Genomic DNA, 121,203 nt, shown 5'->3' with positions numbered 1-121,203 from the left:
GGTCTCTGCCACCCAGGCTGGAGTGCAGTGGCGTGATCAAAACTCACTGCAGCCTCGACCTTCTGGGCTCAGCTGATCCTCCCACCTCAGCCTCCTGAGTAGCTAGGACTACAGGCACGTGCTGCCACACCCAGCTAAGTTTTTTAATTTTTTGTAGAGATGGGGGTCTCTTTATGTTGCCCAGAATGGTCGTGAACTCCTGGCCTCAAACGGTCCTCCCTCCTCTGCCTGCTAAAGTGCTGGGATGACAGGTGTAAATCACCACGCCAAGCGTGTATTAAATCCACCCAGAGTCTGTTAAATGCCAGACATTGTGTGAAGCATTCTATATACATTATCATTTAATTCTCACAACTTCCCCTTCAAGGTAGTCATTTTTACTACCATTTTGAAGATGAGGAAACTGAAGCTCAGACAGGCTAAGCAACTTTCCAGAAGTCACAAAGCTACTAGGTGGTAAAGCCAGAATGTACATCCAGGCTGCCCAAGCTCTTAGCCCCAGTGCTAAGTGTGTTCTGCCTACAGAAGCTGCCACTGCACCTCCTGCCATGGGGGTTCCCGGATGGCCCTGCCCTCCCTCAATGCAGGTCACACCCCAGGTGTTGGGGAAGGATTCGTTCCTGGTACAGCCACAAGAAGGCACCTATGACTGCACATGTCAGTTCTGAATTGGGGAATAAAGAGGCCAGGAGGCCCTGGAATGTTCTGGAGACTTCTAGAAAAGCCACATTATTTGGCAAAGCTTAGGGGTGAGGGTATGCCAGAGAGAGAGAGAGAGAGAGAGAGAGAGAGAGAGAGAGAGAGTATCTAAGTTAACTGGGAACCACAGGATGTAGCCCTGATCTCAGGGCACCCCCTCCCCTGCCCCTGACCACTCCTGGGGCAGGGTCATCCTGTGGGCCTTTAAGTCAACAGGAGGAGGCCTCCTGGTACTGCAGGAAGAGGCAGAATTGGCTGTGTGATCGGGGCCTGTCCCTGTCCCTCTTTGGGTAAACCAGGGGATGGGAGGTGGGGACTCATAAAACAAAAGGAAGCGCCCTGCATGGGGTATTGGGACGTGTGGGCTCTGGGCCTGACTCTCCCCTCTCTGGGTCTCCGTTTCCACATCTATAGAGTGGGGAGGCTCTCTTTGCCCTCTTTGCACTATCTTTATCTGCCTCCATGTCAGTCGGCCCAAAGCCCCAGTATCAGGGTTTGGGACGGGGAGGGTGGTAGGGAACAAGAATGGCTAAGCAAGCTGTTAATCCAGTGGGCACCGGCTGAGCTGACTGTGTGGCATCCGGAGACAAACCAGGGCCCCAGTGAGGCCAGTGCACACTGGAAGACACCAGGGAACCAGGCCCATCCGCAGTGTGATGTCTTGTGTCAGAGCTGAGAGAGCCTACGGAGACCCACAAACCTACCCAGTATACAGATAGGGAAACTGAGGCCTGGAGAGGGCCAGTCACCCCAGTCCAGAAAGGCACATTAACTTTCAGGACCAAGTTCTTTCTGGACCAAGTCCAGAAAGGCAGATTTCTTTCAGGAACAAGGGACGAAGGCTGGGATTTGAGCCCTCTACTCTAACAAAGTCAAACAAAAGTGCATCAGGACAGTGTGTGATGCCACTGGGATAGAGTAAAGAGGAAGGAAGGCACCGACCAGCCAAGAGCTCCTTGGGGGAGGCAGGGTCTGTGCCGTGAAACATGGGACAATGATGGTGATAGTGAGCACGAGCAATTTCTGTTTTAATGTGATTTGAATGCTCATGATCCGCCGGGTGCTGCGCTGCCCCTCGCCATGCTGCGCCATTCTGTTTTATTCTATCTTTCTTTCTTTCTTTCTTTCTTTTCTGAGATGGAGTCTTGCTCTGTCACCCAGGCTGGAGTGCAATGGCACGATCTCGGCTCACTGTAACCTCCACCTCCTGAGTTCAAGTGATTTTTGTGCCTCAACCTCCTGAGTCGCTGGGATTACAGGCATGTGCCACCACACCTGGCTGATTTTTGTATTTTTAGTAGGGATGGGGTTTCACCATATTGGTCAGGCTGGTCTCAAACTCCTGACCTCAGGTGATCCACATGCCTTAGCCTCCAAAAGTGCTGGGAATACAGGCGTGAGCCACTGTGCCTGGCCTATTCTACCTTTTAAGGTGCTACTATCTCCTCATTTTGCAGAAGAGGAGATTGAGGTTCAGAGAGGACCAGTAACTTATTCAAAAGCATTTAGCAAGTATGTGGATTGGAACACCCCAACACCCTGATGGGGGCTAATGGGAGTGGTGGAGACTCAGGGGCTCCGACGAGGAAGAAATAATGGGGGTTCCATTGACAGGAAGAGCTTTTTAGTGTGGGCTGCCAGTATGGATAGATGATGTCTCTGAAGACGGAAATCTGAAGGTGCACTGGACAGAGAGTCAAAACCCTGGTCCGGCTCTGCCCCAACTTGCGATGCAGCCCTTGAGCAAGTCAATTCCATTCTCTGGGCCTCATCCTCCCAGCTGTAAAATGGACTCAGTGCTTTCTAATGGTTTGGGGATGAGCATCCTTTTGAGATTCTGATGAAAGCCCTGCATGCCAACACACCCCCAACAAATGCAGCCATGCACCCACATCCAGGGCGTAGCCAGCCCTTGAGGCTCATCTGAGAACTCAACTGAGATGACCGGCAAGGTCCCCTCAGGCCATGATGTTATCTAGGAGGGGCAAACGGATGCTGTCCAGAGCAGTGACTTCCCTGAGGACAGATGCCTGGGAATGCCTGGGAATGCCTGGGAATGTCACTGGGATTATCCTTCAGTGCCGCACACACAGCACGTGCCCCCATGTGGCTGGACACAGCACAGGCCAGCCCCAGCCATCACCCTCACCGTCTGGTCCAGGGCCTGCCGTCCCCATGCTTATACCTGTGTGGCTGCCAAGGTGACCAACAGCCATGACAGACTTATGCAAAGTCCACGGGGGAGGGAGAGAGGGGTGAGCCATGGAAACAGCGAGCCAGGAGCTGCCCATTTGCCTTGGCATCTGCTTCCCCTGAGGTGCACGGAAAGGAAATGGGCATGTCAGCTGGATGGGGCTGCCCTGAACATCCTTCCTCCCCCTGCCCTGTGGTTGGATGGGGGCTGGGGCACATGGGGAGCCCCCAAGAGGGTCCTGACGCAAGGGACTGGGGGATACATCAGCTGCTGCTCCTGCCCCACCCTCTGATCTGTCTCTGTCTCTCTGCTTGCATATCTCTCCATTCGCTCCTGTCTCCTCCTTCCCCACCCACCATTCTCTCTCTCTGTTTCTCACCAGCACTCCATACTCCAGGACAAACCTGGGCTGCTAGAAACCCACCTCCAGTCTGGCTTATGATGGGGAGAGGGTAAGCATGCAGGACCACCCCAGGAAAGGTCTGGGGGATGAGCAGTCCCTAAGCCAATCCACTTGGTTCAGAAGCACCTCGGAGGAGGGTTGCTGGGAAGGCTTCAAAGCCAGTTCTCAGAGGGCCCAGCCTCATCGGCACTCCTCACCCGACTCCTCTGAGACAAGAAGTCCAAGGAGTGGAGGGGTGTGGGCTCCTAAGACCTGAGGAAGGGACTCTGCTGTGGTTGGGGTACTCTTTTGCACTCAGGGATCCATTCAAGCCTCCTCACCAAACTTTGCTGAGTGATGGTGAGCAGGTTGCCTCTCAACCAGCAAAAGAGCTGGAGGTCTCAAATGACCACAAGCTCAATAAGAACCAACAGGGTAATAGTAACTAAAGTCTAAAGGAAAGGAAGCAGCTTTTATGGAGCCTCTGCAATGCTTTCAAACATCACCGCATCTGCTCTCCAGAGTTCTGTGGACTTTTTATCCCCATTGTACAGATGAAGAAATCAAAGCTCAGGGAGTTACGTGGCTTGTCCAAAGTCACTGGGAATTGACTCTTTTTTTCTTTTTTAAGAGAAAGGATCTTGCTCTCTTGCTCTGTTGCCCAAGCTGGAGTGCATTGGCATGATCATGGCTCACTGAGCTTCAATCTCCTGGGCTCAAGAGATCTCTTGCCTCAGCCTCTAAAGTAGCTGAGAGCACAGTCACACACCAGTATGCCTGGCTAATTTTTAAACATTTCTTTTTGTAGAAGTGGGGTCTCGCTACATTGTCCAGTCTAGTCTGAAATTCCTGCCCTCAAGTGATCTCCCTCCTTGGCCTCCCAATGCGCTGATATTACAGGCAAGAACCACCCCGCCTGGCCTGAATTCACTTTCATGGAACTCCAGAGCTGTTAATCTTTCCATTGCATTAGTGTAAGCCAAGTGAAATTTAAGATTATAGCCAAAAAAGCAGATTGTCCAGAACAAGAGAGGTGATCATCTTGCCGTGTGATGTGGTGATCAGACCTCACATGGGTGTATGACCTTAACAGTACTGCCTCATGTTGACTGACCTGTTCCTGGCCACCAGGCCCAGCAATAAATCTGTTTTCATGTTTCAGATCATTCAATCCTCCTAACAACTGTAAGGGATGAGTACTATCAACATTACGTCCCCATTTGACGGGGACTGAGGGTAGACTGAGGCCCAGAGAGGGGATGTGATTCAGCCAATGTCACACAGCCTGGATCCCATTTCAGGATGATTCCAGAATGTACTCCCTGGCATCACCAGAGCAGGTCACTAGGTAGACGAAGATCCAGAAACGATATCCCACAGAGAGTAGCTGAAGGAATAAAAGATGTTCAGCCTGGGAAGGAAGAGGCTCAGGGAGATCTTGATGGAAAGTAAAGGGCTGGGATGAGGACGAGGGAGTGGTCCTATTCTGTGGGGCTCCTGAGGCCCCAGCCTGGCCCAAGGGACAGGGGACAACAAGCAGGCTTTGACTCTTCAACGCTTCCCCACCTGTAAAATGGCCACAGGCACCCTCAAATGGTGATTAAATGAGATAATACATCAAGCACCTGCTCAGTAAATGCTCACCAATAAATGATGCACTCCAGTGCTGATGGCTTCATGCCTGGCATGGTACTGGCAAGAGACCCTCAATTTTTTTTAATTTTTATTTTTGAGATGGAGTCTCACTCTGTCACCCAGGCTGGAGTGCAATGGCACGATCTCAGCTCACTGCAACCTCCGTCTCCCAGATTCAAGCGATTCTCCTGCCTCAGCCTCCTCTGTAGCTGGGATTACAGGTGCCCACCACCACGCCCGGTTAATTTTTGTATTTTTAGTAGACACGGGGTTTCACCGTGTTGGCCAGGCTGGTCTCGAACCCTCAACCTCAAGTGATCCTCCCGCCTCAGCTTCCCAAAGTGCGGGGGTTACAGGCGTGCCCTCAATTTCAGCCCTAGTGAAAGGCTAGGGTCTATGACTCTCTGTGACTGTCAACTAAGACTCTAATCTGACTCACTGGGGTTCCAATTCTGGCTCTGCCACTTGCTGCGTGGCCTCTTCTGGGCATTTCCCTCGCTGAGCCTCACTCTCTGTCCAGCGATGCCTGCCCCGATGCACATCCCGGAGCAGGTGCCCAACAGGACGTCAGTTCCCTCCAACCTCTATGGACCAGACGCTCAGGGAAAGAGGGCAGCTGCCTGGGCACATAGGGCTGAGGGAAAGCATGGCAGAGGCCTGGAACAGCTTTTTGCTCTACCTTGGGTGCCTGAGGGGCATGTGGTACCTGCTCCATCATCCAGGGGGCTGGCAGCCCCCCGGACACAGAAGGATAAGGCTGGCTGGTTGTGTTCAGAGCCATGACAGCAGCAATGCCGCCTCCCACCCATGCACAGACCACCCAGAAGGATGGATTCCTGTGGGGGATGAGGACAAGGGGTTGATGGTATGGTCATCAGAAACAAGTTCTGTTCTTCTCTGTCCCTTACTAAGCAGGTCTCTCTTCACCTCTGTAAGCCTCAGTCCTCACCCATGAAATGGGGCTAAAATACTATCTCACAGGCCAGGTGGTCCAAGGGAATTCATAGGAACAATTGACCTATTAATAGGTGCTCATTTAAATCTGGCTTCTCCTCTTTCCTGGAAACATACCTATCTAGGATGAAGAAGTGTTGAGGTTGAAAATTAAAAGTTCACATTGATTGGGCACCTCGCCCCGGCAGGCCATGGGATGCAGCGTTTTGTTTTTAAGTATTTCATTTGGTCCTCAGCTCCTGGAGGAGTCTGAAGCTGGGAGGTCAAGGCACAGGAACCAGGGGCTAAGGGTGGGATTTGAGCCCAGCGCCTGTCCAGCTCCAGGGCACCGTGCGGTGGTGGTTATGGCCAGGGGCTTAGGAGTCAGAGGTGTGGGACTGAAACCCAGTCTGCTCATTTCCTACAGGCATGTTAGTTACTTAACCCATCGGTGCCACAGTTTCCTCCTCTGTAAAATGGAAGCAACAGCACCTACTTTATGAGATTGCCGTGAGGATCCGAGGCCATGATGTCTGAAGCATTTAGCCCAATGCCTGGCACACAGCCTGTGTTCAAACAACGGTGCCTTTTGTTATTCACTAATCTGGCCCCTAAACAGAACACCCAGGAAATAAGACGATGCATTCGGGGAGATGAACTAGTGAAAATGAAAACTCTCTGCAGAGGGTGGGTCTGCCTCCTGCCGTTTCCCCTGACCCCCCCCCCCCCGGAGCTCCGGGTCAGCCTGGTGGCCTGCAGCCAGCACAGGTGGCCCCTCATTTCCTTAGAGGGCATGCTCCACTGGTGGCCCGTGGGACAGTGGTGGCAGGGACATCCGGCCTCAGTCAAATGGTTCATGCTCCAGGGCCTGGCCCTGGCCACAGCAGGGAAATGAAGGGGTTTCTTGGGCCACCGCAGACATAGGGACTTACTGTGGTGACCATGCAAAGAGGCCTCAGTTCCCCGAGCAGTCACTGGGCCCTCAAGAGCCACCAGCCCCAAGTCTAGGGGACGAGGGAGAGGAGCGAGAACAGGGTAAGCAATAGCTTTGAGTCACCCCTAGTTCAAAAGGAGGCAAAGGCAGCAGGTTGGGGAAGGTTAGATAAAATAACAGTGGGAGAGGAGGAGCTTGGAAGTCAGGGGCCCAGTGGAGCAGGTGGCGAGGAGCATGGGCTACGGGCACCCACAGACCCGAGTGCAAGCCCCAGCCTTCATCCTAACCAGCTGCATGAGCTTGCGCTAATTATCCCGCCTCCGACCTCCATGGGTCCTGCCACAGTTACCTGGTAAGGTCACCGCCAAGGCTCTAAGCAACCAGGTAGGTAAAGCATTTAGTAATTAGCCAAGTCTGTCTCAGTGTGATCTTGAGCAAGTCACACCAACGGTTCAAACCCATTCACAGCCTGCCAGTCCCATGACTATAAATGCAGTTGCCACCCTTCCCTTCTGTACTCCAGCCTAGGGCACTCTGGGTATTGCCTATTGTCCCTGGAGGTGTCACTGTGGTTTACAAAACAGCCCCTTTTACATCATGGGCAGGTGGGGACAGGCCAGGTCACACATTTCCGCCCCTCCACAAGTCACCTGGCCTGCATGGCGGCCCACAGCCCTGGGCTCAAGCTAACTGGCCACAGTGGCTCCTCTCAGTCATCATTTGGCCAGCTGAGTGTCTTTCCAAGACAGCTCAGCACTAGCCGTGGACATCTGGGTGAAGGAGAGAGAACAGACTGGAATCAGACAGACCAGGGTTTATGTCTCAGCACTACCATACCCCCAGGAAGTCCCCTGACCTCTGTACCTAAATTTCCTTCTCTCCAAAATGGGAATGTGGCAGAATTTCCTTCCAAAGGCTGTTGTAAAGAAACATACCCTGGGACCTCGGCACACATATTCATCAGGGTCCTCCAGAGACACAGGAGCAAGACAGAGGTTTTAAGAATTGGCTCATGCGATTATGGAGGCTTACTAAGTCCAAAATCTGCACGGCAGCCCAGCAGGCTGGAGGCCCGGGGAAGAGCTGCAGCAATTCAGTGCGAGGGTAATCTGCTGGCAGAATTCCTTCCTGCGTGGAGAGCTCCTGCTTCACTCTATTAAGACCCTCAGCTGATGAGACCACGTCCACCCACAGGATGAAGGGTCATCTGCCTTGCTTTTTACTTTTAAAACTCCACTGGTTTAAATGTTAATCTCATCCAAATACACCTTCACAGAAACACCCAGAATGTTTGACCGAATACCTGGGCACCATGCCCAGCCAAATTGACACATAAAATTAACCATCACAACACAGGATAGTGGTTCTTACAATGAAAATGGGTAAAGGGTAACTTTTTTTTTTTTTTTTTTTTTTTGAGGCAGAGTCTTGCTTTGTCCCCCAGGCTGGAGTGCAGTGGCGTGATCTCAGCTCACCACAACCTCTGCTTCCCAGGTTCAAGTGACTCTCCTGCCTCAGCCTCCCCAAGTAGCTGGGATCACAGGTGCATACCGCCATGCCTGTTTTTTTTTTTTTTTATTTTTAGTAGAGATAGGGTTTCACCATGTTGGCCAGGCTGGTCTCAAACTCCAGGCCTCAAGTGATCCGCCCATCTCAGCCTCCCATAGTGCTGGCATTACAGGCATCAGCCACCGCACCCAGCCTTATGGGTAATATTTTTGAATCATTATGTGTCTGGCACTATTCTAAGCATGTGTATATATTAACTCATTCAATTCTCATGATGACCCATGGCAGGGGGAGGGGGCGCTTACCCCATCTTATGGATGAAGGGATAGAAGGTCAGAGAGGTCAGAGAGCACTGTGCCCGTGACCGGCTGACACACTGGCAATGCCACCAGATTTAAAAGATGTTGGCTGCCACCACCATCCCCTCCAGAAAGACCATCAACCTCTTTGATTAAGTAACAGGTATTTTACCGGGTGGCATCAGAGCAAATCCCATTGCCACCTCACAGTGTAGAACCAGTAGAATGGAGAACACTCCAGCCTGTGTCCCCCCAGCCACCTGCCCTGGCCCCTCATGGGAAATGACACAGATCCTGGAAGGACACAGAACCCACAGCCAGCCCAGGTGGCACCGGTACCCACCCCCATCCATGAGCCGGTGGCACTTGGGGAACGGCCACACCAGCTCCAGGGGGGGTCCCATGCAGGCATCCTGGAGGAAGTCCCAACACTTTCACAGTGCCCTAAAAACGGTCCTTGAAAATCATGCTTTATGGATCCCTGACCACTCAGAATCCAAGCAGCAGGCATCTGTAGAAGGAATCGTGGTCACAGATTGGCTGTGTCAAAAAAAGAATGGGCCAGTGAGGGACTGGTCCACACAGAGCCACTCCCACGCAGAGGAGGAGGATTCTACAGGCAACGTCCTCAGCCCAGGCTGAGGAACCCAAGGCCAGGCCTCTGGGGACTGGGAGAAGGGAGGGGCAATGTCTGCCTCGGCCTGTGTCACCATGGCATGGTGGTGGCTGAGCTCCTGCAGGGAAATCCCAGACCCTGAGACTGGCTCTAGGAGTGGAGGTCTCTGGAGGTAGGGCCTGAGGATCCGAGGGAAGGCTGACATAGGATGAAGGCCCATCCAGGGTTTTCCAGAATCATGGCCCATCCCATGCCTTGGCAGGTGGCCTCCAGCGGCCCCCCAGCCCCGCCATGTGGCGCAGACCAGGAATCACATGGGCCTCGGCCAAACACAGGCAGCTGGAGAAAGGCATGCCGGCATCTAAGGTGTATGGCTGGGTACAGGGGCCTACTGGCCCAGGTGGGTCTGGGCAAAGATACAGTGAGGAAGGTAGACAGCCCAGACCAGAGAGGGTAAGGCCAGCTGGTACCCCCTGTGCCCCACAGGTCAACCTGAGTTACACTTTACTCTGGACACCTGGAGGGGCAGGGATCAAGGCCAGGAGCCTCTGTGAGTGGTAAGGTTTGCCAAGGGGTCCAGCATGGTCTCCATTTCCCCAAAGAATCCCGAGAGCCGCTCCATCTCCTTCCCCCGGGTCCCTGAGCCACTGGGCCCAGTGGAGGGGAGAGAGAGAACCTGCCAGGCACCACCATCATACCTCCCACATGGCCAGTGGGATAAGGGGTAGTGGCCCTGTTCCTCCCCAGCACGGTCTCAAACCAGAGCCTGAGGCGTGGGAGAGGCCAGAATACGGTGGTAGGAAGGAGGTCAAGCCTGGATTCTAGAAAGGCAGCTGTGCATGAAGAAGGGGTGGAGGGGCTGGAGTGGGGTCTGTGTAGTGAGGTCGGCTGCCTGGACAGACAGACAGCAGGACGGTGGAGTCCGAGCAGGGCTCACTGCATGTACGCGTAGCTCCAGTCCCCCAGGGGCTTATGTGTCTCCTTGATGACCTGGGGCGACGTCCAGCGGAGGATGTAGTGTGGGCCCCCTGGCTTGTCATTGGTTCCTGCAGAAAAGACACTTCTGTTTTTCTCCGAAAAGACACAACAGCCTGGACAGAAGGGGAAGGGAGGAGATGATGGAATCAACGGGCCAGCGGCGCGGGCGGAGAGCAGCGGGCCTGCTGCCAAGCTTGGGGCATGCAGAAGAGCCAGAGGGATGGACAGGAGCCCCTGTCTCCAGTCTCCAGTCTGCGGGGAAGCCTCCATTGTTCTCTCCACATCGCACCCAGCCTGGCATCCTTGCTGGGATGCTACCATGTCTAAGAGGCAGGGTGCAGCATGGAGAGGGCACTGGACTGAGAGGCAGGGACCTGGCACGGTCCTGGGGTGCCATAAGAAGTACATGTCTAGCCTTCATCCCTGGTTCCTAGCCAGAGCTCCTAAAGCTCTTGGAATTTCCTGAGTGATGGGGGTTATTCATAACAAGCCCCTTCTAATCACACGAGTTTATGCTAATGAGGGCTCTTGCAGGATGGCGCTGATTGGCAAAGGAACCAACCCTGTGATTAGAGGCTTGGAACCTTCAGCCCAGGGAGGGCAGAGAGGTTGGAGGTTGAGTCGACCCCGATGGCCGATGATTGAATCAATCATGCCTGTGTAATGAAGCCCCCATAAAAACCTAAAAGGACAGGGTCAGGAGACCTTCCAGATTGGTGAACACGTCCACGTGCCAAGGGGGTGGCACAGCCCCGAACTCCAGAGTAACGGAGGTACCCATGCTGGGGACCCTTCCAGTCTTTGCCCTATGTGTCTGCGCGTCTGGCTGTTCATCTGTATCCTTTAAAATCCCCTCTGCAATACACGGGTAATAGTAAGTATGCTTCCCCTGGGTTCCGTAAGCCGTTCTAACAAAGTATCAACACTGAAGTGGGAACTTCTGATGTGTCGCCAAGTCAGACAAGGTGTGGCTAACCTGGGGTCCCAGTACTCGCGACTGGCATCTGAAGTTGGGGAGTCAGTCTTATGGGACTGAGTTCTTAACCTATGGGGTCTGCACTAACCCCAGGCAGTTAGCATCAAGTTAAACTGTAGGACGCCCAGCCAGCGTCCACCAAGAACTGGAGAACTGGTTGGTATGGGAAACCCCAGCACGCCAGGGTTCAGCCCTGGCTCTGCCACTCAGGAGCAGTCACCTTTGGCAAGCTGTTGCTCCTTCTGAGCCTCAGTTTCCCACTGTGAAGTAGAGCTGGTTGGACTTAAGGGACACTGGCTACGGTGCAGGAAACACGGTTGCTGGAACCAAAGTTACAACCCCACCAGGGCCATGTGGCCTCGAGCCTCAGTTTCCTCCTCTGTAAAATGGGAAGAATAGTCCCTTTGCTCACAAGTGCGCTGAAAGGACCCTGAGCTAGCGCACTTGCTTGGCCCACAATCAGCGCTCAGTAAATGGTATCCTTCCTGTTACTCTGAAGCCCCTCGAGACGCAGCACTGAGGGTCTCCCACCAGGAACTCAGCTCCCCTGTGGGAAGGGGGACCCACTCACCAGAGGCTCGGGCCCCCCCGAAGGGCTGCTGGCCCACCACCGAGCCGGTGGACTTGTCGTTGATGTAGAAGTTGCCGGCAGCATTCCTTAGCACCTTTGTGGCCTCCTGCACGACGTCCCTACAAAGCAGGGCAGTGGTGACAGAGCAACCAGCTCATCTGCCCTCCAGCCCCAGCTCCAGCCTCAACACCCCTGTTCCAGCCCACACTGGCTTTCCAGGTTCAGCACGAGGCCGAGTCGGGGATGAGGGATGGTGGCCAGCTGTTGGCTGTGGGCCTTCAGTCAGGTTACCCAGTCTCTGAGCCCAGCTTCCTCCTCTGGGGAGGGGCTTGGCACACCTCATCGCAGGGCTACTGCCAAGTTCAAGGGAGTGGCCTGTCCTGGTCCAATGTTCCTGTCCCTCAGGAGCAGGGGGCCCTCTAGCTCCCAGGCCCCCACCCTTCCTCCCTCTCCAAGTTCACCTCCACTCGCTCACAGAGGCAGACACGGGGGCAACCAGTGATGTGGAGGAAAGAAGAGGCGAAGCCTCAAGTTTAGCCTTATGGGACCCAGGTTCGAATCCTGCCTCTGCAGCCCCTGGCCTGCCCTGCTCTGCAGCATGGGACAATCGCCTCGCTCAGTGTGGCCCCACCAGATCCTGCAGAGCCGGTCAAAGGCACCAATTCCTGGCCCTGCCCCTAGAGGTTCAGATTCACTGGTCCCCAGTGGCACCCTGGCACTGGCACCACCAGTACTGGCAACAAAGAGCCTGCTGCTGTGGGCCCATGTGGGGAGCCCTGGCTGCCTGCCTGGGCTGAGGGGAGGGGACAGAGAGAAGGTAGTGGCGGCATTATTACTGGGAGCCACGTCCAGGAGGTGGGGATGGGACAAGGGCCGACAGGGACAGGACACCCAGAGCACAGCACCGGGGCTGCGGCCTGGCCACTCACTTATCCTGGGAGAACACTGCCCCCGTGAGGCCATAACTGGTGGTGCTGTCAACCAGCTGCAGTGTCTCCTTGTACTCGTCATCCGGGTAGACGTACACAGTCAGCACAGGCCCGAAGATCTCCTAGGAGAGATGCCCCAGTGTCAGGCCCTCCACGGGACCAGGGCCCTGAGCCCTCCCAGTGCCCCTGCTCTGAATCCCCTCTCCCCAGTCTCTGGGCCTCAGTCTACACTTCGGTGTCTGCAAGAAGGGTCAGATGCCACCTCCTCCTGGGTTCCCTCCAGGACAGCAACGTGCCCAGCTCCCTGCCCTGTCCATCTCACCGCAAGCCGGCAAAAAATGCAAACATTTCCTGGCTCTCCCTGCCAAACCCACACCCGGAGAACAAAGGGTCCAGGTCCCAGAGGCTTCCAGCAGCAGCTGGCATGAGAGTTGCCCAGAGATACCATTCCCTCCAGAAGGGTTCATGGTTCCCTCTGCTACCAAGGGGCTGGGGAAAGATCTTCACAGGCAGACTCCAGCCCTGCACTGCCAACTTGGACAAGTGCCTTGACCTCAGTTTCTCATCTGTAAAATGGGAACAGTAACAACCACCTCATCTCAGCCAAGTGCTCAGCCACGGCTGGCCCCACAGTAAGTCTATCAATGTCAGCCATTATGACTGCGGTGGCCGTGGCTGCTGTGGGTCGTGGAAGTGCTCAGACCCAGCCAGAGCCAAGGACACTGCCCTGGATTTGGAGTCAGGCAGCCTGAGCTCAAAACCTGGTTCCACCCTCTCCTGGTAGGAGGCATTCCCTTTTAGGGTCTCCCTTTAGGGCCTCATCTGTGAAACAGGAGAATGTCTCCAGGAGAACTGTGTGTGTGCCGTGCTCCGGTGGGACTGTCCTCCTCTGGACCCCAGGCTGCCCGCCCCAGTCACCTCCTTCATGATGGGCTCCTGAGGGTCCTTGCTTTCCACGATGCAGGGTTCCACAAAGTAGCCCACGGAGTCATCACACTTGCCCCCGGCCAGGATGGTGAGGCTGGGCGAGGAGCGCGCATGCTCCAGCCACTTCTTGATACGGGCAAAGGACTGGGGTGGGCAGGGAGGGAGGTCAAAGAGGCTGGGAAGGCATCCCTGCGGCAGCCCCCACAACACACTCACCCCGAAAAACCTGCCCCTGAAGGGCCCAACTCCTGAAATAGGGGCAGGGGCGGGGGACACCAAGGGCAAAAGCCAGGGTCTGGCTGAGCCACAGCAGAGACAAGGACGGACACGCACACTATGTGTGTCCACACGCATGTGTACGTGTGTTAGTACTACAGGGGCACTCCCGTATAAACAGACACACATCAATCAATGCATATATAGGCATATGCATGGTCACATGTCTCTTGAAGCATATAAGGATCTGTATGCCTTCTACATGTACATGCGTGCGGCTGGACTTACTGACATACGCATGCGTGTACTTATGTGCAAATGGATGTGCAAAAAGACCTACATGTGTAGCCACCCAGAGCCCTATATGAACACATTCATGAGCACATGTGTACATGCACACATGCAAATGCTATTAGGAGCTCGCTGAGCCTGGTTCCAGGGTGGCCACGAGATGAGCTCTTCTTGGCTACGGCTGATTCTACCCTTTCTGAAACTGGAGGTGTATGTGCGGCTGCTGAGCTGCCTTGATCAAAGCAGTGGGGCTGGGTCATGCCCCGGGTCAGGGTCCCCCATATCTCTTCCTCCCTCTCCCACCCACTCCAGGGCTTGCCCCCCTCCCCGCCCCAGGAATGCCCACTTCCCACCCCGTACCTTGGCATCAATCACTGCAGAGAAGAAGGTCCCAAAATCCTCTGCAGGCTGGAGGCATGGGAGATGCCAGAAGAGATGAGCCGCTGCAGGCCGAGACAAAGGGAGCCCCTCCCCACACACCCCAGCCCTGGCTGCAGAGGAGCCTCCCGGGGACCCAATCCCATCAGCCCCCCGCTGGGCCGCGGCAGGGGTGACGGTGCCACTCACGTCGCCCACTTTGATCCGACCGTGCTCCTCCAGCAGCCGCCCTTTGATCTGCGGCCACAGCGAGTGTGGCACGTAGAGACGCGAGCAAGCGGAACACTTCTGACCGCCGTACTCGAAGGCTGAGCGCAGGGTCCCGCTCACCACACTGTCCACGTCGGCCGAGCAGTGCACAAAGTGGAAGTTCTTTCCGCCGCACTCTACAGGGGCCGGAGATGGGGAAATGACCAGGGGAGCCGGCTCCCCCAGCTGCCTAGGGACCCAAAGCACCACCTATGCCATCCATGGCCCGGGACCAACACGAGCACAGAGCAGACCAGAGCAGGAGCAGGCTCAGAGCGAGCGCTGGCCAACATCCCAGAGGGCCAGGCCTATTCTCCCACTCCACAGACGAGGAAACTGAGGCCCAGGGAGGGGTGAAGGGCATCAGAGGTGATCAGGTCCAACAGCCCCATTACACCAATGGGAAGACTGAAACTACCCAACACAACGGCAGACGACAGATGAGAACCCAAGGCCCCCGAAAGCCAGTCCATTCCCAGAAGTGGGCACAGCTTTTTGTGAGGTTCTCCTGAGCCCTTGTCCACGAGGGACAGGGGAGCCCACCCCATGTCGGCTGCCAGGGCTGGGCCCCTCCTCCTCACCCATGCTGGAAACCACTCCCCCGTTTCCCCAGTGGGAGGGAGCTTCAGGCAGGTCACTTCACCCTCCTGGCCTCAGTTTCCTCCCCACGTGGGAAGCAGCAGCTAATAGCAGCTGGAAGCACTTAACAGCTGCCCAACTCTGGACGAAGTACTCTACACTTTATCCGACCGAAGCCTCGCAACAACCTCCCATTACTATCCCCAATTTCAAGCCAAGAAAACTGAGGCACAGAGAGACAAAGTCACCTGCTCCAAGTTGGAGAGTGTAACCAGCCGCCTCTCTCCCTCAGGGAGGCAGGGAAGGAGGCTCTGAGAGCAGAAAGCCACACAGCTGACCCTGAGGAGCGTTCACCTTCCCTGACACCCCCATCTGAGCTCCCACCAGTCCAGGAACAGGGTCCAGACTCCCCGGTGGGCCCTACTTCACCCCACAGAGAAACATGCTGAACCACCAGTCCCAGCTCTGCTGGTCACGTGCTAGCTGCAGCTCTTCCTCCCTCTATGTCTCAGCACATTCCCAAAATGTGCTCCACAAAACACTTGGTCCATGGGGTCTTTGCAGAAACGGGGTTCCATGGCCCAGTGAGTGTGGGAAATACTGCATGGCAGACCTTGCCCTTGAAGATGTGCCATGCATATTAGAGCAATCAAGGCTCTGAGAAGTTCTGCACGGGAGGAGTCCATTTTGCTTTAAAACCACACATGCCAAATTCCTTTGACCATGAAACGGTTTCTTTGTGGGAAAATTTTAATATGCCAACAAGGTCCAGCCATGACTACCTCTCAGCCCGTATTCTCCTACCAGCCTTCCTCCCTCCCTACTCACGGGCTTTGCTTTGTTTCTTCAAATACAAGTTCATTCCCACTTCTGGTATCTGCATTTGCACTTGCCTCAGCTTAGAGCTGCACTGCCCGACACAGCAGCCACCAGCCATGAGTGGCTACTAAGATTTAACTTAATTAAAATGAAAGAAAACTAGATACGCAGTTCCTCAGTCACACAGGCCACCCTTCAAGGACTCCATGGCCTCGTGTGGCTGGTGGCTGCGTATTGGAGAGTGAAGGTCCTGGACGCATCCCTCATCACAAAAAGTTCCATTGGGCAGTGCTGGTGCCTGAAATGGTTCATCCACCTGACTCGTGGCTGGATCCCCTCTACCTCCCTCCTCTTTCATAATGGCCAGGGGAGGGGTCCTTGGGGCCACAGGGGAGGAGGAGGTGAGGCAGGCCTTACCTCCAGCCAGGCGTGGGAAGGTGCGGAACCGGTCCAGGTTCTGGGCTACCTGCTTCCACAGGTGTTTGAAGGTGCTGGAACCACAGGAGAAAGGGTGGAGATCAGGGAGCCAGGCCAGAGGAAGGGGGCAGAAAAGCCCAGGGAGGAACACTGTGGGGAGCAGCCCAGCAGGAGGTGGGAGCCAAGTCGGGGATGGCAGCTGGGAACAGGCTGCATTCCAAGACTACAGGGAGGGGGCAACAGGGGGCTAGGCAGCAAGATGGTGCAGAGGAGGTCCACGCTGAGCCAGGAGGACACTCAGCACTGTGTGATCCTGGGTTCATTACTTAACCTCTCTGAGCCTCGAATTCTGCACCTCATCTGGGAAGCAGGGAGAACAATCCTGACCTGGCAGGGTTGTTTTGTGATGAGTTCAAGTGTGAGGCAAGTGCTTAAGACATGCTGGGCACACTGCAGGTATCTCGAAGGGGACAGATCCCGCTGTGGTCTGCGAAGGATCCCCGCCAAGCCCAGCGCCCAGGCCTGAAAGGCCAAACCAAGCAGAGTCCTGGGAGAGGGAGCTCAGGCCCCACCCGAAGCTGCCACCCTGGAGGGCCTCGCCTCCTCCCCAGGCTCCAAGTGTGACCAACCTCAGCACCACAAAACAATAAAAATGCTAATCACCCGGGAGCCAGCGACACAGTAGCTAATACTAATTTATGGCCTTCCCACCTTTAAGCCCGCTGCTCATCAGAGCGTGGAGAATGGGGGCCAGGCCCGCTCCACCCGCTGATAGGCGGGGAGCCCAGGGGCCCGTGGCTGCCGGAGCAGGCCTTTTGGAAAACGGCCCTTGTCAGCAGTTCTAACGCTGCCACCACCCACCCCCACCCCCGGCAAAGCTGCAGGGAAGGGGGTGGCAGAGCTTGGGGCCTGGAAGAGGAGGTAAGAAGGACCCCAAGCTGCAGACCCAGGTCTCTGGCTGCCTCCAGGCATGTCCACTCAGATAACACCTGAAGTGACCAACACGAGATTCATCTTCCCCTGAGCCCGCTCGCCCTCCCAGGTGCCCATCTTGAACATTCTCGCTGATTACCCCCCTCATCCCCACACCCACACCCACCCCAACCCCAACTCCAGGACAGGCAATGGGCCCTGTGCTTCCCTGCATCCTACTCACCTCAACCTGCCCCCTTCTCCACATCCCCCGTCTCTCCCCTGCTTCAAGCCCCCCCCACCCCTCCCTGGAGGTCGACAGCTCCTGGCTAGTCTCCTGCGTCAGGCCACAGAGAAATCATTGAGGATGAGGGTGCAAACACAGGGACCCATAGGAGTCAGCAGGGAAAGGAAACAGGGTGGATCAGGTATGCAGAGAGCCACAGCGCACCCACTCCAGCCAGTGGTACCACCAGGAAATGCAAGATCAGAGCATCCAGATCCAGGGCACCAAGACAGGCCAAGATTTGGATTTATCTGTGAAATTGTCCCAATTATACAAACTTGGGCCATCACTGTTAGGAGTCAAAAAAAGTAGAGCCTCTTGCCAGAAACAATTTGGGGGCCATGACTTGCAATCTCTGCTGACACAGAACTCTGACTCAGCCACTCTCCCTGCTTGATACCTTCCATGGCTCCCATCACCTTCAGGATAAAGGCCAGACACCTTTGCAGACTCCTAAGTATCTTATGGTCACCAGACTAACCACCCCCCACTGCCACCTCCAGCCTGAGAGCTGGGACCTTGTCCCTGGTGTGTGTTCACCACTGGGCCTTAGTGTGAGCTCCAAATTACCTGCTCAGCCAGTGAGTGCATGCACGGTCGAGATCAGGTAGCAGCCTGCCTCCCCTACCTCAACTCGAACCATGCCCCGCCCTCACTGTCTTGCCCTGTCGCCCCCAAACTCCACACTCCAGCCACACAGGATCCGGCCATGCCCCAGAACACATGTTTTTGCCTTGACGACATCGTATGTGCTGTTCCCTCTCCCAACATATATATTCTTCTCCTGCCTCTTCCCCTCTGCCTGGCCAACTCCTCTGCTTAGATGCCACCTCCTCAAGAAGCCTTCCTGACTCCTCCAATTCATTCTATGCTCCCCTGTGTCCTCCCCAGTAGCAGAGGTAGCACTGAAATCAATATCACCCACAGCCGTAGGGTGCACTTCCAGCCTGCGAAGCTCTTTCCTGTTCATTAACACGTTTAATCCTTGCAATGACTCTGCAAATTAAGGATAATCACTCCGTGTACAGATGAAGAAATGGAAGCTCAGAGAGGTGAAGTGGCTCACTCACAGCCACACAGCAAGTAAAGGAGTAGGGTCAGTGTATGACCCTGGGTTCACAGACAGCAGGTGACCGGGGTTGCCTGTGAACGTCCCCTAGCCACCCCAGCCTACAGCATCCCCAGGGACTTACGGCACACTGCCTGTGAAGTTGATGCCACAGAGGTGCTCTGAGCTGGTGACAGTGTCCCCAAATAGAGGCCCATCCGCTGGCACAAACTGGATGATGTTGGGGGGCAGGCCGGCCTCCCGGAGGACGCGGTAGACGGCATAGCTGGCCAGCATGGCGGTGTCACTGGGCTTCCACAGGACCACGTTGCCCTGCACGGGAGGTGTTCTGGTGATGCATGAGGATGGTGCCACCAGCCCTCAACCCCCACCCCCACCCTACAGCATGGTCGTCCCTCACCTGGAACCACCAGACCCTGTGCCAACCAGGACATCCCCTACCGGACCCCACTCCTCCAAGGCGTCTGGCCCCGTCTCCAAAAGTCCCTGCCAAGGAGACCACGGCACGGCCCGATCTACCCCATGCTCCAGCCAAGGCTCCCTTTCCCCAGCAGCCTGCACCAACCAGTCCTGCCATCACCTGGGCAGGTCTGTTCTTTGTGCTAGTCGCTGAGTGCTCACTGGGCGCGGCGGGGCAAGTGTACACGGGCTCTCTCAGCACACATCCTGGGCCAGGCATGTGCAGCAGCCAGGCACGTGGATGCCTGGCCATGCACCGTGTTTGTCTGTGCACAGATGCATGAGGATGTTCCCACGCATGTCCCTAGTACACACCCCGGCATCAGCATTCAGCGCCCCTGTCTGGGGCTCGGGGTCCCCGATGACTATGTGGACCTCTCCCGCCCAGGCTGTCTGGGAGCTGGGCTGAGTCTCCCCCATAGGCCAGGGACTTCATCCAGTAACAGCCACCCTCACTCCGATAATGGCAGAGGAGTGACTTGAATACCATCAACCCCGAGAGAGACTCTACATCCAAATCCTTCTCTGCTCCATCATTTATTTACTAGTCACTCAGTCTTGCCAAGTAAGTCACGGCTGCGTGTCTCAGTTTTGTCATCTGGCAAAGAGGCAGAGTCACAACTCCCTCTCGGAGCTGCTGAGAGGATGAAATGAGATCATCTCCATGCCACGCTTGACAGCAGCAGGCACGTGGTGAGCACCGAAGGTCAGCGGTAATTGTCATCAACAGAGCCGCCAACACTCAGCCAGCTCCGGGCCAGCCCTGCCTGCTGCTGGATGTGTCTCATTTGAGTCTCACAACCCAGTCATGGAGGCTTTCCTATTATTTCCACTTTGCAGATGAGGAAATTGTGCCTCAGAGAAATTTGGGGACTGCCAGGGTCTCCCAGGTAGAGAGGGACGATGCTGGGATTCAAACTGGGTCTCTGGTCCCAAAGCCTACCCACGGCCCCAAGTGGCCTCCACATTCTATGCCTCTCCCCATGACTAGGCTGAGACCCAAGGGGCTCAGGGTGGCCTCTGTCTGTCTGCTGGGACCAGGAGGACAATCAGCTGCCGCTGTCCCACCTGTGCCCACATCTCACCATCAGTGCCGGTGCCCCTGCCAGGTTGCCGCCTATTGCAGTGAAGTTAAAGGGCGAGATGGCCGCCACGAAGCCCTGGGGAAGGAGGCAGCAGTGAGGCCAAGCCCACGGCGTTGGGCTGCCCCGTGTGTCCGCCCACTGCCTCCTGCAGGTACCTCCAGACCCCGGTACACCGTGCTGTTGGTGCTCGGGGGCACGCTGATGGGCTGCTGCCCCTCCAGTTCTACCGCATACTTGGCGTTGAACCGGAAGAAGTCGATGAGTTCCGCTGCAGCGTCAATCTCCGCTTGGATCACGGTCTTACCCTGCAAGGCAGAGGGCCAGGGGTCAGGAACAGCTAACAGCCTCCTGTCCATCCTCTTCTCACATCTGACCCTGTGCCCAACGCGAGCACTGAGCCAGGCCCCAGCAGGGACCAGGAAACATTTGGAGGGCTGACCAGGCCCCGTCCCGGGGGCTGAGAGGGAAAGGATTCTCAAGCCCTTGAGCCAGCATCTCCTGCAGCCGGCCCTCTGGGCTGGACGGGGATCAGCAGAATTGACTGATCCTCTGCAGCAGGCCAGGTACTTCCCATGCACTGTCTTCGTTTCATAGCAACTCTGAATGGTGGAGGATGGCAAAGGATCTATGGTCAAGCCTCAGACCAAATTCAGGATCAGAGCCTTCCAGACAGAAGGGCAGACTAGCATGAGCCGGAAACTGGTCACTGGAAAACCAGGACAGAGACTCGGTGTGTGGGAGGCGGATGGTTCCTTCTCCAGGAATGATGTTTGGCCTTGCTGGTTAGTTTGGGCCAAAAACCAAGAGGAGAGTGACTGTGATTCCCTTAAACCGTCCATTGTTACTAACAGTGAATGTGAGCTGCAGGGAAAAAAATTGTGTACAGCCAAGAACGGGGCTTTTCCAGATTGACGTGGCCCCCTCTTGGCACCCAAGGTCACTGGCAGGTGCATGACCTATTACAGACACACAGCCCAGGAAGCTGAGCTAAGATGTGTACCTGGCTTCCTAGAAGTTCCTGAGTCTTAGGCCAAATACAGAGAGAGCCTAAACTGATCCTAGACTGTCTTCCCAGCAATGTGCGGCTCACTGGGAACACGCAGAGCTGGACACCCACGCCAGAGGGCTGCTGAGCCAATCTAAGGAGGCATTCAGCAGGATGAGGGGCTGCCATACCAGCTCTGTGCAGCAGAGGGGGTGCTCACCATGAGGCCCGGGGAGCAGGCGGTGGCAAGCAGCCTGGGTTCTGGCTCCTGCAATTTACCCTTCAGGAACCCAGGTTAGTTGGCAGCGTAGGGCTCAGGTCCTGGAGGTGGTGAAATAAACCTTTCTCTCTCGGCTCCTGTCCCCCACACACTCTGCCTGCTAGAGACACTCCTCCCTCAACTTGCATTTAGCAGGGCGAGAAGCTGTCGTGCCAGCTCTGTGCAGAGAAAACCATTGATCAGGGGCTTGCTATGCCTCGTGAAAGGTATCATGCAAAGACGAGAAAAAGACTGAGAATGTCAAGACATGTTTACTATGTCCAAAAAGCTTGTAAAGAGGCAGTACCTAGGAACTCACTCTACTCCAGTATAATCTGAGCTGTAACTGATGCAGGAACAACATGCTCTGGGGAAACAGAGGCAGGAATAGTCCTTTCGGCTGGAGAAGACTCAGGAAGCCTCACGGAGGGGGTGACATCAGGGCTGGACCAGGAGGTAAGAGTTCACTGAGCATGGAACAGACAGCAAGCATTCCAGGCAGGAGGACACAGCGGGCAGAGGCAGAGAGGATGTCTGCCGTGACCAGGGAGTCCTGCTAAGTCCCAGATGGCTACACCATGGGTGGGACAGCTTGGCATGGAAGGGCACGATAGCGGGCGAGCCGGACAGAGGTGGGCAGAAGGGCCCTGGATATGGGGCTCAGGTCTTGGGACTTGCCTCTCAGCGGTGGAGAGGTCTGGGTGGGTCGTAAGCCAGGAGTGACATCCTGGAGGTGTTGGAAAGACCATTCTGAGGGCGGCGAGGGGCTGAGCAAGCTGGGAGGCAGGGAGACAGTGCAGGCCACCACCTGTCCAGGCAAAGCATGACGAAGCCTAGGAGCGAGGGCAGAGGGATGGAGGACAGGGGACATTTCCGAGGCAGGACGCACGGGCTCTGCACAATAACTTGTGATCATCCATCCCAGCTCCTAGGCCTTGTCCCTTGAGGACATCTCTGGGTCCCCAAAAGGGCTTGGGACCCAGAAGCGCTTCAGCTGATGTCTGCTGCCATGGGTGGGGCACGGCTGACTCCCAGCCCACCCCGTTCCACCCACCCAGACCCACCAGCACCTCACCTGTCCCACCATGGTCTTGGCGAGGATCTCAGCCCTGTGAGGCCCACTCAGCATGTCTGCCGCCTTCAGGAAGATCTGGGCTCGGTCTGCAATAGGCTTCAGGTCCCACTCCTTCCGGGCAGCCAGGGCAGCCTCGATGGCTTTGTTGAGCAGGCTCTAAAGGGAGAGGGAGAGGTTGGGGACTGCCGCCTGCAGCGGGAAGGGCCCTGGGGAGTGAGCGAGGGAGGAGAGAGCTGGAAGGCCACTCTCTTCCATCCAGGGACAATGCCTGTCGCCTGGTCCCTCAGCCCCCTGCCATCACAACTGCCAACAGCGTCCCGTCAGAGCCTGTAGCGGTTGGCAGTCTGAAGCCTGAAGGGCCCGGCCAGGTTGGTCAGCTCTCTAAGGCCTTGGCGCTGAGTCCCACAGCTGTTAAACTGGCTCCACTTTCTCTCTGGTCTAATGAAAACCTCACCTTATTCTTGGGACCTGGTGCCCCTGAACCCACCATTCAGAAACTTGAGGTCAACTGGAGCCTGAGACACGGCTCTGCTGCTGGCCTCCAGACCCCAACTGCCCTCATCGCCACACAATGCCAGCTCCTGGACCCCCAGTCACCCCAGCCCCTCGTGCTGGCCCTTTCCAGTGCCAATTCTCGGCCTGGCTTTCCATCGATGGTGTCTCCAATTGCCCTGACTCAGCCTTCCAGAATCCACCTCCTCCCCAGTCCAAGATCTGCCCTACCACGGGCATGTCTGGGAATGTCTCGGCCCTGGCTGAGGCAGCTTGCATTTGGCTCAAGTTAACCTTTGCATGCCTGGCCCAGTCAAAGACATCACCCAGGGACTCCCTCAGTGCCAGCCGCCCCCTGGCCACCTATCTACCATGGCCAAAGAAGGACACAGCAACTGATGCCCACCCCCATATCAGCAGCTGGCAGGGCAGGGCAGGGGCAGCAACCCTAACCCCCCGGTCACCAGCAGCAGGAGCTCACTCACCTTGTCTGCGTAACAGAACTTGGCCACCTTGTGTCCATGGTTAAAAGGCTGAAAGGAGAGAGAAGTGAGGTCCCTGTCCAGGAGGGAGGTGCCAGGATAAGGATGGAGAGGGCCGAGCTCAGAGCTGGTTTTCCAGGAAAGACCTGGACACGGCCTGCTGTCCCCGGCCTGCTCCCATGAAGCCCTCCCCAGTGCCCAGCCCACAGGTTGCTCCCTATTAAGAGTGCTGGTGTACCCACCATACAATGAGTAAGAGTGGCTCCTTCTCCGGAAGGCTCGCCGTCCAGGAGAAAGGCACACACCACAGGTCTTTCTAGGAAAGCACGGACCTTTGTGGTCAGGGAGACATGGGTTCGAATCCTGGCTCTGCCACCTACTAGCTGTGAGGCCCCAGGTAAGCTCGCTTCCTCCCCTAAGTCTCCTCATCTAGGAAATGCGGACTGCCCTCCCTGTCTCTTAGCATGGACAGGAGAACCAAAGGGGATCATGGATGAAAATTCTTTGGTCCAGCATGAGGCTATGACCATGGGCAACATGACCAGGTGAGGTCAAAAAGAACGCACCGGTGTTGTGAAATGCTTGGGACTTCCGCCCTGCCCCAAAGCCATTATGGACAGAGCAATTGCTTCCTAAGCCCCAGATTTACTAATCTAAATAGGAAGATCCTCAACAAACATTTATAAACAGAACCTGGTGTTGGTTCAAACCGCACCATTTTGTAAGCTCCCCGCTATTTTGCAGGCCTTGGTCCAAGTAAAACATTTCATGGGAGCTCAGGTCATGAGAAACATCCGGCTCAGCCACCTGTGACCGCAAGGCGGACAAAGGCCCACCTAAAGAAACTTCCCTATCGGCCGGGCACAGTGGCTCACGCCTGCAATCCCAGCATTTTGGGAGGCCGAGGCGGGCGGATCACAAGGTCAGAAGATTGAGACCATCCTGGCTAACACGGTGAAACCCCGTCTCTACTAAAAATACAAAAAATTAGCCGGGCGTGGTGGCGGGTGCCTGTAGTCCCAGTTACTTGGGAGGCTGAGGCGGGAGAATGGCATGAACCCAGGAGGCGGAGCTTACAGTGAGCCGAGATCTCGCCACTGCACTCCAGCCTGGGCGACAGAGCAAGACTCCGTCTCAAAAAAAAGGAAGAAAAAGAAACATCCCTATCATATCTTGCTGGGTAAAGGTATAAGGAACACCACGATGACATCCCACTGGAGGGGGCCAAACCACCTGATCATAACAACCTCTTATCAATATCCTGCCAGGCAGCAAGCCATACTGCCCAGACCCGTCCACCTATACCGATGAGTACCCCAGCCTGGAAGCAGCGGTGGGCCCTGGCATTAAGCTGGTCCCCCACTTCCTCAGGTTTCTGCAATATACAGTGTTGCTGTCTCAGCCGCCCTCTCTGTGTGTGTGTCTTTCTTTAACCCTTGTCTTCCCTTCAAAACCTAATGCCTGGCAGTGGTGAATGCCAGCACGACCAACAGAGTAGGGAGAAATTTCACTTCTTTCCTTCCCAGGGCTGGCAAGAGAGTTTATATCACAACAGCTAACACTTTTGCTACCTATCCGTCTTCTGGTGAGTTATTGGAGCTTTCCTGTCTCAAACAGTAGCCACGAGCCACATTTCACATGCCGGACAACCACACGTGGCTCGTGGCCGCTGGAACGGACAATGCAGATCTGGCACATTTCTGCCGTCACTGCAGGAAATTCTATTGGCCAGCACTGGTCTAGGCTTGAGTAGAAAGTGACCATTCTCCTTCATGTTAAACTTTGGCACAGTCACTGTATATTCTGACCCTACCTGAGATTGGCCTGTGATGCTTAGGGGCTGAGAAGGTGGCTGCAACCTGGGCCCCAGTGGACTACAGAGCCCCGTCAGTGCTATGTCCCAGCAAACATAGATCCTGCCCTCACATGCCCCAGTACCCCAAATGTCTGGTGCCACAGTGATCAGCACGTGGCCAGAACCTCCAGCCAGGTCGGCGAGGCAATGTGGGAAATGAAAATCAGCAGTATCCACCCAGGGCCTTATCAGAATGCCGGAGCCTCGCTGCCTGGAAAAACCCCGGCTGCCATGCGGCCTCGGACGCCCGGGGAGCTGCAGGTAAGGGCAGGCTCTAGGCAGTTACAGAGACAACCAGGGAGCTGGGCGGTAGGTGCTGCTGTCAGTTGGCACCTGCACACACACCCAGTGCAGACAGAGTGACCTGGCCAAGGCCTGCAGAGCCCAGGCCACGCTTAGACAGCTCCAGGTAGTCCTGACCCAGCGACAAGAGCTCCAGGACACCTCTGTGGTCAACTGCTGCCCCAGGCTGTCCTGGGAACCTTCAGACTGGGGGACCTGGGTCCTCCCGCTCAGTCATCCCTCCCCCTGCACACATCTGCCCAGGGTTTCAGCCGGACAGAGCCAGAATGTGCTTGCCCTGTTTGCAAAAGGCCCGACCTTTTACTCTCCTCCAAATCACAGACCTATGAGTTTCCTGGCCCATGTAAAGTGCCTGCCAGTTTCTGGAAGGATGAACTCCAAGCATGGGGCCTTCTTAGGCCAATGCCATCTGAGGAGCTCAGGGCCTGGGGCCCAGCTTTTTGCCATTAGCTCCCAAATCCCCTTGGCAAGAAATCTATGAGGAATAACAGAAGATGCTGTGTGGACCCCTCATGGCCTTTCTTGCCCAGACACACGGTGCCGCTAGCAGCTGGATGCAGTGTGGGTGCCGTCCTTTGCTTTGGGAAGTTTTACTGGTCCACAGAATTCAAAATCTGGGGTGGGGAGGGGCACTATAAAGGCCTTGAAGTCAAAGCCCACACATTATAAGCTTACGAGCTGTCAGAGAAAGAGGTCACATATTCAGGGGAGGGGCTGAGCCCTGCCCACCGGCTGGACATACCGACACCTGGTACTGCACGTCCGATGTCCACACCTCCTCATCCCCCACCACGCATGGGATGGCTTCCGTCCGGCCCTTCAGGTCCTTCAAGGCCTAGGGAGAGGGACAAGAGCGGGTATGGTCACTGCCTTCCTTGCTTCCTCCCATCTAAAACCCTAACGCAGAGTCCACAGACAGAGAGGCCAAGGCTGACACAGAAATGAGAAGGGGGCCAGGCCGGGTCGGCGGCCATCAGAGAACGTGTGCTCCCCTCGGGGGCAGCCGAACTCTGCTCCAGCCATTGTCACCCTGCAGGAAGGTGAAGTCTACCCATGACACAGAGATAAAAAAACTGCACCTGAAACTTATGTGAAGTCTCATGATCTTTAAAATGCTGGCAATTCACTGGAAAACATGTTTAAGTATAAAACAACTGGGCTTATGACATCTGACCTGGCCTGAGAAGCCCCAAAGTAGCTCTAGGCTGCCACACTGGTCCTCACAGCTGTTCCCACACTCCAGACCCACAGCCCTCCCAGGCTTCCTCCCAAGGCTGGGAGCAAGAGTGGAAGTGGGTGATGGCTGCAGGCACGGAGCACTAGCTCAGGGCTGCTGGGGGCGGCCTCTGCTCCGTGCCCTGTACCTCTCGGGTGCCCCCCACCCTCCCCGTTACCTTTTGCAGGGCCTCTCGCTCAGGGCTGCCCTGCGTGAAGGCTAAGACGGGCTCGTTGGCCACCTTCAGGGAGGAGGTGTGCTTCCACTGCAGCCTGGGACACAAGGGCAGGGGACACAGGCAGAGAGGTCAGCAGTGGCCCCATCACCAGACCCCAGCCCCTCTACCTCCAACAGGGGGTCCTAGGTGGGCACCCAGGGCCTGAAATCCAATGCAACTGGAAAGTAGGGGGTCAAAAACCCACCTTGGCCTGGGCACAGTGGCTCACACCTGTAATCCCAGCACTTTGGGAGACCGAGGTGGGCAAATCACTTGAGGTCAGGAGTTCAAGACCAGCCTGGCCAACATGGTGAAATTCTGTCTCTACTAAAAATACTTAAAACATTAGCAAGGTGTGATGGCGTGTGTGCCTGTAGTCCCAACTACTCGGGAGGCTGAGGCAGGAGAATCGCTTGAACCCAGGAGGCAGAGGTTGCAGTGAGCCAAGATCATGCCACTGCACTCCAGCCTGGGTGAGAGAGTGAAAAACTCCGTCTCAAAACAAAAACCCACCTTGGGGGTCCACAACCCAAGGTTCAAGTCCCAGTCCCACGGTTGTGTGTCCTTGAGCCTGTGACTTGCCTCCTCTGAGTGTGGTTCTCCATCTATCAAGCAAAAATAATCACACTGAACTCATGTGGTTGTTTGAAGTTTAAACACATAGATGCAAAACCATGTTTAAAGTATTTTGCACATGCAAAGCGTTACTCTCCCTTTCTTCTCCCACAAGGCAGGCTTTATCCCGAAAAGACCCAAATTCCTTCTCTTTCTAAGCTGAAAGGGCAGCACATTCCAGAACACAGTCTCCTCAGAATGTGAACCAGCTGAGATCCTCTTGGCACAAAGGGCTGAGCGCTCCGGGTGGGCAGGAATGTCCAAGATGTGGACCATGAACTTGGAGGGCTGCCCCCAGCTCAGCTCACGACCCGGGAGGGCTGGCCCTGGGGGTGAGGTGCTTGATTCCAGGGCACTGAGTCTCAAGAACTCCTTGCTCAAATCCTCTGACCTCTTTCCACCACCCCCGACCACATCTGAGGATCACAAGGTGGGAGGTCAGGTGGCTCAAAGCTAGGACGCTGGGGTCAGTCATTCCAGAGCTGGAGCCTCAGCTCTGCCACCTCCCAGCTGTGGGACTTCCCCTTCAGGCCTGTTTCCCCCTCTGTAAATGAGAAGAATCATGATGACAAAGTCAGCTAACACCCAAAGGGCACTTGAAATTCACAAACTTCCCATCTACCGTGGCATCGCATGGGTCCCACCAGCCACCTCTCTACAGAAATAAGGTCATTTCGGTCCTAAAAGGAAAATGACTAGTTCAAGATCAAGAGTAGGAGAAACCTGCACTTGAGTCCAGAAGGCCCAGATATCATCTGTCTCGGGTGTCAATGACCCCAGACAACCCAGAACAGCTGGAGGTGCACAGGTGGGGCTCACTGGTCGGCGCAATGAGGGAGAACACACAGCGTGGGGAACCACGGGGCGTCTCAGTAAGATGCTGTTAGGATCCAAACCCCCGTGGGGTTTGGCAGCGTGACTTGAGGAGGGTTTAAGGAAGCTAGGGTGAGCTCTGGATTGGCTGCTGTCAGAAAGTGGGGGTGAGGCTGACTGGGGAAAAAGGAACATTTACCAAGATGTTTGGTGCTTTGTGGGTGGCACAGAGATCTTGTTTTTGTCTGTGCTTAGACAAAAATCATGAAGAGGAGGCCGGGCACGGTGGCTCACACCTGTAATCAAAGCAGTTTGGGAGGCCGAGGTGAGCAGATCACTTGAGGTCAGGAGTTTGAGACCAGCCTGGCCAATAAACTCCGTCTCTACTAAAAATACAAAAATTAGCTGGGCATAGTGGCCTGTTCCTGTACTCCCAGCTACTTGGGAGGCTGAGGCAGAAGAATCGCTTGAACCTGGGAGGCAGGGGTTGCAGTGAGCTGAGATCATGCCACTGCGCTCCAGCCTGGATGACAGAGCGAGATTCCGTCTCAAGGAAAAAAAAAAAAAAAAAATCAGGAAGAGGGCTTATTGTGTCTCATCTGATCATAGTCTCAGAGGGACATGGCCTGAGGCTAGTGTTCTGAGATTGTTTATGCCCTATAGGAGACAGAATGGCCTGGCTATGAGTGTCAGGGGCCAGGAGTCTGGGGCTCAACGATCCAGCCGGGGAGGTCTGAAGGAAGGACACAAAACCAAGGGAGTGTGGCCAGACCCTATGTTCATTCCGCAAGGTTGACTGATGACCTGCCGGGTCTCTGGTGTCATCTCAGACCCTGGAGGTAAAGCAGTGACAGAGACAGCAAGGCCTCTGGCTGCACACAGGTGACCTTCAGTGTGAGGCCTGGTCAGGAAATAAGCAAGGTAACTGCCAGGCCTCTGAGCCCAAGCCAAGCCATCGCATCCCCTGTGACTTGCAGGTATACACCCAGATGGCCCGAAGTAACTGAAGAATCACAGAAGAAGTGAAAATGCCCTGCCCCACCTTAACCGATGACATTCCACCACAAAAGAAGTGAAAATGGCCGGTCCTTGTCTTAAGTGATGACATTACCTTGTGAAAGTCCTTTTCCTGGCTCATCCTGACTCCAAAAGCTCCCCCACTGAGCACCGTGTGACCCCCCCACTCCTGCCCACCAGAGAACAACCCCCCTTTGACTGTAATTTTCCTTTACCTACCCAAATCCTATAAAACAGCCCCACCCTATCTCCCTTCGCTGACTCTCTTTTCGGACTCAGCCCGCCTGCACCCAGGCGAAATAAACAGCCATGTTGCTCACACAAAGCCTGTTTGGTGGTCTCTTCACACGGACGCGCATGACAGTAACCACAGATGGTGAGCATGGCAATGAGTAAACAACGGGGAGAATAGGGCTGCTTCAGCCACGGTGGTCAGGGAAGGCCTCTCTGAGGAGGTGACCCTGAGCGAGACTTAAAGGAGGCTTGAGAGGAGCTGGGAAGAGCATCCCAGGTAGAAGGAGGCAGAGGGAGGGGCTGAGGGGCCTGCATAGTTGAGGCAGAGGGAGAGGCAGGGGCAGGGGCCAGTCCACCCAAGAACCTGGCAGGTAAAGTGAGTACATGGGACCTTCTCTCCCTCCCCATCCACATCCACCCTGGGCTGGCAGCTCTGCATGCGCCACCCCCACTTTGCCTCCAGCAAAGTGAGCACATAAGACCTTCTCTCCACTCCCCTCCCCTCCCCATCAACCTCCACCCTGAGCCGTAGCTGTGCACCCCCCCACCCCCACTCTGCCTCCCACTAGCTGTGTGACCTTGGGCAAGTCACTTGTCTTGAAGCCAGTTTCCCTCTGTAAAACACTGACACCCCCTCATGGGGTTACTATGGAAATCTGATAACGATAAATACATTAAAACCTGCATTACCCTCTCCCGCCTACTGTCATGGGAAGAATGGAGAGGCAGCCGCGAGTCTGCGAGTCTCCACAGTCCCTCGGGAAGGGGCAAGGGAGTGTCAATCCCCTGGGACCATCTGGAAGCTTCTGACAGGGACCTCAGCTAAGCTTCTGACCATGCATTCCAGCAGCGCTCCAGGCCTCAACAGCACCACACCCACCAAAGATGGTGAGCCAGAGAGCACCATCAACTCTTTCAGCCGAGAAGTGGAACTCTGTCCCAGTCCCCCTTTGGAGCCCAGGTCCTCGTGGACGGGAAAAGCGCAGGCCCAAGAAGCAGACAAATCTGGAAGCAAAGCTCACACCTGCTCCATGACCTCAGTGCATTCTTAGAAAGTCTGTGAGCCTCAGTTTCCTCACCTGGAAAATGGGGACAATACTACTGAAAAGAGAAAAATAGCTCAGAGCAGTGTGAGCTATGTGAAGTATGCAAAATGTATGAGGCCCCGGGGAGACACAAACACAGACCTGAGTCATGCCCTTTGCATTCACGCCCGGTGGCAATTATTTCAAGGCATTTTGTTTCTGACTAGCTGCCTCATCCATTAATTTTATAATCCTGGAAAGCATCATACAAAGAACAACGCACAGCCAATCAGTAGCTTTTTTTTTTTTGATTCAGAGTCTCATTCTGCAGCCCAGGATGGAGTGCAATGGTGCCATCTCAGCTCACTGCAACCTCCGCCTCCCGGGTTCAAGCAATTCTCCTCCCCCAGCCTCCCGAGTAGCTGGGATTACAGGTGCCCACCACCACACCCAGCTCATTTTTGGTATTTTTAGTAGAGATTGAGTTTCACCAGGTTAGCCAGGCTGGTCTCGAGCTCCTGACCTCAAGTGATCCACCCGCTTTGGCCTCCCAAAGTGCTGGGATTACAGGCGTGAACTTGGCCAGTAGCTTATATTGTTTTAATATAAATTTTTGGTAAATGACTTAGAAACTGCCTCTTTCCCCTGCACCTTAAAAAGCCCACTTGTTACTACAGTTAATCGGAGTGTATATTCAGGGTAGCTTGAATCTATGCTCCCCGGTGGCCATCCTCAACTTCAGAGCCTAAACAAACTCTACTTAATCCTACTTTCTGAATCTCACTATTTAAGGTTGATGCGATGCACCTTGCAGGGTCATCAGGAGGATTAAAAGTGTTGGCCTTTCCTTACCCCTCCCGCTCTTGCTTTCCAAAGAAAATTCTAAAGGTCTCAGAATGCTATGTCACATGGGCTCCCAGACGCCCCCAAAAATCACAGCCTCAGGGGCTGGCCCAGGTACTCAGCAACTACTGGAAGAATACACAGCACCATATTCCATCCCCAGGTTAAAACGTAGTAGGCAGGTTGCAGTGGTTCGTGCCTGTAATCCCAGCACTTTGGGAGGCCGAGGTGGGCAGATCGCTTGAGGTCAGGAGCTCGAGACCAGTCTAGCCAACGTGGTGAAACCCCATCTGTACTAAAAACACACACACACAAAAAAAGCTAGCCAGATGTGGTGGCGCACACCTATACACCCAGCTACTCAGGAGGCTGAGGCAGGAGAATCACTAGAATCTGGGAGGTAGAGGTAGCAGTGAGCCCGATCATGCCACTGCACTCCAGCCTGGGCAACAGAGCAAGACTCCGTCTCAAAATAAATGAATGAATGAATGAATGAATGAATGAATGAATGAATGTAGTAGCAGCCAGTTCTCCTTTCTCCATTCACTCTCAGGAAACGTCAGAGATAGAGATCCTGTAGGCCTCTCTCCCCCTTCCACAGGGCAGAGACCCAGATGCCCACTGTGACCTCAGGATCACATGCCCCCATGGCTTTCTCTGTGCCTGGAAGTCTCCAAGCACCGGCCCAGCTGTCCATCCAACAGTCTGAGTGTGGCCTGGAGAACAGACACTAGTTCAAAGTTCAGCCTGAGTCAACTGCAGCTAAAAATAACCTAGGGACTCCCATCAATGTTTTCTTTTTTATTTTTATGTCTTCATTCATGAACCATTTTGGACTAACGGGAGTACCCATTCACTGGCTGCTCGGGTGAAGGCAGAGATGAATCAGTCACAGGACTTGGGGCCTCAATGAGGATCCATGAGGACCATCTTGGCATTCCTCATCCATTCATGCATTTATGCAGTCAGTACACATTTATTCCACATGGCAAGGATGGAGAGATAAATCGGATCAGGTCAATAACAGCTCCCTCAATAATTCAGCATGCGTTTTCCAAGCACCCAGGAAGTGCCTGGCTCTGGGGGGCGGATATGGATCCAACTTAACCTTTCTCAGAGCAGCCCTCAGTCCTCCCACTTAGGGAAAGTGGCACAAGACAGAGTCTGAATCTGACTCAGGTTTCCCTGAAAATCTGCAGTGCCCTTTCTGCTCGTGCCCTGGGCCTGAGACCTCAAGTTGGTCCCCCTCACCCTCTACAAGTGGGATCTGATCTGTGAAGGCCATGCACCATTTCACCTCCTGCACCGGAAGATGTCAGGGCTACAAGTGCTGGGATCTGATCCACGAAGGCCATGCACCATTTCACCTCCTGCAGTGGGAGACGTCAGGGCTGCAAGCACTGGGATCCAGTCCATGAAGGCCACGCACCATTTCACCTCCTGTGGCGGGAGATGTCAGGGTTACAAGTACTGAGATATGATCTACAAAGGCCATGCACCGTTTCACCTCCTGCACCAGATGTCAGGGTTGCAAAGAGCTGTAGGCCAGCCAATGCAGCTTCAGAAATCTACAGAGGGAAAAACTGAAAAGACACAGAGGGCCCGGCCTCCACCTTGTCCAAGACACCTGGTCCGAGGCACTATTCACTTTCACCTGGACTCATGCCATGCCAGTCCTGCTCCAGTCTCCAAGTCCTTCAAGTCCACACCGTAACCAAAGTTAACATGGAAATCTGATCATTAGAGAGATGGCTCAGTGGGGAGCTCAGTGAGAAATTACTCAGTGGCTTCTCATTTCTTCTAAAATAAAGACATCAGAATCCTTACCAAGGCCTCCAAATGTATTCCCCGTCACTCTGCCCCATTTGCTGCAACCCAGCCACCCCGGTCTTTTCTGGGGTCCCCTCTGCTTGAGATGGCCTCCATTGGTCCAACCTCACACAGCTGGAATGGGGCTCCTATCGGATCCTCTCATAGCTCTAGATTTTTCTGGAAGCACTAGTGACAACCCTATTATAGAGCACTGACTGACCATCTGTGTACCCGCCAGTCCACAGGCTCCACACAGCCAGCCCGCACCCATTCCATTCACCACCGGGCACCCCGAGCCTAACACACGGACCGGCCACAGTAAGCACCTGAGAAACACAATCAATGCATGAGTGTCAGAGCTGACGCCAGGCCCCCAGGACTGGACTCCAAGGCCAGTGCTCTTCTGCCATCACCTGGGGCTGCACACAGGCCCCTTGGGTTCCCGAGTGGCTAGGGTGAGGGCTTGCCAAGGACAAGGAAAGGAAAAATTGAAAGGAAATTATCTTTGCTTCATTTAGCCTCCTGGATTGTCCAGCTGTTATCTGGAGCCTGATAAGGCTAATCCTCCGTATCACTGACATAAAGGCAACACCAGGTGAGCAGAGAAAGTGCAGTGCCCAGGGCAGGGCCGAGAGGGAAAGAAAGGCCCAGCCAGGCACAGTGGCTCATGTCTGTAATCCCAAAACTTTGGGAGGCCGAGGCGGGTGGATCACCTGAGGTCAGGAGTTGGAAACCAGCCTGGCCAACATGGTGAAACCTCATCTCTACTAAAAATACAAAAATTAGCTGGGCGTGGTGGCACGCACCTGTAATCCCATCTACCTGGGAGGCTGAGGAAGAAGAATTGCTTGAACCTGGGAAGCAGAGGTTGGAGTGAGCCAAAATCATGTCACTGCACTCCAGCCTGGGCAACAGAGCGAGACGCTCTCTCAAAAAAAAAAAAAAAAAAAAAAAAAGGAAAAGACCCGACACCAGACGCCAGGGATGAACTGCTTCAGCCACTGCCCAGCAAACATCAGGCAACGTTTGTCAAGCACACCACATGCCAAGCACTAACCTAAGTGAGACAGGATCATCTCACTGAATCCACCACACAAATGTATGAGGGAGGCATGACATCGCTGATCCAAAAATCCCAAATCTGAAATACTCCAAAATCTGAAACTTTTCTGAGTGCCAACATGACGCTCAAAGGAAATGCTCATTGGAGCATTTTGGACTTTGGAACTTGGGAGTAGGGATGCTCAACTGGTTCAGCAAATTCTCCAAAATCCAAGAAAGTCCAATATACAAAATACTTTTGGCCGGGCGCAGTGGCTCATGCCTGTAATCCCAGCACTTTGGGATCCCCTGGGGTCCCCTCTGCTTGAGATGCCCTCCACTGGTCCAACCTCACACAGCTGGAATGGGGATCCTATCAGATCCTCTCAGGCCAAGGAGGGCGGATCACTTGAGGTCAGGAATTCGAGACCAGCCTGGCCAACATGGCAAAACCCCACCTCTACTAAAAATACAAAAATTAGCTGGACATGGTGGCGTGTGCCTGTAGTCCCAGCTACTTAGGAGGCTGAGGTAGGAAGATGGCTTGAGCCCAGGAGGAGAAGGCTGTAGTGAGCCGAGATCTTGCCATTATACTCCAGCCTGGGCGATAGCTCAAGACTCCGTCTCAAAAAAATAAAAACCCAAAAAACGAAACACTCTGTTCTCAAGCATTTCAGATGAGGGATAATAAACCGTAGAATGATCTGTTTACAGATGAGGTTCCGAGTTACTCACTCCCGGCTCAGGTCACGGCTCATGAGTGACACAGCAGGATTTGAACCCAGGTCTTCCTTACTCAAGAGACTTACAGTATGGCTGAAGCACCTGCAACATCTCAGAGGCCCATGGTCAGGTAGGGTGATGGGACACGTTCATCCTCCTCACCATACAGCTAGAACCTCATTTCCACCTGAGGAAAGTGGCCGTCCCAAGGTGGGCAGTGACTTGCCCAAGGTCACTCAGCTGTCCACTGGCACTGCAGCTCAGCCCAGGGCCTCTTCACTCCGTGACCTCTGTCAGGAGAGGGAAGGTTTGGGGATTAAGGAGCCTGCAAGAAGCAGAGAAGGGCCGGGTGTGGTGGCTCAAGCCTGTAATCCCAGCACTTTGGGAGGCCGAGACGGGCGGATCACAAGGTCAGGAGATCGAGACCATCCTGGCCAACAGAGTGAAACTCCGTCTCTACTAAAAAATGTAAAAAACTAGCCGGGAGAGGTGGCGGGCACCTGTAGTCCCAGCTACTCGGGAGGCTGAGGCAGGAGAATGGCGTAAACCTGGGAGGCGGGGCTTGCAGTGAGCTGAGATCCGGCCACTGCACTCCAGCCTGGGCAACAGAGCGAGACTCTGTCTCAAAAAAAGAAAAAAAAAAAAAAAGAAGCGGAGAAGTGTCTTCCATCCCCTGAGGTGAGCAGGGTCAAAACCCTAATAGAAGGTCAGGCGCAGTGGCTCATGCCCATAATCCCAGCACTCTGGGAGGCCGAGGCAGGAGGATCACTTCAGACCAGGAGGTTGAGACCATCCCGGCCAACATGGTGAAACCCCATCTCTACAAAAAAATACAAAAAGTAGCTGGGCATGGTGATGTGCGCCTGTAGTTCCAGCTACTTGGGAGGCTAAGGTGGGAGGATGACTGAGCCCAGGAGGTTGAGGCTGCCGTGAGCTGAGATAGTGACACTGTACTCCAGTCTGGGCAACAGAGTGAGACCCTGTCTCCAAAACAACAACAATAATAATAACAGAAGGGGTTTGGCATCTGGGGTACTTAATTGGAACAAAGGGAAGAGACCGAGGACATCTGAGTTCCATACCTTCCCTCCTGCCACCATCCTTCACTGCTGGGACCCTGCCGTCTTGATATTCCTGATCGAAGATGATCACTCCAGGAAGCCCATTGGTAGGAGAGGGGATCATCATAACCGCAGCAGCACTAACTGAGTATTCCAGGTGCTGGGCACTCCAAAGTGCTTTTCACGTGTGAGACCATGTAACCCACAGGACAATCCTATGAGGTGACTACTACTGTCATCTCTATTTTCCATATGAGAACATAAAGGAGCCCAGAGAGGGTGAGTAACCTGCCCGGGGCCACAGAGCTGTCAAGAGTTGGAGCCAGGATCCAAGGCATGCCGTGTTCTCGACCATCTCAACAGCAACTGTTCAACGCCTACTGTGTGCTGGGCCAGATGCGGGGCACAGGAGGCAGGCTGCTCCCGGGGTGCCACTGCCAAGCACTGCCTCAGTGGCGCTTTCACTACTTTAGAAGTGTGAAGATAATCACGTTTTAATTATTCTTCCACTCATATACTCACAGAGCACACATTCAGTACCAGGCACCCAGGAAACCACTGGTCACATCACTGCTAATCCTTGCAGCCACCTGCTATGTGGCTGTTAATACATCCCCATTTTGCAGATGAGGATACTGAAGGGACAGAAGCTGCCTTGCCAAGGCCACAAAGCACTGGATGGGCTCACCGAGGTGGCCAGCGGCACATTCCAGGCCAAAGGCACCGCCCCAGCCACTGGTCGGGGGAGTTCAAGAGCAGAGAATGTCTAAGGAATGGTGGGAAATGCCAGCCACCAACCCAGGGCAAGCTGTGCCCATCCAAGGGCCGGGCACAGACTGGGAAAAGCATTGGGTGCTTTTGATATTTTGAAAATTAAACCATCAGGTAGCCTGAGAAGAGTCCAAAATCACCCAGGATCACTGCAGGGGACACGGTAGTAGCCAATTCTGGCCCATAAGCCCCCTGATGTCAGATGGGATGGGCGGGAGTCATGTCTGAGCTTGGCACAAGAAGTAAGGAACAGAAATGAACTTATAAGCCTACTACATGCCTGGGCTGGCTATTCATCTGCATCCTGCCTGTTTCCAAAGAGAACTGAGGACACCAATGGTAAAGCTGATTGAGAAAAGAACAGGAAGTCAGGGTTAAAGGAGAAAAGAGGCAGTCAGTTGGGAGGCCTGGTGTTCACCAGCTCAAGGCCTTGGACAAGTTTTTCTTAATTTCCATGGGCCTCAGTTGTTTAATCTGTGAAATGGGGGTGGTAACCCCTACATCACAGGCTGCTGAGAGGCTGAGTAAAATAATCCACATGAAAAGTAAATGGCAGTCATTGTCATCAGCCGCCATCCGTGGGCCCACCTATGAAGGCCACACGTTTGTGGTGATTGTCCTGAGGCTGGCTGTGATAAATATCGGTTGACAAGTAAGGGCTCACATGACAAGTTCATTCATTCCCTAAATGTTTGCCAAGGGCTTACCAGGTGCCAGACACAGTTCCAGGGCCTGGGAATATACTGTAAGGCAGACAAGTGTATAAAGGGAAGAAACAAGCTACAATAAAGTACATGGCAGATGAGCTTGTTTCTATGAGGTTTTTTTTTTTAAACATATATATTCATGTAAAGTTAACATGAATGAAAATGTTAACAGTGGGTACCTCTGTGTGGTACAATTCCAGGTGATTTTTCTTTTTTTTTTTTTTTTTTTTTTGCCCTATCTGTAGTTTTCACAATTGACATGTATTAAACTAAAAGAAAACATGTATCAAGGGTATTTTTTAAAACTGGCAGAGATTCCTGGCACTCAAGGCAAAAAAAGAAAACACTAAGAAACATCTCCCATACGTGTTCCTCAAAAGCAGTGGTTTTTCTCAGGACTAGAGTTTTACACATAGGACACTGAGGGATGTCACTGAAAACGCCCTGCAACTGTTTCCCCATAAATGCAGACACGGCACGCCACAGGCGTGCCCTAAATGTTCGTTGAGTACATGAACAAGTGATCGAATACCAAAGCTGTTCCTCTAGAGCAGTGGCTCTCAACCAGAGGTGATTTTTGTCCCCCAGGGAACATCTGGCAATGTCTGGGAACTTGTGTTTCCTGTTAGGGCCAGAACTTCTTTTGTAACTGTCAGGGCCGGGGGTGCCCCTGACATGGAGTGGGTAAAGGCCAAGGACTCTGCTAAACATTCTACAGTGCACAGGACAGACTCCACAACAACAAAAATGTAGCCCCAAATGTGAATCGTGGTGAGGTTGAGAAATCCTGTCTAGGGCATGCGGCCAGCTGCTGCATCAAAGGAGTAACCTGAGCCCAGGGAACCGGTTGCGAAACGCTCTTTCTCTTTCCCCTCTCAATTCAGGAGGCCTCATAATTCAGAGCATAAATCTGGATTTAGACCAACTGTAATTTCAGTCATATATCTCTGAATGGCAGATCATGTCCCATGATAATACAGGAATGAGATGGTACTTATCGGCTCGGTGTTAAGCCCGTGGTGCCTGATTGCTTGATAATTATTATTGTTATCATGGGCTTATCTTTTAGAATATGGATTGCTTTCTACTAGATATCGGAGGTTTTTTCTATGCATTTCTCCCCTATTAAGCTGAAAACTCCTCAAAGGCCCTACCCCATGTAAATTCCCTGGGTACTCCTCACCTCTAGGGTGTTTGGTAGAGCATCAGCTCACAGTAGGCACTCAGTATAACACTGGACTCTATAAGCCCCATCTTCCTGGGCCTCAGAGTGCAGGCAAGGCCTGCAAATGGCATCGCACAGGGAGTATGGCAAGTGTGGCCCCAGTCTCAGCCTAGAAGAGGAACTCTTCTGTCCCATGTCCTCTTCCTGCACCCTTTCCTATCCCCTCCTCACCCACAGAGGACACGCAGCAGGGTTGAAACTCACTTGCGTTCAGGGCACCACCATGTCATCCTTTGGGGGAAGGGAGAGGGCCACTGATTAACTCAGAAAGGGCACAGCTCATCAGGAGAGAGAGAGCCGCTAACAGCCCCGGAGGTCAAGCAAACAAAACTCAAATGGGAGGAGGTGCTGACCCACAGGTGCGCAGCCCCGCCAGACTAGGATCCCCTCCGGGGCAGGGTCTGTGTCCCACCCACCTCTCCAAACCTAGCCCCGAGCTGGAGGGCCTCTCTGAGAATATTTGTCACTGAGTGGGCAAGGATCCAGACACGGGGCTCCACAATGGCAGGGTTTGCAAATCTGGATTTGAAGGGCAGCTCCACCCATGAACTGCTCCTGGTTTTCTTCATTATTTGGAATAATACCTGCCTCACAGGAGTGAGAAGTTTAAAAAGAGGTGATAATGATGATGATCATGGCGATAATCACAACCGGGCGCTGCCTTTGGGCCGGGCACTGTTCAGGGTACTCCCCGTGTAATAACCACTTAATCCTCATGGTAAGACACCTGCCAAGTGCCTGGCCAGCATTTGGTTCATTATAAGCACCCCATAAATACGATTATTCCACCTACAAGAAAAAAGGAGTCCCTCTTTTCTGTCCAACATTTAACTTGAAAAAAAAAGCGGGCGGCGGGGTGCGGGGGGAGCGGAAAAGAGAGGCAGAAGTCCTGGTAGAAGGAGAGGAGGACTCGGGGAATCCGGGGCGGGATGGGGGCACTGAACGTGGGACGAGGGTGGGGAAGTGAGATGTGTGGTGTGCTAAAAAACAGAGGTGCCCCTCGGGGGAAGCTCGCAAATTGCGAAGATCCAGTATTAGGAGTGAGACGAGTGACTACAGAGATTACTTTCCGAGCGTGGGAACCGGCAGGGCCCCCGAGGCACCCTACTCGGTCGCAGGATTCGGGAAGAGGGGTCCCCTCGCTAAAGTAAGGTGACTACCTGAGGGAGGAGGCTAAGGGATCTCAGTGGGAGAAAGGCCTGTGTGGGGGTCGGAGGGGAACCCCTGAGGAACCCGGCGGTGACCCAAGCAGCTTGGGGGTTCGGCAGGGAGGGAGTGCGGCGCTGGGGACGCCCAGTGACTCCCAGGCTCCCGGGCCCCAGGCGCGCGCTCGGGCCGTCCCGGGCCCCGTGCTCACTCACCCGGTCCCGGTCCAGGGGCGGGACAGGAGGGCGCGGCGCAGCGCGGACGCCGGGAGCAGCATCTCTGGGTCGCAGCGGGGTTGTTTGCGGGCTTGTCCGCCCAGGCGCCGCTAGAATGCACAGCCCCGTCCAGAGCGCACCACCTCGATCCGCGGGGGGAAACGGATCACGCCGGCTGTCCTCCGAGCTCGGGATCAGCCGAAGTTCCACTATATTTAGCTTCGGCTAATAAAAAGTATCTGTTCGTGCGATAATAGGGGCATAACACAACACAAGGCAAGGGAACCCGAAAGCGAAGTCCTGAAATGCATGCGTTTTCCCCTCCTCTCGTTATGGTATGACCCGAGAGGGCGTGAACCCCTCCGACCAATCAGAGTGACACACCAAAGCTTCTGAACCAATCAACGGTGCGGTCCTGTTGCAGCCTTCCAAAGTGGAGCAGAGAGGGGCTGAATAGAGCCAATGAGATAACCGGAATGGGACACGTGCTGAAGCGGGGCGGAAGGATTCGCTGCGCCCGGCCCTCTGGTGTGTGCCCGGCGTCCGGTGGGCGTCAGACTGGCTTCTTTCAGGCCGCCAGTGGTTTGTGCGAGGCCAGAAACCTGTCCGTTACCAGACTCCTCGACCCCGCAGGGCCACAGCGCGGCCAGCCCCCTGCTGCTTCCCGGGCACTGCCCGTGGAATGAGCCTGCCTTCCAGCCTCATTGGCCAGGACCCAGCCGCCCTCCACCTACCCGCCAGGCCCAGCGCTGGCCAGCTTCTTAGCTTTCTTGCAGATTACGATCAATGCAAGATAAAACCTGAGCTGGCCAACGCTTAGCTTTTCATTTTAAAGCCTTTGGCCGCAAAACCATGTTGTTCCTGAGCCTTTTACCCCCAAGTAAAAATGTCAGCTTTGCAAAATGTTGTGTGCTTGGTAAACACTCGAATGCTATTTAAAACTTGGATTCTGAAGTCTTCTCTGATGACGAGGTCTCAGGGACCCAATCTATTCCTAAAGTAATGTTACGTTTCCTTACTCTCTCTTCTAATTTGTTTATATTTCTTCCAGCAGCATGAACCGGGCACCTGCTTAGGAGTCAGTTCCGATGCTGATTCTGGTTCCTCAATAGGGCACTAGGCAGACTACAGATCCTTTCTGGGCCTCAGTTTCCTCATCTCTAAAACGAAGGTAATAATACCCAACTCACAATGCCCCCATGATCTTAGGCCACTTCTTTTTCTCCGGATTACACCATTTAAGATACTTTGGGAGAATTTAAACATTTAAATGAAGAGTTGGGGAGGGAAAAGTGCCAAGTATTAGGAATGGCAAAAAGCAACTTGGAATTAGTGGCGGCTATTTGTCTTCATCTTTGGAGAAGACCCTAGACAGGTGGGCTCAGTTCACATTAGGGCAATGTTGCCCTGAACGTGCCCATTAACAAGAAAAACTAGAACGTTGGATAGTGTCAAATGTAGAGCCTGGGGAGGTGACCTCGTGTGGGCACGTTGGAGAGCCTGGAGAAATGGGACCTTTGTGGTTAAAAGGCCATCAGTTCCAAACCAGGCCAAGCCAGTTACTGAGCCCGTGATGTCTCGGGTCCTCTCTTCCCCTTCAGTAAAATGTGTGTAATGATTCCTGCTTTATCATCTTCCAAAGCTTTTATTGTGAGCTACAAATGTAACAGGTGATATGACATCCCCTATTTTATGGCTAATTAGCTAATGAGTTTGAGTGTTTCTGTGACCCTCAGTCCTCTTACCCCTCCCCCAACAGCAGATTCATCTTCTATTTAAAAACAAAAACAACAAAAAAAGCACCATCAGTTCTAAGACACTTCACTTTATTTAAAAGAAGCCAATATACAGGATATAAAGGGCATGATATTTACAACAGTACAGTAAACAGGTTGGTTTCCGGTAGGATCAGTAGTCTTTCCGTGAGTATAAACCCCCCTTCCCTGTGATGCTAGACCCAGCTGGCAGACAACAGCAACGGTGGGGCAGGATGGAATCATGGGGGTATAAAGTCTCCCCGGATGGGGCTAAAAATCAGGTAGATGCAGAAACGTCCACAAGGGGTCTTGCAGGGAAGGGCTTTGCCTCGTTTCTTTGAGGGCTTGGGAGGGAGGGGTCTTGGTGAGGGATTTGCCCAGAACTAACACACAGCCCACCCTGAGCCTGGAAATCATCCATTCATAGAAAATTCCCTTCCAGAGAGAATCTGGCTTTACCTGCACCCACCCAGCCCCCTCCAGACTCCCCACTTCAGGAGAGAGCTCTTCCAGAGCCAGAGCTTGGTGTCTCAAGGGGAAAGACCCCTGTCCTAGGAAACCCCCAGCACCCTGATCCCTCCCCCAGGACCCTGGGGGGAACACAGCAAGGACTGCAGCCCAGGCTTGGCCTGGAGTAGGCACAGCCAGGGCTGGGCTATGAGCATCTTATGCCATTTCCACTCCTACTCCAGTTGCCTGACCACCTGGGACCCACAAAGGCCCAGGCTCCAAGGAAGTCATGTACTCCCACTGTCACCCATGCTCTGCTGCCTCCCAACCCTCTCCCAGCGCAGCTGAGTTGGAAATGGATCTCGGCAGACCAGAGTCAGAGTAACTAATCAGAGCCTACCCCCAGAGCCCAGCTTGTCCCCTCCCTAGTGTGCCTTGGCCCTTCCCCCACCCACCACACTTCTGAATTTCCTGCAACCTACCCCAAGACTTCCAAGAAACTGAGGGGTCAGAGGAGAGGAGAATGGGGTGAAGTGGGAACTACAGTCTGCTGAAGCTGCTCATGGGTGTTAATGACCAAAAGTGAGGACAGAAGACGAGGCATGGGGAGGGGAATGGGTTCTATTCAATCCGGCAACAACATGCACCATTTCTCGTCCACAGGAGAATGCTGGGCTACCACAACTGCCTACCCTAGATTAAAAAACCCTTCCTTTCATAAAAATAGATGAGAGTCTCTTGCTTTATAAATAGATTACATTTAGCTTAAGTTACATCTTATAATCTTCCCCCACCCCACCCCCTCTCCTCCCATTCCAAGCGTAAGTGGTTGAATTCTCCCTAGGTCATCTGAGTTCTACCCACAGAGTTAGTCCACGATGGATTTGGTCCTTCAGGGACCTCAAGACATTTTCTCAAGACAAGAAAGAAAATGTTGGCTTGCCAATAATTTTTTTCTCTGTTTGGAGTCTCAGAGGAGTGTGTGTGTGTGTGTGTGTGTGTGTGTGTGTGTGTGTGTATTTCACAACCAACCAGGGAGCCAAATGGATGCTAGTCTTCCTATCCCTCCCCAATCCTCTGTTTGTATAAAACCCCCAAAAATAGGAGACAGAGGGCAGCGCAGGAGAGCCCATCTGAGAACAATTCTAAAATACCAGTGTCAATATGACACCGGGCTTAGAAATAGAAAGTCAAAACTAAGTATTTACATCTTTACAAAGGATGGACCAATTCATCCCAGCTAGGACTGGTGCTGCCCCAGCGAGCTTTGGGGTCTTTCTTGGCAAGCTGTGGGCTCATGGTGAGGGGACAAGCACAGCCCACTGGCATTAACTGAAAAGAGCATGTGGTGGAGAGGCAGGCAGTCAGGCAGGCCGGACCCCGGAACCAGCCCAGGAGGCAGGCCCATCACACTCTGGCTTACCCTCTCCCACCCACCTGCCCCAAGTCCTCACTCCCAAGAGGAGAGCAGATATTAAAAGCCAGCAGGAAGGGACTTTCAGGCCAGGATCTCTTTCTGGCTCCTGCCATTTTCAAACTCCCTAGAGTACCCTAGTTCTCAAAGACAAATGACCTATGTATACAAGGAGGAAAGTAAAAATAATACCGCCAGACACCGATCACCACAGTAACCTGTTACCCTCCAACGCTAACACTGCTGCCTTACAGTCTTAACTCTAAAGATACGTCTGTCACCCTCCCACCACCTTGGGGAACAACCCAGGGCTGGCTTCCACGCTGCCCACGAAACTCCCACACCACATTGTCCAACGCCTCCCTCAGCCCTGGACGGAGGAGACCCACGAGGGTGGATGTTTTCCTGCCCTCGTGGAAACGGAAAATCTTTTTAGCAGCTGAGGTTCAAGCCCAACTGGCTCTGATAACCTTTGGTTAAAATAAAAATGCAACAACAATAACAACAAGAATCAGGTATGTTTGAACCCTGTAACCTTTAGAACAAGGGTCAGTGAGGAGGAGAGAGAAGGGCCGTCTCTCTTCCAAAACCATTGTCCCTCCAAGTACCTGCCAAAGGGAACTGTTTGGCTAACAAGAGATGCTGACTATGGAAGAGTCACAGCCAGACTGCCGCAGGGGACCTGTGGGAGGTGCCCCCAGCAAAATAAAACAAAGGAAAAAACTCATGACGAAGGCCACCAAATCGTGATAAATTACATCACACGTAGTCACTAACACATTCTCACGCTCTCTCTCTCTACGTGTATCTATTATGTACAGTATTTTCAAGACTGTAACACAGGTGGGGGAAACAGAAAACAGAGAAGACCCTTAAAGGCCATGAACCTCTGGGGACCACAATCCCAGTCAAACCCAGAGCCCCCTCCTCTGCCTCCAGACAAGGCAGAGGGACCCAAGTTCTAGTCCTTGGGCACATTTTGCTACTTTGACCACTAGAGGGAGCTCCTGGGACAACAAAAAATTAAAATTGGCAACAGACCCACTGCAGTAGGTAAAAAAGGTTAAAAAATAATAATAAAGCAAAGCCTGCTCAGCTGGCTCCAAGCTGAGATTTGGAAGGGGGAGGGTCGCCACACAGTGCCCTTCAATGCAGGCCCACTCAAGCCATTCCAGTCTTGGGGGATACTGGCTCAGATCAACACCCTGACTGGCCAGTCAAGGGAATTGCTGAGAGAGGCTTGCGTGTGTCCAGGAGCAGAAAGAGGATGGCCCTCACTCCAGCTCCTGCCCTGCCAGCAGCCCACCAGGCCTCTCTCCTGCCAGTGGCCAAAAGCGGGCAACTGCCAGACAGTCCTAACCCAAGGCGGGTGGAAGGGAGCAGAGACCGGGCCTGGCCCCTTCAGACTTTCTCACAGAGAAATTAGAGATCTCTAACCCTCTATTGTTGACTGGCGACGGAGGGAAGAACATCAAGTTATCAGGGCAAAAAGACCCCCTTGGCCCCTGCCCTGAACCCACAGAGGCCCAGAAGACAGCAAGCGGTCAGGCAGGCCAGTGCCTTGCGGCAGCCCCGGCCTCCTGACCAATCTCAGCCAAACCCACGCTACCCAGTCAGTGCTGCGACACACATCACCCTAACCCCGGCCTCCCTCCCAGCTCCAGGGGGAAGCCAGGAGCCCAGGAGAGGTCCTGCCTTCCACAATGATATAAGGCAAGCTGCTTTTGTTGTTTGTTTTGTTTTTTGCATAGTAGTTTAAACACAGTGAGGCTCCGCCTTTCCCTCACAGTGCCTTGTCCCTTCGACTTTGCCACTCGATCCCCCCAAAAAATTAAAATGTGTCTTCCTTCCCTTCCTTCCACCTTTCTCTCCTTCAGGGAGTGAGAAAATTGGGGTGGTCCCTACCCAGGCCCAGAAAGCTCACAGAGGCAAGCGGCTCCTTCCTGGGGGTTGGCAGACCACCCCAAGCCCCAGGCTGGTCTGGGCTGGCTCAGGAGGAAGGGAGGGCGTAGCCCATGGCCAATCAGAGGAGCAGGTGGGACAGACGGCAGAAACCACATTACGCCACGGCCAGCCGGCCCGGCCCTCACCTTAAAGTTCTGTATAAAAACACCTGCTAGGAATAATTCTTTGGAGCTCAAAGTGGCTCAGCTTAAGGGAGAAGGCACAGTTAACACTGCAAAGTCCGCACAGAAGTCTGCATTTGTAATGTGGAGAACAATAGAAATTGACAGCACCATTCCTTGGGTGGGTGGGGGATGGAGACGGGGCACCGTTGGTGGTGTGGAAGGAAGGAAGGAAGCAGCAGTCCCTCGGGGCCTCCAGAGAAGGGAGGGCAGAGAAAGTCTGTGTGGTGCGGCTTCGAACCCCACTCCAAGGGGCCTTCCTGGCCCCGTGAGGAGAGGTGGCAGGGCCCCATCACCAAGACCACCAGGCTGGCAGGGCGTCAGTCATCAGCTGACCATGGGCTCCACATCTGCCTCCCGCTCGAACTCATCCTGGATCTCATCTGTACTTCCTGAGTCGCTGCTGGCCACGGAGCTGGGGGACGGTGAATTCCTGAGAAGCACAAGAGAGTGGGGAAATTCAGAGAGCAGCCCTGGGCCTCTCAAGGGTCAAGGAGTAGGAAGGCTGAGCTGCCACTTCTATAAGATCTACCCTTAGAGGAGCCTCGCCCTGAGCTCCTGCCTCACTCAGCTATCCTTAAGATCCTTTAAGCTCACGAGGTAACCCCCTGCACCGCCCCCTACTTGGTCTGGCTGTGTTGACTTCTCTAGCAAGAAAACCCCTTGGGAGCTGGACCGTGGATCAAGTTTGACTGTTACCCTCCAAGCACTTAACCCAGGTCTGGGCACATAGTAGGTGCTCAGTAAACCCTGGATGACTCAGCGCTCAAAAGGAGGCCATGCAGGATACGGTTGACATCACTGGGCTGCAGTTCTGATTCTATCTCAGATGAGCTGGGGGTGGGGGAGCTTAGGCAAACTGTTTAACCTGCCTAAGTGTCTGCTCTTCTGTCTGAATAATGGAGATAACCACAGTGGGTTCTGCGGGTTTAAGGAGTTAAAGGTCTGAAAGGCAAGGCCACGGCCCTGCACACAGATCTGCTCCCCGCAGGGCTGTCCCTCCCTCTCATACAGTAATGCAGCAAAACGAGGAAAACAACGAAAATGTATTTGTGCTGTGTGGTAGGCATTCTCTGCATATTAGCTCATTCTCAGCATGGCTGCTCAGCATGGCTGTCCCCCGACAAGGCTGTGTGTCCTTGAAGGCAGGGGCTCTGCCTTGTGTGCCATGCCTGACACATGTCAGTCTCCTGGGGACAGGACCTGGGTTGGAAGAAGATGATATGGTTTGGCTGTGTTCCCACCCAGATCTCATCTGGAATTGTAGTTCCCATAATCCCCACGTGTCATGAGAGGGACCAGTTAGAGATAATTGAATCATGGGGGTGGTTTCCCCCATCCTGTTCTCGTGATAGTGAGTTAGTTCTCATGAGATCTGACGGTTTTATAAGGGGGTTTCCCCTTTGCTAGGCACTCATTCTCTCCCCTGCTGCCCTGTGAAGAGATGCCTTCTGCCATGATTATAAGTTTCCTGAGGCCTCCCCAGCCATGTGGAACAGTGAGTCAATTAAACCTCTTTCCTTTATAAATTACCCAGTCTCAGACTTTTTTTTTTTTTTTTTTTTTTGAGATGGGGTCTTGCTATGTTGCCCAAGCTAGCCTTGAACTCCTGGGCTCAAGTGATCCTCCCACCTCAGCCTCCCAAAGTGCTGGGATTACAGGTGTGAGCCACCACGCTGAGCCTCAGGCAGTTCTTTATAGCACCATGAGAACAGACTAACAGATGGCAAAGGAAGAGAAATCACTTCCTGTGAGCAAACGGGAGCATGCCCCGTCCGCCTCCTCTGCTCCCAACTCAGCAGAAAATGGGGCTTCGGCTCCTCGAGGGCAAGGGCTGTACTCACCGGCCCCACCGTCTTGCACAGAGCAGGCCTTTGGCAAGTATCTATTGAATCAACAAGGGGCAGGGTGGTGGTGGGACTTGCACGAGGTTAGATATGTAAGGCATCTGGCACATAGGTGTGCTAATAGTCACTGGAGGTATGTATGGATGGATGGATGGACGGACGGACAGACAGACAGAGAGATAGGTTGGCAGTATGAAACATGGCCAAGTTGCAGCCTTGGGAATTTCCCTCCAAGGATGCCATAGCTGAATCCCCTGGGAGGACAGGCGGGTACCTGTCTGCGGAGCCTTTGATGAGCCGGCGGCAGGTCTCCATCTGCACGTCCAGTCCTCGCTTCATGCTGCACATCTCCATGTACTCATGCAGGTGTCGGTTCATGTCACTCTTGGCTGTGGCCAGCTCCAGCTGGGAGGAACCAATAAGGAAGAAGGGTGAGGGCAAGTCATCCTCGTGGCAGAAGCCTCAGCAACCTCCCCTCCTGGATTCCTCAGGGATGGTGCCATCGAGTCCACCACTGGACACCACACCATCAGGACCCGGCCTCTGGACATCAACCTCCCCCACCCTCTGCTCTCTGCACATGGTTCCACATCCCCTAGAACTCCTTCTGGCCAAAGGGGAATGGTTGCTTAGCAACCCCAGCAGCAGCCCGGCTCTGATGTGCCCCACCCGGTTCTGAGAACTCGGCGTCTCTGGGTTCCTTTATCCAGACCTGATTACAAAAATCCTGAAGGCTTTTTCATGTTTCTGACTCTTGTCCTCTATCAAGTGATACTTCCTCTAGGGAAGGAGCTGGGCTTCCCTTTCTCCTGCACAATAGCAATGACTGTCATTTATAGAAGTGATCACGTGCACAGCCTCTGGAGCCAGAGAGAACTGCACTTCAATGCTGCTTCCTAGCTGCAAGGCCTTGGGCAAGTCACTTGGTCTCTTCCAACCTCATCTCCTCCGCTGTAAAAGGAGTGCGTGGTGCCTACTGCATAGGGTAGAGGTAAGGATACCAGGTGTACTCAGCACCTTGCGTCACTCACTATCACTCCAATGTCAGCTCTTTGGTTATTATGGGATCGTCTTCTCAGCTACATATATTCTTTTTAATTCTCTGAGGCAGGCAAGGATCACCACCCCCATTTGACAGATTAGGAAACTGAGGCCCTAAGAAATATGTTAGTCACCCCTGAGGCCTCCTGACTCCCAATCCTATGCCTGTCCCACTCTCCCAGCCCCTGCCCATGACACATGGGCATTTGGTCGCCAGGATCTCAACCACGTGGACCTCAGGAGAGCCTCACAAGTGGGCTCCACGTCCCGAGCTCTCACCTCAATCTGACCGATCGTTTCCTGGTACTCCTTGTCTCTCGTCTTGAAGAAGGATTCGGTCTCGTGGATCAAGTTGCCCAAGTTTTCCTCTTGCTGGGGAAATAGAACAAAGGGGACAGTTTATTTGATTTATTGATTTATTTTTGAGACGGAGTCTTGCTCTGTCACCCAGGCTGGAGTGCAGAGTACAATCTCGGCTCACTACAACCTCTGCTTCCTGAATTCAAGCGATTCTCCTGCCTCAGCCTCCCGAGTAGCTGGGATTACAGGTGCACACCACCAGGCCTGGCTAATTTTTATATTTTTAGTAGAGATGGGGTGTTGCCATGTTGGCCAGGCTAGTCTCGAACTCCCGACCTCAGGTGATCCGCCCGCCTCGGCCTCCCAAAGTGCTGGGATTACAGGCGTGAGCCACTGCGCCCGGCCCAAAGGGGATAGTTTAGCTGGGTGGTGGGGGCTGTAGGAAAATAACAGGGATGAGGGACCATTGAAAGGAGGTGCCCCCCCCAGGTCCCTAGTCCTGGCCTTTGGGAAGCCAGGCGCCGGGCTCACCTCGCCCTGCAGGTCGATGGTCGGATTGCAGTTGGTGAAATCCTCCCACAGCAGCAGCGTGTCTTCATTCTCTTCCCACGTCAGGCTGTCACAGTCGTCGTCAAAGTCAAAGGTCTCCCGCCTGTGGGGGTGACACCAGAGGGCATGACTGAACAGAAGCCAGGCTCCAGGGACCCACACAGGGGACAGAAAGGGGCAGCTGCCCAATAGGTACACACCTTCAAGGCTGTCCTCAGAAAAGACAGGGGTAGTAGCCAAAGGCGACATTCGCCATATCCAAAAGGAGTTTAACTCTTTTAAAATGCAGAATGTATTTATGTATCGTTTGTATAATTAAAAATGTGTATTTTTTTTAATGTCAGGCTTTAATTAATTGGGACTAAAGATATTTTCCTCCAAGTCCAATCTTGCAATTTTCCTCATTCATTTAACAGCTATTTCTTGAGCCCCTAGTTTGAGTGAGATGCTCAATATAATACCATCTTCTCTGCAATTTGGGAAGGTTGGTATTATTCCTATTTTACAGATGAAGAAATGGTGGCTCAGAAAGGATAACTCAACTGTCTAAAGTCACACAGCTAGCATGTAGCAGAAACAGGCTAGAATGCCAAATGTTTCCTATAGCTTTTTCCTCCCCATCAAGACACTCCCCAAGCACCCGTTAGGTGCTGGGCACTGGACCAGCCACTAAGCATGCAGTAAAATGCAACGCCCTCAAAACAATTCCACCTCAAAACAATCCCATGAGGTAAGCATAACTATCATTCCCATTTCACAGGTGAGAAAACAGAGGCTCAGAGGGATTGAGTGGCCTTCTAGAACAATACATGCTGGAAACGAGATTTGAATTCAAAGCCTGGGAGATGTCAAGACCTCCCTATTGGCCAGAACCAGAAGTAGGTTGACCAACCATGCAGGTTTGACTGGGACTAAGGGGTTCCCAAAATGCATTGGTTACCCCAACTGGAGGAGACCTAAAGATCAGCTCATCCAACATACTCCTCTTTCCAAGGGGAAGGCTGAGTCTGCAGGAGTGAAATCACTTGACCCAGTGCATCGGTAGCACACGACAGTGTGGACCCTGTCTCCAGGCTGCCCTCCCAGGGCTCTCCCCATTGCCCGCCCTCCCTCAACTCCTTCCTGGATCCTCAGGGGCAATGAGTGTTCCCAATGGACTGGGTTGGAGACTGGGCAGGTCCCAAGAAGGCTGTCTGGTAAAAAGCTGCCTCGAGCGCCCCCTGGAGTCAGGCAGGGCTGGCTCCCCTCCAAAAGCCATTCCCACAGGAGTCCATAGGTGGCTCCCCGAGTCTAGGGTCCTGAGCTGGGGGGCGGGTGCTGGAGAGGGCCGTATGGCCGGGAGCCGCCAGGGTCCAGCCCTCACTGCATCACATACTCGATTCCTGACTTCACTTCCTTCCCAGCGTCTGGGATCTGAAGGAAACCCCAGCCGAGGGACAGGAAGCTGGAAAGGACAGAAAGACGGGCAAGAGAAGGAACTCGGAAGAGACCCCCACTTCACAAATCTGCCAAGGTGGGGCTGAGGAGGAGCCTTGGCCCTGCCGGGGGACAGCTGCACGTTCCCCCTCTTCTTCTTGGTCTGAAGCCCAAACAACCGACTTGGATCAAAACAAAACACGGCTGCATTACTCAAACACTTCATCAGATCTGGCCAGGGGCAGCCTGGCTAGGTCCTGCCCACAGCTGGCGGAGATGTCCACGGGAAAGGCCCAGGGCCCCGCCTGCGGTGGGGTCAGGGTGGCCTACACAGAACTGCAGAATGGGGGTGGGGGGTGATCAAAGTGATCAGAGGGTTCATTGTTTGTTTTAACTTAGGTAACTTCACAACCAGCTAAATCTAATTCCATAGTGAACCCAATTCAGCTCTATCAACACTGAGGCGCCCGTTCCTGCAGCCAGTCTCGCCTGACTTGGATCTGAATGCTGTTTCCACACACCGGAGCCTTTGCCCATGGGGCCTCCTGGCTTCCACTCTGATCTATCTCCTTTTGTAGCTCACCCCATTCCTGGTCAGCTTAACAATGCCCTGGGGACTTTATAAAAGCAGGGACAATAATTTCTTCAGAGAAGCCCTTTAATTTAACCACGTGGACCCAGCCTGGGGTCTCTGGGGCATACAATCCTGTCTTAGGCTCAGAAATGCCCAGGGCAATGTTTCAAAAAACCTAGATCCAACCACTGGTTCTTTCCAAAAGCCCCTATTGGCCGGGTGCAATGGCTCATGCCTGTAATTCCAGGACTTCGGGAGGTCAAGGTGGGTGGATCACTTGAGGCCAGGAGTTTGAGACTAGCCTGGGCAACATGGTAAAACCCCCATCTCTACTAAAAAAGTACAAAAAAAAAAAATTAGCTGAGTGTGTTGGTGTGTGCCTATAGTCTCAGCTACTTCGGAGACTGAGGCAGGAGAATTGCTTGAACCCAGGAGGGGGAAGCTGCAGTGAGCTGAGATCGCACCACCACACTCAAGCCTAGGTGACACAGCAAGGCTCTGTTTCGAAAAAAAAAAAAAAAAAAGCCCCTCTTGGCAGGCAGCAAAAGATGAGAAATGAGATGGGGGGTATCAAAAGAGGAATCAAGAATCTAGGGGTCTCCTTATCACCCTTAAATAGCAAACCCCCAAAATACAGCTCCCATCTCAGTTCTGTTTCAAAGGAATGGCAGGTCCAGGAAGTATCAGGCAAAAGAGTTCCTGTCCCCACCCAGTTCCAACCCTGCCCCTGCCTCCTGTCTACCTTAAAAGTCAGCCTAGAATAGGGACAGAAGAGAGAATTCTCTTCCGAGCATGGCATGGGGGACAAAGCACTGGACCAAGAGTTGGGGGCCTGGCTCTGTCCTAACTCCACGTGTGCCCCTCTGAGGGGCCGGGTGGAGTGAGCTCCGGACTATGGAATTCTGAGCCAGCCTCAGAGTTCTGCAGGAAGGTTAGGAGAGCCCATGCCCCTGGCTTTTGAAACAAGTGATGTCAAAGGCATCTGCTAGAAGGAACATGCCCTCTCTGGGGGGGTTCGGGAGGCGGCAGAGCCTCCCAGAGCTCTGATTGGTAGCATTTGCCAATTTCCCGCAATGGCAAATTTTAAGGTACTAACATGACATCACTGAGGCTGCAGTGGGTATAGCAGCTTCTAAGAGCTGGCACCAGCAGGTTTGCCCACCACTGACCATATCCAGCCCAGACCCTGCCACCACCCCAAGCAGCATTTCCTACTGAGAGTGCACTAGTGTGGGAGGCGGCCTGGCTCTGAATCTCAGCTCAGCCACATACTAGCTGAGCAGTGTTGCCCAAATCCCTTCTCCTCTCAGAGTCTCAGTTTCCCTGTCTACAAAAGGGGAGGGATACCCCATCTCCTAGGTTGGGCGTCTGGAGTCAGCAAAGTGACATTTGTGGGGCCCCCTCCAAGTGAACGTCAGGAGCGATTTCTGCAAGCCATGTGGTCAACACAGCCACCCCACCAAGGGCAAACTAGTGCAGGTGGGTCTGGCTAAGGTCTGCTCAAGAATGGCCCACAGGCTAGGTGAGGTAGCTCTTGCCTGTAATCCCAGCACTTCGGGAGGCTGAAGTAGGCAGATCACTTGGGGTCAGGAGTTCGAGACCAGCCTGGCCAACATGGTGAAACCCTGCCTCTACTAAAAATGCAAAAATTAGCCAGGCATCATGGTGCATGCCTGTGATCCCAGCTACTTGGGAGGTTGAGGCAAGAGAAACACTGGAACCCAGGAGGCAGAAGCTGCAGTGAGCCAAGATCTCGCCACTATACTCCAGTCTGCTGGGTGACACAATGAGACTCTGTCTCAAAAAGAAAGAAAAGAAAAGAAAAGAAAAGAAAAGAAAAGAAAAGAAAAATAGCCTACAAATAAGACCACATCTGCCATTGCCCCTTCTGGGTTCATGATATCCTTAGACACAGACATGTTTACACATGACCAGGGAGGGGACAGCCCAGCCCCTGTATCTCATGGGCAAGAACACCCCTTCTCCCACCGCTTTTTTGGAGGAAGCTTTCAAAGGCAAGGCAGGAGAATGGCAGACAGGGAACATAAAGGATGCTGGTGAATGGAAGAGTATACCCCTGTCCAGATTCAGCAGCTGCCATCCAGCCCTGTTAAACTGTGCCCCAGGTTCAGCACTGCCTGACCTCTTCAAGCTTCCAAGAGAGGCTGAACATAGGAAATTTCCCAAATCACAAATGTTGAAATGAATCTTGGCTGGGTGCAGTGGTTTACCCCTGTAAGCCCAGCACTTTGGGAGGCCGAGGCGGGAGCATCGCTTGAGCTCAGGAATTTGAGATCAGCCTGGGCAACATGGTAAGACCCTGTCTCTACAAAAAAATTTTAAAATTAGCTGGGCATGGTGGCACATGCCTGTGGTCCCAACTATTTGGGAGGCTGAGATGAAAGGATCCCTAAACCCAAGAGGTTGAGGCTGCAGTGAGCTGTGATCGTGCCGCCGCCCTCCAGCCTCCAGCCTGGGTGACAAAGTGAGACCCTGTCTCAAAAAAAAAAAAAAGGAAATGAATCCAAATTCTTCCAGTGCTGCAGGCTACTCTCAGCCCAAGCCTCCCGTTCACCACCCCTGCCCAAGCAATCCGGGGAAACGGAGAGTGTGCGGGCCACGGGGATACTCACAGCTGGTTAAACATGCGCTTCATCTCATCGGTGATGTTCATGGAGCCGACCTCGTCATCCGAGAACCGGTTCACCTCCCCGTCCTGCTCGGAGATGTCATCATCGGAAGCCACCTTACGTTCTTTCTTTTTGGGGACCACCTGAACCAGAAAGGAAGCAATCAAGGTAACTGAGGGGCTCGGCTAGGATGGAGGGGAGGGGTGAACTGGGAAGGGAGCCGGCATCTCACAGGATGATGAGCGTGACTGGGGCCGGCCAGTGCCAGGAAAGGTGCAGGTCCTCTAAGAAGCAGGCGGCGTTAGCAGGAAGCGTGAGGTGGGAGACATGCAGGGGGACACAGACGGGCTGGACTCTTCCCTGCCCTGGGCGGCCTGGTGGGTGCGCCGGCTCAGCTCGCCCTTTTACCACAGAAGCAACTCCACAGTTTGGAGAGAGGAGCAGGCCAGACCAGGACACAGAGTCACCTGGGATATCTCAGAGCCAGCCAGAGAGACGGAGAACCCCTGACAAAGGCCATACGGCCCCATGCTGCCCAGAGCCCTCCTGCTCACATGCAAAGGCAAAGGACAGGCGGCCCAAGGTTCACCAAAAGCTTCCACTCCAAGCAGACAAGCCACAAGCAAACGAAGGCTGCATTGGCCTCCCCTGCTTCCCGCCAGGGGGACAGCAAGAAGGCATGGAGGTGGAGAGAGGGCCCAGGGAGGCCCGGATCTGGCCCAGCGACGTCAGAGTCACACACACAGAGCGACAACACACCGTATTGCCCTGGGCTCAAGCAAAAGCCAAACCACAACCCGAAACTCAAGAAGCAGCCTTTGGAGAATGACATGTGCCTCATTCGGCTGGACTGGCCCCCCAAGCCCTCTCCAGAAGACAGCCTCACTGGCGCTAACCTGATCGCCGTCTCTCGGGGGCACCCACACTTGCACGTTAGGTCGGGGGGGTATCGAGAGCCTCTTTGGGGGGGAATGAAACATAGTCAAAGGCCAACAGCTCCCCTTCTGAACTCTGAGGTCCCTCTACCAGAGCTCAGGCCAGCTCCCCCAGTTCTCCCCATAACCTGGCCAGGGTTCCCCAACCGTGGGGATGATGCCCAGTCCGAGCACCCAGAGGAAGGAGCAGGAAGTGGGGCAGTGGGTACAGTGTAGGCTGGTGGACCAAGCCCTGGAGGGGCAGGAGACTGATTTCTGCCACTTCCTTGAGCACAGCACATCACCCTCCGGGCCTCGGTCTCCCCAGCCACAGGATGAAGCAGTCAGACGAGCCTATGAGTCCATGGGTGCCTGATTCTACGTTTACCTGGGGAGGCCACAGGGTCCGGTAGTGCTACCTCTCAGGGAAGGGGAGGGAGTGAGTGGGATGTGGAGGGAAACAGGGGTTGGCTGGGCAGGGCTGGAGGCCAGGGCTGCTCCAGGAGAGCAGGGGGTTGGCTGGTGAGCAGGGCAGCCCTAGTCACCTGGAAGATCTTGGACACGTCTTCCGAGTTCCGCTGCTGTGCGACATCGCACAGCTTGGCCGTGATATCGATTCGGCGGCAGATGTCCATGTCCACCTTCATGGCCTTTTCTTGGATCTTTGTGTCCAGGTCTGTCATGGGCTGCAGGGAGGACAGCAGGGTTTACATGAGCGAGGGATGGAGCAAGCCTGGGGGGCCGGGCACAGAGGTGGGGAGACCCCTAGGTGTCAGCAGGGGTGGTGCAGGGAGGCCTCCGGAGTCCGAGGGTGCCTTAGGCTTTTCCGTGGAGTGGAGGGCTGCGGCGCTGCTCAGGGTGGGATGGGGTCGGGGCCTTGGGAGTCGGGGGCCAGTGTGACACCGTGTGTGCTGCTCTCCCTAAGGGCTGGAAGGCATCCTCCCAGCAGACACAGGATCCATGTTTACTTTGTTAGCGCAAAGGAAAAAGCAAGCCAAACTCCCGCTGGAGAAAGAGCCCTTCTTTTCCCGCCCGCACACCCCGCCTGTCCCCGACACAGGCAGCTCTCTCTCTCGGATGCCTCCCACGACCAGCAGTGGGAGTCACTGAGGACCACAGGGTGGATCCCCTTGGACACAAGTGAGAGGGAGCCCGGTGGCCTCCAACTAGGGTCCTGGGAGGCTTCTACCAACCTCACCCAGCTTCACGCCCCTCCACACCAGGAGCCACGCCAGGCTCAGTCACCCACGTTCTGGCCCCTTCTGCCTTCTGGTGGGGTCTCCCCCTGTACTGCCCAGTGTTGGAAGGAGGAGACCTGGGTCTCCAGCAGCAAGAAGCCCTTTGCGGCCAACAGCTCCCCCCACCCACGGATACTCAGAGGGGCCCCGGATTGTCAAAAAGACACGCACGCCGGTCTTTCCTGGCCTCACGGAGCAACCCTGCCGAAGGCCGCTGGGCCTGCGAGTCTCTCAGGCCCGCACAGACCAGACGGCACCCGGCCCAACCTGCCAGACACCCCGCTGCGCCCAGACACCAAGGCCTGCCCTCATCAAGGCGAGCTGGGAAGGAGTGGGAGCAAACACACACAGACCATCAGGGGAGCCCGGGGCAGGGCGGGATGGGTTAAGCGGCAGATTAATGCATCTCTACTCAGACCAAGGGAAGCGGAAGTGGGGAGGGGGCGGGAGGAGGGTGCCTGGTCTCCGATGCATCCAATGCATCCGTCATCCTCACGGTCAAACACAGCCAGCCAGGATTCTAACTAGAAGCCGAGCTCCAGAGCCTCGGAGGGAATGAAGCATTTTGCATGATGGGTGTGGGGGAGGTCATGACACCCAGGGGCGGCGGGCGGCACTTACGTCACTCATAAGCCCCTTAAACACCACCAGCTCGGCCTTGAGCCGCTCGATCTTCTCGTTCATCTCCTCCTGGATGGCATCAGCCTCCTGTGCTGCCTGCGGGGACGGAGATGGGGAGGCTTCAGAGGGGCCAGGTCTTCTGGGGATAGGAGGGTCTGGACACCTGAGTCCAGAGCCCTAGACACCCGATGTCCACCCCAGCTGGGCACCTGCATGCCAGGGAAGGGGCGCCAAGGACCTCATCCTGCCTGGCTTCCCACTGAACACTGCTGACTGCTTAAAACACTTTCCAAAGGATTATCTATTACGTGGGAAAATCCATGGCAGGTATTAAAAGAGCAGGTTAATTAACAAGCAATCCTATTACATTAAAAATATGAGATCAATCCGTGTGAAATTGCCAATATTGGGCCATCTCTGCTTTCAAAAATGACAATGTCATGTGTGTCGACCTAACATGCATCTGAAGAGCGTGGGTGTGCGTCTGCACAGACAAGATCGGAAGGTCACACGCCAGTTTTTCAACTGTGGAGGGGTGGAATTGGAGATCATTTGTATTTTCTTTGTGCTTTTCTATAGCTTCTACATATTTGACCATGAACCCATTAAATTTATAAAGAAAAAAGCACTTTCGTTATAAAAGAAAGGGAGACGTTCAAACTTTTCATTCTACCCACTGGCAATTATCTTAATCTGCCTCTTTCTTAGACGATAAATGCTTTCAGTATCAGAATGCAATTTCTAGACATTTTTGGAAGAACTTTTCATGCCTTCTCATGGGGTTGCCACTTTTGTTCCCATTTGACAGAGAGGAAAATAGAGGCTGAGAAGATGAAGTTTGCTGCTCAGGTTACACCACAGGCGGGGGAGTTGCAGAGCCCAGAATGCAGAGGTTCCAGCTAGAGCAATAAGGGGAATGTTTCCAAATGCCCACCACAGAGAGCCTGCTCAGGCTGGGAGCCCACCTGTGACGTGCCCACCTGCCCTCTCCAAGGCCTTCAGCCCCAACCGGGGGCACCCTTCTTGCTTGGGGGCTTACAGACCACCTAGTCCAAGCCTCAGGTGGGGAGACAGTGACTGGTGAGAAGGGTCGCTGGTCCCAGCTCATACAGCAGCTGTGACTTGCACCCTGGGACCCAGACCCAGGCTTCTCAACCCCTGCATCAGAGCTCTTGTGCAACACTGTGCCGGTCCATTCCCAGCTTCCAAGCAGAGGAAGTGGAAGAGATCTCGTGGCTCCATAAAGGAGAGACTGAGGCAGTAGGAGGTAACAGAGTAGGGGCTGCGCAAGAATTCCCTGGCTTTGCCGCATGAAGACTGTGCCCCTTGGCCACATGGCTCTCTGGCATGCCTCTCCTGGTCGGGATGTCTGAGGGCTCTTACCTCCTGCAGCGTGTCTACCATGGTCTGAAGGTTCATGCGCTTGGCGAGCTCCTCCTCCCATCTGCAAAAGCCAAGAGGAACAGGTGGTCAGAAGGTGAGCTCCCTGTGCCAGTCCAGCCCTCAGACACAACCCCAACACCCACCCGGGGCCTATCTGGAGCTGGGCAAGGAAGGTGCATTGGGGCATCCATCCCTCCCTGCCCTCTGGGAGCTCCCAGCCTAGGGGAGGTGGTGTGAGAGGACAGCCAGGCTGATGTATAACCAGAGTACCAGGTGGTGGTGACAAGCGCCACATTAAGGCATGAGCCCAGGACTTCGTGAAGAGAGAGGTGGGAGAGACCACCACCTGCCTGCATGCAAACTGTAAAGTGCTGTGCAAGCACTGCTTGCTGCTGCTTCTGCTGTTGCTGCAAGATGCAGTAGCAAAGCCAGTCCTTAGAAGCCAGGCTGCAGCCAGCTCCACTCTCAGGCTCTTCTTTGCACCCATTGTGCTAAGCATTGCGATGCCCCACAGCCTCCCCAAACCAACACAGAACTCTCCTATGTCGGTGTTATCATTCCATTTTACAGTTGTGGAAACCAAGGCTCGGAGAGGTTAAATAAACGTCTTGCCCAAAGACACACAGCAAGTCAGTGGGTGGGGCTGGAATTCAAACCCAGGTTTGTTTTATTACATTAAAACAAAACTCAATAAATACAGTTCCCACTGATTTAGCGTTTACTATGTGCCAGGCCCTGTTGTTCCAAGGGCTTCCACACCACTACTTTCACATGCATACTGCCCGAAGCTGAACAGGAAAAGCAGGAGGGGAGAAGGCAGAGGAGGGTTCAGCGGACCCCCCTGCCCTTAACCGCAGGAAGGGGTGGGAGCACTTCCCTGGGGCTAGATGATAATACCAATTCCAGAACCACCTTCCCTGAGACTTACTTTGTACCAGGCACTGTTCTACATGAAGTTAATTCAATCCTCATAACCACCCATGGCGTAGGTACCATCATTATCCCCAGGTGCAGAAAGCAAGGCCCAGAGGCACAAGCTGAGCCCAAGGCCAGGGTGAGATAGTGTGGAGCTAGGACTGAAACCCAGGTGGGGAGGCTCCAGACTGGTTGCTCAGAATCCCCTTGCGGAGCTCCTCATAGACCTAGGAACTGTCAAAGCCTGAAGGCCCTAACCCAGCTCCTCCAACAGAGTTCCTCCCTCCCTGGAGGCAGTTGGGGGCAGGTTCTTTCCCTACTGGGATGTCTGTCCATCCTGGGACAGACAGAGGAGCTTCTCTCCTTCCGCACCCGACTGCTACCCTCCCTACATGGCCTCGGAGCAGGGCAGTCTGGAACCCTTTTAGGATGCTGTCGGGGCCAGCTAAAAATAGGCCGGAGGGGAGGGAGGGGTGGAGAGCCGGTTACGTCACCGGCTTTTGGAAACAAGAGAAAACGGATAGTGTTTGCACACACAGAGGAAAATTCCTCCTCTCTCCCACAGGAGACAGCCCCGGCCAGGGCTCCTGGAGGACACACACTCTCTCCCTCTCCCTCTTTCCTCCGGCCTTTCCCAGCCCTAGCGTTAGCTGCTAGGCTGAGATCTGCGTGGGTTCCAGGGTCCAGACCTAGAGGGCAAGGGATTCCTGCCAGGGCTAGAGGGCACAGAGGAAGCTAAGAGGGGGCAGGAAGGGAACCTAAGGGCCTAAATCAGCCGGGACCATCTTACTGAACCTCCCCTCATTGTACAAATGGGGAAACTGAGGCCGGATGGTCAAGCCATTTGCCCAGATAACCTAGTATATCAGGAGCAAGGCTAGGAGTCCAGTCCCAGGCCATCTCTCACCGAGAAGAGCAGGCCCCACGTTGGGGACAGGAATCACAATGGGGGAAAGTTCCCAGGCCACTCCACCCCTGCCCAGGAGCACAGGGCATCTGGGGCCTCCCTCGGGGGTGAAGGCTGGAGCACAGGTCCCAAGCTGAATCATCTCTCCTGGCCACGCTGCTCAGAGTGGGGAAGGCGACTCAATTCCAAAGCCACTGAGCAGGGCAGGTGCAAAGGCGAGCCCCAGCGTGGCTCTGGCTGCAGCCTGGCGTCTAGAGCCAGCCCTCTAACACATCTTGCAGCAAGAACAGGAGTAGCAAAGAAGGGCACAAAAAATAAAGAATGACATGGCTCCTCCCTTGGATGCAGGCACCCAGGGGCACCTCCCTGACACTCCCCATTCCCCAGAGGGGCCCTTTGGAATGAGGCCCAGCACCCCTCACTTTTCCTTTGAGCAACCATCTCATGAGGAAGGCGAGGCAGGAGCCAATAGACCCCTTGTACAGATGGAGAAAATGAGGACCGGAGAGGGAATGAGACTTGCCCCAAATCCACCCAAGGTGACAACGGGAGCCCAGATCTTTGGCTCTCCAGACACAATAACAGCAACAGCACCAGCAACCATTAACTGGGGGGTACGGTCTGGGTGCCACACACCCGGCTCACTGCCTTGGACACACATCACTGGCTTTAATGTGAATTATTAACCCTCCTGGGGAAAGAATTTCTAACTAAGCCTGTCTTGCAGATGAGGGAGCTGAGGTTCAAAGAGGTAAAGTAACTTGTCTAAGGTCACACAGCTAGCAAGCAGGGAGCTGGGACTCAAAGCTAGTCCAGTCTCTAAAGCAGCAAGTCTCAGCCTAGAATGTGCACACCAATCACCCGGGCATCTTATTACCATGCAGATCCTGGTTCAGCAGGCAAGGGCTGGGGCAGACAGCTCCCTAGTGATGCTCGGCTACAGATGGCACTGAGTGGCCAGGCTCTGAAGACCACACAACCCAGCCCCTCCACCTCTACTCTCCCCTCCTGCCCCGAGTTCTGCCCCACCCCCTCCACCCCACCACGTCTCAATCATGTTTCCTGAGCTGCACACACCACACCCCCAGGATGAGCTTGCACAAATGATTTCATGGGCTTTTTATTTCCAAAGCCAGACTGGGTTGGCAGCCGGCTGGCCTGCTCCCAGGAGGTTGAGGACAGACCCTGTATGTGGACAGCAGCTGGCTTGACTGAAGAGCCTGTCGTCCGCCCTGACATCCCTCCCAGCAGTGGTGGAGAAAACCTGGCTCAGCCAACTCCAGTGTTGACAATGCAGAAAAGCTCTGTCCTTGGACCGTTCTGAGGACTGGCGTGAAGGGCCAGGGGGGCGATGTGCTTCTTATGGCACTCCAGACACCCGCGTTCCCTCCCCACCCACCCAGAGCCAGGGAGCACTCAGCTTAACTGAGAACTGGTCAACCAAGTTGCTGGCACGGAGATTTCAACACCTGCTTCCCAAGCACAACCCTCCCTCTTCCCTGGGTCTGCCCACAAGAGTAAGGTTTCAGTGGGGAGGGTGTTTCAGACAGAAGAACCAACAGAAACAAAGAGGGCAGCAGGAAGGGACAGGCCAGGCGCTGTCTGCCACCAAGAGACGGGTGCACCTACTTTGAGTCAGAGGTTTGCGGACATCATTTCCTTTCAGCCTGTGCAAACCCCACTCTCAGCCCCAGCCCACGGCTGAGCAAATGACTTGCCCAAAGACTGCCTAGGAAATGGCAGCATCTGGATTCGAATCCAGGTCTGGCAGAATCCTACGCCCAGGCCCTTTAAGGCTGAAAGGGGAAGGAAGGCTGGAGTGAACATAAAGAGATCACTTTGAGGGTACAAGGACCAGTTTCCTCGAGTCTCCCTCAGCAGTCCAGGAGCTGTTCTGTTGGCTGGGGAGGGGTCCTTTCTGGTCTTTTGAAGACTCCAGGATATTGACAGGCCTGTCACTGCAGGAAAATGAGGTAACAAACACATCCCAGTGCTCTCTGAGGGGCAGGGCCTTTCCATAGATCCCCTCCATCATACTGCACATGCACTGGGCTGGAAAGCTACTCTGTCCCCACTTTACAGGTAGGAAAATGAAGACCTAGGGCCTATGGACAACTCCAGCCATGGCCAACATGGCTTGAATCACTGAGAGCCGCCCCTGCCCACCCTGACCCGGCAGCGCATAAAACTTCCAAATCCTTCTCTCTTCTAGTGCTGGATGAGAGAAGAGACGTGTATTGACTACCTTCTCGATGGTGTCCACCACGTTAGGTACTCATACCTCCCTCTATAAAATCCCGCTGAGCCCTCCCCTGGGGATCGTCCCCATGTTGCAGATGAGGCTCGGAGGTCAGGTAACTCATTTCCCCTCTTCCTCTCTCCTCCGCAGCCTCCTGAAACCCTAGCCATTCTCCCAGGTTTGTCTCAAATGTCACCTCTTCCCTAAGCCTCGCATCCACGTCCACTGTTTGCCCCACAGCTGAAGGCAGCGGAGGCCCCAGGATCTCCTCTTCCCCAGTGGCATGGTCGTGGGATCCCACGGCACACAGCTCTCGCCCAAAGGAGTCAGTCCCATGATGCCAGGGCCAGTGATGGCTCCACCGTGCGGTCACCGCCACTTCCACCTTCCCCACCACCACTGGGGGCTGGTACTCATCTCGGGAGGTCTCAGGCACAGAGATGGGGGCAAGGAGGAAGCAAGAGGCAAGGTCCCTGGCCTAGGTGGGAAAACAGGCACAGGAGCCAGGTCTCAAGTGGGGGTCCAGTCCTTCTGCAGGCCCAGAGAGCTGGTTATGATCATTCCTGTGCTTGCTGCTGTATCCCTGTACCTAAAACTGGCTGGGCACTTGCTAAGGAGTCAGATATTTATCGAATGGATTGGTTGGATGGATGGATGGATGGATGGATGGATGGATGGATGGATGGATGGATACATGGATAGATGGATGGATGATTGAATGAATCCAAAGCTGCACTTACTCCTCAGTGCCCTGATGGCCCTCGCCTCCAGCCAGAGCTCCTTTCCCCCAGAGCATCCTTAGCCTGAACCATCCCAGCCCAGGGGGCTCACAGGAGGCAAATTCCCAGCACAGCCCCTGCACTCAGCTTCATCCATTCGACTCCAGAGCCTCTCCTGGGAGAGGCCAGGCCAGGCCAGGGGGAGGGATGGCCAGGGCAGGAAGCAGGCAGGAGAAGGAGAAACCTTCCCTTTCCCACTTCCCGCAGCCCTGGGCCAGGGAGGGGAGGCAGGGATGTCAGGACAAAGAGTGCAGGGAGAGGAAATGACTCCACAAAAGCACACAGCAGCTGAGATCGGGGGCCTTGGCCACCATCTTAGCAGAACAAGCACCCTCTGGGGCTGGTGGCCAGGAGGGGGAGGTGGCAGCACCACCCCAGCCAGATGTGGTCTCTTCGCATTCCTGAGGAGCCACCACTGGAACCACGTGAGGGACGAGAAGTCTCCGCTGGCCACTGGGAAAAGGGGGTGGGCAGATTCGATGCCAGTCCCCACCCCCACCCCACTCAGGGCCAGTGCCTCCCCCTCCCCCGTCAGCTCAAGATGACACACAGACCTGCAGGAAAGGGACCGACAAGCCTGCCCTACAGAGGGGCGGAAACCCAAGCTGAAGTCACCAGCAGAGGGGCTGACTCACAGATTTTTCACTTCCTGTGCAGTCAGGGAAAGAGGCTGGAGGCTCCCGCTCAGGAGGAAAGTGGGTGCGGGTCCAGCAACACAATGAAGGCTCCAGGGACGAACCTGGGGCTCCTGGAGTGAGCATCCCAAGACTCCAGGGCAGCAAGAGACGGGTCCAAATTCTGCCCCATCACTTCCCAGTTGCGTGATCTTGAGCAAGCCGGTTACCTTCTCTGGGCCTCAGTTGTCCCCTGTGTGAGTCGGGAAGCCAGCCACCCGCTTTTGAAGGTGGCTGTGAGAACTACAGGAAAGGGACGGTGCGGGTGGAAGCACCCCTGGCACCCAGCAGACCACGGGTGTTCAGCAGCTCCATGCGAACTGCACGGCGCGTGGCCGCCTCCCACCTCCAGAGTTGGGAGGGAGGTGTAGAAACGGCCCACCCCTTGCGGGCAGGCGAGTGGCCGGCACGCCTCGGCCGACTCACTCGTGAGGCTGGGCTGGAGCCCTCAGTGGAAGACTTCATTCTGGGCCAAGCGTGGGCCTGGCCTCTGGCAGAGGGCAGGTGGGGGCAGAGAGCAGCTTCCTTCCCAGGGGGTGGAGGGCTGGCACCCTCTCAGCTCCACCCTGGCCTCAGGGAGCTCACCCCACTATAGCAGGGCTGGGTGCAGGTGGCCAGGGGCGTGCTGGAGCCTGGCGGCTCAGACCATGAGAGATTTTGCCTGGCTGAGTGCCCCTCAGCTCTGAGCTGCCCCAGCTCCTGTGTTTGCCCACCTGCAGATGCACAGAGGCATCCCAGCATGGACAGTGCCTCGCCCCAGGCCTCACAACAGAGCCAGGGCCAAGCCTGGGGGCCCCAACCGGCTGTTCTTCTCTAAAATAATATCTGAGCTGGAGGAAGAGGTTGCAGGCACAGTGGCAGACCACGGGAGCCCTTTCTTCAAATGCAGTTTCGCAGAAGCGGATGGGTTGGGAAGACCAGAGCAGGCTCCCCGGTGGGGTCAGGGCTGCGCGCCCCCAACAGCCCCCACTTGCTTCTGCTGAGCCCTTCTAGAGAACTTGAAAACCACAATTGAGTCAACTTCCTCCTTGCACACCATCCCCCTCTAATACCACAGACAATTCATATTTAAGGCAGAAAAAAAATCCGATAAGGGAGTGGGAGTGGGGCAGCGCTGGGAATACAATGTGGAAATCCCGCCACTGCTGCTAACACAGGGCTCACCTCCCGGGAAGCTCAGCACTGATGCACATGTGGACGCGTCGCCTCCTGACTTCCTCTCCCACGTGGCACACTGCAAGCCTGTCTTCTCCCCCGAAAATGGACAGCCAATAAGCTCAAGCCCCTGTGTGTGGAAGAGGCCCCCTCCTGCCTACCCTAAGCCCCACCCCCCCGCGACACCTGTCACCACCTCTTGTGGCCTCCCAGCTCCCATCTCCATGGAGCCCCTGATCCCCAGGAAAGGCTGCCTCGCAGACGTGCCCATCAGAGCCCGGCTGCCCAGCTGTACTCCGCTGCTCTCGGAAGGAAAGACAAATTAAATGCCAACTGATCGTCTCCACGGAGGAGGTATTAATTTAATGTGAACACTTAACCAGGGCAGCCGATTCCATTACAGGCGGGCAGTAATGGCCCGGGCAGGACGGAGCACAGGCTGCACGCTGGGGATGGGGGCCAGGTTTGAGAAGCCGCTAATCAAGTGTGCCCCAGCACACTGCCACCCACACAGACACACAAAGCTGCTTTCAACCAGAAACAACAGCCTTCTCCAGGGATCCCAGCAGGCCAGGTCTGTGCAAGGCTGCTCAGGGGAGAGGCAGAGGGGTCTGACATCCACAGGGAAGTTCCCTGTGGAAGAGAGCGTACTGGGCTAGGAAGCAGGAGGTCCTGGTTCACGTCCTGGCTGTGTTGCTAATTCGCTGCATGACCCTGAGCAAGTCCCTTCTCTGCCCTGGGCCTCAGTCTCCCCATCTGTAATAGGATCTCCCAAAATCCCTCTGGACTTGATATTTGCAGTGCTATTTGCACACACTGGATAGGGCCCTTCCTTGAAGTCCAGAAGAGGTGACAGCCTCAGGGACACCAACTCCATCCAGAGTTATCCTGAGTGCTATCAGGGCTCTGACAGCCTGCACTCAACAGCAGGCACCCGCTGGGTGCCCTGTCCCAGAAGAAGCAGCGCGGTGTGGGAGCATGCATTCATTTGTTTGCCCCCTCACTCATTCATTCCATAAACAGTTCCTGAGGGCTTGCCACGAGCCCCGCAGGCCTTAGAGGGTCAAAGGTTGTAGGCATTTCTGCAGACCTCTCTAGGAAGGGCAGGTGAGCTGAGAAAGTCATCTGCCTCTGTGTGATCCCCTGAGGGCCTGCCTACCTCAAGCTAGGAGCCTCAGTCTCCACCTCTGTAAAATGGGGATAGCAATCCCACCTCGTAGGGCTCATGGACAGATCAGGAGGGCAGGCTCAAGTGAGGCACACAGGCGCCCTTGAGAGATGATGCCCATGCTCTTCACCGGTGTCACCTTGGCTCTACCTGCCTGGGGGAGGGAGGGGCAAATGGGTGGGTGAAAGTCTGGGCCCCCTAAGCAAGGACACTTCTCCATCCTGTCCTGGCCCTCTGGGGACCCAGGAGCAACTGAGAGAGGTGGCGCTGAAATCGAGTTGCTAAGGAGTTTTCCCAGCAAGGAGGTGAAAGTGAGTCCCATCGCCAGGCAGAGGGAATGAGCTGCGTGGGGTCATCACATTGCCCCCACCTGACATTCCCCCAGCTTGTTTCCTGGTGACCAATGGGGCCCTTTGCAGGGAAGCTAGCTGGCCTCTGGGCTGTCTGCAGTGAGCCATCAGGACTTGAGAGAGGTGAGTGGGAGAGAACGGCAAGCCCCTAAGTGGGCTCCGGCCCCCAGCCACACACCCCTTCAGGCAACGAGGCGGCAGCCTTGTGCAGGAAGTCCTGAAGCTAGTCCTGCCTCTGCCCCAGCTGGCTGCATGATCTGGGGCAAGTCCCTTCCCCTCCTCTGGCACCAGTTTCCCGTCAGTAATGCAATGATGTCAAGCTGGATGAATTCTAAGGGCCCACCCATCCAAGCCAGAAAACAACTTCCATGATCCCTGGACAAGCACCCTACACTGACCACAAAGCCACCTGACAAACCACAAATGCTCAAAAGCCAGCTGGGATGCCAGTCCTTGCGTTCCAACCAGTGTGTGTAGTGGAGAGGGGAGCAGGGGTTCTGGAGACAGAGGGTCCTGGGACCCAATCCCAGCTATCCATCTTGCAGTTCTGTGACCTTAAGCAAGCTATGACCCTCTCTGGGCCTTGGTAATACCGCCCAGCTCCGAGGGGTTTTGCCCGCATTCCATGGAATAGCATATGAAAAGTGCCCAGAACAGTGCCTGGTCCACCACGAGCATGCCATTGGTGTCATCATCCTCATCCTCGTGACCTCCCAATTACAGCTGCTCAGAGAGGTGGGGAGAGGCTGGGAGAATGCTCTAGGACCACACTGTAAGTGAGGGGTCAGACTTGAACCCAGGGCCATCTGACCCCAGAGCCACTGTCTGCATCACAGCCATGTTGTTGATGGTCATGACAATGAGCTAGACGCTGCCTTCACCTGGCTGGGTGGCTGGCACTACACGGGGATGGCGTGGCAGAAGGAAAGAAGCCAGATGCTAATGCCACAGAATCCCCATGCCAGCAAAACCCATTGAAAGCCCTGTTTTTGCCCTCCACACCCCATAGATGTACCCCAGGAACTAACGGGCATGCCCAGCCCTTTGAGGTCTGTCCTAACAAAGGCCATGATGGCAGCAGGTGGGTCCAGGGCAGGAGAGCCCAGCTGGTCTCACGGCACCTTCCAACACACACAAGGCATTTAAGGGTGTTCACCCAGGCCAGCTGTTGGCTTTTTTGGGCAACATGGGGCCCAGGGAACCCCCAGGTCACCTGCCCCAATGCCAATCTGAGGTTTCAGTTGTTTTCTGAGGTGCCTATTCAATTCCCCTATGTCTATATTTGCTCAGATTCCCAGCATCACTCCCACTTGGTATCGCTTATCAAAAACAACTTTGGAGAGGCTGAACATGGGGGCTCATGGCTGTAATCCCAACACTCTGGGAGGCCGAGGCAGGAGGATCATTTGAGGCCAGGAGTTCAACACCAGCCTGAACAACATATTGAGATCCCATCCCTACAAAAAAATTGTAAAAATTAGCCAGGCATGGTGGCACGCACCTGTAGTCCTAGCTACTTGGGAGGCTGAGGTTGGAGGATCCCTTGAGCCTAGTAGTTTGAGGTTGCAGTGAGCTAGGATCAGGCCACTGCACTCCATCCTGGGTGACAGAGTGAGACTCTGTCTCAAAAACAAACAAAAAACACCTTTGGAGAAACTGCCGCTCTGTGGACACTCACAATCCCAAGCAGCATGCTGGCCAGTGCCCTCCTCCCACTGCTTCTGTCCAGAAACTACACCCAGGTGGGCACTCCCCCCACCCCTAAAAAACCAGGCCACTCCAAGGAGGAAATTGTCTCAACCAGCATCTCACAGGGAGGAAAAATCTGCATCGTAAATTGCAGGCCACCATGAAGTTTCTGGAGCACCACTGCCAACCTCTTCCAGGCTTGGGCACCCCTTCATCACCTCCTCCAGGGAGCTTTCCATGACTTCCCCGGAATAAGTCACTATGCCCATTCTGATGTTCCCAGTCCTGAACTCACACCTTCAGTACTGGCACCCAAGGGCTGTAAATTTTCACTTCCCTGTCTCTCTCATCAGACTCCACTCTTCTACAAGAAGGGAAGAACTTGCGTTTATTGTAAAATGCTGATTAGGTGCTAATCATTTGACTCCCACAATCTCTAATTCTCACCACAGTTCTGCGAGTCGGATGTTATCATTCCCACTATACACACTCAGGTGAAATGACTTGTTCAAGGTCAAATCCAGGTCCGTATGGTTCCCAAGCCTCTCTATGGTTTGACAGTGTCTCGTCGGCTCCATAAGCCCCACTCCCTGCCCACACCCCTAGCACATCACTTCGAAAATGCCCCCGGATTACAATGCCAGGGTCAGACGCACAGATGTGTACACATGGGGTCACAGTCACTGACCCAGAAAAAAAGTCACTTTGCCCATGTACTTATTTCTCAGCGCCAGAGAACCCAGGTGCAGGAAGGCCTCGGCGCACCACCACCTCCACTGCCAAGGCGATGAGCTGCGGCCGGCACGTGGTGAGCGAGAAAGGCGCCAAGCTCTGGAGCTGGATGGAACAAGGTTCAAATCCCAACGGGACCAACCACACGCTCCTGGGCAAGAGATTCCAATCCCTGAGCCTCCCCATTTGGTCATCATAAAGATCCCGCCGCCTCTGGAGGCTGCTACAGTTTGTGAAAAGGAGGGTATACACAGGCTCCGAATAAACGGAGGCTCTCGTCCCTTCTCTGCCTTCCCTGTCACTAGCTCCAGGGTCTGAGAGAGCAGCGCTCTTCTTGCTGTGGTCTGGAAAATGTTCTGTTTCTTTCTGGCTCCACTGCGCTATGGAAATCATGGGGTTGCAGGGAGGTTGCAGCTTGCCATCCGGCCCCCAGGCACTGAATGCAGAGATCTCACCCCTGGCCCCACTAGACTAGGATGCCAGGAGGAGCAGAGGGTCTGCACTTCTGAGCTGTGTGCCTTTGGGCCAAGCACTTAACCGCCTGTGCTCCAGGTCCCCTAGCTTTGAGCAGGGGCTAACGGAAGCACCTGCCTTGCCAGGTTGTTGTAGTAGATGAGTCAACACACATTTCACACTTAGCACAGTGCCCTGCTCCCAGTAAATGCTCCATAGATGGAGGCTATGATTAGTCATGGAACACGGCCTTTCTGCTGCCCTCCCTGCCATGGAAAATGGTAACTCAGCTGGAGGGCAGTTCCTCTGGGTAGACTGGCCAAGGCCCCAGGGACGAGGAAGGGTACCTGGGTGCCAAACCAGCCTCCTCTGCTACCAATGCCCGGCAACACACGGGCTGTCAAGACACACAGGAGGACGTCCCATCTCCCTTGTGTCCAATTCGGCACCACATCCCAGTGCCTGGCACAAGATCTGGCACAGAGAGAGCCTTCGTGAGCAAGGATTGGGTGTTTCTGGAGACACCCAGGCCTGGCAGCCCGGAGTATTTCCCACAGCCCAACTCAGGCTGGCTACCGGCTTACATTTCATCTTCTTCCCCCAGGACAGAATCAACAAACATTTCCCAAGTGCTCACCCAGGAGCCAAGTGCTGGGGACACAGAAGTGGATTAAGAGAATTCTCTTCTCACTGACAGAGGGGAGGCGAGTTCCGGAGCTCTCGCCGGGGCAGGACCTCTGGCTCCTGCAGCCTCAGATCTTCAATCCCTTCAACCCAAGAAGCGTGGGAAGATCTGGGCACTGGCTGCCCTGTGCCAGGCAAGCGGGGATGGAAGGGAATGCTCGCCCTGGGCCAGGGGGCATCTTCCTCTACCCATGAGTGAAGGGCCCCATCCAAGTTGCCACTGCCCATTTGTACCCAGGGGCAGGAGGGAGGAAACCAAGCATCCACCATCACACTGAAAACATCGGTTCCCTTCATGGGGGACGTGGGTGACTGGGGATTATGGGGTAGAACTGTCACTCTGTCCCCTCTGTATCTTTTCTTAATACACATAAGAGGCCAGGCACGGTGGCTCACGCCTGTAATCCCAGCACTTTGGGAGGCCGAGGCAGGTGGATCACTTGAGCCCAGGAGTTCAAGACCAGCCTGGGCAATATGGTGAAACCCCATCTCTACAAAAAATACAAAAAATTTAGCCAGGTAGCCAGGTGTGGTGGCACCGCTTGTAGTCCCAGATACTCAGGAGGCTGAGGTGGGAGAATTGCTTGAGCCCAGGACCTCAAGGCTGCAGCGAGCCAAGATTGCACCACTGCACTCCAGCCTGAGTGACAGAGCAAGACCCTGCCTCAAAAATAAATAAATAAATAAAAAATAAACCATACAACACACCATCTTAACCATTTTTAAAGTGGCATTAAGTGCATTCACACTGCTGTGCAACCATCACCTCCATCCATCTCCAGAACTCTTCCATCTTGCAAAACTGAAACTGTACCTGTTAAGCAGTAGCACCCCATACCCCTCTCCCCGCAGCCCCTGGCAACCACCCTTCTACTTTCTGTCTCTGTGGATTCGACTTGTGGGTACTTTGTATAAATAGAATCAGATGGTATTTGTCCTTCTGTGAATGGTTTGTTTCTCTTCTTTCTTTCTTTTCTTTTCTTTTTTTTTTTTTTTTTTTTTTTGAGACAGGGTCTCACTCTGTTGCCCAGGCTGGAGTGCAGTGGTACAATCACAGCTCACTGCACCTCCACCTCTTGGGCCCAAGCAATCCTCCTGCCTCAGCCTCTGGAGTAGCTGGGACTATAGGCATGAGCCACCACACCCAATTCATTTAAAAAATTATTTTTTGTAGAGACGGGATTTCACCATGCTGTCTAGCGGGTCTTAAACTCCTGGGCTCAAGCAATTCCACCTTGGCCCCCACAAAGTATTGGGATGACAGGCGTGAGCCACCGTGCCTGGCCTGGCTGATTTCATTTAGCATAATGAAATCAGTTCATCCATGTTGTAGTGTGTGTCAGAATTTCCCCTCCTTCTGTATCTTTTTTTTTTTTTTTGAGACGGAGTCTCACTCTGTCGCCCAGGCTGAAGTGCAGTGACCGGCTCTCAGCTCACTGCAAACTCCGCCTCCCGGGTTTACGCCATTCTCCTGCCTCAGCCTCCCGAGTAGCTGGGACTACAGGCACCTGCCGCCACGCCCGGCTAATTTTTTGTATTTTTTTAGTAGAGACGGGGTTTCACCGTGTTAGCCAGGATGGTCTCGATCTCCTGACCTCATGATCCGCCCGTCTCGGCCTCCCAAAGTGCTGGGATTACAGGCTTGAGCCACCACGCCCGGCCCCTTCTGTATCTTTTTAAGTTTGAATGATGTCATGTATACCTGCTCAAAACATCAAAACCACTTAAATTTTTAAAAGACAAAAATACCTGCTCGTGTTACCCTTGCTTTAAATTGCATGAGTGTTTACAATGATTACACAAGACATAGAAAAGAAAAAAACAGGTAAGCCAGATAAAACCAATGTAAAACCCACCCAAATGAATCCCCCTCCCTGAGACAATTACGGTTAACATCGGCTGTATATCCTTCCCAACTTTTTCTTATGAGATTTTCTCTTCTTATGAGATTGTTTTTTAACGACAATGGGATGCAACCATATGTGGTTTTCAAAGGTGTTTTTTCTACCTAACAATATACGGCAGCATCCTCCCGAGCAGGTGACACAGCGGGTGGCTGCAGGGCCAGTGGTTTGATGGACTCTCTGCTGTCACCGCAGAGTCCTTGCAATCTAAACAAGACCGTGAACACCTTCATACCCTCACATTTGCATACATGTCCAGGTATCCCTCTGGGATACCCAGATTGGGTTTCCGGATCAAGTGTGCAGACGTGGAAAGAGCTTTTGTGCCCCTCTAAAGAGCCATGTGTGACGAGCTGGAGAGAACGTTCTCCGGCATTCTCTACCACAGGCTCCCAGTTGCCCAGGGAGCCAAGGAAAGGCAGGGTCCTGGGTTCTTACTCTAGCTCCTGCAGCAACAATGTTTTGTGCCTTAGTTTCCTCATTAGTCAAAATATTGCCCTCGTCTACCAGTGGCCCTCTACCTTCCCCAAGGAGCGAAGGCTGGGAGATCAGGCTCCTCTGAGAAATGGGCCAGACACTTCTTCTCCAAAAGGGTAGACAGAGGTCTCACCTGGTGGGTGATAAGTCCTGGAGAACAAGGCCACGTGCTACGGTAGAGTAAGGCTGAATAGCATCCCCCCCACACCTCCAGCCCCTCTTTGCCAAGCTCCATCACACCTCCAAGGCATGTGCTGCATTCTCTGCCCAACAGGTTCTACACCCCTTCCCCTTTGTCATTTTCCTCTCTCTCTCCCTTACCTGATGTGACTTCATGACCCAGCTTATAACCCTCTCCAGGAGGCCACCCCTGACTCCTTGGTCAGGGTCAAGTGCCACTCTTCTGAACTGCAAAGCCTCTGGGCCACTTGGTACTGAGGTATCTGATCCCCTGCTGGTCTCCTCTACCTAACTTGTCTTTCTTTTCTCTCTCTCCCTCTGTCTTTTTTTTTTTTTTTTTTTTTTAAAGATAAGATCTCGCTGTGTGCCCAGACTAGAGTGCAGGGGCGCAACAAAGGCTCTCCGCAGCCTCAAACTCCTGGGCTTAAGGGATCCTCCTGCCTTAGCCTCCCAAGTAGCTGGGATTACAGGTGCACGCCACCATACCTGGCTAATTTTTCTGGTTTTTTGTAGAGACGAGGTCTCACTAGGTTGCCCAGATTGGTCTCAAACTCCTGGGCTGAAACAATCCTCTCGCCTCAGACTCCCAAAGTGCTGGCATTACAGGTGTGAGCCACTGTGCCCAGCCCTCATCTCTTTCAAGATCAGGCCCATCTCTGGGTCACAAATGCAACTCCAGTGCCCAGCACAGAGCCTGGCACAAGGAGGCCCCGTAAATATTCACTGGATTAAAAAGGCCCAGTAAGTGTCATCTCCAGGGCCTTCTCTAGGAGATTCAATCTAGGCCAATGCAGCCCTGTCGCCTTAGACATGGCCTCCCTGCCAGCCCCTCCCTGCCAGCCTCAGTTTCCCTAAACAACCTCCACAGTCCAGGCCAACTCTGCTACTCTCTTCTCTGCACCTTGAAGCCTGGGCCTACCTTGCATGGGGCAGATGATGGGAAAGTTGGTATCCACGGCTCTCCATCCCCGGGACATTGTCTTTCTGCCTAGGCTTGGCCAAGCCCCCATGGACCCTCCACCCCATCCCCATCCCCAGTGTCTGCCGGCTCTCAGTCTCCAGGGCTCCAGCTCTTGCTTAAGTGGAAGCCAGAAGGGGGTCTGGGCAGCAGGTCTGGGCACTCAGGTCAAGAGGCAGCAGGCCCAGGGGGTCCGTGCTCAGGAGAGTGTGAGAGGCCCCCCGGCCCAGGGATATGTTTACAGCTTTGAGAAAAACAGCAACTCCCAAGGCTATTTTGGAAACGTAATATGTACTTTGGGTCTCTCCACTGTTTATTCCAAGTGACTGTGCTGCCCTGGAGGTAAATGTAGGGCACCTCAGGGTAATCTCCCGCATACTTACTCACCCGCAGCCGCCCTGGAGCCAGCTGCCTGGGAGCCCAGATTTTCCTTATCATGTGCAGCCTGAAAAAAATGAGGGGCTGGCAGCCAGGCAGAGCCCACCAGGCGAGAGTCAGCACACCTGGGTTGAAAGCAAGGCTCTGAGGCCTTAAGCCAAGTCGCTTCCCTAGGGCTCAGTCTCCTCACCTGTAAAATGGGTGAGAATGACCCCACTTGGATTAAATGAGGATGGGCAAACACAAACTGGCTCCAGGTGTGGCCAAAAAAAAAAAAAAGCACAGAACACAGGATCCTAGGACATCAGACGGGGACATCCAGGTCATTCATAAATGAGAAGTCTGAAGCTCAGAGGTGGGAGGTGATATGTCCAAGGTCCCACACAGGCAGTGACTGGCTCAGTGCAACTCCAGAGACTAGGAGCTGCCTGCCATGCAGCTGGTAAGGGGAGGAGAACATTCCAGAGCAATCTCCAGGAGGGAGGAGGGAAGAGTGACAAGGACCCAGCCAACAAAAGACACGTTGGGCTTGTGCAACCAAGGATGGGTGACAGGGCAACGGCCACCTGTCTGTGCAGCGCCATCATCGTCCTCACTGGCCGGGAAGGGGCAGGTTCCAGCGTAGCTGAGACAGGTAATTAGACTGCAAACACGCGCACAAAAGAATTAGTGACTAAATACAGCTCAGGGGGATGGACTCATTACTTAATCCCAGGCTCCTGTCATCACGGCCGGCCCTGGCATTCCACCTGATGTGAACCAGTGGGGAGTGCGGAGGCAGGGCACCAGGCAACCCCACAACACACGAATGAGAGTGTTCCTCCCACCGACCCATGGGGCTGGAGAGAGAAGTCAGTCCCCTTAAGATGGGAGGGGGAATGAAATGGAACAAAGCCTCCCAGGGACTCTTCCATGACTGCAAAGCCCCTCGGAGGGCATCTTTATTGGAGCTTGTCATCTTCTCACCCCCATTCTGCTGATGGGGAAACTAAGGCTCACCAAGGCACAGTGACTCATCCAGGGTCACATAATCATAACAGCATTATGGAGGCTCCCATTGGCCTGGCCCAGCCCCCACTGGGGGGCCAGAGCCTTGGAGCCCTCAGAAGGATGGAGGGTCCCCCAAGGGAAATCCCCCAAGTGCTGCCCAGATACTGCCGGGCACCCCACACAGGGGAGGCAGCCCCAGCTATGCAAAAGAACCGGCACCAGCACAGCCTCTCTTCTCAACTCCAACCCAGCGGGGGGCTCTCTTCCGCCTGAGATTTGGGCCTCCAGCCACAGGATTCCCAGCCCGGACTCAGCAAAAAGCCAAAAAGAAGATGGTCCAGGCCAGCGCAGCAAGAAGGAGCCAGCCTGGGGCAAAGCGGGAGGCCATTTGCAGCCGCCCCCTGCCCCTTATCCCAAAACGCTTTGATGTCAGGCAGAGCTGGGATGGGTGTCCAACTCAGCCGCTCCCCAACTGGTGATCTGCTAAAGCAACTTTACCTCTCTGAGCCTCAGTTTCCTCATCTGTAAAATGGGAATAACAATAGTACCTACACCTCCCTGGATGGTGAAGACCCCACAAGATCATAAACACCAGTGCTTCACATTATTTTGCTCCTCTTAGCGAGCAAGCCCCACCTCTAGCTGCTGGGAAGGCTGGGAGGGAGGCTGCTGGGAGGGCTGCTACAGCATCCAGGGCCCCGGGCTTGGCTAAGCTGCGCCATGCTTCCCCTTAGAAGCTTTGCCTCTGGGTTCCCTCTCCCATGCTGGGACTGGGGAACTGTCTGGTATCCAGAGTGACCAAGTGCCCAGCACATAGTAGGCCCTCAACCGGTACTGACTGGATGAATGAGCTTGTGAGCTGGAGCCACAGGGCATAGCCACCAGCAGGGCCTTGGGGGAAGCCCAGCTCTGCCTGTGCTGACTTACTGTGTGGCCTTGAGCCCATCCCTGCACCTCTCTAGACCTTCTGCACAAGGAAACTCTGACCACATCAGGGATGCAGACTCCCCCACCTCACAGCTAGGGAGACCCTGCAGGGAGCGTGGCCAGAGGACAGTCTGCCCAGTGGGGAGCCCCTTCCCAACTGGCCTGGCCCCCCAGGGACAGACAGCAGGGTCCACGCCCACCCTTGCAGGCCCTCAAAGGCAGTAGGCAGTCTCCTCCTGGTGACTTTGCCTTGGGACAGATGGGACACAGTGTGGTATCTGTCAGGCCAGATGGCCTGGTTGGCCCCAGGGGCTGGGACACCAGCTGGGAGTCCAGCCCTGGCAGGCAACACTGCTTAACCCCTTCTTGCCCCAGCCACAGGAGCCAGTGTCCCCCCGGCAACTTCATCACTGCTGGACACTCAGGCCTCTGTTCTCTCCCCTTGGAGGTGAGGGGCCTCCCTGGCACCTCTAGGGCCAAAAGGGAGTCTGGGAGGCTGTGGGAGAAAGGAAGCCACAAGGTGGGTGGGAGCGGAGGAGGTGCCACTGCTTGGCCCTGAGGGCAGCCCAGGAATCTGCCAACCCAGGGAACCAGCAGGCAGGAGCACTGATTCCAGGCCAGGGAGCCCTCTGGGGCCACATGGGGCTGGCTGTTCTGCTTCCGGGACATCTGTCTGTGGCAGGGACCACCAGGCCAAGAGGCCACCAGCCACCTTTATCAAGCCCCCTGCCCAAACCACAGAAACAGCATTGCATGAAGGAGGACATCCAACACAGACAGGCTGGCTGAATGGCTGTGGATGTGTTGCTCAACCTCTCTGGGCCTCAGTTTCCCCGTCAGGAAAGATGGGACCAGAGTGATCCCTGGGATCCAGGCCACTTCTGGCTCAGAGGGCTCCATGACTCCTGAAAAAGGAATGTGCCTCCCTCCCAGAAACTTGTGGGATCCTACAGGGAACCGCCAGATCTTTTCTGCATGAAGTTTGTGTCTCAACTTGTATCTGAGTCAAGGCACAGTCTCTCAGGAAATGGAGAAAAGGGGGATTGTAGGTGGGAAGAGGGTACGCAGCAAGATAACGGTGTTGCCTTGAGAACCACCAGGGAATTGATGTCCAACCACTTTCCTCCTCTGTGAAAGGCTAAACAAAGGGGGAAAGGCAGCAGTAGGGATCATGGTTAGACACCAGGAAGCACTTCCCTGGAAAAGGCCACGAGGACACTGGACGGCCTGTCTCAGAAAGGACTCTGGAATGTGCTTCCTACGCAGTAAGATCTTCAGGCAGGATTTGCAATGATCCTAGCCCCAAGATGAGGAAGGAACAGATGACCTCTGGAGACCCTTGGAGGAAAAGAAGCCAGTGTCCAGTAGGGTAAAGTAAACACGGCCTTGGAGTCTCTCCCCTCAGGGACTCAGTCAACCTGCTGTTCCAGACGCGGGAGGATGTCATCTCAGGGCAGAGCATGGCCAAGCTTGGCCCCAGTGTAGGGCCTGCATGCTGGTTCGGTAGACACCTCTGGAAGTCTCTCAGAACAGAGTCTGCCAGCAACTCCCAAAAAGCCAAGAACACATCAAAACAGCAGAGGAGGGAAGAGCTAGGTAAGGCGGCTGCTGGCCAGGAGTGAGAGCTGTCTGTTGACACAGCGGAGAAGCAGAAACATGGGGCTGGACCTACAGACCTGACTTTGAGCCCTAGCTCCGCCACCTGCCATGCAACTTTGGGCAAGTCACTGTCCCTCTCTGACATAAGGAAGAGAAAAGATCTAACCAATCTCTAAGGACTCTTCCAGCCCTGATTTAACAGTCACTTGGCAAGCTCCCCAGGTTCTGCAAACTCCTAGTTCAGGCAGCATCATCCCCAAAGCAGCATAGGGCCTGAGCACAGTGGCCCAGAAAAGGATAGATGGATGGACAGACTGATGGATGGATGGATGGATGGATGGATGGATGGATGGATGGATGGTTGGATGGATGGACAGACGGACGGACAGATGGATGGAAGAATGAATGATCAAGTAGGGTAATCCTGGCAAAGAAGAGCAGAAGGTCCTAGGTGTCCCCTGGGATGACTCCTTACACCTGCCCACAAGGCCTCCCTGGAATCACCTGCCGGTGATAGAGACCCTCCAGTATCCAATTCCCTTCTTTAACTTATATGTACATGTGCAAATACCTACACATGCAGATACAAACACGCAACACGTGCTCGAAGCAGTGACCCAACTCTGAATCCTGACAAGAGAAAGCTCCAGGTACCCCGCAAAACCCATGAGGTTTACCTGCTCCAGTCTGATTCTAGGGTATCTTGGCTTTTAGAATTCCCCTTCCAAAGCTGGGTGCAACATGAGACTCTAGTGGTGGAACCCAGTGGTGATCTTGGAAGCCAGAGACCTGAGGTCACGTGCCCACTCTGCCGCTTTGTAGCTTTGACAAGGAACAAGTCATTTTACCTGGCACGACTCAGTTTTCTCATCTGTACAATGGACATACCCACAGCCACCTTGCTGGAGTGGTGCGATGCTCCAGAGAACACATGTGTGAGGCTTCAAACAGTGCAGTGGGTAGACAGGGCGCTCTTGGGAAGTGAGCAAGATGGCTATAGAATTATGAGATCTTGGCTCCCTTCTTAGAGGGGCTGAGCATAAGCCAAGCCTTCCAAGGCTTCTCTGTTTGGGCCCTGCAATCCCTTCCACCTCGTTTCCCACCTTGGGGGGTGATGTGCTTGGGCTTAAACCGGGCAGAAGCTACAAAGCAGCCTTTGTCTCACAGATGAAACCCTAAACCAGCTGCCCTGACGTCAACCCTGGAAAAACAATGCCAAGCCAGCCTTCAACGTCACTCCTCTGCCAAGGTCTGAGAGTGGGCCCTTCACCCACAAGGCCTCGCAAGGCAGTCCATGAAAACACAGAAACCATCTACCCATCGCCTACGGAGGCCCAGAAGGAGGAACAGCTGCCGTTCTGCTGCTGGGCGCAGGGCAGGGTTTGAACCCCTGTCTTTCAACTCCCGTATCTCAGCCTGCCAGAATGAGCTCGCGTGTGTGGCAGAGAGTACTTTCGGTAACAGTCTGCAAGAGGCAGGTTCGAATCCTGGTCCTGGCCCTACCTCATCGTGAGACCTCAGACCAGCAACGTGACCCCCTGAGGTTGCTTCCAAATCCACACAAGGGGGAGGCTGAGACAGTCCACGATCCCCAGGGAGGTGGGGACAGCGAAAGACTTCCCCATTCATGTCCACATTCCATCAGGCCCTCCTAGGAGCCACAGGCTCCAGGCGATACCCTGCGCTGGACACAGCCTTGAATGCCAGGTCTTGCCTTCCCGGTCACCCTGTGCTGACAGTCTGCTCGAGAAGAGAGGGGACATGACCTCCTCCTCACTGCCCAGGCAGCTCTACTGGGGAGAGGAAGTGCTCGGAACACAAAAGGCCAGTCTTCAGCCAAAGGGGGAGGGAGCAGGCAGTTCTCACTGTGCCCCGTTTTCCTTTTGTATGAGATGGGATGGAATGATGAGACCCACAGGGTGTTGGTGAGCCTGGCGCAGGAAAGGCTGCCCTGTCTCCTCATCTCCGGGGTAAGCCCTGGAGCTGGAAGGCTTGAGAACTTTGCCTAGAATGTTGGAGTTGGGTGAACCATAGAGGCTGATCCTTCATTCCCCGCAAAGATTATGTTTCCAGAGCTCCCTGTCTGGGGATGTGGCCTGACAAATAGTACTTTGGGATTTGCACATGTTTTTATATGTACAAATTGGGGCCTGGGGGCTGGTGGGAGCCAGGCCAGGGCAGGAGGGAGGGAGCGGTAACAGCTGAGGGCCCAGCGGCACACTTAGCACTCTGCAGGCAACATCAAATCCTTGCAACCCCATCAGCTAAGACTGTCATCCCCATTTTACAGATGAGAGAACTGAGGCTCAGAGCAGTAACACAACTCCAAGCGGTGTCACCTCAGAGCCAGAGCTCCCACCCAATAGAAGGCCCAAATCACGGGCCAACAGGAAACATGAAGCAAGAGCAAATGAAGCAATTTCTTTTTAATTCCCCACAATTGAATTATGCCTTAGGGCTCAGAAAAAGAATAACCTATAAGTTGGAGGTCCCTCAACTTGGCACCAGGTTAATTCTGGCTCTGCCAGCAGTAGCTTGCTGAGTTCAAGCCTTCAGTCTCCAAGTCAGATGAGTCCTGATGTTTTATTTTATATTATTATTATTATTATTATTATTATTATTATTTTTGAGATGGAGTCTCATTCTGTCGCCCAGGCTGGAGTGCAGTGGCAAGATCTTGGCTCACCGCAACCTCCACCTCACAGGTTCAAGACATTCTCCTGCCTCTGCCTCCCAAGTAGCTGGGATAACAGGCGCGTGCCACCACACCCGGCAAATTTTAAGTCCTAATGTTTTAAATGCTAATATTTTCTTTAAAGGCAAGTGTGAAACCAACTGCAATGTAATATCAAGACTCGGCCAGGCATGGTGGCTCACATCTGTAAACCCAGCACTTTGGGAGGCCAAGGCAGAAGGATCACTTGAGGCCAGGAGTTCAAGACCAGCCCTGGCAACATAGCGAGACCCTTATCTCAACAAAAATTATTTTTTTAAAAAAAATTAGCTGGGTGTAGTGGTGTGTGCCTGTAGTCCTAGCTCCTTGGGAGGCCGAGGCAGGAGGATTGCTCGTGCCCAAAACAAGAAAGAAAGAGGGAGAGGAAAGGAGAGCGAGACAGAAAATGAGAGCCAAGAAGAGCATGAGGAGGGAGGAGGGGACAAGACAGGGAAGAAGCAAGCATAGGACAGGCCAAGTTCTGGCAGTGCCAGGCTCAAGCCCAGGAACCAGGAGCAGCTCCACACTGTGTCCTGCACAGCAGCTCAACTCCAGGCTCTTGTACAAGCTGTCCTCTCTATCTGGAGCACCCTTTCTCCTTCTCTTCCACTCTTACTAAACCTTCCAAAAACAACCTAGGTGATGTCACCTCCAGGAAGCCTTCCTTGACTGGCTCTAAACTGGCTTGGGTACCTTCCAGAATCCCTGGGTTTGGGGCACCCCAGGGTCTCACCAGCGTCCCACCCAGACCTCCAAGACTCTCCGGTCCTGACTTTGCAACAAGCTTTCCCTAAAGCTTCCACTACCACCCCCCAAGATGGCCTTCTGCCTATTACCACAGTGGGTCAGGAGCAAAAAGGGGGTGCCAGTGGGCCCTGGGAAGATGGGCTGACCCTATACAGAGAGGAGCCTGTCTGCCGGGGAATTTCACAAGGTCTACTTAGACCAGTAGCTCTTCCCCTCCCCCAAGACAGCAAACAGGCGGCAGCGAGCCAAGAACCGTCTTAAATAACCCAAGTAATAAAGATGGCCAATTAAGAGGGCGGAAGGCGCTGTCTCCACTGCAGGGGCCTCTTTCCATCGAGCAGCAGATGAGCAGGGTCTGTGTGAACACACATCCCAGAGTCGGAGCACGCAGGCCAGAGAGCGCTGAGCAAGCATCTCAGAGACAGGCCCCACCCCCAGCACGGCCACGTGGAGGGGCTCCTGCCAGGGCAAAGGCCCAAATGCCATTCGATTCCTGCCCAACTCCTCTCCCCAGAACCCCCAGCCTTATTTAGTGATTTTTGCCACGGCAGCCGGAATCAGAGCACCATCATCGCCCTTGCCTTCCATGCAACGTGACCATTCCCACTTTCCAGATAAGAAACAGAGGCTCAGAGAGGCAGAGTGACTCTCCCGAGGTCTCAGAGCTGACAGGCAGCAGAAATATATGCTGCAGGTTCCTCTCTTCCCAGCTTTTGGGTTCTACATAAACCTTCTCCCCTAAGCTGTCTAACATAGCAGGTTTCTGTCCAACATCCCATCCCAGGATCCGGGGAGGTGTGAATGTAAAGGCAAGAGAGGACAAGGCATTGCATGGAGCTTCACAGAGCTTCAGGCTGCGCGGGAAGTTGGAAAAGAAACCGTAGAACAGGTAGAGCTCAGGACTCCCGAGGATTTAGTCCCTACACACTCCACTTGCCAGTTTTCAAAGTGCTTCACAGGTACCATTTTAGACGGTCTTCCAAACAGCCTCATGAGGTCAGATTTATTACTCCCATTTCATAGAAGTGAAAACTGAGGCTCAAGCAGGAAAGCTGCTTGCAATGGGCACGGCCCTTTCTGGGACTGCACAGGTTTAAGGTTGGAACTGGAGCCTGACTTTCTGGGGTCAGATCTGGGCTTGCCACTTTCTTTTTTTGTTGTTGTTTTTCTGTTTTTTGTTTTTTGAGATGGAGTCTCACCCTGTCACCCAGGCTGGAGTGCAGTGGTGAGATCTTGGCTCACTGCAACCTCCACCCTCCAAGTTCCAGTGATTCTCCTGCCTCAGGGTCCTGAGTAGCTGGGATTACAGGCGCCTGCCACCTCGCCTGGCTAATTTTTTAAATTTTTTTGTAAAGACGGGGTTTCACCATCACCATCTTGACCAGGCTGGTCTTGAACTCCTGACCTCATGATCCACCTGCCTCAGCCTCCCGAAGTGCCAGGATCACAGGCGTGAGCCACCACACCCAGCCTGGGCTTGCCACTTTCAAGGTGTCTTGGCCCAGTTCCCTCCCCTGTCTCTGTGGCTCAGTTTTAGCATCTCTAAAATGGGCTAAGGACAGTACCCAACTCACAGGGTTATTAGAGCTTCCATGAATTAAATGTTTGCAAACCGCTTTGAATGAAGCCTGGCAAAGAGTAAATGCTGTATAAATATTTAATGAAATTCATTAACTAATACATGTTTATTGTGCTCCTACTATCCACAAGCACTGTTGGAGAAGGTACTGGGCACATGCTGCTATCACGTGATGCTGCCACATGGCATGACACATTTGTCTATGTCCCCAGATTCTGAGTTATCGAGGGCAGGAGCCTGGCCCATGGTGGGTGTTCAGCCACTGTTCTGAGAACACCACCTCTTTGGCTCCTCAGACATCCACACCCGGCAGTCTCATCTTCCCCAACAAGAGGCGCCAAATGATTGTAACAACTTCCCTGTTCCCTGGCAAAGTTCACAGCACTGACTGAAAGCAAAAGCTAGGGAGACTCCAGCCCAGGGCGGAGGTGAGCTCCCAAATAGCCACCAGAGCACCCAAGGCCCTCTGCTGCTGGTGATCCGTGGATGAGAACCTCTGGCTGTGTTGCCCTGAGGACACTCAGGGGCCGGGCAAGATAAATAGAGCATTAATTCAGAGTCTGAGATCCACAGCCTGCCCCAGCTTTGCTAGACGACATTTCACAGAAGTGAAAACTGAGGCTCACAGCAGGAAAGCGGCTTGCAATGGGCATGGCCCTTTCTGGGTACAGCACAGGATAAAGGTTGGATCTGGAGCCTGACTTTCAAGTTACTTCTCCTCTCTGAGCTTCGGTTTCCATCCTCCAGTGCCACCACCGGGTTTAAATGAGACCTCATGGAAATCACCAGACCGGTCATAATATGTGTTCCCTGTTCCCCAACTCTTCCCCTGCCAGCCCTGCCAGCCCCCAATGAGACCTTCTCCAAAGAGCAGGGGACTGGACAGGCCTGCTACAGTGGCCCGGGAGCCTCATCTGCCTGCTACTGCCAGTGATTCATTTGCTTTCTCAAGAAATAATTACTGTAAAGTGACAGCAGGGAATCTTCCCAGCGCAGCAGCCGCCTCCTGTTCTGCCACCCGCCGTGGCAATATTGTGACAGGTGCTGGGGAGACCCCGTGCCTCCTGCCTGCCTCCTCAACCGGAGCCAGCCTTCGCCAACCTCCAGGGACACAGGACAAGGCCACCTCCTGGGAGGAGCACTGACCTTGGGGTCCAGAGAACCAGATGGACTCATGGCGAGATCTGGGACGGATGTCTTCACCTCTCTGAACCTCTTACTTGTAAAATGAGCATAATCACTTCCCACCTCTTGGGACTGCTCTCATAATTATCACTGCACCTAGCACAAAGTAGGTGCTCAACAAACAGGAGCATTAAGCCATATTGATTTATTTTCAAACCCTTTTGCAAAATGTTTTCCTACTGCACTGTTTGAATTGATTTTTACCTCTACCCTGAGAAGCGGAACTTGTAAGAAACCCCACCCCCATTTTAGAGAGCAACAAACTGAGAGGCAAGCAATTAAATGGCACGCACGGAATTGTGCCACGTTACGGAGAGGATGCAGTCTTCACAGGGTTGCTGGGCAAGCCCACTTTCCCACTGTCCCCATTCCCAGGTGGGCATAGTGAAGACCAGACCACACTGCAGGCAAACCCAGAGCAGAACCTGGGCTCCACGGACCCTCGAGAGAACCAGGCATTGCCATTTGCCAGGTTTACTGTTGGGTGACAACTACCCTCTCTTGTACCAGATCTAGAATGAGAAACCACATCCTGCCCAGGAAGCCAAGCGCCCGGTGCCCAGTGTGGGTGGGAGGATACTCCCCTGGTGGGCAGGTGGCGGCAACGTCACAAACCTTTAGCAGCCTCCCATCTGGCCTGGAATTTTCTAAGCACCTCACAGTCTGGCAATGCTCAAAGGGCTGTGCAACCCACAGATGCTGCCAGCAAAGGGCATGGGACACCCTCTCCCGGTTTCCAGCTTGGTTCTCAACCTCTGCCCACCCCACAGGGCCAGCGCAGCTCAGCCTCTGTAGGGCACCCACTCTCTGCCCTGTGAAATCATTCCAAACTTGACCATTTACACGTGCTGTGCTGTAGCTAGGTGAGCTCATCTACTTCTTCCACAACCTCTAGACACAGAGCTTAGCATCCCTGTTTTACAGATGAAGAAACTGAGGCTCGAGAGGCAGTGACTAGCCCAAGCTCACTCGGCTTTTAACTCCTGCCCTGGGGCCCCAGCACCCAGCACTGCCAGGCTAGGGGGTTCATTCAAACTTTGAACTTTGGCCCAGACCTTCTGATTCCAAGTGCAGGCCATCCCCTCCACAAGCAGCCGAATCCCTGGACGTGGTCTATGTCGTCCGTCTTCTGTCTCATCCTCCTGGAGGCCTACTAGCTCACAGCAGCCAGACACACAGGCCTCCCTGCTGCATGAGTATTTACTCAGCATGGACCTTGGCCAGGTCCTGGCTGGGCTCTGCCAGTGGGAGACGAAGCCAGAGCTGGAGCCGGCCCCCACAGAGCTTCCAGTCGATGCAGGCGCAGACACATGCCAGGTAGTTACAGCTCCGGGTGTGGAGGGCTGTGATGTGGGAGGTGGTGGGCGCTCAGGACCGCCTGACAGGAGAAAGTCAGGAAAAAGCAACACATCCCTAATCCTGAGTACAGGGACGTGGCAGGGCTGCCTCCTTCCCGTCCCGGGCCTTCAGCCATCCGCGACATAGGAAATAAATGGAACGCCAGCCGGCTTTCACCTCTCAATGCGATCAAAAGCCAGGACTGCAAATGCAAAGCCCACAGCCTCCGGTGTCACTGACACATGGCACAGTTTAAATCAGTTCTCCTGGAAGGCAACGCATCTCGTTGCAGCAAAGGGCGTGTTCAAATTCCAGGTCTACCCTTCTGTGTCCTTCAAATACAGTCATGTGTGGGGACGTGAGCTACAGGACTGAACGGAGAGCCTGGTGTGTGCATCTGCATGTGTGTGTGCGTGTGTGTGTGTGCATGTGTGTGAGACTGTGCATACACGTGGGGGGAAGGGGGACCCAGGGGCCCCGCATCCGGTCTCGTTTGCCAAGGCAAAGCCCCGCCTCACATTCCTCTGAGAAGGAATCTTCAGCGTCAGCTGTCTCCCTGCTTCCTTTTCTTTTCTGGGACCTCATTCTCCTCCCTCTAGCTTGAGGCTCTGAGAATCGCTCCCAAATTTGTCCCCAGTGAGAATGCCAACCCAGCCAAGGGATTCTGTAATATAGTTCTCAAGAGACCCGAGGCACTAGATGGAGGGGTTTGTGTGTTTCTCTTAAAGGAAGTTGGGAGAAAGGGCTGGGGGATGGCGAGAGATTTCCGGAGGCACAAATCAACGGCTAAGAGTAGGTCAAACAGGCTTCTTAGATGCTGGACAAAGAAGCAGCCCTTTCCCTCCACCCCCAACACCACCTCTGGCGCCTCCGTGGGACAGAGAGAGCGGCAACGTGCCCTGAAATGGACTTGTTAGGCAGTCAGGGCCATGCTGAGAAATCCTTGTAAATTAAAGGAACAGACTTTGCCAGGGGAAGGGGGCTGGGCTGGGGGGTGGGTAGGCATGCCCAAAACCTGCCAGGCCCCAGGTACCTTAACACCAGACCTCATTTGTTCCTTCTCAATCCCTGGGAGAGCAACAAGATGACCCCTCTTTTACAGAGGACAAAGCGGGGAGCTCCACGGGCAGCTTGGAGTGACCAAGCCACTTGCCCATGTTCACACGGACAGTGGCAGAGCCAGGATGTGAAACCCTGTTCCACCATCAAAGGCTGCCTCACTGGAAAATCAGAAATCAAGAATCCGTATCGGTGCCAGCTTCAGAAATAACGAAAGTGTCAATGGGAGTGGCAGGGAACAAAGCCCTCAGCTTTCTATTCCAGGGCAGCATTCGAGCTTTGGGACATTCAGGGGCCAGCACCCACCTGCTTGAGGGCCCCCCTGGGGTGTGACGAGAACGGGCAGGGGACACTCCAGCTGACCCACCCACCATCCCTTTTTGGAGTCCTTCATTCCGGCCGACAGCCCAGCCCCTTCCGGCTCACAGTCAGAAATAGCTGTGACAAAAGTCCCTCCCATCCCAGAAAGTGGCTTTTTAAAAAAAAATGTTTAAAGCAAACACACAAAAAGATGGAAAGAACATAACAAAGCCTCGACTGCAGGAAGATGATGCGGGCATCACGTCGAGGTGGGGAGGCCAGCTCTGCACAGCAGACGGAAGGTCTGCCCAGTTCGGCACAGACAGACAGCCCCCTCTGGGCCTTGCTTTCCCCACCTTTAAAATGAAAGCACTCAGCTGAATCAGCAGTTTCTTTCTTTTCAAAAACTGCAGAACACTTTTTAAAATGGAATCTTTTTTGGACAATCTGGGAGTCAGAGAAGCATGGAGTTACGGTGGGCAACATGGGTCAAATCTCAGGTGCTCAGCCTCCCACTGTCCCCGAAGTCTCCCAAGGCACCCTGCTATGGACTCCAGGGCTCTAAAAAGCCCACTTGAAAACCACCAGGCTGGATGATCACAGTGGTCTCTCCAGGCTCCCAAACCACCCTCCAATCACCCCAGGCACCAGGAAAAAAGAAACCTAGCCTCCAGGCTGACTTCAACTGGGGGGCGCATACACTCAGCCCCTCGCACGGGAGGGAACAAGGCCAGCCAGCTGCAAATCACACTGGGCCTGAGGGGGCCAGGATGGCTGGACAGGCTTCTGGACAGGGGCACCAGGCCCCCAAAAGAGTCGCCCTGTCTGACAGGCAGCTAGGCCAGCACTACCATGCCGGGCAACTTCCTCTACCAGCCCAGGGCAACTTCCTCTACCAGTCCAGAGCAACTTTGCAGCAGCCGCCAGGCTGGAGGGACCTTTTTCTTGACAACCTGAAAGCTTTCCCGCGTCCTTCCTTGGAGCCAATGAAGAGAGGGGAAACGGTTGAACCAGTTAAGCTGGGGGATGGGATGACCAGTACTGCCCATGCCTGGAGCCTGGACCCTAGTCATCTGGGGCAGAGACAAGAGAGGGAAGGGGAAGCCCAGAACAGAGAAAGGCTTCAGAGAACACACTGTGGTCTCCAGACGCAGAAAGATCAGCCACGACGCGGGCCTCCTGGAGTCACGGACCTCAAGTAGAGAGCTGAGAGAGCTCACCTACAGGAACTCCTGCATGTAAAGGTGGAGGATCTGAGGCCCAGAGAGGGCAGCGGTTGGCCAGAGGTCACACAGCACCTAGTGGCAGAGCTGGACCTAAAGTCCAGGTCTCCTGGATGCCAACTCAGGGAACTCTCCACTGTTGAGTTCAGATAAACTCAGTGGGAATCTCCAGGGAAAAGCCCCCAGCTTGCAAAGTCAGAACAGGATATTTTAGTGGCCCTGGGTGGTGACAGAGTAGAGATGTTTGTTTTGGTTTCCAAATCAACGCTTGACAACCTTGTCCTCATTGTGGCTTCAGCGACCACATTTCCCACGTGGTAAAGACCTGGTTGGGCCAAGGGAAAACCAAAGCAGTGGTGACTGGGGCCAGGGCCCAGGCACCCCAGGCCAGGGTCTCTGGTTTGGGTTGGTGTTTCCAAATCACGGTTCGTGGACCACTGATGGCACATGAGATGATGCTAGGTGGTATACGGTTGACGTTTTAAATTTAAAATATATTGAATGCCTGGGTGGATTCATAAACAAAATATGGGCTACACTACAGAGGAATATTTTTTGCCATAAAAAGGAACAGCCTACGAACACATGCTACAACATGGATGAACTTCAAAAAAACATTCTCTAACTGAAAAAAGCCAAACACAAAGACTACAGAGTATATGATTCTATTTCTATGAAATGTCCGGAAAAGGCCAATTTCTAGAAAGACAGCAGGTCCGTGATTACCTGGGCTGGTCTTGGAATGGGAATTTTCTGTAAATGGACATGAAGGATCTTTTTGGGGGGTGATGCAATGCTCTAAAACGGAATTGTGGTAATGACTGCACAACTCTGTGAATTTGACTTGTACACTTAAAATGGGCAGCTTTTGTGATGTGTAAGTTGTACCTCAATGAAGTTGTTAAAATATTTTATGTAAGCAATAGCACAGGTGGTAGTACGTGGACATGGCCAGAAACCACGAAGGTGGAACTCAACAAGCCTCCGGCTTGAAGATTGCTGAGTTTCACATCGCAAGTTGTCCTTTGGGGAAGCAAGTGGGGGTCTCTGGAGCTGCAGGTTCCTCTAGGTGGACCAGGGGAAACCCTGGAACCTTTTCCTTCTGGGTTAGGCTCCTTCTGGGCATCACTGCTTGGAGTTCTGTGATAGACATCCTGGGATGATTTAAAACCCTTTGTGGCCACAGCAGTACAGGCAGACACCTGGATCTCATCCCTTAGATGGTGACTTCTCTTATGGCCAGGGGATCAGAAGCGGGCTGGGAGCTCAAACTCAGATTTATATATTGCCAAGGCTGGGAAGACCCTTTGAGATCATCTAGCCCAGTGGTTTTTCAAGTTTTTAAAAAATGTTTATCAAATGTCTGCCCTCCTTCCCAAAGAAAATTCTTAGGAGGTACCCAAAACATACTATTAACAAGTTACAGTGTTAGTGGAACCCAATGAGTTAATATTAAGAACTTAAAGGTGAGTAAGCACATTTTTATCACTGTATTATCTTAATGTTATTTTAAATGATCATTTTTATTAGATATTCAAGGAACCCCTAAAGCATCTCTAAGAAAGCCTGGGGTTTCAAGGACTACAATTCTAGCCCACCTGCCTCACTTCACAGATGGGGAAACTGAGGCTCCAGGAAAGGAGTATACTTGCTTTGGAAAAATTCAACGTAAGTCTTGAGTCAACTTCAGAAACAACGTGGAAGAAGAGGTGTGCGCGCATCGCAGAAGGGCGGGAAGAGAGACGCCCGCACTCCACCTGTCTCAGCAGCACCGTCTCATTCCAGGCCAGCGCCAGAAGCTGACATCACACCCCACGCCCTGGGTGCAACTTGAATAGAGCATTGCTCAATGCCAACCCATCTCCCTCCAAGACTGGGCACGGCTTCTCCATCCCCTTAGTAGCCAGGTCCAAAAAAGCATACACACAATAAAACAAACACAACACAAGCCTGAGGCATGACGACACGATCAACAGTGGCAGACAGGAGGGCCCGGCCCATCCCTCCCCAGTTTCACCATCAAGAGCAAGTGCCTGTTTCCCTAGCCTGCCCCAGTGACATTGACCATGAGGGGTGGAGAGGTGGCCTCTATGTGGCAAGGCACCAGGTGGGCCATTCTCAAGTCCTCCAGAGAAAGAGGTAACGCAGGAGAGAGGGCACCAGGTGGGCCATTCTCAAGTACCTCCAGAGAAAGAGGTAACTCAGGAGAGAAGCCCATCTCCCAGTGGAGTGTAAGACCTACCCCCAGGAAGTGAGGTGCTGCATGAGAGAGCTTGAGGACTCTCAACGTTTCTGCTCCCCGCTAGCTTGACAAAGTGCCTATCATCTTTAATAACATCAGCTTGATTACTTTATACCTTCCGAAGAGCATCACCGTCCTGCTCTCCCCTCGAGCAACTGTGGGCAGATTTTATTATTCCCATTTCTCAGATGAGCAAACAGGATTTCAAGTGGTTTGATAATCTCACCAGCAGGTATAAGGCTGGCTTTTGAATTCTACCCAGTTGCTAGCCTGTCCAACGGGAGAATAAGGAAGGAGACCTATGCCCAGCTCCCTGGGCAGACCTTTAGAGATGGAAGGAAGGGCCCTTCTCAGTACATCCTCCAAGCCCTGGAGTTCAGAGCCAATAACTCCGGGTGGAAGGCTGCCCGTGCCTGGAACAGCGACTGCCAGGGCCAGAGGGCCCCTCCCCCAGCCAGGTCTGAGATGCCAAAGACAGACCCCTCTACCCTTATGGGAAGAGGAGGAGGATAGGAGACCCCTCTCCTCTCATCAGAAAGCCAAGCAGACAGTATTGTTGGCCAGACTGCAGGCAGGAAGCAATGACAGTTTCCCAGCTGGGGAATCTGAGCTGGGCAGGAATGCACTGGCCAGTCCTACAGAGTCTGGACCCCAGTTCTAGCCAGAGATGGTGGTCTCAGTCCATTCAATGTCCAGTCTCCAACCCAACATTATCTTCTCCTGGGGGCTTTTAAGGCTGAGTTTGTTAGGGCTCAATAAACCATGAAACTCAGGGAGTGGGGGGAAGAGGGATGAAAGGAGGCATTTTATAAAAGCTTGTGAGCAGTCTGCTATAGTTGTGGTTATCCAACCCAGCAAGCTGGACGTTACAGAGCTGGAGCAAGACGGCAGACACTGGCCCCAGGGGGCAGGGGCAGATCCATCCATTTTCAAACACATGATCTCATTTAATTCAAGAAATAAAAAGGCAGTGGGTTGGTTAGAGTTTTTCTTTTCATCTGTTGAGGGAGGGGAGCCTACTTCCTACTTCCTTGGGAAAAATACCTATGCTAGGAGACAGACTAGCCAGGAGTGGTTAAAATCTCTGGTTGAAATCCTGGTTTCACAACTCCTTCGCCAAGCCACCTTAGGCAAGTCACTTAGCATTTCTGCACCTCGGGTTCCTCATCTATAAGATGAGGATAAGTCTGCCTTACACGCTGTATTGTGCTGAGAATTAAATGAGATCACATAAAACACAGATAGTTATTATGTCACCTAGAAAACAATGTGCCTAACCAGTGATAGCATCGAGGTGGCCCCCACGGTAGCCAGCGCCCACCCCCATCCTGGGATCTAGATAATTGGGCCTTCCTGGCATGTGTAAGGCACTCTGCAAACACAGCTTCCAGCCCACCTGCCAGGACCAGCTGCCCGCCCGGCCCCCGTCCCGCACACGCATTCCGTGGCAGCCTGGACCTGGGCGCCCCCTCCCAGGGTGGCGGGGGAGGGGCGGCCACTCACCTCCGCTTGTACTCGTCGCGCTCGCGCTTCACCTTGGCCAGCACGTTGTAGAGCGCGCGGATCTCCGGCGTGATGGTGTCGATCTGCACGCCCACGCCGTCGGGGTGCACCCACGACACGCCGGGGCCCTGCACGGTCTCCACGCCGCCGCCGCCCGTGCGCCGCACCTGCGTGTAGCTCCAGATGGTCCCGGGCAGGCGGCCGTAGTGCTGCGGGTGCGAGCCGCCGCCGGGGGGCAGGCCGCCCAGGGCCACGGCATTGGCGTTGACGCCGGCCGCCGCGCCGCTGCCGAGGCCGTGCCCGCCGCCGGGCGCTGGGGGCCGCAGCAGCTCGGGCCCGGTCTGTACGGCCTGCTCGCGGGAGAAGGTCTTGTAGCGCAGCCGCCGCTCGCGCTCGCTCTGCTGCTGCTCCAGCTGCTTCTCCAGCAGCCGGTTGCGCCGCTCCAGCTCGTGCACCTTGGCCAGGAAGCAGCGGAAGCGCACGTTGAGCCCCTTCAGGAGGTGGATGTTGGAGCCCAGGTCGTCCCGCAGCGCCGCCGTCACCGGCGACGGACCCGGCCCGGCCCCGCCGCCGCCGCTGCCCCCGCCAGGGCAGCCCCCGCCGCCGCCGCCCGGCGGGCAGCCGAAGGCCAAGGCCATCTCCCCGAACAGCAGCGAGTTCACCATGCGCCGGCTGCGCGGCTCAGGGCCCCGGGCCCGCGGCTCCAGGTGCGGCTCCAGCTCCGGGCAGGGCTCCCGGCGCGGCCGGGCTAGGGTGGGCGCGGGCTCCAGCGCGGCCGGCCGGGCGGTTCCAGATGCGCGCCAGATGCGGCCTCCGCAGCGACGGCGGGACGGATGGCCCCGGATGCGGGCGCCGAGGCGAGAGAGGGCACTCGGGCGCTCCTCTGGATGCGGTAGAGGCCGCGGTATCTGCGCGGGGCCAGAAGGGTCGCGGGTCGCACCGCCCGGGCTGTCAGAGACGCTGTGGAGGGGCCGCGGCAGCCGCACGCAGAGGACTCTCGGCCGGCACTGCCCACTCTGCGGCGGGCCCCGCCCACTGCAGACACTGGCCCCGCCCTCACCGCGGCCCCGCCCACCCCTCCTCCCTCTGCGGCGTTCCCGGAGCCAGAGGCTCCGCCCCACGAGGCCCGCAGAGCCGGGCCCCACCCACAGACCCTTGGCTCCGCCCACCGCCGGGTTCTCCCGCTTTCGCCGCAGCGTCGACTCCGCCCAGCTCCCCGGCGGGGCCACGCCCTCTCCTGCGTCTGGTCCTGCCTCCCCGCCGGGTGCCGATTCTCTGCTGGGGGACCCGGACCGCAGAGCTGCACCAGGGACCGAGTTAGCTAGAACCGCCGCAGAGCCAGCCGGGCCTCTTAAAGGGGCCAGCAGCCTCGGCAACGCTCGCTTTCCACTTTTTAGGGCGCTCCTCTCCCTCGTCGCCTGCCGAGAGGGCTCCGTTTCTCTGTCCTCTCCGCCCCGAATGCCCCGGCCCCAAATTCCTTCGGATGTGGGCGACCGCGGCTGGAAGGGCTGGGGGAATCACAGTATCCGAAGGTGCACCGGCACCCCACCCCCACTCCAGCCTGGGGAGGCCCAGATCCACCTTACGGGGATAAGGCGGCGCCTAGGCCGGCACGTCCTCCACGCTGCGGACCCAGGGGTGGGCTCCTCGGACGCTAGCTGCCGGCCTCGTCCCCCCGAGATCAACCCGGGCACCGCCAAGCCCGCCGGTTCCCCCGCCACTGAGGCGCCGAGCAGCATGGGGGTTGGGGAGGCTGAGCAAGACCCTCCCGGGATGACACCCACAAACTCGGCCTGGGCCTGGCCTCCGCTGAGCTGCTGAGCACCTCCCCACCACCCACACCCACACGCTGAGATGAAGCTGACCCCGAGAGCTGGGAATTCATTTCACAGACATGGGGCTTAGCGGGCAGCCTGGGGCAGACCAAGGCAACCCGAGGAACCATTCATTCATTCATTCAAATGTTTTCACACCTACCACGTTAAAGGCCAAGTTCTCCAGTCTCTGGGGTCTCCTGAATCATGTTGCAAACATCAGTATATGTCAGGCACCATACTTATTTATTATCCCCATTTTACAGAGAAGGTCACTGAGACGTTAAGTAGCCGCAATGGTCCAAAGTGCATACTCTAACCGGCCTTCCACAAAGCTGGCCTCGTGTCCATTCCCGCATTTGGTCCTCACCGAAAACCTCAGAGGGGAGGTGACCCCCACCTGTGAACGCCTGTGGCTTGTATTGTAGGCACTTAACCAGATATGTGGCATGTTTCAGATTCTTCCGACTGAATTTTTTTAATTGCAATTTAATGTTTGTCTTGTTATTAACTTTTGTGTTTGTTTTGTCTCTTTGTATGTAAGCTTGAGGACAGGCACACTGTCTTACATGGACAATGCCTTGGTGTTGTTGGTGACAAAGGAGACACGGGCTTGCCCTGGAGTGATGTGGCTATGATGTTAGTCTGCTGTGTTTTTGATTTAGCCATAAAAGCAAACCCTCCCCATAGTTCCTTCCCTCAACCGCAGTTCCTTGCTTCCTGCCAACACGGACTCACCTTAAACACCCAGCTCTGAAACTCACCCATCTAGAAACCTTTCTCTGCTTAACCCAACCCAATCTGGACACTGCCCTTTACTCTTCATTCTCTCATCTCTTGAGGATGTTCTTGTTTATCCAACCTAAAGAATCAAAACCCCTTTGCCTTGAAGCAGAGGTTCATGGACCCCCAGGAAGACTGAGGATAGAATTCTGGGGAGTTCATGACACGGGGGTGGACAAAAGTTTTATCTTTATCCTCACTAATCTCTAAATGGTTTTTTGTTTGTTTGTTTGTTCGGGACAGTGTTTCGCTCTTGTTGCCCAGGCTAGAGTGCAATGGTGCGATCTCAGCTCATCACAACCTCCACCTTGGGGGTTCAAGCGATTCTTCTGCCTCAGCCTCACAAGTAGCTGGAATTACGGAATTACAGGCATGCGCCACCATGCCTGGCTAATTTTTTGTATTTTTAGTAGAGATGGGGGTTTCTCCATGTGGTCAGGCTGGTCTCGAACTCCCGTCCTCAGGTGATCCACCCACCTCGACCTCCTGAAGTGCTGGGATTACAGCCACCATGCCCGTCCAATGGTTTTTAACATATCCTTTGATTATGAATGTAGGTAGCAAGTAGATGTCCCTGTGATTTTGTCACTAGTAGAAATCACAGGTATTTACATAACACACTACAGTTACTGTAAACATCTCAAGATATCATCTAAGCTACCAGAACTGTGAAATTAAAGTCATATTAGATCCACCACTAAATCTTATTTAATGTATTAGTAAAGGAGAACATATATCACTATATGACAAATTGTTAATACTTTGATATCTATTTTAGTAAATGATTTTTCATTGTAATCCTAATGCCGTTGTAAAAAATTATTCTGAGAAGGGGTCCACAGGCTCCACCCAATGCCTGAGTGGTCCCATGGAAGACAAAGGGTTAAGAAGTCACACCTGGGGAGTGGCTCCCTGCAACCTCTTCCAGGAAGGATCTGTCCTGCCAACAAAGTTGCCCTGGAATTGGGGTGTGAAGCCCTCCTGGGGGGTGGGGGCAGCCCTGCCCTGGGCCCTGGAGATATTCAGACTTTCCGTGATGACTTGTGGAGCACCTGCTTCAGCACAGATCCCGCATTAAATGCAGAGGAAGGAACTAAAGGGGTTCCAGGGGAGCTGATGGAGACAACCAAAAAAGACCATCCTGAGGAATGGGAGGGGGTGCGGGGAGGGGGGAAAGGAGATGGTCAAGCAGAGCCCAGAAGATCTGAAGGAATTGAGGGAAGTGGTAGCTGGACCTGAGAGGGTTTTCAGCTGAGCCCTAGAAACACGATACATACAAACAAAATGGCTAGAAAATAGTTCTGTGGCCACATAGGAACAAAGGCGAGATGCTGCGTGTCTTGACTTGGTGGGTAAAATGCGAGGTGAGGTTAACCTAACAGTCCTCCAGCTAGGGTGACCAACCATCCCAATTTATCAGGGACTGAGAAGGTTTATCTTGATGCTAAAACCTGGAAAGTAAATCTGAATGAGCAAATCAGAACGAATGTGTCACCCTACTTCCAGCCCATATCAATCTGGAGGCATCTGAGGCCAGAAGTCTTGTAGCTCAGGATGCAGCCAGCCCAATGCTCTTGTTTTGGGGACCAGAAAACTTAGGACCACAGAGAGGTAAGGACTAACCCAGGTCACCCGAATAATTGGTAGCAAAGCCTGGTCTAGAATTCTGGTCCCATTCCCTTTCCAATGGTAGGTACCCCCTGGTCCAGACAATGGATTCCGTGGTTTCCTCCCCTTAACCCTGGATGCTGGCAGGCTGGCTCCCTGATTCAAGATCCAAAGGGGGCTAAAGATGGGTCCTCAAAGCAGGGGGAGGGTTCCAACAGACAAAGGAACATCCCTGAGGGTCAGGCCAACCTCCTCTCACTAAACAAGGATAATTAGGTTTTGTTTTTTGGCAGGGTACCTCCCCCTGACCCTCAAAGTCATAGCGGTGTGTCTAACCTGCCCAGATTCTTTTTGGAGGCAAGAGGAGAGAGTGGGGAAAAGTGGGCTTTTAAAACAAGAGATTGGCTAAGGTTTGTATCTGTGCTCTAGCAAGTCACTTTACCTCTCTGAGGCTCTATTTCCTCATCAGGGAAATGGGCATAACTGCTCTCAATGAAAGGTTGCTGAATGAATGAATAAAAGAATTAAGAAATGAATGAACAAATGACTTTTATTCTTCCTGCCCCACTCCCCAGCCATTTCACCTGCTAACGACTCCTCATCCTTCAGGTCCCAGCCTCAAGCACGGAACCTTCTCTTCTCAGAAACTTCTCTTCTCGGAACCTTCTCTTCTCAGAACCTTTTCAAGTACCTGCCAGGTCTGGGTGGAAGGTGCTTCCTCCAGGCTCTGCCAGCACTGCCCACCCTGTGGCAGGCCCAAGTATACTCGCTTGTCATTGCTGGATTTCTCGTCTGCATCTCCACCCCTTCTAGCCCAGCCTTCTAACACTTGCTAACCCATATTCTCCATTAGAGCAGAAACACTTGATCAGATTAACCCTGGAACCCACATCCTGGCATGGAACCTGGCACATAATAGGTGCTCAATGAAGATGAGTTCAGGTGAACAAATGAATGAACTGTTAGTTACTGGAGAAATTCCTGTAAAGTGGATCATGGCTGCTTAGGAAATGTTATATTTGCAGAATGTAATTGCATTTCTTTATTTTACAACCTTATTGAGGAATATTTTACATATTATATAATTCACCCATGTCAATTGTTTTTAATAAATTTACCAAGTTGTGCAAACAACACTATAAACCAGTTTTAGAATATTTCATCATCCCCACTCCTACCCCCTGCCCCAGACAACCCCTAATCTAGGATCTGTCTCTATAGAGTTGCCTTTTCTACATATGTCAGATAAATGACATTCTACAAGATGTGATCTCTTGTGTCTAGCCACTTTCATTGAGCACCATGTCTTTGAGGTTCATCCATGTGGTAGCATGTATCAATAGTTTGTTCCTCTTTATTAATGATCTCTTTTTAAATTTCAATAGTTTTAATTTTTCCTTTTCTGTACTCAGTTCTTCATCTGGAAATAAGACTATAGGACTATCTGACCTGGGGCCAGGTGCAGTGGCTCACACCTGTAATCCCAACACTTTGGGAGGCCAAAGCAAGCAGGTCACTTGAGACCAGGAGTTTGAGACCAGCCTGGCCAAGGGCTTAACACCGTCTCTACTAAAAATGCAAAAAAAATTAGCTGGGCATGGTGGCATGTGCCTGCAGTCCCAGCTACTCAGGAGGCTGAGGAACGAGAATCACTTGAACCCCCAGAGGCCAAGATTGCACCACTACACTCCAGTCCAGCCTGGGTGAGAGTGAGACCTCGTCTCAAAAAATAATAATAATAATAATAATATCTGACCTGGTGCAGTGGCTCACACCTGTAATCCCAGGATTTTGGGAGGCCGAAGTGGGAGGATCGCTTGAGCACAGGAGTTCGAGTCTAGCCTGGGCAACGTAGTGAGACCCCATCTCTAAAAAAAAAAAAACTTTAAAAAAAATTAGCTGAGGCCAGGTGCGGTGGCTCAAACCTGTAATCCCAGCACTTTGGGAGGCCGAGACGGGCAGATCACGAGGTCAGGAGATCGAGACCACTGGCTAACACGATGAAACCCCGTCTCTACTAAAAATACAAAAAACTAGCCAGGCGAGGTGGCAGGCGCCTATAGTCCCAGCTACTTGGAAGGCTGAGGCAGGAGAATGGCATAAACCCGGGAGGCAGAACTTGCAGTGAGCTGAGATCGGGTCACTACACTCCAGTCTGGGCGACAGAGCGAGACTCCGTCTCAAAAAAAAAAAAAAGCTGAGCATGGTGGCACATGCCTGTGGTCCTAGTTACTTGGGAAGCTGAGGTGGGAGGCTCATGTGAGCCTGGGAGGTAGAGCCTTCAGTGAGCTATAATCTCGCCACTGCACTTCAGCCTGGGTGACAGAGTGAGACTGTCTCCAAAAAAAAAAAAAAAAAAAAAAAGCCGTGATTGTAAGGTTAAGTGAGTTCATACATGGAAAGTCAGTATGTTCAATAAATGTTCAATCAATGCCAGCAATGCTCAATAAATGTGAACTATTATCATTGTCATTTTTTAACTTTGCTTAAGCAAATGTGGAAAGCCCATAAAATGTATAAAGAGGCAGAAAAAAACAAACATCTCACACCCAGTGGCCCTCTGGCACCAAAGTTCAGTCCTGCTGCCATGGAGAATAAACTGCTCCCCACTCCCCGCATCCCCTGTCCCCACCCCCAGGCTGCAGTTTCCAGAACATTCCTATCAAGTCTCTTCATGGTGGAATTAAAGAGAACAGTAAAACATGACGGTGCAGAGGATAGGGAGTGGCTGTGAGTCCACATGATGCTGCAGGTGAGAATTCAGCAGCACAGGCGAATTCCTGAGATGTCCCATCTCTCCTCCCAAAAAACAATGACAACAGCTAAGAAAAAAAAAAGGTTGGCAAAAAGGGTGACTCTTGCTGGTTTGGGCAGTGGCGGCTCATTGCCGGGCCTCAGCCTTCACAGGCACCTCAGGGCTTATGAGCGGCTTAAGCTGCTTGTTGCCTCAACAATTATTATGAGTGGGTTTGTCTTCCTCGAAAAGGGTGTGGACTTTGTCAAAGTCAGGGCATTGGAGTGTCCCCCTGGCTGCCCTGACAGCACTGATCCTGGTCAGCAGCCCTGGGGGAGCCCTGGTTGCCTTTGGCACCTTCTCCAGGCCACCCTGTGGAGGCAGCTTGGGCGGCCCCATCTGTTCTTGCCGTGTGGTAGTGTGGTTAGGTGCAGGGGACGAGGGCCAGGCTCCATCAATTATTAACAGAGTGCTTTTGTGCAAGTCACTCAAAAGCTCTGTGCCTTGGTTTCCCCTCTGTAGAATGGGAAGGTAGATATCCATAGGTCGGCTAGGAGGATCAAAAAAGAAGTCCACAGGTATGACACATTTGGAGCAATGCCTGGCACGTATTAGGCACCAGCTATTACAACCCAATGCTCCTTGAATCCCTGGTATGTGCCAGGCACTGTTTGAGTGGTGGTTTGAGTTCTATGTGACAGATGATCAATGCCGGGGTTTGCAGAGGCCTTATCAGGGCCACACTTAATCACTCTAGGGGAAGCCATGGGCCTGGCATGGGTCCCTTGCCTTCAGACCTTATTCCCTCATTCCCATATGATGGGCATCTGTTGAACACCTCCTGCAGCCGACTTTCTCACTAAAACTGTATATGTTAAGAAGACCTGCTTACTGATAAGTAAGGGGGAACTGAGGCTCACAGGGGAGAAAGGGCTTCTCCAAGAACACACATTCATGGCATAGCTGAGCTTTGAATCCAGCTTTGAATTCCAAGTCCAGCCCCTCTCCTGCTCTGACTGTAGCTCCTCCCGCAACAACTCAAAGGTAGAACATTAAACATGGACTGGAGGAACATGCTCTTGAAATGACGTCTGCCAACCTGGTTCACTGTGTCGGTGGAAACCTCCAAATGAGTGGAAGGGAGCATAGAGAAGAGAGGGACAGGAGCACCATCGGCGATCCCAGAGCCAGGCAGAGAAGCAACACCACACACTCGTGCCCCTGGGTCTTTGCACCTGCTGGCTTCTCCTCCAAGACACCATCTCCCTCATCACTGGCCGGCCCTTACTTATGGGCCAGGTCTTAGCTTTGGGAGCCCTTCTCCTTCTCTTTTGTTGTCTTGTTCTGACTTTGCATAAAGGTGCGTATATAGGTAAAGTGCACAAATACTAATCGTAGAGCTCTACATATGTACCCCTGATGAACTCACCGGGTCATTTCCCACACACCAGAAGGTCCCCTCATGCTCCCTCTCAGTTGATACCTCCCAAAGGTAATCAGGTGCTGACTTTTCTTTCCCCAGATTCCTTTCTAGGCTGTTCTAGAACTTCATTAAGTGGAATCATACGGTCTAGTTTTGGCCTCTTTTGTTCAACCCTACGTGTATGAGATTCATCCATTTAGTTGTGTGTTGTTTTGCTCTTTTTCCTTGCTACATAGAGGTAGATGGTGTGAGCATCACCATTTATTTATCCATTCTACTGCAGATTTGGGCTGTGTCTTAGTTTGGGGATGCTAGGAGTCAAGCTGGAACCTTCTCACATACGTCTTTTGGTGAACACAGTACTTGTTCTTCTTGGGACTCGCCCCAGGGGCAGGATTGCTGTGTCACAGGGGACGCGCGTGTTTAACATTGGCAAATGCTGCCAAACAGATGTTCAAGTAGCCATACAATTTTACCTCCCCATTAGCAACGCATGAGGGTTCTGATTGCTCCACCTTCCAGCTAACATTTAATATTAAAGTCAGTCCCTTTTATGTTAGACTTTCTGATGAGGGTAAGGGCAGCATTTCCTCTTAGAAGCTACCTCACACCCCCTAACCCAGAGTTGGGGCCTCCTGTTCTTCTCCATTGTAAGCATTCATTTCTCTGTAGCATTTCCACCAGTTTACTGTCTTCCCCATCTCAGGAAGGGACGGTTCCTTGAGGGAGGGAAGGACACTATCTGCCCGACTCACAGTTCCTTCCAGAGGGAGAAGCCAGACCCTGTGGCCCCAGCCCCAAGCACCCTCCTTCTGACTCTTCTCCCTACAGCCAGAAGTCCTGCCCTGAGAACACAGTACCCCTGTCTTTGATGTACCCTAATTATTTAATTTTTTGTTTTTGTTTTTTTTTAGTCAGTCTCACTCTTTCTGTCACCCAGGCTGGAGTGCAATGGTATAATCTCGGCTCACTGCACCCTCCGCCTCCCTGGTCCAGACAATTCTCACGCCTCCCAAGTAGCTGGGACTACAGGTGTGCACCACCATACCCAGCTAAATTTTGTATTTTTAGTAGAGATGGGATTTTGCCATGTTGGCCAGGCTGGTCTTGTACTCCTGACCTCAAGTGATTCACCCACCTCGGCCTCCCAAAGTGCTGGGATTACAGGCGTGAACCACAGTGCCTGGCCCCTAATTAATTTAAAGCCAAATGCTTAACAAGACAGCTTCTTCCAGAGGCCTCTCCCAGCCTCAGTTTCCCCATCTGTAAAATAGGAAGGGCACCTCTGCCCCTTAGGGTTTTGGTGAGGGCTAAACGAAATGCTGTCCAAGTGCTTGGAAGGATGCCTGGTAGAGGGCAAGTGCCGCATCAGGGTGGTTCTCTGAGGCCACTCCAGAGCCTGCAGCCCTCTCTCAGCAGAGACAGCCTCTCTTGCCTCATTCTTATCATCAGGGAAAAGCACTGTAAAGTGCCCAACAGTATGAATTGATGCATCTACTATCTCTGCCCAAAGAGACGGCTCCCTGACCTCAGGAACCAACACCCCTGAGCACCTTCTCACTGCTCCACACACCGTGTCTCATTCATCCTCACCTCACCTTGCTCAGATCAGTTCTAACGGCAGTGGTTTATGGAGCACCTAGACATCAGATCGAGTGCAAGGCATCAGATGGAGACTTCACATGCATCATTTCATTCCATCCTAACCTCGTCAATTTCAGGAAGGCTCATCATTCCCATCTTACACGTGGAGACACTGAGGCTTGGAGAGGAGAAGGTCACTGGCCAAGGGAAGATTCCAGGGCCTGAACATCATAGGTCCAAAATAGTAAGCCAGGTCCTGCCTAGAGACTGCAATGTCCACACCAGCCTCAGGGCAACGGACGACTCCACAGCTGAGTACAGGACCAGGATAAGTGGGTTGTTGCCAGGGAGACCCTGGGAGTTCCAGAAACCCCAGGGTAAAGGAGGACAAGGGCATCCTTGCCCCGGGGGCCCCGTCCTGTCTTCTCCATCGGCTTGCTGAAGGCGAGCCCGGTAAATCCCCACTTACCTCATCTCTGACGGCTGGTTTACAAATGACTCTCTCACGTGTCAAGGAAAACCCTCTGAGGGAAGGAGGGCAGGTCCCCTGAAGCTTCATCATCTTATTTCTGCTGAAACAGATGTCGCGGCAATGGAGACACCTCTTGGGAGGTGACTGAAAGGAAAGGTTGACTCAAAGGCCTTCTTCCCGGAGGACTGCCCCGTCCAACTCTATGAAAAGGAGGAATGCGGCTGAGCTCATCCCAGCCCCACGACAGGAATGTCTCCCTCATTGTCCTTAACACAACTTCAAAATTACTTGCCAGCCAGAAGTCACTGTGTCAGCCTGGTGACATCCCTGGCGGCTGATTTGTAACTGCAGAGGCTTCCGCCGGTGGGAGGCTTCCTTGGTCTACACCTGTCCAGCACTTTCCAGCCCTACCCAGAACAGATTATGGGAATCTCTAAGTGCCATCAACAGGAGATTGACTAAATAAGTCATGGCACATCCATACCATCTAATTCTCGGGACCATCCAGCAGGATAAAACACATCTATATTTATTGGTGTAGAAAGAGTTCCTCCACTTATCTTTAAAGTAAGAAGGCATGCTGTAAAACACAGAACGACCATTTTTAAAAGTGTGTGTGTTTTATGTCTCTGAGTTGTCTAAATTTATATAGTGGAGGCTGGGTGCGGGGGCTCATGCCTGTAATCCCAGCACTTTGGGAAGCTGAGGTGCGCAGATTACGAGGTCAGGAGATCAAGACCATCCTGGCTAACACGGTGAAAACCCGTTTCTACTAAAAATACAAAAAATTAGCCGGGCATGGTGGCGGACGCCTGTAGTTCCAGCTACTCGGGAGGCTGAGGCAGGAGAATGGCGTGAACCTGGGAGGTGGAGCTTGCAGTGAGGCGAGATCGCACCACTGCACTCTAGCCTGGGCGACAGAGTGAGACTCCCATTGCAAAAAAAAAAAAAATGTATATATATATATAGTGGAAAAAAAATCAGTAAGGACTTCCCACAAGGTCAGATGTTTTTTTACTTTTTGAAATGCCCTATGTGTTTTTTGAACTAATGAAGATGACAATACTTAGAAGGCTCTGGACAGACACAATGATAGGCACCTTACCAGCTTTCTCACAGGTAATCCTCGCATCAAGACGATGGAGGGAGGTAAAATTCTTTCCCTAGTTTACACTTTGATTGGAGAAAAAAATGGAAAAGCTATTTGCACTTTGTAAAAAAAACACGTTGGTTGGATATGACTGCATCAAAGGTACTAGGCCAAGTGGGAAATCTAAAGATGTTTGGGAGTGGCCCTTGACTTCAAGAAGTTTCCAGCCCCAGGTGTCTAAATAACAAGAATATCTGTTCACATTTGGTAAGTGGACCAAGGGAGGAATCGGAGATGTGTTATGAGAACACAGAACAAGACATGGCTTTGGGGGCAATGAAACCTGTATTTATTGGGCAGCTACTATGTGCCTACTGCTCTGAGAACTTTATCTCATTTTGGGCTCACGATAGCCTTCAAGGTTAGTGTAACTTCCACCCTTGTACCCTTGAGGAAATGCAAGCTCCTGGCTTTTTCCAGAGCTATGAAACTAGTAGTAGTGGAGATGGGATTCGAACTTCTGTCTCCAAAGCTGATGCCATCTCTCCTGCCCTCACCTTTCCCAAAATCCCTGGGGATATATTGAGGACAAAGCAGCTTTCGAGGCCAACCTTGCTTCATGTTTCAACAGCAGGAGAGGAAAAAGAAGGCAATTCTCTCTCCAAGCCTCAGTTTTCCCACCTTTAAATTGGGGGTACTCATACCTACTTCCTGGGGTTGGTGTGAGGATTAAAGAAGAAATCCAAGTTATTGCAGGGCAGATGCAGTAGAGATAATCCTGAGCTTAAAGCACCTGGATAATATGCCTGGCTCAGGGGGAGTGTTTGGTGACTTAGAAGCTGTATGGGTTCTAGAATCAGGCCACATGGGTTCTGAGAACCTGGGGAGGCTTCCTGGAGGAGGTAGCCTTGAACTGGGTCTTGCAGGTGGTGGAGCTAGGATACCCCTTGGGGACCCTACACTTTGTAGCAACCCCTCTGCTTAGACAAGATGCAGCAAAGAATCATTTATGGAACTTCTACCCAGTGCTTAAGACATACAATCCTAACTGTGACCCTGTGAGGTGGCTGTCACTGTACTCATGTTTTAGATAGGGAAACTGAGGCTCAAAAGACTAAGTAACGTGTCTAGGGTGGTGGCGTGAAGGTTGATGCCAGGCCCATCTGACCACCAAACCTGTGCCACTCATACAGTAAAAACCCGGTCCCCAAAGGTTAGAGCTGGTCCCACTCCCCACATGACCCCATCCCACTTCACAGCCTGGGCTCAATCCAGCTTTCTGCCTTACTTGCTGTGTTACCTTAGAAAATGTACCCCAATTCTCTGATCCTTGGTTTCCTTATCTGAAAAATAGACAAATGGACCAAGGGAATCCTTAAGTAAAAGTCCTTATTTAGAAGACTTTCTGTGAAGATTAAACAAGATGCTATATCTGATGTGCTCAGCACAGCCCCTGGAATATTATAAGTACCCAACAGTTGATAGCTACTTTGTTATTCGACACGGTTTGGCTCTGTGTCCCCACCTAAATCTCATGTCAAATTGTAATCCCCATGTGTTGCAGGAGGGACGTGGTGGGAGGTGATTAGATCATGGGGGCAGATTTCCACCTTGCTGTTCTCACTGCACTTGTGAGTTCTCACGAGATCTGGTTGTTTAAAAATGTGTAGCACTCCCTGCTTTGCTCTCTCTCTCTCCTGCCGCCATGTGAAGGTGTGCTTGCTTCCCCTTTGCCCTTCTGCCTTGATTGTAAGTTTCCTGAGGCCTCCCCAGCCATGTCTCCTGTACAGCCTGTGGAACTGTGAGTCGATTATACCTCTTTTCTTTATAAATTACCTGGTAGCGGGTAGTTCTTTACAGCAGTGTGAGAATGGACTAATACTGACTGTTTCAATTATTATTAAGGCAAATAGTATCTATTAAGCAGGCATCACAATTTCAAGTACCTACAGAGGGTGAGCAGACAACACAAATCTATGAATAGGGCAGTGGGCAATAATAGGGCATGGTGGGGTCTGTGGCAAATTGGAGTGTGCATGCCTTTGCTTAAAGGCACTCTATGATAGAATTTGAAAATAAATATTTGATCTTTTTCTTTGGTTTCTAGTTTTCAGCAGAGTTTCTGAGTTTCTTGGAATTTACTGTACTTTGTTTGCTAGTGAGGGGACTCCCAGAGAGCTTCAGGATGGGGGCTAGTCACCAAAAAGACCAAGCCATGATTAGAGGGTTGAAACTTTCAGCACCACCACCCATCTCTGGGAAGAGGAGAGGAGCTGGAGATGGAATTCAATCACCCATGGCCATAGATTTTAATCAATCATGCCTAAATAATGGAACCTCCATAAAAACCCCTAAACAATAGGGTTCAGAGAGCATCTGGGTTGGTAAACACATGGAGGTGCTGGGTGGGAGGGAGGGGGCCTGGAAAGGACATAGAAGCTCTGTATCCCTTCCCCAGTACCTTCCATCTGGCTGTTCCGGAGTTGTACCCTTTGTAACAAGCCAGCAAACGTAAATGAAGTGTTTTCCTAAATTCTGCAAGTCATGCAAGTGGAATATTGAGCCTGAGGAGGGGTCATGAGAACTCTCAATTTACAGCCAATTGGTCAGAAGTCTGGGTGACCTCCTGGGACCAGTGTCTGAAATCAGGCCGTTTTGTGGGACTGAGCTCTTCACTTGTGCAGTCTGCACTCATTCCAAGTAGTTACTGTCAGAATTGAATTGAATTACTGGACACTCAGTTGGTGTCAGAGAATTGCAGAATAGGTGTGAAAAAAAAACAAAACCCACAGTTTAGTGTCAGCTTAAAAAGACAGCACATGGCCAAACTAAAAATAATAATAATATTTGAAAGTACAGGCTGGGTGCAGTGGCTCGTACTTGTAATCCCAGCACTTCAGGAGGCCAAGGTGGGATGATTGCTTGAGTCCAGGAGTTGACCAGCCTGGGCAACATGCCAAGACCCTGTCCCTACAACAAATTTAAAAATTAGTCAGGCATGGTGGTGTACACCCATAGTTCTAGCTACTCAGGAGGCTGAGGTGGGAGGATCTCTTGAATCCGAGAGGTAAAGGCTGAAGTGAGCTATGATCATGCCACTGCACTCCAGCCTGGGCAATAGAGCAAGACCCTGTCTCAAAAAAAAAAAAAAAAAACACAGCATAGTGTCAAGTGACTGAAGGAGGCCTGGGGTGAATCCTGAGGGGCCAGCCATACTTGGTTGGTGGTTACCCCAATATCTGCTAGGTGACAGTTCACTGAGCCAGTTGATAAAGTACTGTACTTGTTTCTGTCTGTGTTATCACATGTAATAAATCCCAAAAGCTGTTTATAAGTATTTAACTATACAAGTCAAATGAAAAATATCTAAGGACCAGATCTGGGCCCCAGGCAGTGTGTTTACTATCCCTGAGTTAGGTACTTCCTCCCAGAATGAGAGCACCTGGCATGCTGCAATCACCTGGGTACCAGGAGTTAAGAATCTCATCGAGTAAAAGCTGACAGAATTGGAACAGGACCGGAAGAACTCATCTGGTCCATGCACATATGCTATTATCATTCCCGTTTCTCAGATGAGGCCACTGAGGCCCGGAACACCAGAAGGCATCATGTCATTGGGACCATAAAATTCCCAACAGCCTGACTCTTTTGTCCCGTCTTCTTCACAAGCCTCATGAAGCCCCCCAGCAAGCAGGTGTCTAGAAAAGGCAGGCGGGGTTGCGAGGCTATCTCAGTCGGCTTTTATGTTCTCGATTCTCCCTTGTTGCAATTTCAATTATTATTTTAGTGATGCTTTTCAAAAATACTCCAAGGCCTTCAGGCATTAATGTCTCATCAACCTGGATTCATCATAATTTTGATTACTGTCTTCTTAAGAATAAAAATTCTCTGCACCGGCCATCAACTTGTCAGTGGGGAAGCTCAAAACCCTTAGCAGAGGTTGACTTATGCCCCAGAGGCTGATCAGAGACAACAATTTTCTCCCCAGATATTCAGCAACCTCGATTAGAACTCAGGGCGCCATGCAGCCACCAGCGGTCTCCAGTATTAGAGCCAGGCTCATCTCTAAGCACTGGATGACATCACGTCAGTGCTGCCTACCACCGTGGATCCCAGGATGATTTGAGGCCATACAAGGCAAAGCATTGAATAAACATTGGCGTACACAAAGAGATAACCTTTCATTCATTCCTTTCCCATTTTTTCCCCCAGATTTCAACAAGAAGAAAGTCTCAGTCTTGTTTTCATCTGTCCTTGACACCTCTCTATTCCTCTTCAACAAAGAAAGAACAGGCCCCAGGCTCAGACGAGAGGCCTGTCGAGAATTTAATAATGTAAATTTGCATTTATCTTTTTTTTTTTTTTTTGAGTCAGAGTCTCACTCTGTTGCCCAGGCTGGAGTGCAGTAGTGCGAACTCAGCTCCCTGAAACCTCTGCCTCCTGGGTTCAAGTGATTCTTCTGCCTCGGGCTCCTGAGTAGCTAGGATTACAGGCGTATGCCACCATGCCCGGCTAATTTTTGTATTTTTAGTAGAGACGGGGTTTCACTGTGTTGGCCAGGCTTACCTCAAACTCCCAACCTCAGGTGATCTGCCCGCTTCAGCCTCCCAGAGTGCTGGGATTACAGGCGTGAGCCATCGCAGCCTGCCTATCATAGTTACATGGCCATCTTGTATCTATGTTAAGTGATGTTGGTATGATAAAAATTTCCTTTTCAAAGGAATTATTTAAGTAAGTAAAAGGTGAATCTAAAAAAATATATAATAGTGTAGGTTACGGGTCAGCAAACTATGAGCCAAGGGTCAAATCTGGCCGACTACCTGTTTATGCACCATTCACAAACTAAGAATTAATTTTATGGTCAGACACGGTGGCTCACGGCTGTAATCTCAGCACTTTGGGAGGCCAAGGCAGGTGGATCACAAGGTCAAGAGATCAAGACCATCCTGGCCAACATGGTGAAACCCCGTCTCTACTAAAAATACAAAAATTACTTGGCGTGGTGGTGGTCGCCTGTAGTCCCACCTACTTGGGAGGCTGAGGCAGGAGAATTGCTTGAACCCGGGAGGTAGAGGTTGCAGTAAGCCAAGTTCGTGCCACTGCACTCCAGCCTGGTGACAGAGTGAGACTCCACCTCAAAAAAAAAAAAAATGGATTTTACATTTTTTAATGGCTGGAACAAAGATCAAAGGAAGAATGCTATTTTGTGGGAGTCAGGCATGGTGACTCACACCTATAATCCCAGCATTTTGGAAGGCTGAGGCAGGAGGATAGCTTGAGGCCTGGGGTTCAAGACCAGCCTTGGCAATGTAGCAAGACACCATTGCTACAAACAATTTAAAAATTAGTTGGGCATGGTGGAGTACATCTGTGGTCCCAGCTACTTGGGAGGCTGAGGTGGGAGGATTGCTTGAGCCCAGGAGGTTGAGGTTACAGTGAGTTATGAGCACACCACCACACTTCAGCTTGGGTGACATAGCAAGACCCTGTCTCTAAAAATAATAATATTTTGTGGTAGAGGCAAATATATGAAGTTCAAATTTCAGTATCCATCAATAAAGTTTAATTGGCACACATCCAGGTTCATTCATTTACATCTTGTGTAAGGCTCCTTTCCTGCTACAATGGCACAGTTGAGTAGTTGCAACAGACCATGGACTGCAAAGTCTAAAATATTTATTATTTAATCCTTTATGGAAAGAGTTTGCCACCTCCTGGTGGAGGTGGTTGGCTGATATGGCAAAGATCTTGGTGATATGGCAAAGATCCAGCGAACTCCTCACTGGAACTCTGGGAGATTGTCATCATTTATTTCCATCCAGTTTATAGATCAGGAGGAAACTAAAGCTCAGAGAGGTTCAGTGGCTTACCCATGGTCACACAGCTAGTCAGCAGCAAGCAGGGATTTGAACCCAAGTCAGATGTGAAAGCACTGGGGGATACACAGGGCTAAAGATAACATATGCTTTGCTGAGCTTTCCACAATTTCTACCCCCTCCATTCTGCATGTCCCCCAAACACTTCCTACTCTCTCTCTCTTTTTTATTTTTATTTTTTAAGAGATGGGTATCTCGTTATATTTTCCAGGCTGGATTTGAAGTCCTAGGCTCAAGAGATCTTCCCGCCTCATCCTCTCAAGTAGCCGGGACTGCAGCCCTACCCCTTTCTCCCTCCCTCTATGGGAGGAAGCTGTGGATTCATCATTTCCTAATAATGTGGCTCGTCCCCTCAAGCTCAGGACAGGCCCCTGGGGAGGGAACTGTGTCTTATACAAAGTTCACACACTTTAGCAGGACAGGAGAGGCCCTCTGTGGCTTAAGCCTGGTCTCCAGCCTCACCTCACCTCTCCCTTGCTTATGTTTGATGCTCCAGCGACCCTGAATTGTAACTCCCAAACCCATCCCCAAGTAATACCACTACCAGTTACAACTTCCCAAGCCTATTGTGCCAGCTCAGGATTCCACCTTTACACAGGCTGTTCCTTCTGCTGAAACCTCCCCTGCCTCTGTTGTACCTAACTCCTGTTCATCCTTCAAAGCCTCAATCAGGCATCAGTATGGAAACAACTGTGCACTCCAATCTCACTCCTAACAGAGAAGATCCGTCCCCCGTGCTGCCTCCATGTCTCCTGTTATTGATAAGGTCATAAAACGGGCAGCTTAGACTGCAAGTTTTGGAGCCAAACAGCCTAGGTTCCAATCTGCCTCCTCCTAGTTCTAACTGTGTGTTCTTAGACAAGTGACTGAGCCTCTCTTTGCCTCAGCTGCTTCATCTGTAAAATGGGTGCAGTGACAGTAGATTGTGCCTGGGATCAGTGTTAGGATTGAATGAGATAACACACGTGAAACCCCTGCACATAAGTGCTGGATACATTTTTGCTGTTACACTGCACTGTATTTGTAATTGTCAGTTTCTTCCCCCTCCCACACACCCTGCAATTGATCGATCGGGGGTTCTGTGGTACTGGAGACTGGCTCTTGCCTAAGGGGACAACTCCCCAGTGCCTAATGCAGTGTCAGATCTCGGCTAGATACTCAGTAAAGGTGAGTTCCTTCCCATCTTTTTCCTCCTCACCTCCACCCTACCCCTGCTCCCAGCTGAATCAAGCAAACGGAGTCCAAGCAAACTTGTACTAGTCTGCCCAAGTACAAGTCTGCTTTCTCACGGGGGTCCCAGGGCCATGCCAGGAGCTGCCCCTGCAGTGTCCCTTCCAGTCCCTTGAAAATCAGAGGACAGGCCGGACGCCATGGCTCACGTCTGTAATCCTAGCACTTTGGGAGGTCGAGGCAGGTGGATCACTTGAGGTCAGGAGTTTGAGACCAGCCTGGCCAATATGGTGAAACGCCGCCGTACTAAAACTACACACACACACACACACACACACACACACACACACACAAATAGTCAGGGGTGGTAGTGGGTGCCTGTAATCCCAGCTGCTCGGGAGGCTCAGGCAGGAGAATTGCTTGAACCCAGAAGACAGAGGTGGCGGTGAGCCAAGATCATGCCACTGCACTCCAGCCTGGGCTTCAGAGCAAGACTCCATCTCAAAAAATAAAAATAAATAAATAAATAAAGGAAAGGAAAGAAAGAAAAAGAGAGAGAGAGAGGAAGGAAGGAAAGGAAATCGGAGAAGAGTACCCTATAAATGCTGGTTTACGAACCAGGAAACAGACTAAGAGGCTTGTCTTGTTCCTGAGTCGGTGGGACCTCAAAGGAGACCACAGCAGTATCCTTGTTCCCAGTCCAGCCCCAGTCTCCTGTGAGTGGCCTTCCCCGCTAAACATAAATCTGTTTAAAAGAAAAAAACAAAAAAAAAAACCCAGCCAAAGATATGCCTGAATGGTGTCCTCCCAGCTGGGCTGGGGGCCAAGGTAGCAGGAGGCAGAGCAAGGCCGAGCCTCCCCTGTCAAACCAGAGTCCCCATCCGTCTAAATGGAAAGGAGGGGGGTCAGCTGCAAAGCAGGGCTGAAAGGCCAGGTATAACACCTTCGTAGAGCTCGGGCCCTGGGTTCAAATGTGAACCTCACAACTTAATAACTGTATAACCTTGGGCAAGACACTTCACCTCTCTGAGCCTCAGTAAAATGGGAATAGTAGCATCCTGTCTTATAGAATGACCATGAGGATGAACAAGCACCGGAAAGTGCTTTGCACACAGAGCCAGGCACAAAGCACTGTCATCCGTCCTTCCCTGAGGCTTCACCTTCCGCAGTTTTGGTTACCCCTGGTCAACAGTGGCCTGAACACAGGTGAATATGTACAGCACAATAAGAGTTGTTGAGGGAAAGAGAAAGATCACATTTACGTAACTTTTATCACAGGATATGGTTATAATTGTTCTCTTTTATTTTTATGGTTGTTAATATCTTACTGTGCCTAATTTATAAATTAAACTTTATCATAGGTATGTATGTATAGAAAAAAACACGGTATATATAGGGTTTAGTACTATCTGCAGTTTCAGGCAGCCACTGCGGGTCTTGTAATGTAGCCCTGTCAGATGAGGAGGATAATTGTAAATCTTTACTTCACCCAGCTCTTCTATTTATTTATTTATTGAGAAAAGACCTCTCTCTGTCTCCCAGGCTGGAGTGCAGTGGTGTGATCATGGCTCACTACAACCTCGATCTCCTGGACTCAAGCGATCCTCCCACCTCAGCCTCCCCAGTAGCTGGGACTACAGGCTCATGCTACCACGCCAGGCTAATTATTGTATTTTTTGTAGAGATAGAGTTTTGCTATGTTGCCCAGGCTGGTCTCAAACTCCTGGGCTCAAGCAATCTGCCTGCTTCCAGCCTCCCAAAGTGCTAGGATTACAGGCATCAGCCACCGTGCCCGGCCAACCCAGCCCTTATCTTCAGTGTAGGCACTTCCACTGACTCACGGGAATCCTTGGGACCCCGACTTTCCTTCTCTAGGCCTCAGCTACTTCAGGGTAAGTCATTCCTTATACTCGCCTCCTCAGGGTGGAGAATAGAAAGACCAGGCTTGTGGGACACACTGGGAGCAAGATGTGGATGGGCCAGCAGGGGTCATGAGACTCATCTGGCCCCCATAGGACCATAATCACAACTAGTGCTAGGGAGCACTGCCTAAGCCAGGGTGTCCGCAAAAGCTGATCTGATACAAGGCTTCGTGTACCTGAATATGTCGCTTACTGGAGTCAGAAGTTTGAGACCAGCCTGGCCAATATGGTGAAACCCCCAATATGGTGAAACTGGGGAGGTGATCCCAGAAAACCTGTGTAGGGGGTGAGGAAGTGAGACAGAAAAAGGAAGGCAGCCAGCCACCTCCGTGGACAGCTCGTGTTCATTCCTTCCCAATGGGGGGATCCTGGGAGCCACTGGAGAACACGAGCCGAGGGGTCTGACGTCTTCTTACACCAACTCCCGTTTGCCATTTAATAGAGGGCTGCTATCTACATATGTGTTGGAGGAGTGTTAATTCCCCATCACTTTATACCTGCGGAAGCAGCATGAGAAAGTCCCAGGTAAAAAGTGGGAGGGGCCGGCAACTGGAAATGGGGCACGCGCTGTGGCCAATGAGGGTGAGGGATAGTGGAGGCACCCACTGCACCTGCTCCAAGCTCCTACTGTGTTCCAGGCACTCGGGCACCATCCACACGATTTCTCACTTAATCCCCCCAACAACCTTGAAAGATGGACATCACTATCTCCTCTATTTTTATTTATTTATTTTTATTTTTATTTTTTCTTATTTTTTTTTTCTCTCCTCTCTTTTTAAAGCAGCTTTATTGGCCAGGCACAGTGGCTCACACCTGTAGTCCCAGCACTGTGAGGCTGAGGCAGGCGTATCACCCGAGGTCATGAGTTGGAGACCAGCCTGGCCAACATGGTGAAACCTCATCTCTACTAAAAATATAAAAATTAACCAGGGGTGGTGGCGCGTGCCTGTAGTCCCAGTTACTCAGGAGGCTGAGGCAGGAGAATCACTTGAATCTGGGAGGTGGAGGTTGCAGTGAGCCGAGGTCATACCATTGCACTCCAGCCTGGGAGACAGAGCAAGACTCTGTCTCAAAAACAAAAAATAAAAAACAGGCAGCCACCGTGGCTCAAGCCAGTTGTCCTGGCGCATAAGGAGGTGATGCTACATGTTCGAGGCCAACCTAGGCAACATTAAAAAAAAAAAAACTCTCATTCATTTAAAAAAAAAACTGCTTTATTGAGGTATGATTTATATACCACAAAATTCTCCCATTTTAAGTGGACAATTAAACTTTTGTTAGTCTATTTGCAGAGTTGGGCCACCATTGCCACAATCTAATGTTAGAACATTGCCCGTTTACAGTCAGTCCCCATTTTCCCACCACGGACACCTCCCACCAGCCCTAGGCACTCATCAACTTCCAATTTTACTAATTTCACTAATTTCACTATGTCCTGTCTCCATACGTCTATCTATTCTGGACATTTAATATACATGGAGTCATACTGTGTTAGTCTGTTTTTGCTATGCTATAGAGGAATATCTGCAACTGGGTAATTTATCAAGAAAAAAGATTTAATTGGCTCATAGTTCTTCAGGCTGTACAGGAAGAACAGTACCAGCATCTACTTCTGGTGAAGGTCTCAAGAAGCTTCCATCACGGTGGAGGCAAAGGCAGAGGATGTGAGCCACGTGGTAAGAACAGGAGTGAGAGAGGGAGTAACAGGGCTGGGGGGTGGTTGATGCCACTCTTAAACAACCAGATCTTGGGTGAACTCACTGAGCAAGAACTCACTCATCACCAAAGGGATGGAACCAAGCCATTCATGAGGGATCCACACCCACAATCCAAACACCTCCCACCAGGCCCCACCTCCAACACTGGGGTTTACTATTCAACATGAGATTTGGAGAGGACGAACATCCAAACCATATCACATAAAATATAGGGTCTTTTGTGTCTGGCTTCTTTCCCCTAGCATAATGCTTTTGAGATTCATGCACGTCGTAAATGTTTCAACACTTCATTCTTTTTTATTGCTAAGTAGTATTCCATCATATGGATGCACCACAGTATGTCTATCCCTTCATCCATTGATGGAACTTTGAATTGTTCCCACTCTCTGGCTATTGTGAATTAGCCAACATGCTATGGACATTCACATATGAGTATTTGTGTGGACATCTGTTTTCACTTTCCTTGAGCAGACTTAGGAGTGGAATTGCCTGATCGTATAGTAGCTCTGTTTACTATTTTCAGAGAACACTTTTTCAAAACCACTGCACCTTTTGGCATTCCCACTACAATGGATGAAGGCTCCAATTCTTGACCACTTTGCCAACACCTGTTATTATCTGTCCTTCTCGTGTAGCCGTCCTGGTGGGTGTGAAGTGGTATCTCACTGTGGTTTTGATTTGCATTTCCCTAAGGATGCAAAGCACTAAGCATGTGGAGGAGCTTTCCGTGTGAAAATCTTCTTTGGAGATGACTGTTCAAATCCTTTGTCCATTTTGTAATTGGGTGATGTGTCCTTTTTACCATCTCCCTTTTACACAGAGCAGCTTGTGGGGACCAAGCGGCCTGACCCCTGGTCACTGCCCTACCCCAAGCTGTCTCCAGATCCCCGTTTGACCTGATTGCCTGGGGGCAGGGTTAAATGCTGGATGGGAGTCAAACTTTTGGTTCTTCGGAAACAGGGGTTGGGAGATTCCACATTACTCCTGCTTTCAGAGGCCTGTGATTACCAGAGAAGTCCCAGAGAAAAGCACTTTGCTTCAGCCTGCTCCCCTCGCCCAGATAAGCCTGCACCTCTTCTAGAACGAGGGACCAGGTCCCAGCCCAGGCCCATCCTGCCAGGTTCTCTGAGTTTGCAGACGTGTGTCGTGGACCACGTGGCTCCTTCAGCCTCTTGCCCCCTCCCGCCCAGCCCTCCACTTGGGAGCATGGCCTGCTTTCTCCCGACCTCAGGCCTTGGCTCTGCTTCTTAGCTACTATTCTCGGCTCTTCTCTACAGTGCAATGATTGCACTAATGGCCCTGTGGGTAACACCCCTGCTGGGCTGACCCAGCTCTCCTCTAGAAGTCATCAGTCAGTCCTCTCAATGGACATTGTCTTAGCACCTGCTTGGTGCAGGATGCCGGGGACATGGAGAGAACAGGACAGTCTGTGCCCCTGACATAGCCCCAGCCCTGTGGAGGAGGCAGAATCATCAGTGGTTGAGGGCAATGAAGTTTTATGGGAGGAATATTAGGCATGAAAAGTCTGTTGGAAAACTGTGGGGTGAGGGGTAGGAGGCAGAAGTGAAGCCAGTTTCATGGACAGCCTCACTGTTGGAGGGTCAGGATGGGAAAGGGCGTTCCAGGCAGAGGGAACAGCAAGACCATGGCGGAGAGGTGCAGAATACGTTTAGGGAAAGGCAGGTTGCTCTGAGTTGTTGAGTCATAAAAGGAAGGAGTGGGGACCTAGTAGGGCTGGGGTCATAGAGGTTCTTGAATGCCATGCAAAGGAGTTTGGAACAGGGGGAGTGAATGAGGGATTTAAGCAGGAAAGGGGCTGTTCAAATCTGTAGTCTGGAAAAATACAGCCATGCGGATGAGCTTCTATTTATTTATTTATTTTATTTGTTTATTTTGAGATGGAATCTCACTCTGTTGCCCAAGCTGGAGTGCAGTGGCCTGATCTCGGCTCACAGCTGGGATTACAGGCGGCTGCCACCATGCCCGGCTAATTTTTGTATTTTTAGTAGAGACAGGGTTTCACCATGTTGGTCAGGCTGATCTCGAACTGCTGACCTCGAGTGATCCACCCGCCTCAGCCTCCCAAAGTGATGGGATTACAGGTGTGAGCCACCAAGCCCGGCACAGTTTCTCTTTAAATGCAGCCCTCTGCTGCTCCCTGGGGTCTCTCATGCTGTCAGGTAATTCCACTACATTTCCCAATCCACTCACACTCCTACTCTCTTAAATGACCATTTCACATCTTCCCTCTCCCATAGCTCTGACACCTCCTCCCCATCCTCCTTCTTAGCTAATGACCTTCCTTGCTACTTAAGAAGAAGAGAAGCAACCAGAAGAGACAGCCCACACCCATCCATCACCTCATTCCCAACCTACGTGACTCTGTGCTCTGTGGTTCCTTCTGTTGCTATGAGTGAACTCTCCCACTCTTGCCTGACCAATTCCTCCCCTTGTGTATTGGACCCCTTCAGCTAACAAGGACATCCATCAGCTGGCCCCTGTCTGCTGGGTCATTCTCCTCACCATACAAATCTCTACCTTATGATATGGTTTTGCTTTGTCCCCATCCAAATCTCATCTTGAATTGTAGTTCCCATAATCCCCATGTATCGTGAGAGGGACCCAGTGGGAGATAATTAAATCATGGAGGGAGTTACCTACATGCTGTTCTCATGATAGTGAGTTAGTTCTCGAGAGATCTGATGGTTTTATAAGAAGCTTTCCCGACTTTGCTCTGCACTTCTCTTTCCTGCTGGCATGTGAAGAAGGATGTGTTTGCTTCCCCTTCCACCATGATTGTAAGTTTCCTGAGGCCGCCCCAGCCCTGCAGAACCGTGGGTCAATTAAACCTCTTTTCTTTAGAAATTACCTAGTCTCAGGTATTTCTTCATAGCAGCATGAAAATAGACTAATACTCTTACCTTAAGATAATTTCTCAATCCTTGCTTTTTTTTTTTTTTTTTTTTTTTTTGACCCTACATGTCCCTCCAGGTACTAGCTCATTTCTCTGATCATTTTCACAGTAAAATTTTACAAAAGAGTTGTGAATTTTTCTCCAGTCACATTCAAATTAAAGAATTGAATCAGTTAAAAGATAATGAAACTAAACATGAAACAAGAGACTGTAAAATGCTCATGAAGATTTGAAAAGAACCCAATACAATTTTTAGAAATGAAAAATATATTAATTGAGATTTAAAAATCAGTGGCTAGATTAAAAAGCAGATGACATAGGGTCAAAAAGATAATGGAGAAAATGGAAGATAGATCGGAAGAAACTGTCCAGAATGCAGCACAGAGACAAAATTATAAACTATGAAAAAGAGATTAGAGACATAGAGGACAGAGTGGGAAGATCTAACATGTATCTCATTGAAGTTTCAGAAGGAAATGAGTGTGGTAGGATTAAAAATTCAGAAAGTTTCAGAGAAAATGAGTGTGGTAGGATTAAAAATCCCCTCCCTCCAGATAGCCATGTCCTAATCACTGCAACCTGTGAATGTTACCTTATGCAGCAAAACAGGGAAGGGGATCTTTGCAGATGTGATTTAAGTTAAGGGTCATAAGATGGGGAGATTAGCTTGGGTCATCTGGGTAGACCTTAAAGGCAATCATATGAGTCCTTGTAAGTGAGAGATGGGGACTCAACAACACACAGAAAAGAGGTCTATATGAAGACTGAACAGGGAGATATTTGAAAATGCTGCCCTTGAAGACTGAAATGCAGCTGCCATCAAACAAGAAATGTTGACAGTCATCAGAAGCAGGAAGAGTCAAGGAATAAATTTGCCCCTAGAGCCTCCAAAGAAAGCATGACCCTGTCAACATCTTGATTTCAACCCAATAATTTTGATCTAGTACTTCTGGCCTTCAGAACAACGAAAGAATACATCTCTGTTTTAAGCCACTAAGTTTGTGTAAATTTGTTACAGCAACCACAGGAAACTAATACAATGGGAGAGAAGCAATAATCAAAAGGATGATAGCTAAAAAATGTACAGAAATTGATGAAAGACATAATTGTCAGATTCAAGAAGTGCAGGAAGTAAAGAGCAAGATGACAGTTTAAAGCCACATCTAAATATAATATAATGAACCTGCAGGAGCATGTGGTCAAAAATGAAACATAGGCCAGGCGTGATGGCTCATGCCTGTAATACCAGCACTTTTGTAGGCTGAGGCAGGAGGATTGCTTGAACCCAGGAGTTAAAGACCAGCTTAGGCAATATAGGGAGACCCCATCACTACAGAAAATTTTAAAAATTAGCCAGGCATGGTGATGCATGCCTGTGGTCCCAGCTGCTTGGGAGGCTGAGGCAGGAGGATTGCTTGAACCTGGGAGGTTGAGGCTGCAGTGAGCCATGATCACATGACTGCACTCCAGCCTTGGTGACAGAGTGAGACAAGAGAGGAAGGAAGGAAGGAAGGAAGGAAGGAAGGAAGGAAGGAAGGAAGGAAGGAAGGAAGGAAGGAGGAAGGAAGAGAAAGGGGAAAGAAAGAAAGAAAGAAAGAAAGAAAGAAAGAAAGAAAGAAAGAAAGAAAGAAAGAAAGAAAGAAAGAGAGAGAAGGAGAAGAGAGGAGAGGAGAGGAGAGGAGAGGAGAGGAGAGGAGAGGAGAGGAAAGGAAAGGAAAGGAAAGGAAAGGAAAGGAAAGGAAAGGAAAGGAAAGGAAAGGAAAGGAAAGGAAGTCAGAGAGAAAAACAACAGATTACCAACAACGTAACAGGGACTAGTGGGCAGCTGACTTTTCAACAGTAACAACTGTAGCCAGAAGACAGTGGAACAATATTTGGAAGGGCTAATAGAAAATAACAGTCTAGAGGGTGGTTCCAAGATGGCTGAATAGGAACAGCTCCAGGCTACAGCTCCCAGCGTAGCGACACAGAAGATGGGTGATTACTGCATTTCCAACTGAAGTACTGGGTTCATCTCACTGGGGCATGTCAGACAGTGGGTGCAGGACAGTGGCTGCAGTCCACTGAGCGAGAGCTGAAGCAGGGCGAGGCATCACCTCACCCGGGAAGCACAAGGGGTAAGGGAATTCCCTTTCCTAGCCAAAGAAAACCGTGACTCACAGCACCTGGAAAATCGGGTCACTCCCACCCTAATACTGTGCTTTTCCAAGGGTCTTAGCAAATGGCACACCAGGAGATTATATCCTGTGCCTGGCTTGGAGGGTCCCACACCCACAGAGCCTCCCTCATTGCTAGCACAGCAGTCTGAAATCTAACCGCAAGGCAGCAGCGAGACTGGGGGAGGGGCGCCTGCCATTGCTGAGGCTTGAGTAGGTAAACAAAGGGGCCAGGAAGCTCGAACTGGGTGGAGCCCACCATAGTTCAAGGAGATATGCCTGCCTCTGTAGACTCCATCTCTGGGGACAGGGCATAGTCAAACAAAAGGCAGCAGAAACCTTTGCAGATTTAAATGTACCTGCCTGACAGCTTTGAAGAGAGTAGTGGTTCTCTCAGCACGGAGTTTGAGATCTGAGAACGGACAGACTGCCTCCTGAAGTGGGTCCCTGACCCCTGAGTAACCTAACTGAGAAGCATCCCCCAGTAGGGGCAGACTGACACCTCACAGGGCCAGGTACCCCTCTGAGATGAAACTTCCAGGGGAACAATCAGGCAGCAACATTTGCTGTTCAGCAATATTCACTCTTCTGCAGCCTCTGCTGCTGATACCCAGGCAAACAGGGTATGGAGTGGACCTCCAGCAAACTCCAACAGACCTGCAGCTGAGGGTCCTGACTGTTAGAAGGAAAACTAACAAACGGAAAGGACATCCACACCAAAACCCCATCTGTATGTCACCATCATCAAAGACCAAAGGTAGATAAACCACAAAGATGGGGAAAAAACAGAGCAGAAAAGCTGAAAATTCTAAAAATCAGAGCACCTCTCCCCCTCCAAGGGAACGCAGCTCCTCACCACAATGGAACAAAGCTGGACAGAGAATGACTTTGATGAGCTGAGAGAAGAAGGCTTCAGATGATCAAACTTCTCCAAGCTAAAGGAGGAAGTTCGAACCCATCACAAAGAAGCTAAAAACTTTGAAAAAAGATTAGACGAATGGCTAACCAGAATAACCAATGTAGAGAAGTCCTCAAATGACCTGACAGAGTTGAAAACGATGGCACGAGAACTACGTGACAAATGCACAAGCTTTAGTAACCCATTCAATCAACTGGAAGAAAGAGTATCAGTGATTGAAGATCAAATGAATGAAATGAAGTGAGAAGAGAAGTTTAGAGAAAAAAGAGTAAAAAGAAATGAACAAAGTCTCCAAGAAATATGGGACTATGTGAAAAGACCAAATCTACATCTGATTGGTGTACCTGAAAGTGACGGGGAGAATGCAACCAAGTTGGAAAACACTCTGCAGGATATTATCCAGGAGAACTTCCCCAACCTAGCAAGGCATGCCAGCATTCAAATTCAGGAAATACAGAGAACACCACAAAGATACTCATCAAGAAGAGCAACTCCAAGACACATAATTGTCAGATTCACCAAAGTTGAGACGAAGGAAAAAATGTTAAGGGCAGCCAGAGAGAAAGGTCAGGTTACCTACAAAGGGAAGCCCATCAGACTAACAGTGGATCTCTCGGCAGAAACTCTACAAGCCAGAAGAGAGTGGGGGCCAATATTCAACATTCTTAAAGAAAAGAATTTTCAACACAGAATTTCATATCCAGCCAAACTAAGTTTCACAAGTGGAGGAGATATAAAATCCTTTACAGACAAGCAAATGCTGAGAGATTTTGTCACCACCAGGCCTGCCCTACAAGAGGTCCTGAAGGAAGCACTAAACATGGAAAGGAACAACCTGTACCAGCTACTGCAAAAGCATGCCAAAATGTAAAGACCATCGATGCTAGGAAGAAACTGCATCAACTAATGAGCAAAATAACCAGCTAACATCATAATGACAGGATCAAATGCCCACATAACAATATTAACCTTAAATGTAAATGGGCTAAATGCTCCAATTAAAAGACACACACTGGCAAATTGGATAAAGAGTCAAGTGTGCTGTATTCAGGAGACTCATCTCACACGCAGAGACACACATAGGCTCAAAATAAAGGGATGGCAGAAGATCTACCAAGCAAATGGAAAATAAAAAAGGCAGGGGTTGCAATCCTAGTCTCTGATAGAACAGACTTTAAACCAGCAAAGATCAAAAGAGACAAAGAAGGCCATTACATAATGGTAAAGGGATCAATTCAA

The 121,203-nt window shown here is 52.7% G+C and overlaps 2 protein-coding genes across 5 annotated transcripts; both read right to left on the bottom strand.

Moving 5' to 3' along the window:
- Positions 1-8,732: 8,732 nt before the first annotated feature.
- ALDH4A1 (aldehyde dehydrogenase 4 family member A1) lies at positions 8,733-40,562 on the bottom strand. The gene is made up of 15 exons (XM_005544608.4): positions 40,475-40,562; positions 27,188-27,281; positions 26,536-26,628; positions 23,639-23,686; positions 22,662-22,817; positions 20,498-20,647; positions 20,343-20,417; positions 18,923-19,110; positions 16,532-16,605; positions 14,657-14,853; positions 14,450-14,497; positions 13,574-13,726; positions 12,656-12,777; positions 11,727-11,845; positions 8,733-10,247 (listed from the first exon to the last, which is right to left on the bottom strand). Exons 1-15 carry the CDS (start codon positions 40,534-40,536, stop codon positions 10,135-10,137), a joined length of 1,692 nt encoding a protein of 563 aa, XP_005544665.2. The 5' UTR covers positions 40,537-40,562; the 3' UTR covers positions 8,733-10,134.
- Positions 40,563-42,282: 1,720 nt separating this feature from the next.
- IFFO2 (intermediate filament family orphan 2) lies at positions 42,283-92,790 on the bottom strand. Of its 4 annotated transcripts, XM_045379378.2 has the most exons (10): positions 91,782-92,790; positions 58,735-58,795; positions 57,352-57,447; positions 56,038-56,178; positions 55,475-55,537; positions 54,582-54,721; positions 49,941-50,061; positions 49,389-49,481; positions 48,343-48,473; positions 42,283-46,654 (listed from the first exon to the last, which is right to left on the bottom strand). In XM_045379378.2, exons 1-10 carry the CDS (start codon positions 92,444-92,446, stop codon positions 46,549-46,551), a joined length of 1,617 nt encoding a protein of 538 aa, XP_045235313.1. In that variant the 5' UTR covers positions 92,447-92,790; the 3' UTR covers positions 42,283-46,548. The 4 variants fall into 4 exon arrangements, with proteins under 4 accessions (XP_045235313.1, XP_045235315.1, XP_073874611.1 ...); XM_045379380.2 differs by lacking the exon at positions 55,475-55,537; XM_074018510.1 differs by lacking the exons at positions 55,475-55,537; positions 91,782-92,790 and adding an exon at positions 63,536-63,691.
- Positions 92,791-121,203: the final 28,413 nt, after the last annotated feature.

This window comes from Macaca fascicularis, chromosome 1 (assembly GCF_037993035.2).
Source record: "Macaca fascicularis isolate 582-1 chromosome 1, T2T-MFA8v1.1".
NCBI lineage: Eukaryota > Metazoa > Chordata > Mammalia > Primates > Cercopithecidae > Macaca > Macaca fascicularis.
Note: the sequence above shows the minus strand (reverse complement) of the source record. Positions and strands in the feature narration are given on the sequence as shown.

What these genes read in the sequence shown, in the direction of transcription:
- ALDH4A1 (XM_005544608.4), bottom strand. Translation starts at nt 40,536, where the DNA reads ATGCTGCTCCCGGCGTCCGCGCTGCGCCGCGCCCTCCTGTCCCGCCCC. An exon ending in AGTTCTGTTACGCAGACAAG is followed by an intron (nt 22,818 to 23,638) that starts GTGAGTGAGCTC and finishes CTCTCCCTTTAG; the next exon opens with AGCCTGCTCAACAAAGCCAT. An exon ending in CTTCCCACGCCTGGCTGGAG is followed by an intron (nt 14,854 to 16,531) that starts GTAAGGCCTGCC and finishes CGGCCCCTGTAG; the next exon opens with AGTGCGGCGGAAAGAACTTC.
- IFFO2 (XM_045379378.2), bottom strand. Translation starts at nt 92,446, where the DNA reads ATGGTGAACTCGCTGCTGTTCGGGGAGATGGCCTTGGCCTTCGGCTGC. An exon ending in TTAAGGGGCTTATGAGTGAC is followed by an intron (nt 56,179 to 57,351) that starts GTAAGTGCCGCC and finishes TCCTCCCTGCAG; the next exon opens with CCCATGACAGACCTGGACAC. An exon ending in ACGTGTCCAAGATCTTCCAG is followed by an intron (nt 55,538 to 56,037) that starts GTGACTAGGGCT and finishes TCCCCCCCAAAG; the next exon opens with AGGCTCTCGATACCCCCCCG.